At 56.5% G+C, this 135,557-nt stretch overlaps 7 protein-coding genes across 41 annotated transcripts; 2 read left to right on the forward strand and 5 right to left on the reverse strand.

Moving 5' to 3' along the window:
• Positions 1-410: 410 nt before the first annotated feature.
• On the forward strand, positions 411-5,901 carry MAPK15 (mitogen-activated protein kinase 15). 6 transcript variants are annotated; one of them, XM_053558482.1, is made up of 15 exons: positions 411-568; positions 1,624-1,665; positions 1,737-1,835; positions 2,067-2,096; positions 2,244-2,334; positions 2,796-2,926; positions 3,026-3,189; positions 3,379-3,518; positions 3,872-3,929; positions 4,328-4,465; positions 4,566-4,671; positions 4,794-4,995; positions 5,082-5,185; positions 5,265-5,393; positions 5,505-5,809. In XM_053558482.1, the coding sequence occupies exons 1-15, from the start codon at positions 500-502 to the stop codon at positions 5,679-5,681; spliced, it is 1,680 nt and encodes a 559-aa protein (XP_053414457.1). In that variant the 5' UTR covers positions 411-499; the 3' UTR covers positions 5,682-5,809. The 6 variants fall into 6 exon arrangements, with proteins under 6 accessions (XP_053414457.1, XP_053414452.1, XP_053414454.1 ...); XM_053558477.1 differs by having other exon boundaries at positions 5,265-5,809; XM_053558479.1 differs by having other exon boundaries at positions 4,394-4,465; positions 5,265-5,809.
• Positions 5,902-6,840: 939 nt separating this feature from the next.
• Positions 6,841-20,828, reverse strand: FAM83H (family with sequence similarity 83 member H). Of its 4 annotated transcripts, XM_053558432.1 has the most exons (6): positions 16,798-16,918; positions 16,142-16,267; positions 13,137-13,598; positions 12,280-12,444; positions 12,082-12,206; positions 6,841-11,867 (listed from the first exon to the last, which is right to left on the reverse strand). In XM_053558432.1, exons 3-6 carry the CDS (start codon positions 13,581-13,583, stop codon positions 9,050-9,052), a joined length of 3,555 nt encoding a protein of 1,184 aa, XP_053414407.1. In that variant the 5' UTR covers positions 13,584-13,598; positions 16,142-16,267; positions 16,798-16,918; the 3' UTR covers positions 6,841-9,049. The 4 variants fall into 4 exon arrangements, with proteins under 4 accessions (XP_053414407.1, XP_053414405.1, XP_053414406.1 ...); XM_053558430.1 differs by lacking the exons at positions 16,142-16,267; positions 16,798-16,918 and adding an exon at positions 20,094-20,828; XM_053558431.1 differs by lacking the exon at positions 16,142-16,267 and having other exon boundaries at positions 16,798-16,922.
• Positions 20,829-21,837: 1,009 nt separating this feature from the next.
• Positions 21,838-59,712, forward strand: IQANK1 (IQ motif and ankyrin repeat containing 1). The gene is made up of 12 exons (XM_053558455.1): positions 21,838-22,088; positions 22,324-22,413; positions 45,188-45,321; positions 45,567-45,731; positions 45,859-46,050; positions 46,167-46,292; positions 57,988-58,127; positions 58,205-58,595; positions 58,822-58,930; positions 59,020-59,113; positions 59,186-59,320; positions 59,390-59,712. The coding sequence occupies exons 1-12, from the start codon at positions 22,055-22,057 to the stop codon at positions 59,691-59,693; spliced, it is 1,914 nt and encodes a 637-aa protein (XP_053414430.1). The 5' UTR covers positions 21,838-22,054; the 3' UTR covers positions 59,694-59,712.
• Positions 59,713-59,981: 269 nt separating this feature from the next.
• Positions 59,982-79,129, reverse strand: SCRIB (scribble planar cell polarity protein). 7 transcript variants are annotated; one of them, XM_053558424.1, is made up of 38 exons: positions 78,614-79,124; positions 77,505-77,622; positions 77,322-77,400; positions 77,138-77,227; positions 76,987-77,043; positions 76,850-76,913; positions 76,653-76,727; positions 76,439-76,583; positions 75,869-75,987; positions 74,926-75,125; positions 74,686-74,852; positions 74,461-74,591; positions 74,243-74,368; positions 73,350-73,517; positions 72,858-73,259; positions 71,933-71,995; positions 71,228-71,317; positions 70,653-70,730; positions 69,614-69,937; positions 69,414-69,494; positions 69,104-69,337; positions 68,546-68,656; positions 68,150-68,443; positions 67,872-68,060; positions 64,322-64,432; positions 64,182-64,238; positions 63,896-63,970; positions 62,846-62,908; positions 62,249-62,353; positions 61,997-62,104; positions 61,739-61,898; positions 61,523-61,667; positions 61,250-61,435; positions 61,023-61,165; positions 60,907-60,944; positions 60,702-60,776; positions 60,400-60,451; positions 59,982-60,320 (listed from the first exon to the last, which is right to left on the reverse strand). In XM_053558424.1, exons 1-38 carry the CDS (start codon positions 78,770-78,772, stop codon positions 60,175-60,177), a joined length of 5,028 nt encoding a protein of 1,675 aa, XP_053414399.1. In that variant the 5' UTR covers positions 78,773-79,124; the 3' UTR covers positions 59,982-60,174. The 7 variants fall into 7 exon arrangements, 6 of the variants coding, with proteins under 6 accessions (XP_053414399.1, XP_053414400.1, XP_053414402.1 ...); XM_053558425.1 differs by lacking the exon at positions 71,933-71,995; XM_053558427.1 differs by lacking the exon at positions 62,249-62,353.
• Positions 79,130-79,610: 481 nt separating this feature from the next.
• Positions 79,611-91,859, reverse strand: PUF60 (poly(U) binding splicing factor 60). 11 transcript variants are annotated; one of them, XM_053558465.1, is made up of 14 exons: positions 91,735-91,855; positions 88,908-89,030; positions 87,676-87,730; positions 87,392-87,481; positions 85,060-85,155; positions 84,847-84,936; positions 83,954-84,004; positions 81,628-81,789; positions 81,462-81,554; positions 81,117-81,330; positions 80,843-81,033; positions 80,579-80,714; positions 80,115-80,350; positions 79,611-80,032 (listed from the first exon to the last, which is right to left on the reverse strand). In XM_053558465.1, exons 5-14 carry the CDS (start codon positions 85,135-85,137, stop codon positions 79,733-79,735), a joined length of 1,551 nt encoding a protein of 516 aa, XP_053414440.1. In that variant the 5' UTR covers positions 85,138-85,155; positions 87,392-87,481; positions 87,676-87,730; positions 88,908-89,030; positions 91,735-91,855; the 3' UTR covers positions 79,611-79,732. The 11 variants fall into 11 exon arrangements, with proteins under 11 accessions (XP_053414440.1, XP_053414441.1, XP_053414442.1 ...); XM_053558466.1 differs by having other exon boundaries at positions 88,857-89,030; XM_053558467.1 differs by lacking the exon at positions 88,908-89,030 and having other exon boundaries at positions 91,735-91,858.
• A 228-nt stretch (positions 91,860-92,087) lies between these two features.
• Positions 92,088-102,673, reverse strand: NRBP2 (nuclear receptor binding protein 2). 10 transcript variants are annotated; one of them, XR_008373764.1, is made up of 19 exons: positions 102,494-102,673; positions 101,912-102,034; positions 101,740-101,841; positions 101,564-101,653; positions 101,361-101,401; positions 101,172-101,266; positions 101,024-101,047; positions 100,869-100,952; positions 100,739-100,794; positions 100,550-100,645; positions 99,707-99,839; positions 99,491-99,593; positions 99,367-99,417; positions 99,152-99,287; positions 98,259-98,312; positions 98,092-98,155; positions 97,939-97,994; positions 97,691-97,852; positions 92,088-92,227 (listed from the first exon to the last, which is right to left on the reverse strand). XR_008373764.1 is itself a non-coding variant. In XM_053558476.1 (19 exons), the coding sequence occupies exons 1-18, from the start codon at positions 102,614-102,616 to the stop codon at positions 97,784-97,786; spliced, it is 1,500 nt and encodes a 499-aa protein (XP_053414451.1). In that variant the 5' UTR covers positions 102,617-102,673; the 3' UTR covers positions 92,091-92,227; positions 97,740-97,783. The 10 variants fall into 10 exon arrangements, 8 of the variants coding, with proteins under 8 accessions (XP_053414448.1, XP_053414451.1, XP_053414449.1 ...); XM_053558476.1 differs by having other exon boundaries at positions 92,091-92,227; positions 97,740-97,852; XM_053558472.1 differs by adding an exon at positions 93,297-93,393 and having other exon boundaries at positions 92,096-92,227; positions 97,740-97,852; positions 97,939-98,155.
• Positions 102,674-110,563: 7,890 nt separating this feature from the next.
• EPPK1 (epiplakin 1) lies at positions 110,564-130,186 on the reverse strand. Of its 2 annotated transcripts, none has more exons than XM_053559232.1 (2): positions 130,118-130,186; positions 110,564-126,004 (listed from the first exon to the last, which is right to left on the reverse strand). In XM_053559232.1, the coding sequence occupies exon 2, from the start codon at positions 125,954-125,956 to the stop codon at positions 112,466-112,468; it is 13,491 nt and encodes a 4,496-aa protein (XP_053415207.1). In that variant the 5' UTR covers positions 125,957-126,004; positions 130,118-130,186; the 3' UTR covers positions 110,564-112,465. The 2 variants fall into 2 exon arrangements, with proteins under 2 accessions (XP_053415207.1, XP_053415208.1); XM_053559233.1 differs by lacking the exon at positions 130,118-130,186 and adding an exon at positions 129,875-129,975.
• Positions 130,187-135,557: the final 5,371 nt, after the last annotated feature.

Here is a 135,557-nt window from a genome sequence, read left to right on the forward strand (position 1 = left end):
GCTGTGCGCACTCACAAGCCGCCGGGGCTGCGGCCGCGCCAGCCACACTCCCACCTCTGGGCCGCCCGCCTTCACAGGCTCTTCCTCCTAGGTCCAATGCGAAGCCCCCCCGGGTCGCTTCCCCTACCCGGGCCGCTGCCCACCGTCTGGCGCACCCCGCCCGGCGCCGCCCGCTCGCATCTTGGCTCTCCCTACGCGGGACGGCGGCGCTGTCTCCATCCTCCCCGGCCAGCCCCAGAGTGCCAAGTACGGAAGTGAGACCGAGCGCGAAGAGGCGCCTCCTCTAGGAGGCTGGCGGCGAGCAGGGCTGCCTTGGTGGAGAGATAGGTGGGGCTGGGGCTTCGCGCAGCCCTGGGGTGGGCGGGGCTTGGGCCACAGGCCCCGCCCCTGTCCCAGCGCAGGCGCGTTGAGCCGTGGTTGGTTGTTTCCGAGGCAACCGCACCCAACAGTTCCAGCTCTGCCAGAGCCCGGCAAGCCTGCTAGCAGGAGGTCTCCCGCCATGTGCGCCGCCGAAGTGGACCACAACGTGGCCCGGAGATACGTACTCAAGCGGCGGCTCGGGAAGGGGGTGAGCGCCGGGGTAGAGCCCGGGCGTCCACTCAGGAGTTTGTTCCAGCCGACGCTGGTGCTCTGCTCTCTCTGCAGACTGGGGGGTGGCCGTGAGCCAGCCCTGGACCTCTCTGTGCCTCAGTTTCCACTCAGGGATAACAAGACCCTAACAGTGCCCCCACCAGGGTCCTGGAAATAGGTGACACCAGGGCCCCACCCACCACAATCCCCTGCTTCCAGGGCCACCTCTCCCCTGGGTCCAAGAACGCTCAGGAGTCAGCTTGGGGAAGGGCGGATCCCAGCATCGGCCCAGACCGGGCTCCCAAGCCCTCCAGCTAGCGCATGGGCCAGGCCTAAGAGCGGCCTGAGTTGGAAGGGCAAGCTTGGAGTGAAGGCTGGAGTCGACTGTGAGCTGTGTGTGTTGGGCTGTGTGTGTGAAAGTGTGTGGGTGTGTGTTCAGGCATGTAATGGGGGCAGTGGAGGAAAAGCAGTCCAGGTGGTACACACAGCAGGTCCAAAGGACCCGAGGCAAGGCCTGCTTGTCCTTGGAGAAACCACATAGTTGTGTGGGACTGCACAGGAGAGAACTTGGGGAGGGAAGAGATGTGAGTGAAGTGTCCCATTGTGAGGGGGGCTTTGAGGAACTTCAAGGACTTTGGTTTTCACTGTTACGCTCGGAGCTGTAGTGCCTCTGTATTACTTTACCAGGCTACCCTGGCCCCTCTGTTGAAGGCCCACCATGGGAATGGGTGTAAGGGGCAGAGGGAGATCAGCTCAGACGAGGTTCTGGGTGGATGCAAAGGTGGAGCCAACGGGCTGGCTGGCAGGCTGCATGTGGTGTGAGAGAAGCAGGATTGGGAATGTCCAGGCAGCTGAAAGGACCAAGACCATCCCTGAGAGGGGACAGGTTTCAGTTCCTGCCCAAAATTTCCCATCCTCAGCCTTACCTCCTCCAGGGGCCTCCCCAGGCCTCACCCTCTTCTGGAAGGTGCCAGAGTGCCAGGCAGCAGCTGGGCAGCCTGCAGGTGCAGGGTCCAGAGAACCAGGCCTCACCACACCTCTGTCCCCTACTAGGACACAGCACAGAATGAGTGGCCTTGTGTCTGCAGGGACAATGTGAGTGGGTTGGCAGGGGTAGCTGGGCAGGCTGGCCCTGTACCTGGCTCGCTGACTGTACTCCTCCCTAGGCCTACGGCATTGTGTGGAAAGCAGTGGACCGGAGAACTGGTGAGATTGTTGCCATCAAGAAAATCTTTGATGCCTTTAGGGATAAGACAGATGCCCAGGTGAGAAGTAGAGTTGGGTGGGGCTGACCTTACCAGGTGCCTGGAAGCCCAGGTGTATAGCTGGTGCCCGATCCCAGCAGGTTTCCTGGTATTTCTTGGAGCACTCCCCCTTTGCGACCCCATAGTCCAGTGGGTGTTTGGGTGACGGGCACCAGCCCCTTTGGATCCTTTCAGGACCTCGGCTTCCTGCTTGCTTTGTCTGTCCCACACCTGTGTTTCTGTCTCTTCCAGAGAACATTCCGGGAAATCATGCTGCTCCAGGTGGGTGGCCCAGGTTGCCCTGCTTGCTGCTCTTCCCCAGGTCCAGGTCTCTCCAGACAAACTGGTCTCTCCAGTTTCTGGGGGAAACTGACTCTTGACCCCAGAGCACAGCCCTGGCCTAGCAGCAGCAACCGACTGTCTCCCCAGGAGTTTGGGGACCATCCCAACATCATCCGCCTCCTTGACCTGATGCAGGCAGAGAATGACAGGGACATTTACCTGGTGTTTGAGTTTATGGGTGAGTGAGCCCTCTGTCAGTCCCCAAACCCCACCTCTGTCCTGGCTCCAAGACCCCACCTGTAGACCTGGCTTCCTCTTTGTCTGCTGCTGGTCCCCATGGTGGCTCATACCCTCACCTTATACCCTACACCCAAAGACAAATAGCTGACAAGTGTCAACGTCAGAGCCTGGTGGTGACCACCTTGATCCTACCTGAAGGAGGCTCCTGCTTTGTCTGTGGTTTGCATTTTCCTTTTTTACTCATTTTATAAAACAAAGGCAACATGAAATGAAGTATGAAAACAATTCCACGGCCCTTTTTTGTTGTATAAACAAAGACAGTAAATGGGACTGAGGAGCCCAGATGCTAATCCTCAGGCACTGCAGGCTGTGCATAAGTTCAAAAGGCAACAGATTTGCTGGCTCTCTCCAGGCATCCTCTGCTGGCCCCACAGACTGATGTGCATGCCCTGTCCCCAGACACCGACCTGCATGCCGTCATCAGGAAGGGTGGGCTGCTAAAGGACATCCACAGGCGCTACATCTTCTACCAGCTCCTGTGGGCCACCAACTTCATCCACTCAGCCCAGGTCATCCACCGGGACCTGAAGGTGCAGCCCCACACCTCGACCTCACACGCCACACCCCCCACACCCCAGTCCCCAGCTGGCCTCCTCGGCCCTCAGCCCCCAGCCCCCTTCCTCTTCCAGCCATCTAATATCCTCCTGGATGCCAACTGTATGGTGAAGGTCTGTGACTTTGGCCTGGCCCGCTCTCTGAGCAGCCTCCCCGAGGGGACTGAGGGCCAGGCCCTGACTAATTACGTGGCCACACGCTGGTACCGAGCTCCAGAGGTTCTGCTGTCCTCAAGCTGGTAACAATGAGACACCCCTAAGCCCCTTCTCCCTGAGGCCCCCTGGGGCTGCTCTCCTGTCCCCCAGGGTTCCTGGGCCTTTCTGCATCCTGGGCCTGCCTTTGTCCCCTGGGTGTCCTCACCTCACTCTCCTGGCAGCGCCACCCCTGCCTCTAGGTCTCCTTCATACCACACCCTGTCTTGCCCCAGGTACACCCCTGGGGTGGACATGTGGAGTCTGGGCTGTGTCCTGGGGGAGATGCTGCGGGGGCAGCCCCTGTTCCCAGGCACGTCCACACTCCACCAGCTGCAGCTAATCCTGGAGACCATCCCACCTCCACTGGAGGAGGGTGAGCATGTGCAGAGGTCTGGGCCCCAGGGATGCTGAGGGCCAGAGAGTGTGGCTGGGGGGTGCAGGGTGTGGAGGAGGTGGAGGCAACTACACAGAGGCTGCAGGGGAGACAGTACTTGGCCACAGGGGCCAATAAGTGACCTCAGAGGGCCAGCCAGGTCAGGATAAAGTCCCTGAGGGTTGTGGGATGGCAGGGGCAGGGGATGTTCCTGTGCTGGGAGCTGGAGTGTGAGCAGAGAGCTGGGCAGGGTGGACTGGGGTGCTGAGTCCTGCCAGACAGCAGGAGCCCAGAGGGGACAGCCAGCCCAGACCCAAGCCCCTGGTCCCACCACCTTCTCCCACCTACTCCAGAACTCTCGGCTCTCGGCTCAGGCTGCAGCACCTCCATACTGCACAGCTTGGGGTCCCGGTGAGTGTAGGCACTGTAGTGCAGGCTAGCCTATCTGGGTGGGGACCTTCCTGCCCTGTTGCTGGGGCTAGTCTGTGCCAGTCGACATCCTGCCTCGCTTTCCTGATGGGTCATGCTGAAAGCCAGGAGTCATTCCAGTGTTGGCTGGCTCTGCTGGGGCGCAGTGCCAGGGGCTTTGGGACAGCACCCAGACCTGGGTGGCTGGAGGGATCCTACAGAGGGCCCAGAAGGAAGGCAGGGGTCTCCCACTCTCCCAGCTGTCTGTCGGTCAGGCATGGAGGTCTACCAGGATGGGAAAGTGGGGTGGAGCCAAGGGTTGGAAGCTGCACACCAGGCCAGACATGGATCTGGGGAGGGGCTCACAGGCCCAGAGAAGAGATGACAGTTGGTGCCCACAGGCCACAGCAGATGCTAGACACCATCCTGCCACCAGACACACCTCCTGAGGCTCTGGACCTTCTCAGGCTGCTCCTGGTGTTTGCCCCCCACAAGCGGCTCACTGCGGCCCAGGCCCTGCAACACCCCTATGTGCAGAGGTGAGATGAGCTGCCCAAGTGCAGGGGTGGGGTGGGAGCTGAAGGGCTTGCCAGGCTGCAGCCAGACCCAACTCCCCATACTGCCTCCCTGGCCCTGCAGGTTCCACTGCTCTGGCTGTGATCAGATTGGGCGTGCAGATGTGCAGCTCCTGGCACAGGATGGAGTCCAGCTGTCCGCCACCGAGTATCGCAGCCGCATCTATCAGGTGCTTCAGCCAGACCCTCCTCAGTGTTCAATCCATGAGTATCCTCAAGGCCTCCTACCTCAGCGTTCCCCTGAAGCTTCCATGCCCACCTGTGCATCTCTGAGCCCCTTCCCCTCCCATAGATGATCTTGGAGCAGAGAAGCAATGGTTGTGTCCTCAAAAAGGAGGGCCTGAGGGGCGCCCCCCTGGGGGCAGAGCCCAGGGCTTCCAGGTCCTATGCGCACCTGCTCAAGCCCAGAGCTGGCCCCCAGCTCTCCTTGGGGCCGCCTGTGCAGAACCCTGGACTCATGCCTCAGAGTAGCCCTAGCCTGGATCCAGAGCACGGTGTGTAATCTTTGTCCTCGATGGAGCATGGTCCTGGCCCTGGTCCCTTCTGTGTGGGATCTCTAACTGATCTTCCCACCCCACAGAAGCCCCCAGAGCAGCTAAGAACATTCTCAGTCGGAACCCAGCCTCCCTGCCCCAATCTGCGACCCCTGGGGTGGAGGTAGAGCCCCCCTCCCTCCCTTCACGGGTAAGCTGTGGTGGGATGGGCCCTGGGAGGAACCCTTCTTCTGAGCCTTGCAGTGACTCTCTAACGTGCCCTTTCCCAGCTGAAGCACAACATAAGAGGGGCAGCCCCCTCCCTGACCTCACAGGCTGCAGCCCAGATGGCCAATCAGGCCCTGATCCGCAAGGACTGGTCCCAGTGCTGTGGGGTGAGGGCAGCTGGCCCACACCTGGTGAGCCCGGCCTGCGTCCCACCTTTGCCTTTCCATTCCCCCAACCCTCAAAGGTCGCCCCTTCTCCTCTCTCCCAGGCCCACTTTCCCTTATGCTGACCCCTACCTGCAGATCCCTCCTCAGCTTCCCCCAGACCCTCGGCCTGGCCGGAAGATGTTCAGCTCTTCTGCCTCACAGGGGGCCCTGGGGGCTGCCCGGTCCATGCTCGGGGGCTACTCTCAGGCCTATGGTACCATCTGCCACTCAGCACTGGGCCGCCTGCCCCTGCTCCCAGGACCACATGCGTGAGCTGCCCTACCTGCCCAGCCCCCTTCCCCTTTGGCTACATTTAAGTTTGGGGAAATTGGGCCTCTTTGGGGGAGTAGATGAGGACCCCACCCACACCCTAGTGACTTTCTCCAATAAAGTCTGTCTGTCCCCAATCCATCTACCCAGTTTTCATCCATTCCTTTCTGAGGGGCCTACCCTCCTCTTAGGACCCTGCTACCCCTGAGGGGAAGCTGCATAGGTCACCATCTGCTTCACCCTGTGGCTCCTTCCAGTCCCCTGGCACCCAGCATATGGCTTTTCTCAAGTTCATGTCACCCAAGGACAACCTGCAGGGGCACCTGGCTCTAGTTTACCGTCCTCTATCCACAGGGCCCTGTTGCCTGCACCAACCCCCAACCTGGGGTTGCTGCTGGGTCCAGGTTGCACCCAGGGTAGGCCTGCGGGGCAGACTCATGGGCCCATTGCCTGGTGCAAGCCACCACAGGACCATATTTGTGACCCTGGGCCAAAGAGACAGTGGCAGACCCCAGGGAGCAGCACCCCTGCCCCTCCCTAGCCCCCAGATGCCCCCTGTCCTTCCTCCACTGTCAGTGGCTACAGCTTTTGCCCCACCCACCCAGTGACTGCATGGGCTTGTGTCCAGGTCTTGGTAGGGGAGGGCAGCGGACAAGGTGTCTTGCAGTGCTCAAGGCTACCTCCCTTGACCCCCACCAGGCAAAGGACCTGATATGAGTTCAGGCCAGAGGTGTAGAGAGCCAAAGAAATGAAAGGGGCCCGTGGACACAGTGCTGTGTCCCACGTGCCCTGAACTGCACCTAGCCCTGGACTGGGATGGAAACACGGCAAGGCAGCCTATACTGTGGTGGGGGGTGGGACTCTGTGGTAAAAGCCACTGGCACTGTTGGGGGGAACAGGCTAAAGGAGGTGGTGTGGGCAGTGGGAATTGTCCTGCAATAGTGCAGGGTCCAGACCGGATGACTGTAAGGAACCAGGGAAGCAGAGAGGACTGGGCCTGGGGACAAGTTGGAGGAGACAGAGGGATCAGAGAGAGGGCCCTGAGGTGTGGTGAGCCAGAGATGGGGCCCAGGGGCTTATTTCTGAGGTGGGGGGGGCTGAGTGTCCAGAATCTGAGGCATAACCCATTGGTGACTGACAAGCAGGACAGAAGAGGCTGGGGGGGGGCGGGGGAGGCGGTGTACTCGGGCTGGCCAGAGCTACAGGATGGTGCTGGCTTGCACCTGCTGGACTTGGTGAACAAGGCTCCCAGGTGGGTGCCCATGGAGTGTGCCCACATGGTGGGCAGGGCAGTGTGAGGAGGGCTGTGGCACTCCATGCACAGTGTGGGAAGCAGAAAGAGCTGGGCAGATGCAGGAGGAGGTGCCAGAAGGACACAGTGGAGGATCGCTCAGTGCTCCCACAGGGATGGGCAGTGGCATCCACAAGGACATCAGTTTAAAGGTTAAATGCTGTAACATATTAGGTGATTATGTGTATTTGGGAACATGCTGGAATAATTTGTGCATTGTTTGTTGTTAACACCAAAATTGCCACATCATGTTTTAGGAAATGTCTTATTCAGCAAGAAGTGGAGGGTGCAGACAGAAAGCTCAGGCCTCTTGGCTGGGCAACCAACCTCTGGCCTCCTCCAAGGGCAGAATGCTCCCCTTCCACCTGTCTGTTCAGAACATTGACACTCCACGCAGCACTGAGACAGTGCACAGGTGGACCTTTTCTACCTGTCAGTCTCTGTTGTCATCCCCACTTGGATGGAGCGAAAGTGGACCCATTTCCTTTCCTATTTAAGCTATTAAGAGTATAAAATACCACCAAAAACTTTAAGAGACAGTGTCTCACTGTTGCCTGGGCTGGAGTACAGTGGTGTGATCATAGCTCACTGTAACCTCAAATTCCTGGGCTTTAGCGATCCTCCCACCTCAACCTTCTGAGCATCTAGAACTACAAGTGTGCTCCACCAATGCTCAGCTAACTTTCCGTATTTTTTATGGGGATGAGGTCCTGCTATGTGGTCCAGGCTGGTCTCAAACTCCTGGTCTCAAGTGATCCTTCTGTCTTGGCCTCCTAGAGTGCTGGGGTTACCCGTGCGAGCCACCATACATAGCTAAAATTAAAAAATGCCCCCAAACCCTACAGCATTTGAAAACAAACAGCAGAATACAGAAACCAATTTCACAGTGCCTACATCCACCAATGGGGGACTTTCTAAGCATTTGGTGCCAAAATGTCATTCCAAGTCAATTAAAATTACTCTGAAGGTGAAAAAAGATGCAAGATAGGGCGGCGCCTGTGGCTCAAAGGAGTAGGACACCGGCCCCATATACTGGAAGTGGTGGGTTCAAACCCAGCCCGGGCCAAAAACTGCCCAAAAAAAAAAAAAATGCAAGATAGGTAAGCTAGAATTCCTGAACACATTCTGTGTGTTGGTGACATAGAGGAAAGGGCTCATGAACAGGGTGGAGTTGGGCTCTGCAGAACCTGAGCCTCCCGGAGCAGTGGTGGGGCCCAGCCTTTACCGCAGCCAGCCCAGTCTTCCCTGCACCTCACTGGCCGCACATCCAGCTTCTCTCTGGGATAAGGCCTGGGATGGTGCCTGTGTGAGGGACACAAAGAAGCTGGGACACAGGCCATCTGTCCATGCTATATTTTATTGTGCCACAAAGCCCAGTGCTGACTGGCTTTGTGCTGGGGCCCTCCTGGAGCAGTAATCAGGCCCCGTTCCCAGCAAGCAGCATTCCCTGTCCATCCTGTCACTCTGAGAAAGGTTTCCTTTGGGCCCAGCTCCACCCCTCCCAGACTGCCTGCAGCCAGCCCAGTCTTCCCTGCACCAAAAGCACTGGCCACCTAGGAAGATGCCAGGGGAATCTGAGCAGGGAAGAAAGTGATCCCACAGTGCTCAGGGTGGAGGCAAAAGCGGTGACTCCTGAGAAGCAGAGAGGCCCTGAGAGGGAGGCTGGGGCTGTTGAGGCAGCCAGGGGGCCATGCCTGAGGGGAACCCTGAGAATAGAAGCCCCAAGGAGACAAGAAGCTCCAGAGAGAATGGAGTGTTGAGGCACTTAAGAGGTCCCTGAGGAATGAAGGCCCAAAAGGGACAAGAGCCCAAAGAGACGGTTAGGGCAGATGTGTGAGCAGGGGAGGCTTGAGGGTCCTCAGAAAAGGGAGCTGGGGAGAAGCACCACAGGGAGGAGGTGGAGCCCCAAGGCTGAGGATGCCAGGGACAGACACAGGGCAGCTTCGGGCAAGCAGCACACACTCCAGACTGCCCTGGCACGGGGCCTGGCAGCCACCACTCAGACACAAAAGCACAGCCATACTCTGGACGATGATGGCAGTGGTTCAGGCACCTGGCCTGGGCTGGTGGACGAGGAGACTCACTTCTTGCCTTTGAACGTGCCCAGGATCTTAGGCACGAACTTGCCTGCCTTGCTGTCTCTGGTGCCCTCCTCCACAGGGCCCTCCCCCGGGCGGCCAGCCTCTTCCTTTTTGCAGAAGACCTCAAAGCGGCTGTACACACGCTTCTCTTTCCGCATGCTCTCCATGCGGCGCAGCAGTCGGTCGCGCTCCTCCGCACTGGCTGGCAGTGTGCGGCTCAGCCGGCCTTGCGTCCCCAGGCTGTCTGAGCGGAAGATAGCTGAACACTTGTCCTTGTCGGACATGTCCGGGGCCAGGCCGCCAGCAGCCGGTGGGTGGCCCAGTTCAGGGCTGCTATGGGCTGGGCTGGGGCCTGGGGCAGGAACACCACGGTGCTTTTGGCCGTGGGCACTGATCTGCTCCAGAATGGCCTTCGTGTCATCCCGCAGGTTGCTGCTGTACAGGGCATTGGCTGTGGCTGAAGCCAGGCGCGACCGCGGGCCACGCTCTTCTCCTGTGGTAGCCTCCATGCTGTCACCCCGGCTTAGGGATCGCCGCCTGGGACTCTCTGGCTGCCCGTTCTCCTGAGGCACTGGGAAACCACCCTCTTCCTCTGAGCGCAGCTCGCCCTTGGGGCTCAGCAGCTGCCTGAGGCGCAGGGAACCCTTGCGCAGGACTTCCATAGGGCCGCCTGCTGCCTCCTCCGCATGCCCTGTCTTTGGAATCTCCCCAGAGGTGAGGGTGAGGCTGCCCCTGCGCTCGGGCACGGGAGGCACGGGGCTGCTCCTGCGCTCTGGCACTGGAGGCACAGGGCTGCCCCTGCGCTCAGCCACAGGGGACACAGGGCTGCCCCTGTGCTCTGGGTAAGGTGAGGTGGGGCTCCCTTTCTGCTCAATAAATCCTGTAGTTGGGCTGCTTCTCCGGATGGAAAACCCAGGTGTGGGGCTCCCTTTCCGCTCAGGGTAGGCCACAGTGGGGCTCTCTTTTGGCTCAGAATGGGGCACCTGTTGTGCCCTGGACCCTTCCAGGGGTAGGAGTTTGTCTGGCCCTTGTACGGAGGTGGAGGCACTCTGGGCAGAGAGAAGGCGAGAGGGCAGGCGGTCGGTGCCGCCCCTGCCCAGTGTATCTAGCAGCTGGGCCGCAGTGAGCGAGGCGACTCCTGGCTGCCGCTCAGCCTCTTGGTGCAGCTGCTGGGTAAAGGAGTCGCGCAGGTCCAGCAAGCAGCTCTCCAGGCTGCGGCGCTCGCTCCCTGCGCCGCCGGGTGCCGCCACTTCTTCCCGCCAAGCCTGGGACACCACAGCCTTGCTGTGACTGGCAACAGTGACAGCGCCCTCTGCGCCGCCGGGGTCACGCGCCGGGCCCTTGTACTTCTCCAGCAGCTCCGCCACTTTGGCGGAGGCCGAGGAGCGCACAGCCTCTCCGCTGGGACCAAGCGTCTCGCTGACCGTCTGCTCCTTGTGCAGCAGCTGCACTTTTTCAGTGGTGGACCCTGCGGCCCCGCCCGCGCCCTCAGCCTGTGAGGCGCTGAAGATGAGAGAGGAGCGCAGCCTGGAGCTGCGCTGGATGAATGGGTTCAGGCGCGAGCGGAAGGAGTCCTGCTTGGCCAGGCCTGCCTCGTCCGGGCCCTCACCGCCACCGCTGCCTGAGCCCGGAACCGGGCCCTTGGCAGGGACACGGAAGGTCGAAGGGTGCAGGTCCCCGGCAGCTGTCCGGCCCCCAGAAACCAGCACGTCGTCTTCATAGGCCTCGGCTTCCATGGGCACCGGGACTGGCAGGCCCTTGTCTCCTGCATCTTCCCCGTGGCAGCCGCTCAGGTAGGAGGCGAGGCGCCAGTGCCGCAACCCCGCTCGCCCCTCGGGCCCGCCCCTGCGCTCCGGCTCAGCCTCAGTAGTGTTGTCTGGGCCGGACCTCACCGCTGCCTGGCACGGGAAGCGCTGGCCCAAGTTGGGGCGCAGGGCCCCACATGGTTCAAGACCGCGAGGGGCAGGCCCGAAGGCGGGGTCCGAGCCATGTCGCACCTCCCGCGACGCGCTGGACGGCACGTAGTCCAGCCGCTGGTGCCCGTCGAGGCCAAGCTCCGGGAAGCGCGGCCCGGCACCCAACGCGAAATCATCCTGGTCTGCAAAACCTGGACGACCGGCGCGAAGCTTCTCAAACAGGCCCTGCGGGCGCGCAGGCGCCAGCTGAGGGTCCCACTGGTAATGCTGCTGGTAGAGCTGGTCGCGGTGGAAGTGGCTGGTCTGGAAGCGGAAGTCGTCGTCGCCGTGGCTGAGGAACGTCTGCCTTGACACCTGCCGCGCTGCTGTGAAGTTCTCCATCGCGCCCGTGCCGTCGGTTGCCACGTAACTGTGCCGCTTCAAAGCGTCCATCTCCAGGTGCCGCGCCTGGAAGAAGCCTCGCGGGCCCGCAAACTCTCCCGCCGGCCCGGCCTCGGCTTCCAGCCGCCGCGACAGTGGCCGCAGCCCCCCGTGCGGTTCCAGAGCGCCCCCAGGCATCCGCGGCTCTTCCCTGCGGAACCCCGACAGGAAGTGGCGGTCGGGGTCGAGGAAGGTGGGGAAGCCCAGGCCTTCTTCCCGGGGTGGTGGGAACAGGAGGTGCGCTCGTTTCGGGAAGGAGAAAGGGGTTTGCGCCCCAGCTCCAGGGATGCCCACGAGGGGCCCGGCCCCCGCGTAGGGAGCCAGGGCGTAGGCGTCCATGCGGGCCAGGGCCCCGGCGGACGGCACCAGCGGCTCGGACTGCGCGAAGAGGATGCGGAACTCCTCGTCGAAGCTGGAGACCAGCTCGCCCTGGAACACGTGCGCCAAGCTGCGATGGATCTTCTCGAAGGACCACATGAAGCTGTGGACGGGTCAGGCCAGAGTCAGGGGAAGGGGGCGGGCCGAGCCGGCACAGGCTGCGGCGGGAGGGACTCCAGGGGAACGAGGTCTGCGAGGACCTGGGCTGGGCAGGACAGGCTGTGGTGGGATTCCAAGAGAGGAGGACCCTGGCGGGGTGCTGGGGGTCCAGGAGGCAGCCCGCGGGGAGGGGCTGGGGGGTCGCGGGCTGTGCGCACCTGTAGCTCCCGCTCATCACCACGGCACAGTCCACCAACAGGAACTTCTCTTTCACCTGGCCCTTGAAAGACTTCCCGGTGCGGCAGTAGTAGGTGGGGCCGGCCACCGTGCGCACGCGCAGGAACTGGGGCGGGAGGGGAGTCAGGTCTCTGCCCAGGGTCTTCCCTCCTCCCCTGCCCCCCTTCCCTGTTACCCACATCCACGTGGTGCAGGTTGACACGGCACTTGTCCGCCATGTCCAGGAAGTGCTGTGCGTTCATCTCATCCAGTAGGATGTAGACCGGGACCCTGCGAGCAGCAGCCTCCAGCACTTCACTGAGCAAGTCCACATCGGTGAACATGTCCATCACCACAGCCACCACCTGGGGGGTCGAGTCAGGACGGAAATCAGACTCGCCTGTTGTCCCATGCCGTTTTCCAGCCTTACCGCTGCACCTCTGGATCAGCCACCCTGTACAGTGCCACTCGCCCCTCCCAGAGAGCAAGGCCATGTCGGTTAAAGCGCAGGAGGAGGAAGGGACCCAACAGAAGGGTGTGTAGCTGCTGCCCTGGTTGGGGTGCCTAAGGATAAGCCCGAAGATAAGCAGGGCCTGCAGACTCATCTGTGGGCAGAGAACCGTGGATAGGGACGACCAAGCAAAGGGAGTCTTGAAAACCCTGTGCCCTGCAGATGGCCAGGCCCCTGCCTCAGTTCTGCCCCTGGTAGGGGTCGCTGCTCAGGGCACGGGTCTTTACCATCTGACCCTGTGCCTCAGTCTCCAAGATCTAACAGGCTCCCTTTGCTGTTTGCCAGCTTCTTGTGGGAGTTAAGACACCCTCAGCTGGTGTAGAGCCATCCAGGCTAGGAGGGTGCTATTCCACCATGGAGCCACCGAGTTTCCAGGCATGGGCTATGACCCTGGGCAAGCAAACCTGTGGAGGCTACACCCTTGCAGCTCCAGAAGAATCCTGCCAGGGAGCTCCCACTGCAGCTTCAGCCCAGGCTCACCCCACCAAAAGCTGGCCATGCTGTCCTTCTCCCCTCACTCCCCCAGCCCTGCCCTCGCTGGCGAACCTGCTGGGCAGAACGGATCATCCTTCGAGCTTCCTCCTTGATGCTGGGACTGTCAGGTGGTGGCGGCTGCACCAGTGTTGTTACCTCCGTGCCCTGGAAGCCGAAGGTCAGGGGCCAACCCAGGTCAAGTTCAGGTACAGCCTGGTCTGAGTTCACTGGCCAGTAGGTGCCTGAAGAGCCATCCATGTCCACATCAGGAGGGCTGCCTTCAGGAGGCTCTCGGGCAACATACTGTGGGGGCCGCAGGTGTCGGCTCACATGTTCCAGCTCCTCAGGGCACAGGAAGTCAGGTGCCCCCTCAGATGCCAGGAAGCGGCTGTAGGCCTCTGACCCACCCTCAGCCAGTGCGTCCACTGCTAGGCGATAATATTCTTTGTAGTGAGGTGGGAGGTACCCAGGTGCCAGTGGGTTGTCCCCTTGAGAGGAGCTCTGGGAGCGACGGGCCATGTTGGGGCCTAGGGCCTGAAGGGGCAGGGAGACATGTTACCAGGGGAACTGGGGATCGCATCCCTTACCCTCTGGAGTAGACACACACTGTGAGCTGGAGTTTAATCCCTGCCTGGAGGCCTTCCAGGGGACCAGCCAAACCAGGCTCATAGAAGGCATCCTAGGCTCTAGTAGCTCTCTTGCTGGGGGTGGGGGTGAGGGAGTACATAAGCAGAGGGCCGGGGCATAGGTACTATCTCCCTTTCCTCAGGCCTCCCCGGTTGGTCCCTGCTCTCACCAGCAGCCAGGGACTGTTTCCCTCCCCAGTTACTCTATGACCTTTGTGGCCCCAGATGCTTTTGGGGTTTCTTTTTCCATGAAGACATATTGAAAATATTTTATGACTCTTACTTTAAAGACAAATATTAAGCCACGCTGGGTCCATCATCATATGCACTTTTTTCTTCCTATTTTAAAACATTAACATGTTCACAGGCCCCTGGCACCGTACCTACAAGAAGCATAGGTGTTGCCCACACTGCCTATATGTCCCTGAACCCCTCGGAAACCCTGGGCAGGTTAGTGAGCCTCTCTAGCCTGTTTCCTCTGCTGTACATTGCAACTGAGGCTGGCATGACACCACACCTGGTCCAGGTGAGTAGTGAGTGCAGCATGCCAACACCTTCGGCCCCACCCACAGCTCCTCCCCATCCTTGGGGTCTCAGTGTCTTCCTGGGCCTCACAACGATAACTACTAGACTTTGTCCCAGTCCGTGAGTCCCCCTTCCTCTGGCCCATTCCTTGACCACTTTCCCATCCTTGATAAAACCTCCCCGGGCCTTGTCCCCAGTGCCTACAAGTTCTTGCAGGGCCTGCACTTCAAGCCTTCCTAGACGTTGCTCTCCACGTGCTTCGATTCCCCGGGCCATGGCCATGCCCCTTCCTGCATTCAGAATGAAGTCACAGCCTTTGCTGTGCCTGTAGTTTGTCCTGGGTTCCCCACTTTCCTCTCCAGGGCCTCCATAGGGGCCTAGCCTCTCTGGAAACTGTCAGATAAGGCCTCGACTGGGCTCTGAGGCCTCTGAACAGGATCACTTAACTACCTGGATACCTGCCCTCCAGCCCAGGAAGAACCCTGGAGATCACTCACCCCATCCCTAACCTGAGGGGTAGGGACACCTGTTCTGCCTAGCACACAGGCTCCCAAATGTTGGTACTGGCTGGGGAAGCAAAGTGGGTCTGCTAAGGAGTGTACCCCCAAGGTGTGGCTGCACGTTGACAGGATGGGGGTGCCAGCCAGCTGGACTAAACTAGGGTAAGGAGACACTTGCCTGAAGATGGTGGGCTGGGCCCGTGGTACATGATCCCAGTGGCTGTTCTGTCTGGCTGCCCTGGAGGTCACGCACTAACTGAACACTGAATGCAACATAGGCATCCCTCTTTTTTTGACAGTCTCACTTTGTCACCCTCAGTAGAGTGCGCTGGTGTCACAGCTCACAGCAACCTCAAACTCTTGGGCTCAAGTGATTCTCTTGCCTCAGCCTCCCGAGTAGCTGGGACTACAGGCACCCACAACACCTGGCTATTATTAAAGACAAGGTCTCACTCTGGCTCAGGGTGGTCTCGAATCTGTGAGCTCAGGCAATCCACCTGCCTTGGCCTCCCAACTGCTGGGATTACAGGTGTGAGCCACCGCGCCCGGCCTGTGGGCACCCTTTTGTACCACCAGGTCCACCAGCCCTGGGGATGCTACCAGGCCCAGTGGTCTTAGGAAAAGCTGTCCCAACTGCATCCACATGTCTGACATATGTGGTCAGGGTACTTTGTCCTGGTTGTCCCAGGAGCAGACCTGTCTGTGCTGGTGGGGCCATCCATTTACCCTTCCATGTCTGGCTATACAGAGACGCTGTGACCACAGAGTTGGGGGAAGTACCCTGATGACTGTACTTGAGGAGGCTCTTCTGAGCTGGGGAGGACTCTGGAAGGGTTATCACTGCCCTTCTGATTTCACTTGGGGAATCATCACAGTGCCTAGGCTGTGCATAACTGGGGTGAGATCCCTGTGGGGAGAAGCCCTCCCTGCAATGTGCCTGGTTAGGAAGGGGCACCCACTCAGCCTCCAGCAGCTTCATCCCTTGCCTCTTTCCTTTCATTGTGTCCTTATGCCCCTAGACCAGTGGTTCTCAACCTGTGAGTCGCAACTCACGGGAACTGTATTAAAGGGCCGCAGCATTAGGAAGGTTGAGAACCACTGCCCTAGACTACTCACTGGGCTGCAGCCTCTGCCCAGCCTGCCATGGAGGTCCCCAACAGCCTGCTCCCCACAGGTTTGCCTCCCAAAGCCTGCATTCAGGGTGGAGGAGGGTTATCCCACCCTGTGAATGACTCAGCAGGAATCAGCTCCTGTGCTGCTGACCTCTGACCTGAAGCCAGACAGTGTCTCCAGGGCTTTCACCTAGGACTCCAGTGGGCCCCATGGCTCTCACCCTGACAGGAAGTGGGGTGTCTAAGTGGAAAGAGGGCCCTATCAGAGCAATCTGGAGGCCCTACACGAAGTGGGGTGACTGTGTGCCAAGTACCCATACGAGAGCAGGCGGCTTGGAGGCATCGGGCAGTGGGGAGACGGACGAAAAGCGGGATCCGGGCACACGGGGTTCAACGACCAGAAGTCAAGAGTTGTAGCTTGCGGGGTGGTCACCGCAGAGCTGAAGGTCAGCGAACCCCAGCAAGTTAGCGGCTCCATGGGCAGGGTGTCCCATCCGCCCGCCCCAATCCACGGACATGGGCCGAAGGACGGGGCGCCCCGCTTTCCCTGCCCTCCACGCGGAGCTCCAGCCCGCGCCCCGCTCATCCCAGCCCATGGCAGCCTGGGCAGGGCGTCCTCAGGGAAGGGTCCAGGCGGTAATCAGCACCCTCTCCGGACCCCAGGTAGGCCGCGAGGGGGTTAGGATAGCCGGCCAGGCCTACCCAGGCCCCGGGCCCTTTCCCTCTTGGCTCTTCCTGGGCCAGCGTCGTGCGAGGACGCTCGCATCCATGTCCACACTACGGCACCCCCGCTCCCCCAGGCCCCGCACATGCGGCCGAGCTCCACTCCCACAGCCCCTCTCTGGTCGAGCGGCCCCGGCCCAGGTGTGAGACCGCTGCCCGGGTGGGGCCGCGCGGAGGGGCGCCCGCCCCAGTCTGCGCCTCCTGCGCGCTCCGCCCCGCCCTGCTTGGGCCGGGGAGGGGGCCCTACCTGGCCAGGTGCGCGGGGTCTCGGCACAGGGGCAGCAGGAGCCGACCGCCGCCCAGCGGCCTCGCGGTCCGGTCGGTCCTGCAGCCACTCCCTGCCGCGGCCAGCCCGCCCGCCCGGCCTGATTCACGCGCCCGCCCCCGCCCCGCCCCGCCCGCTGCCGCTGCCTCCTGCCTGCCCGGGCAGCACCTGGGGGCGGGGCGGCCCCACCCGCGGCGCGCCCGCATTCCTGCGCCCCGCGCCGCCGCAGCCCCGAGCCGCCGTCGCCCCCAGCCCCCGACCTGTCCCCGGTCCCTAGACCCCGGGCCCGGCCCTCCGCCCGGACCCCTCCGTGCCCTGAAGCCGTGCGCCCTGGGACCCTGGCCCCACGTCGCCCTAGACTACCAAGGGCCCCACTTCCAGGAGCCCGAGACCTCAGAAGCCCATCTGTTAACTGAGGTTCAAAGTCCCGAGAGTGACCCTTGACCCCCGCCCCGGAAGTCCTGGTGATTCGGAAGTTCCGGCTCAGTCGCTAGGATACCGGCTAGCCCCGACGCGAGGGGCGGGGCTTCTGGCTTTCCTGGGCTAGTTGGGGGAGGCAGGTGAGGCAGGTGAGATCGCTGGGGCGACGTCGGGGCCGGGCCAACGCTGGGGACCCCGCGAGTATAGAGGGTCCCTCACCACTCACCTGCCACACCGACGCCCACACGTGTAGGGGATCCCGCCTGCAAGAGGCCCCCCCTAATTCCGGTTTCTTCACTGGAGGCCCACACCGTTGCCCACAAGTACCTGGGACCCCAGAGGCACAGGCCCCCACCGAGCCCCGATAGTCCTCTCCTATCCTCCTGCACTCATAGGGGACCCTACACACACGGACCCCCCCATGCAAACTGACCCCACAAGCACAGGAGACCTCTCAGGAACATAGAACCCTGCAGGACAGCAAACCCTGCACCGCCAATCACGCACACACGTCTGCACACACAGGGAGCTCCCACTTCACACGGGGATCCCTCAGGCACGGACCCAACACAAACGGGATGCCACATACGCAAACCACCCATGCGTACCGACTAAAAGCACAGGAGGGACCCCTGTGTACATGGAAAGTCCCCCACGCACACGGGGATCTGGTGTGCTACCAAGTTCCACATACTGACACGCCCCTGGTGCACACAGAGCACACGCCGCCCCTCAGGCCCTGGTGTAGGGCCCCTCCCCCACAAAAGCCTTGCCTTGCACAGAGCCATCTGTCCAAGCCAGCTCCCCGCTGCCTTGCCACTCTCTCCCCAGCTCTGGCCCTGCCTGAACTCTTTCTGCCAGTCTTCTGTCATCTCCTTCCTCTTTGTCCCTCTTGCCATGTCATCTTATTATCTCTATTTTCAGGCTTATTCCTGGTTTCATTAGTTCCTCTCCCAAACACTAAGTGACCCACTGACGCTAGCACAGTGGGAATATGGGCATGGGTCCAACCAGTGCTCAGACAACTGTGCTGCAGTGGGTGCGGGGTTCTGGGTCATCAGGGAGGACCCCCATCAAGGTGGAGCAGGCTGAAGAGGCTCCCCAGGGGCAGTGAACTTGGCAGTCAGTTGCATGGGCTAGAGAGAGGGGTGTTGCTCCTGAGACCTGAGAATAGCATCTGCCAACTTCAAGACAAGAAAACGTTCAGGAGACAGCTTGGTTCTGAGAGAAGAGAGGGTGGTGGCTTCAGCAGAGGCCGTTCACACATACCGGAGGGGGCAGGCCAGCAAGGGGGGGCATAAGCAGAGGCAGGATGCTCTTGCCTTGCTTACACTGCTGGGCGCACTCAGGGATAAACAGGAGTGGGCAGGCAGCCAAGGAAGCCACTTCAGAAGCTGTGCTGGGACGGTCTGTCCACTGAGGTCCATGGCAGTGTGTAACATTATTCCCCCTAAACTGTTCCTGCCACTCTGAGCATACCCTTCCTGCAACTCTCCTATCCACTCCAGGAGAATGAGCAGCAAGAAGAGGGTGCCCAAAGCTGCATCAGGGAAGTGGCAAAGGTCCCTCCCAGAGCCCAGGCCAGGAGCTGCTGCTGGTGAGTGTGCCATCCAAACACTGACCTGGGTGACCCTCTATGCAGCCACCCAGGGACACCCACTCTTGGAAAAGTGGCCTTCAGGGGATCTCCAAATTGAGGTTGGGTGTGACATTCATCCCAGACCCTGGCCCTGAGTCTTGTATCCCTGCATCTGGGGTGAGGTCTGGAGCAGTGTTCAGAAGAGCAGGGTTACAGAGCACGGAGATGGGGCGGGCACAGATGAGTGGGAGGAGCCCTGCGGCAGAAACTGGGTTTTGAAGCAGAGTAGGGCTAAATCCAAGTCAGGGTCTCGGGCCATGTATGTGTTCCACTGTGACTTTCTGCTCCTGGGTCATACAACATTTTCCATGGCCTGCTTCTTTGCTCCCAGGCCAACCTCTCTATAGCCTCTTCCAGTTTGAATTGGCTCCATCCTGCTGCGGGTCAGAAAGGGACCTCTTCCCAAGTCCTCCTCCTTTACCAGTTATCACTCCCCTCTCTGAGGCCCAATTATTCTCTGTCATAGCTGCAAACACCTTCCAAGCTTCAGCTCCAGCACCCAGGCCCACCCTAGGGTCTGTGCTCACTAAGTGAGCATACCACCTGCTCCCTAGATGCAGCCCCTTGGCTCAGAGCACGCCTGGCATAAGCCCCTGGACACCAGAGAGTGCCCAGATTCACAGAATATGGTGGCCTAGTGGTGACTGCTCCTGTGCAACAAGCTAGGGTTAGATCCTGGTGCCTTAAAATAGCCCCAGCTGCGTCTGAGGCCTGCAATCCTCCTGGAATGAGGATAATGGGCACAGGCCTGTGTGCTGCTTTGTGATCTCAAGCCCTGAGTACAAGCCTCCAGTAAATAAGGATGGGCCAGAAGCCCAGCAAGCTGGCCAGGACACTGTGTTGGGGACCCATGGGCCTCAGTTCTGCTTCCTGAGGCCAGTTCTAACTGTGCATCCAGACCCTCACCTCACGGCTAAGCCACACACTGCCTGGGACAGCTCCTGGGGCTGCCTGCCCTGCCCAACCCCTCTATCCCTGGACAGGGACTCATCTCTACCCCTGAAGCACTGGGCAGGTGGGTTGGACTTGCTGTCACTTGGTTTTACAGTGACCTGTGCAGTGGGTATTAGTCTCCTTTGGCAAATGTGAGGATGGCCCCACAGATGTCCTGCAGCAGGCCTGGCCTCCTGGACCTCCACAGGCATCTATAGGTTGCTCAAGCAGTCACTACCCCAAGATAGACTGGGACCCCTTCCCTACCCTGCCCTACCAGCCTTACCTGGCCTTGGGTCTGCAGTCCCTCGAGGCCCTCATGGCGGAGCTGTTCCAGGGCCATGGCCAGCTGTAGCCCCTCCAGGTGCATCCAGGCCTGCTCCTCCTGCAGCTGCTGCAGCCAGGCCTGTTCCTCCTGCCACATCTGCATCTGTAGCTGGACCTGCCGTTGCCGGTCCTCCAGCAGCAGCTGCTCCTGGGCCAGGCACAGCTGGACCTCGTGGAGCCTCAGCAGTTCTGGGCCCAAGGAGGGCATGGGAGCCCCTGGTCCACAGTGCTCCATGTACCCAGGGAGGACCAGCATCAGCTCAGACCCTGGGGCAGTGGCCTGTGTGGGCCTTGAGGCTGCCTGTGGCTGCTCTGGCTTGGCCATCCTGGGTTGTCTCTGGGAAGCTGGCTTGGTGTTGATCACGTGCTCTGTAGGGGCCACCCCCATCTCACTCCGGGGGCCCCCTGTGTCCGGGGGCGGGGGCTCAGCCTCAGGGCCTTGCTGTTCAGGCGCCCGCTGGGCCCTGCCAGCCTTCCTGGCTCGGAGTTTGCGAGCTCGACCTCGTTTCCCAGACATAGTCCTGGATACAGCACCTCTTTCACTAGGTGTCTGCTCCCTGGGGGTCCTGGCTCCTCAGCTGCCTGGCTTCAGTCAGACCAGCTCAGAGGACATCCATGGGAGGTCACAATGGCTGCGTGCCCCATGCCCCATTCAGCCTCTGTTCCTGTACTCCTCGAGTCCCTCCCTGCCCCTTGGCTGGTGCCTGTAGCACTGTGGCTCCGGGCCTGGCTCTGCCTATAGACCTCGCCAGCCCCACTGGGGCTGGGCCACGCCAGGGAGTTTATAGGGACTCTGCGGCGTGGTGGCTCACCCAGGCCGAGAAGGTTGACTAACGTGCTGACACAGTATACAAGACTTTACGGGCCACAGGCCTTGTTGGCCAGGCTGGGAGGGAGACTGAGAAACTGGAGGAGGCTGCTCTCAGCAGCTAGACCTCAGCTACATACAGCACCCAGCATGCCTGGTCCTGCCCTGGGCGGGTACCAGTGCCCCCCACCCGCCCCACCCCAGTTCCCCCGTCCCACCCCTGGTTGCTGGAAACTCAAACTGCAGGCCACAGTGCCAGGAGCTGCATCCTGGCTGCACTGACCATCCGGACCCAGACCTTCACTGGACACAGACAACCCCAACTCAACTGGCCAAGGGGCTCTCCCTTCACCCGTCCCCACCCCCAGCATCCCTGTGGGCGAAAACTGCACTCAGAGTTAGCAAGTTCAGAGGAGCCCCACTGGGCTTCCAGCTTGCCTAGGGTATTTTGTGGAGATGACAGACCCAATTGACCCAGAGAGGTGGACTTCTGCTCTCGGGCTCAGGCTGCTGTGTGCAGGCCACTGGAAGAGAATGGGCCCTCAAAGGCCCAGATAGCATTTTGTGGACTGATGGGGCAGAAGGAATCCTGCCTACTCCCGGGGGCAGGGTGGGGGCTACTGATGTCATCCTGGTTGGGGTCCAGCTGCCCTGCCCCCTGAAACCAGGGCCTGCCTCTAGGCCTGGGGGGGTGTGGGGGGCGGGGCGGTGCAGGGCCAGCCTCCAATGCTGATTCCTTGGGCTTCCTGTTGGGAGGTAGGCTCCAGATGGCCTCCTCCCCAGCATTTCCCCAGCCCGGGGCCACTGACTCACACCCACGCCCAGGGCCAGCCATCTCTGTCACACTGGCTGGACTTGTTAGTCTGGCCTGGCTTGCCCAGGGCACCACCTCCCAGTCAGCCCTTGGCCCTTGGCCCTTGGCCCTTGCTCGGTAGGCCTCAGGAGATGGACGCCCACTACCAAAGGAGCACTGAGTTGGACATGCAGAGAGGAGGAAGGGCCTGGGAGGGAAGTGATAAAAGTACTGGGTGGGGACAGTGTTGGGGGACAGGACCAGCAGGCAGGACTGCTGAGGTGTCAGCTGGTGAGGTCCTCCTGCCAGAGGCTGCATCATGCCCATCCCGTGGCTTCCGGCCCTGAGCGCAGGTGCATTTCTCCCCGCTGGCCCTCACTGGTCCCCCCACCCCCCCCAGGGCAGGGTAGTATTTGCTGCTAGAGGACGCTGTCCAGCTACTCATTAAAGGTGTCGCGTGCGCCTGCCTCATGAGCCAGCTGCGGTAGGAGCACCCTAATAGCCAGGACGCAGCAGCCTCATAAACGCCTCCTGAGGTGGGAGGCGAGCTCCCAAGCCTCCGCCGCGCTGACCGCCGCTTTCCTCCAGGGAAGGCCGAAGAGAGCCGCCTGCAGCAGAGGAAAACGCGCGGGCTGGCGAGGGACCCCGCGCCCAGCGACACCCCCAAGGCCCCGGCAGGTGAGAGTCCTCTGCCTGCTGGGGATGGGGCGGGCGGACCGGACTGGCGCTACCCTGGACAGCAACGCGACGAGCTGGGTGTGGGCGCGCGTGCACGTGCCCGTGCGGCGCCCCCGCCCCCCGCGCGCTCGACGCCCGCCTCCCGCCCGGTCCTCTCAGTGCTCGCTCCGCGCGCCGCGACCTCTGGTGGCCGGAGAGGGAGCCGGCCCAGGCGGCAGACGCGAGCGCTCCTCCTGCCGCGGAGCCCCAGCCAAGCCTCCCGGCCCCGTCTTCTCCCCATTGCTCCGCGGCCCCCACTCCGATGTCCTTCGCACTGCTCTCAGACCCGTGTCTTCAGCTCGCACGGTTCCCCACATCTGAGGCCAAACTCACCGCCTCTTCTGCCCCGCCCTCGTGCCCTTCTTCTGGTGGGCTCCCCCCAGGGACGCAATGTCCCCCCTTCTCCCGTACACTGATCGTTCTGCTCTCTCTTCTGCTTCAGTGCCACCAGCTCCTCATCCCCCATCACACGGTGCCCTCAACTGACCTCCCACTCTGCTGCTCTTGTCTATTCTCTGTGGGCGGGCAGCGTCCCTGACCCGTTCCAGGGTTGCATCGGACACTGATGCGTCCCTGCTTAACACTGGGCCGCCCGGGCTTACCCTCCAAAGTGTCAGCACTTCCAGTCACCTGCGCACCCCCACGCACCTCCAGTCACCTGCACATATCCCGAGCTCCAATCACCTACTCATAGCCCCAGCACCTCCAGACACCTGTGCACACCCCCAGTGCCAGGATGCGAAGCCTACTCTTTGTGCTAGGGACAGGGTGGACCACCAGAGGTCTGTAAAGTACTGATACTGCTTTTGTAAAAATTGTACACGTCCTGGATTTTGCGCAGTAGAGACAGAGTCCATGAAATGTAAGCAGAGCAGAGTGTGTAGGAATAAGTGACATCCAGAAGCTGGAGCTTTGGGCTTGGAGAAGAGACAGAGGTGAGGGAGGAGCAGAGCACATAGACAAGGCTTGGCCCTCAGCAGCCTGGTACAGAAGTATCTCTCTGTCCGGAAGGACAGCTCCACCCGGAGCTGTCTCTTTCTTCCCTATCTTGGTGTCACTTTCCTCATATCCAGGCTCCTGGTAAGAACACAAGAGGTCCTGATACTGCATTCAGCGTCAGGGAAGGAGGTGCAGACACCCCTCATTGAGCTTTCTGGGCAGTGGGCCCCTATTGAGTTCTCCAGAACAGCATGGGTGTCCCTGAGCCTTCTGCAGGCCATTCCCTTCCAAAGCCAGCGGTTCTGAAGTGGGGTAAAACACGACCAGTGAGTCTCAGGCCCTGCTATGGTGTTTCTTTTCGGTACAAAAGTTGTACCCAGCTCCTAACCAGTGGCACGTGGGTGCCAGGACTGCACGTTCAGGAGAAACGCGGATTTCCGTGGGAATAGATGAAGGGTGTCGAAGAAAAGTGCTGTCTTGGTGCGGTGCGGGTGTCATGCCTGTGATCCCAGCACTCTGGAAGGCTGAGGTGGGAGGGTTGCTTAAACTCAGGAATTTGAAACCAGCCTGAGGGAGAGTGGGACATAATTAGAAAAAATCAGCAGGGCATGGTAACTCATGCTTATAGTCCCAGCTACTCAGGAGCCTGAGGCAGGAGGATCCGTTGAGCCCAAGAGTTTGAGGCTACAGTAAGTTATGATGAGTCAGGAAGATCCCGTGGGCCCAGAAGGCCATGGCATTCCAGCCTGGGTGACAGAGTGAGACTCTGTCTCAAAATAAAATAAAATAATACATAAATAAATAAAAAGTGGGGGAAAGTGCTCTGTCACCAGGTGGTGGGTTCAGGGCTGGACACATACAGTTAAGAACATGTGTAACATCTGCCCTGTGGCCATAGCCATGAATCTCAGGAGCCCTAGGCATAAGTCTTGCTGTCTCAGAGGCTTCTTTGCAGTGGTCAGCATCACATGGACACACTATTTTTACACTCTAGGCCAGTGGTTCTCAACCTTCCTAATGCTGCGGCCCTTTACTACCGTTCCTGTGGGCCACGATCCACAGGTTGAGAGCCGCTGCTCTAGGCTATTCCAAGAAGTCCATCCAGAGAGCATCTACCCCCAGCCTCCTTGTAACTCCCTTCAGTCCTGTTTTCTCCAAGTTTCTGATTATCCATGTAAAGAAGTTTTGTTCAGTGTGGACAGTTTCTGGTCTAGGCCTAGATCAGTTGTTCTTGAAGAAAGGGTCTCATGTTGTTGGCGTGGCCACCATCCTTGCCACCATTGTCACTCTGTCCCTGGGCCTGCTGGCTGCCCTCTACAGAGCAGCCATGATGTCCACACATGGCTCTATTGACCCGCCCCTCCCCCGTGATGGACTCTCTCTAGGAGCATCATTACAATACCCAGAGCCAGCTCCATGAGCTTGGTCCCCTCCATCTCTGATGGGCCCAAACTCAAACCTTAAAAAAAAAAGTTTTGCTTTTTTAGAGGTGGGGTCTCTCCCTGTCACTCAAGCTGCAGTACAGTGGTGATGATGTTGCAATAGTCCTGGCATCGGTATTTTTTTAAATTTTGCTTTTCAGAGATGGGGTCTTGCTCTGTTGCCCAGAGTAGGGTGCAGTGGCACCATTACAGCTCACTCAGCCTTCAACTCCTGGGCACCAGTGATCCTTCCATCTCAACTACAGCTAGGACTACAGGCTAATGCCAACACTCCTGGCTACTTTTTCTTATTTTTTGTAGAGACGGGGTCTTGCTCTGTTGGGAACTCTTGGGCTCAAGTGATCCTCCTTCCTTGGCCTCCCAAAGTGCTGAGATTCTAGGCACAAGCTGCTGTGCCCAGCCTAGAATGTTTAGTGTTGGGAGAGCATCTACCTTCCTCTGCAATGTGAGAGCTTTGAGGCTTTGAACTTGACTTGGATCTGAAACTGGTTGGGAGGCTGATGGTTGGTGTCAGAGTTCTGATCAGCAGAGGCTGGTGGTTTTTTTCTGATAATACAAATTGAGTTCTTGTGTCACCCGCAGGCCAAGGCACCCTGACCACTGCCCAGTGTGGCACTTGTGGTGGTGCCACAGCCTTGCCTCTGACACATAACTTCTTCTGTTCTAAAATCTATTATCCCCATGGACATTAGGGCAATTGGTCCCAGGGCTGTCCCCCATGTCAGCTCCAGCCTGTGGAGCACAGAGCCCCAGAGGGGCTGGTGATTTTCTCATCCATGTACTTCTCGTTTTAGCAAGTGAGTGTCCTCCGAACCTTCCCAGGGATCCTCATCTGGTGGTCATTTTCTAGCTCAATATTAGCCAGTTCCTATAACTTTCTTTCTTTTTTTTCTTTTTGAGACAGAGTCTCACTTTGTCACCCTGGGTAGAGTACCAAGGCGTCATAGCTCACAGCAACCTCAAATTGTTGGGCTCAGGTGATCCTCTTGCCTCAGCCTCCTGAGTAGCTGGGACTATAGGCACTTACTACAACACCCAGCTATTTTTAGAGACAAGGTCTCGCTATGGCTCAGGCTGGTCTCGAACTCCTGAGCTCAGGCAATCAACCTGCCTCAGCCTCCCAGAGTGCTAGGATTACAGGCATGAGCCTAAATTTTTGTTTTGAATTAGCTGTTGCTTCAGAGCAGATTTGTACTTCTCTGCCAGTTTTGACTTTGGGCTCTGATTATTGGCCTAGGGGCAAGGAGGGGTGATAGGGACATCATCTTTCAAGGTACCTACCTACTTTGGGTGACGTTGGTCCATGGTCTACAGAAAGGGAGGATGCCTTCCTCAGCTGCGGGGAAGGGCACCTTGCTCCAGGCAGTGGGCCAGTGCTGCGGTGAGCCTCCCACTGGGCACACAAAGCCCCTTTGCTCCATTGGCCTCCCATTCTCCTTCTCATACCCCTCATTGGCAGAATAAAAAAAGGAGACACCTTGCAAAGGAAAAACTGTGACTTGCAGAGCCCTGGGTGCAGCATTAAAAAGCCCAGTAAAGAGGGACGGGTTTGGGACCGAGATAAGAGTTCCAGGGCTGACACAGCGCACCCCAGCCGGCCATCATCTGAGTGCGCTTCCTGTTATACCTGAAGTGAGTGGAATAGAGAAATGCCAGCACACTGAGTACAAATTAAGTAGGGGTCCTTCATTGGCTAGAGGTCAAGAGCAGGCTTACTCCTCAAAGCCTCTCGATCCTCAGAAACAGGGTTACAAACTTTTTATAAGGTGCCTTCAGTAGGGGAGGGGGAGTTTTTAACACAAGCCAAGTTTCATAAAAGCCACCACCTGCAAGGTTAGAGCGTAAGGGGAATGCTTACAAAGGAGAGCTGTGTTTTCACAGGGTTTTGCAGTTTTTGCTAAACTCTGCAGCTTTCAGCTGAGTTTAAAGGAGGAGTATTGAAAGCCCTTAGCAAAGTCCTTAGCAGAGTGGAGTAAGTCTGGCTCTATGTACAAGGTGGAGTTAGGGCATTACAGTCCAGGCACATCTCAACTCTCATGCAACATCTTTATGCTTCTTCCTAACAGAACACAACTGTCCTTCATACAAGGAAAGATGTTCTCATTATCTCTCTTTAAAAAAAAAAAAGGAAACCAACTCCCCGCAGTCATCCCTGCATTTCTGGGTAATAGTAATTACACCTCAGATTTATTGATGTCCTGCCAATATTTTCTGTAAGTTAAATACCAAACTGTAAAGTTTACCAACACCAACTACTTTAGATAAAATAATCAGAGTAGAAAAGAGGGGAAAAGAAATTAGTTAATGTATACATGAAAAGTAAAGAAAAAAATACAGCCACCACTGTCCTCAGTTCTGTGACTGGTCATGAGCTGTAATTGTTATCTATAATTTTCTCCTTTTTCTTCTTCTTCTTTTTTTTTTTTGTAGCGACAGAGTCTCACTTTATTGCCCTTGGTAGAGTGCTATACCATCACAGCTCACAGCAACCTCCAGCTCCTGGGCTTAGGCGATTCTCTTGCCTCAGCCTCCCCAGTAGCTGGGACTCTTCTTTCTTTTTATAAAGACTGTCTTGCCATGTTGGCCAGGCTGCACTTGAACTCCTGGGCTCAAGTGATGTGCCCACCTCGGCCTCCCAGAATCCAGGTGCAGGTGTCTAGTGAACCCTTTATTCTTCCGTTGACTGGTCTGCTCGCCCTTTGCCCTCCCCTGGCTTGGGCTTCTTACCTGAAGGGTGTGAATAAATAAGGTTCTTCCTTATTTATTTATTTTAGTTCTTTTAGTTTTTCATTGCCTTTGTTTTTCAGGTGTTTTTTTTTTTTTTTTTTTTCTGAGACAGTCTCACTATGTTGCCCTGGGTAGAGTACCATGGTGTCACAGCTCACAGCAACCTCAAATTCTTTGGCTTAAGCAGTTCTCTTGCTTCAGCCTCCCAAGTAGCTGGGTCTACAGGTGCCTACAACGCCCGGCTACTTTTTAGTTGTAGTTGTCATTGTTGTTTGGCAGGCCCCGGCTGGATTTGAACCCGCCATCTTCCAGTGTATGTGGCCGGCGCCCTAGTCGCTGAGGGAGCCGAGCTTGTTTTTCAGGTTTTTACTGCGGCTAAATACACATAAAATTTACCATCTTAACCATTTTTTTTTTTTTTTTTTTTGTAGAGACAGAGTCTCACTTTATGGCCCTCGGTAGAGGGCCATGGCATCACACAGCTCACAGCAACCTCCAACTCCTGGGCTTAAGCGATTCTCTTGCCTCAGCCTCCCGAGTAGCTGGACTACAGGCGCCTACCACAATGCCCAGCTATTTTTTGGTTGCAGTTCAGCTGGGGCCGGGTTTGAACCCGTCACCCTTGGTATACGGGGCCCGTGCCTTACCGACTGAGCCACAGGCGCCGCCCCATCTTAACCATTTTTAAGCACAGAGTTGGGAAGTATCACATACATTTATGATGGTGCAAACCGCCACCACCACCCACCTCTATAACTCTTTCCATCTTATAAAACTGAAACTTTTACCCCATTAAACACTATTCTCCATCCTTCCTCCCCAACCTCCGGTGCTGTAAATCACCATTCTATTGTCTGTTTTTATGATTTTTTTTTTTTTTGAGACAGAATCTCACTCTGTTGCCTAGGTAGTGACCCATGGTGTCACCGCTCACAGCAATCTCCAACTCTTGGGCTTAAGCAATCCTCCTACCTCAGCCTCCTGAGTAGCTGAGACTACAGGCACCCACCACAACACTGGGATAGTTTTTTCTACTTTTTAGAGACAAGGTCTTGCTTTTGCTCAGGCTGGTCTCAAACTCCTGAGCTCAGGTGATCCACCCGCTTTGGCCTTCTAGAGTGCTGGGATTACAGGCATGAGCCACCATGGCCCAGCTTGTTTTTATGATTTTTATTACTCTAAGTACCTTGCATAAATGGAATTATACAGTGTTTGTCTTTGTTGTTGTTGTTGCAGTTTTGGGCTGGGGCTGGGCTCAAACCTTCCACCCTCGGCATATGGGGCCAGCGCCCTATTCCTTGAGCCACAGGCACCACCCAGTATTTGTCTTTTTGTGATGGGCTTATTTGATTTAGCATCATGTCTCAAGGTTAATCCATGTTTTAGTGTGTGTCAGAATTTCCTTCCTTCTTAAGGCTGAATAATATTCCATTATATAGATTTACCACATTTTGTTTATTTATTCACCTGTGGATGGACACCTGAGTTGGTTCCATGTTTTAACTATTATAAATAACACTGCTATGAGTTGGGCATGGTGGCTCGCACCTATAATCCCAGTACTTTGGGAGGCCAAGGTAGGAGGATCACTTGAGCCTAGAAGTTTGAGGTTGTTGTGAGCTATGATGCCACTGCTCTCTAGCCCAGGCCTCGGGCGGTGGGGATGGGGCGGAATAGGTAGGTAGATAGATAGATAATTGCTGTGAGCATGGTGTGCAATTGTCTCTTCAAGGCTTTCAAAGGTTTTCTGTATCTACCCAGAAGTAGGATTCCTGCATCTATGGTAACTCTATTCTTTTTTTTTGAGACAGAGTCTCAAGTTGTTTAGAGTGCTGCTGGCATCACAACTCACAGCAACCTCAAACTCTTGGGCTTAAGTGATTCACCTGTCTCCGCCTCCCAAGTAGCCGGGACTACAGGCGCCCACCACAATGCCCAGCTATTTTTTGGTTGCAGCCGTCATTGTTGTTTGGTGGGCCTGGGCCACCAGTTCAGGTGTATGTGGCTGGCGCCTTAGCTGTTTGAGCCACAAGTGCGGAGCCAGTAATTCTATTTTTAATATTTTTAACAGCCCATACTGTTTTCCACATGGGCTGTACCATTTTGCATTCTCACTAACAGTGCACGAGGATTCTGATGACCCGACGTCCTTACTGATGCTCGTTATTTTCTGGGGTTTTTCTTTCTTTTTTTGGTAATAGTCATCCTGATGGGTGTGAGGTGGCATCTCATTATAGTTTTGATTTGCACTTCCCTAATGATTGATTATGTTGAGCATCTTTTCATTTGCTTCTTGGCCATTTGTCTATATCCTTCAGAGAAATGTGTGTTCAAGTCCTTAATCCACTTTTTAATTGGGCTTTTTGTTTGTTGTTGTTGTTAGGAGTTTGCTATATATTCTGGGTCTGACTCCTTTATTATCTTACACATAGATATATGATTTGCAAATATCTCCTCCCATTCTGTAGGTCATCATTTCACTCTGTTGGTAGTATCTTTATTACACAAAATTTTAAGATTTTGATGAAGTTCAGTTCAGCTGGCTTTTTGGGTGCTGTTGCTTGTGCTCTTTGGTGTCACATCCAAGGAATTGCTGTGAGTATGATATCATGAAGCTTTTGTCCCATATTCTTTTCTCAGAGTTCTGTGGTCTGAGGTGTCACATTTATTTTATTTTATTTTATTTTAATTTTTTTTAGAGACAGAGTCTTGCTTTATTGCCCTCGGTAGAGTGCCGTGGTGTCACAGCTCACAGCAACCTCCAACTCCTGGGCTTAAGCGATTCTCTTGCCTCAGCCTCCCGAGTAGCTGGGACTACAGGTGCCTGCCACAAATCCCGGCTATTTTTTTGTTGAAGTTGTCATTGTTGTTTAGCAGGCCCAGCTAGTTTTTGGTTGTAGTTGTCATTGTTTGGCAGGCCCAGGCTGGATTTGAACCTGCCAGGTCTGGTGTATGTGGCTGGCACCTTAGCTGCTTGAGCCACAGGTGCCAAGCCAGCATTTTTATTATTAATTAAAAACGTATTACTGTCTTAAATCATACAGAAAACAAAAATGGAATTAGAAGTTCGGGTGCGGTGACATACGCCTGTAATCCCAACACTCTGGTAGGCCGAGGTGGGTGGATTGCTTGAGCTCAGTAGTTCAAGACCAGCCTGAACAAGAGCAAGACCCCGTCTCTAAAAAAACTAGCTGAGCACTAGTCCCAGCTACTCAGGAGGCTGAGGCAAGAGGATTGCTTGAGCCCAAGAGTTTGAGGTTGCTGTGGGCTATAACGCTACAGCACTCTGCTAGGGGCAACAAAGTGAGACTCTGTCTCAAAAAAAAAAAAACAACAAACCTGGAGTTAGAAATGACTGTAGCAGTAATACTAGCTTTGATTACTGCCCATGCATTTGCCTTCCCTGAGATCTTTATCTCTTCATTCTGCTCTGAGTTACCATCTAGTGTCCTTCCCCGTCAGCGTGCAGGAGCCTCAGGAGCATTCCCTGAGGGGGAGCTCTAGTGATAACAAACTCTTTCAGCTTTGTTTATCTGGGGGATGTCTTAACTTATTCCTGCTTAATTTATTCCTTCACATTTGAAGGATAGTTTTGCTGGGTATAGGGTTGTTTTTTCTTTTAAACATGGGGCTTGGAAGAGAGGGACAGAGGGAAGGGAGGGAGCTGGAAATAGGATTCTTGGTTGATTGTGTTTTCTTTTAGTCCTTTAAATATATTGACCCTTTTCTCTTGATGTTTTTGGTAAAACCGTATATATATATATATATATATATATTTAATACATATATTATACACCCACTGCTTTCTGGCCTTCAAGTTTCCAATGAGAGATATGATAATTTTATTCAGGATCCCTTGTATGTGATGAGGGACTGCTTTGAGGACTGTCTCTAACTTTGTCTTTCCTTAAACATTTGATTATAATGTGTCTCAGTGTGGGTTTCTTTGAGTTCATCTCACTTGAAATTAGTCGAGTTGCTTGGATGTTTATATTCATGTCTTTCATCAAATGTGGGAGTTTTCAAATACTGCTATGAACTACAAAATGATACTGTGTCAATGACAGACTACATATATGATAGTGGTCCCATCATACTATAATGCTGCATTTTCCCTGAACTTTTTCTATGGTTAGGTGTGTGTAGATACACAGATACTTACTGTCATGTCATAGTTGCCACAGCATTTGGTACAGTCACATACTGTGCAGGTGTGCAGCCCAGGGGCATCGGGCTGTTCCACAGAGCCTAGGTGTGTGTTCTGCTGCACTGTCTAGGCATGTGTCAGCACGCTTTCTGATGTTCACACAAGGACCAAAAGCATTTCTTAGGACAGATTCCTGACATTAAACAATGCATGGCTGTGTTCTCTCTGCCCATTTCTCTCTCTTCTCTTTCTAAGACTCTGAAAATGCATATGCTGGTCTATTTGATGATGGCCCACCGATCCGTTATGCTTTGTTCACTTTTTGTTAATTTTTTTCTTTCTATTCATTGGATTTAATGATTTCCATTGTCCTATCTTTAAGATTGCTGGTTCTTTCTTCTGCTTCCTCAAATCTCTCTTTGAATCCTTCTAGTGAATTTTTCATTTCAGTTATTGTAATTTTCAGATTGTATATTTCTACATTTCTTTTTCAGGTTTTATATCTCTTTCTTGATATTTCTGTTTTGTTCATACATCATTTTCTAGACTTTTCCACATCTTCCTTCAGTTCTTTGAATGTCTTTGAGATAATTGTTTGAAGTCTTTGTCTAGTAGATGTGCCATCAGCTCTTTAGAGTTTCTGCTGATTTATCTTTTTCCTTTGAATAGACCATATTTTCTTATTTCTTTGTCTGGCTTTCACAAGCCAGCACAAAGAGTAAGCAAACCAGAGTGGGACTGGTGGGGAATGAAAAAATAAGACACATAAAAGATGAAGATCATACAAGAGATAAAAGTGATGGGGCTGGAAGGTCTGGTGCAGCTGATGGCTGTAGCCAGCACCCAATAGCTTTATTTATATAGTACATAGACAAGGTTGTTTATACTGACAATGTTGCAAATCAGCAAGGAAAGCAAGTGGGAATATTTTCATCTTATAAGGTTGAAGGGAGTGATAATACATGTGGTAAAGATTAACTTCAGGGAGAGAAGGCTATGCACTTTTAGGCAAAAGATAGAAAAGTATACAGGGGTGGCGCCTGTGGCTCAGTGAGTAGGGTGCAGGCCCCATATACCCAGAGTGGCAGGTTCAAACCCCGCCCCAGCCAAACTGCAATAAAAAATAGCCGGGTGTTATGGCAGGTGCCTGTGGTCCCAGCTACTCCAGAAGCTGAGGCAAGAGAATCGCCTAAGTCCAAGAGTTGGAGGTTGCTGTGAGATGTGACATCATAACACTCTACTGAGGGTGACAAAATGAGACTCTGTTTCAAAAAAAAAAAAAAATAATGGAAAGGTATACAGAAACTACCTGCCTTCTGGCAGGGGGAGCAAGGAGAAAGGACCATTGTTTTTTAGGAAGGGAGGAGAAGCAGTTTGGCGATGGCACCTTGAATGCACCTCCTGGCTGTGGGGGTCTGGCCACTGCACAATCCGCATGCCACATATGGCTTGTGACTTTTGTTTTTAACTGGACATGTGAATCTAATAACATGATAGCTATAGAAATCAGATTCCCCTCCTTCCCCAGAATTTGCTGGGGTTTTTTTTTGTTATTGTTAGGTTTTCTTTTTTCTTTCTTTGATTGTTGTAGGAAGTCTCTGTGCCAAGGATCAGCTGAAGTATAACCTTAATGTCTTCTAAGGTATTTCCTGAGCCTTTCCCTGGCACATGCAATCACTCAGTAATTTTCCTGGGACATGCAGTTTCTTTTGAATGTCCTAACCTGGCCAAAACTTAACATGGCCAGGTTAGGAATGTCCAAACCTGATGTTTCACTCCCAAAAAGGGGAAAAGGGGGAAAAGAGAGAAATGGCAGTGGGAGGAAGGACACCAGCCCTGTAAACCCTTGGAAGTCACTTCAGCTGGAGGGGAGGGGCTTGCAGCAGTGGAAGGTGGCAATGGCTGGTGACTGCTGCAGGTGTCTGAGCCTGGGGCCAGCAGCAACAACTGTTCATCTCCTGCTGCTTGACAGGTCACCACAGGTCTAGCGACTGCTTTATCGTCTCTCCATTGCTGTGGGCCAGGGATTCAGGCACTGCATAACTGGGTCTCTGGCTCACGTGCATGTGGGTGGAATTCGGCTTCCTGTGGGCTGTTGCATGAGGCCTCCATGTCTTGCTGATGTCAGTCTGGCAACATGGGCCTCTCCACAGGGAGTCTCACACCAGGGAGCTTAACTCTCACAGCCTGCAGGGGAGAGGGTCTGCTTGTTACAAGGCAAAGTAGCAACCTTGTGTGGCATAACTACTAGTGGCACCCAATCACCTTTTTTCTGTTCTTTTGGTTAGAAGCAAACCACAAGTCTCAGCTGCACTCAAGTAGAAGGGACCTCATTGGTCTTGGATACCTGGAGCAGGTGAACTGGGGGCCGTGTTAAGAGTCCTCCCCTCATAGCATCATACATAGGTCACTGATTCAAAGCATATACTGTCTCCTTAACAGGGAATGATACTTTTTCAGGATACAATCTCCCAGCTGGCACTGCAGCCACATCTTTGGTAGGCTGCTAAACCATTCTATTAGCGGCTACTTCTTTGGACAGGGTACATAGTAAGACCAGTGGATTCCATGGCATGATTTGTTCCTTAGTCAGCAGCAATTTTGTGTATATTATTATGATATGGAATAAATATTGTATATGCCCATGGTGACACTGGCAAAATCATTGCAGGCAAGAAGGACAAAATATCCAGAACATGGGCAGTGCCTGTGGCTCAGTTGGTAAGGCGTTGGCCCCATATACCAAGGGTGGTGGGTTCAAACCTGGCCCCGGCCAAACTGCAAAAAATAGCCAGGCATTGTGGCAGTTGCCTGTAGTCCCAGCTACCCGGGAGTCTGAGGCAAGAGAATCACCTAAGACAAGGAGTTGGAGGTTGCTGTGAGCTGTGTCACCATGGCCCTCTACTGAGGGCCACATAGTGAGACTCTGTCTAAAAAAAAAAATAATCATAAATATATATATATATATATATATATATATATATATATATATCCAGAACACATTCCTCCAGGGTGACCTTCCAGAAGACCATATAAAGCCCTTGGACGGTGGAAAGCATCCCGTGTGGTCAGCCTGTCACTAGATGGCTGGCTGGGCCCTGGGGAGTGGGGCTACACTGGGGGCTCACTGTTGGTCCCGGTGGTTGGAAAGTCAGGCATCCTGTGGTGGCAGTTGCACCCTTAGACTTGGGGTGAGGGACAGCCATGTTGTGGGGCCCAAGAAAGGCCGTCTCTGCGGCTGCATCTTCTCCTTACACAGGGGCACTGATGGAGCATCAGGGCAGCTGGAAGAGAGTGACAGCCACCATAACACATGGCCTCCTGTCCTATTGCATATCCCCAAATGGCTGTATTTGGGGAACGCTCACAGAGGAGCACAGCCATTGTCACATTTTATGCCAGCTGCCCACATCTTCTTTCCCAGATGTCCTCTCACCAGTCTTCCAACCCTGGCCACCCATTAACTACCACCATGGACAATATCAACATTTTCTTCTGCTATCTCTTAGTCCGGACAAGGTGGATAACCAGATCCACAGCTCAGTGTGCTTCCTGCTGTCAGGGCCGCCCTTATGAGGGTTGAGGCCTCAGTTCACTGTGCAGCTTGTGAGCCTGGTGGTCATGAGGAGCCTCTGTGATGTTGCTGTTGTGGGCAGAGGCAACACAGGAGGACTGACTGCCAGGGGCATCTGAGCCCCTGCTCTCACAGCTCCCTGTACCTTCAGGTCCTTCTCAATCCCAGTTTCTTATATTTCATCTCCATTAGATGGCGAGTTGCCCATGCACAAGCCCAGCCTCCTGGCTTAGTGGGTCCAGTGTGACCCAGTTCATGATGGCTATCCCAAAGTGTACAGTGATTCGATGTCCAGTGGTCAGGCACCCACTGTTTACTGGGGCTGCACTGCAAGCCAAGATTTGTTTCTCAAAAGAAGACTAGTTTTATGCAGAAGAGGGCATGAATTTGCTCTGAAACTCTAGGGTTCTGTGCTTTGATTTTCTTACTGGGTTTCACCACACACTCCAAACAGTATTCCTGTGTGCAACAGCCAGTTAGAATGTCCTTGGAGCTCTTGGGTCATGAGGCTTCCGTGGTCAGACAGGTTGCAGAGAGGCTGCTGGTCTGGCCCTCTCTTCTCTTGCACTGGAGCCCACTCAAACCTGGCAGTCTGTGAGTTACTCAGCAAGTGGGTGGAAGCACTCAAATGTGACATATTTGTTAGGTTGGCAACACTCAAGCACAACACAACACAAAAGCACACAGTCCTGCCAAATGTGACTGTGATTTCGGGTAGTGCAAGGTGTGGTACTTTCATCTTTTGGAGGAGATAATCTAACTTGTCCCTGGCCCTGGATCCCTGACACTTCACTGACATTGTAGGGCTCTGAGTCTTCCCAACTCACGAGTGTTTCACTGAGGCATCTGAGACATCTGCTACTTTCTGTTCATTATATCCAATCAGCATAATGTCCCGCATGCGGTGAGACACCAGCAACGATCTCTAGACTAGACTGTGGTAGAGAGGAGGGGAAGGACCTAGCAGTGAGACTAGAATGTGAGGGGATTTGTTTGGTCCTAATAGGTAAAAGCAGAGTGCTCTGGTAATACATGAAAATTATTATAGGGAGGAAAGCATTTTCCAGGACAATAGCTCAGTACAGGTTCCAGGGGTGGTGTCCATTTGATCCAGGAAAGATATCACATCTGGAACAGCAGATACAGTTGGAGTCCTCACTTGATCAAGTTCATAGTAATCCACAGATACTCTCCAGGACCAGGTCACCTCCACCTAGTCCAGACTGGTGGCTGAAGTGGGCGATGTGTGAGGTGTTAAAGCTCTGTGTCTTTCCCATCTTTCAGGGCAGCACTAACCCCTGCAGTCCTGCCAGATGTGGAGTGTGGGACCTGGTAGGAAAAGAGACACTATGGGGCTTCCATTTAACTTTTTATACCATGGCTCGGTGCCCATAGCTCAGTGTTTAGGGCGCTGGCCACATACAACAGGGCTGGCCCTGGTTTGAACCTGGCCCAGGCCTGCTAAACAACAATGGCAACTACAACTAAAAAATAGCTGAATGTTGTGGCAGGGACCTGTAGTCCCAGCTACTTGGGAGGCTGATGCGAGAGAATCGCTTAAGCCCAAGAGGTTGAGGTTGCTGTGAGCTGTGACGCCAGGCACTCTACCAAGGGTGACATAATGAGACGGTCTAAAAAAAAACAAAAAAAACTTTTTATACTGTGGTGACCCTAACTCCATGGGGCATCGTTGCCAGCTTCTGTGTCTTCCTAGTTACATATTCAAGAACTTGGGAAATAATCCTAGCATGTGTCCACAGAACTATCAGGCCCAGCAAGAGATGAACCTGGACCAAAATTCCACCTTCTGACCACAAGCCAGCGCCTAACTGGTGGCCACAGCAGTATTCTGGGGCCCCAGGAATTTGGCACTAGTCAAAATCAGGGTTTTGTGGTCCCTGAGAGGGCTGTGTGTGCTCTTCATTAAGGTGCGGCCACCCCAGGAAGTACACAGCAGAGCGGCTCCTGGGGAAGGTTGAAAGGAAGTCACTGCACGTCCTGGGGCGGTGCTGTGTGTGCCCCACTGAAGGGGACCAGGCTTCCTTTTCAACTGCAGTGATAATCTAGTTTACTGTAGTGCCCTTTCTGGCCATGGATCATGCCAACCTCATTTCCATTGGCTTGATGCTGTATCTCGGTGAGGCACACACCAGATCTGCATGTCTGTTAGGCACATTCTGGTACCAAGTATCTGTCTATCAGGATCCAGTCAGGAAAACAGAAAACTTGCTGAAGTTAAATATGAAGCATTAATATCAGGAATTGATTAAACAGCTGTTGGAGTCAAAGATAGCAAGAGGAGACACTAAACCCCCAGAAGGTGATTCCGAGGACCCGACGCTAACCCACCTAGGGCCAGAGGGCTGGGCTGGGACCCCCCAGGCTCGTCTCTGAAACTCAGACCTGGCTTTTTGTGTCGCCTCTGTCCCCTCTGCAGTGGTGGCGCTGGTGGCGGTGGTGGCAGAGCTGCAGGCGCCTTGCCACAGCCCGGAGGGGTCAGGCTGCACCTGCTGGCTGCAGGGCGGTGGAGGGGGGAGGCGGTGCTGGAGGCGAGCGCGACGGCGGAGTCTGAGACTGAGTGGAGAAGGATGGGCTGGCCGGGAGACCCGACCTGGCGACCAGCTGTGCCGGTCAGCACAAGGGTCCTCCGGGCTTTCAGGAGGGCGGGTAGCCTGGAACCGCGGGCTCACGCGGGCTTTCCAAAGGAGCGCTTCTGGCGCCCATAGTGGCAGCTCGGGTTCCGGGGAAGACAGGCTGAACCAGGGCTTGACTGGGAGGCCTCGTCCCAGAGCGGTGGCCTAAGGGGCGGAGAGGGAGCGGCGAGGCGTGACCCGCCCCCTGCGTCCGGCCCGGCCGCTGCTTGCCAGGCTCCAGCACCGGGTGGCCCCAGGGCCCGGGGAGCGGAGGGCCAGACGCAAAACCGCCTATCTCAGAACCATTTCCCTTTCCGAAACAGCTTTTGGATTTGTACTGAGTTTTATACATATTATATATTCAAATCTTGCAATATATCTTATTTCAAACAGTTGCAATGCTAACGGAGATAGTAATAACTCAATCCAAAAGAATTAAAAAATGTAAATCAGAACCAACAGCAACAAATGACAAATCATTCAAAATCCCACTTTTCAGAAATAGCAAATGTGTGAACATTTGATGAATATCCCAGATGTCTCTCTCTCTCTCCATGTTACAGGGATAAATTTACACCCAGAGGCAGAGAAAAATAACTTATAATGCAGAGATATTTTATACACCTCATTTTAAAAATAAAATGTTCATTTAAATTTTACAAATGAAAATAAACCAGTGAAGCTTAAGGAATTACTGAAAATGTGTGCTCAGTACACGTACAAGAGCATGTGACACACAGGTGCCTGGGTCGGGGTAGCAGGACGCACTGGCCAGCATGTCCCCAGCAGAGCCACGTTCCTGTCCTAGCCCCACATTTGCCTGGGCAGATAAACCCACGGTGACAAATGCGTTTATCATTTCCCTACTTTTAAAATATAATTTTTAAAAAATCACATGTCTAATACCTCCTTCAGATTTTCTTGTTTTAAACTTTACAAAAATGTCAAAAACACATATCGTCTTCCAAGACCAGCTTTTGCCTTTAAAATTTTGCTCCTAATGTTAATCCCTGATGTTCTGCTCCTTGCGGGTCCTTTATTTTCGCAGCTCTCTGATGCTGCAGGGTGGAGACATCGCCTCCGTCACCCACTCTGCTGCTGGTGTGACCCAGACGCCCCTGTGCATGTCTCTGTCGCAGACTCACACAGATCTCTCAAATGTACCCAGGAGCGGGACAATTAAACTGCAGGGCAGGTGAACGTCCCTGCTCTGGGAAGGACCCTGCCAAATAGTTTCCAGTGTTGTTCCCGAGCTCCACTTCCAACAGCTGTGTGTGAGACATCCCTTCTCACATCCTTACCTACTCTGGGGATTGTTTGAATTTTGCACAATTATTGGATATAAAATGACCCTCCATGGTAGTTTGTTTGCGTTCCATGGAATGTGTTTTCAAAAGTTTTAGTCCTCTGCAGGGAAATGCTTGTTTGTCTCTTTTGACCACGTCTCCATAGATGGTTCATTCTTTTCTTAAGGATTTGCGGGAGCTTTTTATCATCTTGTACATGTTGCAACTTTCCTTTCCAAGTTTATATGACTTGACTTTTCACTTTTGATATATGACTTTCAGATATGCAGAAGTTTCTATGTGACATACCTTGATTTAGCAGTTTTCTCCTTAATGGTATATATTGTTATATATTTTACGATTCATCCATGTTGTTTTATGTGGCTATGGTCCATTTTCGTGGCTTTTTAGTAGTCTATTATATGCATCTAACCAATTGATCATCCATCCTTCTGTTGATAGACATATGGGTTGTTTCTAGATGTTTGTTTTAAGAACACTTAGCATGAATTTTCTTGCAGATGTCTCCTGGTGCCTACATCCTTGCGTTTGGGGGGTACACAGCTGTGAGTCACAGGGAGTCTGTGACTCCCTGACTCCCTGTGAGTCACCAAGCTGCAGACTGAGTCCCTTCTACCCGCCACACAGGGTCACCAGCAATCTGTGTTGGCAGCCTTTTACGTTTTAACCACTCCAGTGGGCGTGAAGTGGTATCTAATTGAAGTTTTTTTGTTTGTCTTTTTTTCTAATTGAAGTTTTAAATCCTATTTCCCTGATTATTAGTGAGGTTAATCATATGTCCACATCTTCACTGGCCCCTTGGGAATGCCTTTTATGCATTCTCGTGTATTAGTTTGTGTACTGTGCTGTTGCCTTGTCCCTCACGGGTCTGTAGAATTTCCTAATACAGTCTGAATATGAGCCCTTTCTCAGTTATACACATTGGAAATACCTTCTCCCACTCTGTAGGTTGCCCTTTTACTCTCAATAGTATCTTTTTGTGAATAGATTTGTTTGTTTGGTTTTTTTTGAGACCCTGCTAGAGTGCAGTGACATCAGCCTAGTTCACAGCAACCTTGAACTCCTGAGTTAAGTGATCCTCCCTCCTTCCTCAGCCTCCAGAGTAGCTGGGACTATAGGGACCTGCCACTACACCCAGCTAGTTTTTTCTAATTTTTAGTACAGATGGGGGGGTCTCCCTTTTCCTCAGGAGGGCCTCTAACTCCCAACCTCAAGTGATCACTCTGCTTCAGCCTCCCAGAGTGTTAGGATTACAGGTGGGAGCCACACACCTGGCCGAACATACAGATTTTAATGTAGTCTAATTCGCCATCACCAGATTTCCTTTTCTTTCTGGGTAAGCCTTTTTTGTGGCATTCTTCTGAAGAAATCCCTGCTCCAAGTTCGTGAAGTTGCTCTCCTTTCACTACAGGTGTTACCGTTGGGGCTCTCTGGACCCATGAGTGGAGCAGTGGCAGGTGCCCCAGGGGATTGCCCCACCCCTGTCCTGCGAGCACCTTCGTCAGTCCTCACCCTGGGAGGGCTGCTCGGACCCCGCTCATTGGTCTGTCCCTTCTCCTCAGGAGAACATCACTGCTGTCTTAATGCTGAAGAGGCGTGACAAGTCTCATCACCAGAAGAGCAGGTCCTCTGCCTTGCTCCTCTTCAAGAGCCCTCTGGCCTTCCTCAGCTCCTCTCAGATGTACCCTGTCACCTTTCGTATAAACAAAACAACCGCCCACATGACCTTAATTCGGGTCCACTGAACCTGTAGCTCAGTGTGGGGAGAGTTGTCTCCTTTCCAGTAATAGTCATTCAGGGTCTGAATATGGCAGAGCTCTCCTTTCCTTTGTTTTTTTATTTTGTCTCAGTGTTTTTCAAACACTTTTTTTTTTTTTTTTAGAGACAGAGTCTCATTTTGTCGCCCTTGGTAGAGTGCAGTGGCATCACAGCTCACACCAACCTCCAGCTCTTGAGCTTAGGCCATTCTCTTGCTTCAGCCTCCCAGTAGCTGGGACTACAGGCGTCTGGCACAACACCCGGCTATTTTTGTTGTTGTTGTTGCAGTTTAGCTGGGGCTGGGTTCGAACCTGCCACCCTCAGTATATGGGGCCGGCACCCTATTCACTGAGCCACAGGTGCCGCCCTCAAACACGTTTTATAGAGGTATATGTGTGTGTAGATGTCTTATTAGATTTAATCCTAGTGTTTGATAATTGTTTACTTTTTTGTTTTCAACAAACTTTAGACTTACAGAAAAGTAATAAAATAGTACCGGGACTTTCCATCTACATATACCTCGCCCAGCTTCCCAAGGTTGACATCAAGGTAACTACAGTGCAAGCATTAGAACCCAGGAAATTGACCTTTGTGTGATACGATGAGCTAAAGGCTGGTTCAGATTTCACTGGTTTTTCCAGGATGCCATATTGCATCTATTTGTTTTCTTCATGTTACCCATGGTCTCCAAATGTCCCTAGAATCATCCCCTTTCTTCGTGATCTTGACACTTCTGAAGAATGAACTGGGGTATAGTGGCATCCACCCACAGTCCCAGCCACCCAGGAGGTTAAAGCAGGAGGAGCACGTGGGCCCGGGAGTTCCAGGCTGCAGTGGGCTGTGATCTTGCCACTGCACTCCAGTCTGGGCAACATTTCAAGACCCCATTTCTAAAAACGAAAAATAAAGAAAGACACCAGAAATGACTTTGTGTCCTTCTCAGCACATCACATCATGGAGTTTATGATGTCAACATGTTAGGGCCAATGGGCCTGGGCTAAGACAGAAAGGTGTTGGGCCTAGGCTAAGACAGAAAGGTGTCGGGCCTGGGCTATAATGGAAAAATACCAGTTAACTCCTGGCAAATTGCCAGACTACAAGCTTTCAAAAAAATGAAATAAGTCTAGTTCACTCCCAAGATAGATGGGAAAGTACTAATTAATTTCTGGCTTCTAGTTCTCTCCAAGTTTCTTGCTTGGCTAACTCCCTGAGAAACAGACCGGAAGGTACCAACTGTTCCTGGACTGACTTTTAAACAATACCATGTGGGGAAAGTACTGAAACTAAGATGTATGGGGGGAAAGTACTGAAACTAAAATATATAGGGAGAAAATATTAAAACAAAGATGTATGGCTTATGGCTAACTGCAAAATTCTGCTTCTGTGCAATGCTTGCTTGCTACCCTACCCAGATGCATCTGGACAGCCTGCATGCCAACCAGGATGCAGAGAAGGCCTTAAAAACCCGACTCCTTAAGCACTCGGGGCTGCTCTCAGAAACCCCATGTTGGGACGCTGAGGCAGTCGCTGGCTTTCTCTTCAATAAGAGGACTCCTCTTTAAATTTAACTTGTTTAGCAATGTGGTCTTTGTGGAACTCCTGGGCACAGCAAACGTGCCTAACCACTTGTTTCTGCCAAGTTTCACCTTTGTCAATGTGCTATATTTCCTTTTTGCAGTTGATAAGTTTCTTGGAGTAGATATATTAAGACAGGAGAATCCTGTTTCTCTTCAGACTTTTGCTCACTGAAGCATCCATCAGTGGGTCTTTCTAGTTCCCTATTTTCTTCCACATTTATGAATGGTTTCCTACTCTAAGGAAGAGCTGTTTCTTCTCCCTCGATTAGTGTATTTAACCTATTCTTTATATCACTATGGACTCATTGATATTTTATGGCTTTAATCCAAGTATTTGATCATTTTTTGATACTAATGTATCAAATTAAATTTTATTTTTGTTGCTTGTACATAGAAATATAACCTATTTGTGTTTATTGAGGCTATATTCAGAAACCTTCCTAAGCTTGCTACTAATTCTAGTAATTTATAATTAGAGTCTTCTGAATTTTTTTTATACCCGTAATCACCATCTGCAAATAAGGACAATTTTGTCTCCTTTCCACCATGATTTGAAGCTGGGCTCCAGCTTAATTCCTTAGAGGATGCAGTCTCTGAGGGTCCTTACCCAAGTAGGGTGGCCAGATAAAATACAGGACACCCATTTACATGTGAATTTCAAATAAATAATTTTTTAGTGTGTGCCCCCAAAACTGCATTCTGTATTTATTTATTTATTTATTTTTGCAGTTTTTGGCCGGGGCTGGGTTTGAACTCTCCACCTCAGGCATATGGGGCTGGCGCCCTACTCCTTCGAGCCACAGGTGCTGCCCAGCATCCTGTATTTTTATTAGCTAAATCTGGCAGCCTACATCTAAGCCATACCAAACGCTCTGAATGTAGGTTTTGTTCCCGGAGTCACATCCTCTGCCAAGTCCCTGACCCTGTGCTCCAGCCTCTGTGCCTCTGGGCCAGGCCCACCTGCCCGCCATGGGTCCACCCTTCCACACCATGCTGGTGCTCACAGCTCTTCACTTCCTCAGTAAATTCCAAGGCCTCCAGGCACTTATTTTTAAAATACATTTATTTTGCCCATCTTCTCTATTGCAGTGATCGGGAAGGCTGGTCTGTGCCTCTGCTGCACTATCTGGAAACAGAACTATGCATAGCATCTTCCTGGGCTCCTGTTTTCCCTTTGGGATTTTGTCGATACTGCTGATACATTGTCCTCTAACATGTAATGCTGGTGTAAAAAGCCTTGGGAGATAGGTGTGGTGGTGGCTCCTGTAGTCCCAGGTACTTGGGAGGCTGAGGTGGGAGGATCACTTGAGCCCAGGAGTTCAAGACCAGCCTGAACAATGTAATGACACCCCCATCTCTAAAAAGAAAAATGATTTTCCTTCTCTAGCTGATTTGCTTTTTCTGCTTGAGTGCTTGAATAGCATCTTTTTGTTTCAAGGCTCAGCGACCTCACTGAGTTTATCTGAGAGACTGTTTCTGTCCTTTGTTTCCTGGTGTGCTTCTTGACTTTTTTGACTTTAAGATTCACTTCAAGATTTTCTGTATTTTGTGTCTAAGTCTTTTCTCCTGGTCAACCTCTGCCTCCCAGAGACACTGACTATTCTTAGGATTTTAGGGTCTCTGTCCCTTCTCTGTGTCTCCTCCTAACTGGTATCAGGTGACTCTTCCCAACGTCTCCCCTGCTATGCTCTCAGCCCTGACCACTGTGGTCTGGCTGCTTCTGAGTGCCATCTGGGGTCTGGGGGCCAAGTCATGCTCCCCTGAGTCTCCTTATCCTCTCCGGCTCTATTCTTTATCTCACCTATCTTGATTTATCGATTCCATATTTGTACCCAGTTCTTCCAGGGCATGGGTGCTGCAGACACGTGGCTGTGCCTCTACCTCCTGGCCTGAGAGCCTCAGCTGTCTTCCAGACATGCTGTGCCTCTGCCAGCACTGAGAGTGACCACAGTCAGCACGCCAGGCCCTCCTCTTCTCTGCTGTGGCAAGCCACAGTGGCAGCCCATGTGTCATGCATTTATCCAGTTTCAGGCCCTGGGCTCACCATTGACAAGCTTCCATCATTAGATGGTTAGAAAGTCACCGCTATTATTCCATGTAGGGAAGGGGCTCTGAGGCCCAGAAAGGCTGACCAGCTCCTGACTCCACCAGGCTGCTGAATGGCAGGGCTGACGTGAGGCCTCTGCCACTGCACAGCTGGCCTTCCTTGCCCTCCTGTGTGCAAGGTGTTTCCAGGCCCTCTCCTCAGTGCTCAGACCTCCCCTATGGCCAAGTGGGCGCATGGGCAAGGCCAAGTCTGGTGAGAAAGGGGTTCAGCTGGGGCCTAGGCTCTGCTTCCTTCTCTGAGTCCACTGGGGCTGTGTCTTGAGACCCTCTCCAGATTTGGGCAGACCCCACTTAGCCCAGTCCCCAGCCTGTGGGTGATCAGGGGGCCTGAATACAGGAGGAAGTCCTGAGGGTTTAGGGGTTCTCCGCTTAAGGCCATCTCTCACCTGGGTTCTGAGAAGAGTTTTGGTTCTTTGCAGTCTTTGTGGCGGCTCCTCCAGGCGCTCAGGGCACACCTGGCTTGGTGGAGGCCCCCTGGAGGGGAGGATGGTTGGTGGTCCACATGAGCCATCTCCCCACCCCCAGGGCCAGCCGTCCAGGACAAAGCGGCCACTATCATCCAGTGCGCCTTCCGGCAGCTCCTGGCGAGAAAGGCGCTGGCCCGCCGACAGCAGGAGCGCCAGGAGTACCTGGAGCAGATGGAGAAGCTGCAGAGGGAGGTGAGGAGGCTGGAGCAGTCATGACCGTGGAGGGCCAGGGCTGGAGGAAGAGACATCGGGAATCAGGGTTTGTGGGTGGGCGCTCCGGCTGACCTCAGAACAAGAGCCGGTGTTTCAGAGCCAGTGTGGTGATGACCTCAGCTCCTTGGACCCAGTGCCCTCCGGGCTGGGGGTCGGGGTGAGGACAGTGCCCTCCGGGCCGGGGGCGGGGACAGTGCCCTGACCTCGCGCCCCGCACTTCGCAGGCCTATCTGACTCTGGTGCGCCGGGAGCAGGAGGCTGCGCGGAGGCAGCGCGAGCAGGAGGAGGCGGCGCGGCGGGAGCGGCAGGAGGAGCTGCAGCGCCGCCGCCGCCTGCTGGACGCCGCCTTCGACGGGGACCTGGGCGAGATCCAGGCGGTCCTGAGGGAGGTGGGTGGGTCCGGTCGGGCCGGGGCAGGATGCAGTGGGGCGGGGCGGGATGGGGAGGGGCCGGGCGGGGCCGGGCAGTGTTGGGTGGACAGGGGCCTGGCTGAGGGGACCTGGCTGGGTGGTGCAGGTGGAGCAGCTGCTCACCCGCGAGGGTGTAGGCCACGACGAGTCCGGCCAGATGCGACGGCTGCAGCGGCGCGTGGCCATCGTGGAGTGTGAGGACAGCAACGGGAACACGCCGCTGTCAGAGGCAGCTGCGGGCGGGCAGGCCCTGGCCATCCAGCTACTGGCCGAGCTTGGCGCCAGCCCCAACAGCAAGGTGGGCACCGTAGGCTCTGGGACGTGAGCACCCAGGGGTGCGGTCCAAGGGCCGGCGGTTGGCCTCCTCCGGGCAGGGCGGGGCTGGGGTCTGATTCAAGACAGCCGCTCCCGCAGGGCGCCTACGGTAGGACGCCGCTGTACCGAGCAGCTTTTGGGGGCCACCTGGAAGCTGTGGAAGTGCTTCTGAAACTCGGAGCAGATCCCCGGGTGTACGCGGACGACGGGAGCACTCCAGAGCAGGTGCAGGATGGGAGGAGAGCCCTGCGGGTCAGGTGGGGGATGGGGTGGGAGCACTACAGGTCAGATGGGCGACGGGATGGGAGCATTGTGGGGCAGGTGGGGGACGGGACGGGAGCACTACGGGTCAGGTGGGTGATGGGACGGGAGCATTGTGGGGCAGGTGGAGGATGGGGCAGGAGCACTGCAGGTCAGGTGGGGGACGGGACGGGAGCACTGATGGTCAGGTGGGGGATGGGACGGGAGCACTGCAGGTCAGGTGGGGGACGGGACGGGAGCACTGCTGGTCAGGTGGGGGATGGGACGGGAGCACTGCTGGTCAGGTGGGCGACAGGACAGGAGCACTCCAGAGCAGGTGCAGGATGGGATGGGAGCACTGCAGGTCAGGTAGGGGATGGGAGGGGAGCACTCCAGAGCAGGTGGGGAGGGGACGGGAGAACGGAGGCAGGTGCAGGATGGGATGGGAGCACTACGGGTCAGGTGGGGGACGGGACGGGAGCATTGCAGGACAGGTCTGGGACAGGATGGGAGCACTCTGGGGCAGCTGTGGGACAGGCAGTTTGCGGGGTCAGGCGGGTGCCCACCAGCAAGTGCATCTGGGGCAGGTACGGGGCAGTCAGGGTCAAGAGTGGAGCTGGGCAGGTGTAAGGCAGGCAGACTTACACCTATGCAGGCCCCAGCTCATTCTCTCCACCTCCCTGGTGGGGAGCCCAGGTGGCACAGCTGGTCCCTAGCCTTGTTGACCCTATTCCCTTCCCAGAAGTCCTAACTTAAAAACTGTAGTTGTCAGTGCACCAGTGAGAAAACAGCTGCTTCCCACTTTCCTGAGTGCCCCTGTGCTGGGCTGTCTGTCATCCCCTCAGTGCTCCTGTCTACCTGAGGAAATGATGTTCCTGTTGTATAGGTAGACAAGGACACAGATGCTATCCACCCAGCTGGCCCTGACTCTCAGCATTCTTCCTGTTTTTCCCAAGAACCTGAGTCCTATCCTCCTCCCTAGAGCCTTGGGACTACTTCAGAAATGATAGGGACTTGTCTGCCCTGGGCCAGGCTGGGGACATAGGTGCCTGGGCCCAGGAGACAGGGTCAAGTGAAGCTGATGCAACCGGTGAGAGCAGCAGCTGGGGAAATGGGTCACAAAGTGCCTCTTCCTTAATTTCCTTTAAAACAACTTGAACCAGTCCCTTGCCCATCTTGGTCACTGTGTTCCCCACCCCCACGGCCACCCACATCCCACCCAAATCTATAAAGCTGAGGTGCTGCCTGGAAACTGTGGGAACTGCCTCAGTTCTGTGACACATCCCTGCATCCACCACCCAGCACCAGAGGCTTTGCCCTGGGCACAGCGCCCACCCCAGACTCTCTTCCTGTGGACACTGCCACTGGCCTGTCTGCCTCCCTTCACTGCACTTACCTGTAGTGGGCCACCCGTCCTGGGCTGGCAGTGGGGCAGGACCAAGGTGGCAATGTAGTTAATGGTTCAGGAAGGCTGTGGGAGCTTGAGGGTGCTGAGATTTTCCAGCAGAGCCGGTGCATGGAGGCCATGGTGGTCAGGAGGGCTAGTGGGTCAGTCACAGGGACAGAGGCTGTAGGACAGCAGCAGCGTCGAGGTGTCTATGAGAGGCATCAGATGCCAGGGAGGGTGGTCTCATACAGACCTGGTGCTCAAGCAGTTGGATTTCCCCAGGCAAAGAGGTGGACCTTGACCTAACCCACACGCCCTATAAAAAGTTAGCTCTAAATGAAGTATAGATTTAAATACAAAGTGTAGGGCGGTGCCTGTGGCTCAGTGAGCAGGGTGCCGGCCCCATATACCAAGGGTGGCGGGTTCAAACCCAGCCCCGGCCAAACTGCAACAAAAAAATAGCTGGGCGTTGTGGCAGGCGCCTGTAGTCCCAGCTACTTGGGAGGCTGAGGCAGGAGAATCGCCTAAGCCCAGGAGTTGGAGGTTGCTGTGAGCTGTGTGATGCCACGGCACTCTACCGAGGGCAATAAAGTGAAACTCTGTCTCTACAAAATAAATAAATAAATACAAAGTGTAAAACTATAAAACTTTTAGAAGAACAAATAGGAGAAAGTCTCTGGGGCCTAGGGCTTGAAGAAAAATTCTTAGACATGATACCAAAAGCATCATCCAAAAAGAAAAACAAATCAATAAACTAAACATCAAAATGTGAAATTTTTGCTCTTCAAAAAACCTTGGTAAGTAGAAGCAAAGACAGGTCCACTGACGTGTAGTGAACACTTGTAAACCATGTAGCTGACAAAGGACATATCTAGAATATACAAACAACTTAAATCTCGACAGTAAATAAAACATACGTTTCAGTTATAGTATGAGCCAAGGACACAAAGAAAAATGTGTTGAAGAGGATATAATGACAGCAAATAAACACACGAGGGGTGTTCATTCAACATCATCACACATCTATTAGGACAGCTGAAATGAAAACAGGACTCTACTGAACACTGGCAAGGACGCAGAGAAACTGGACCCTCCACCTGTGCGCCTCACGTGAGATGGCACAGGCCCTGGGCAAATAGTGTGGCAGTTTCTCAAACTAAGCATGTATTTATTCTGTGACTCAGCAATCACCGGCCTCCACATTTATCCCAGTAAAATGGCAACCATGTTCACACAAAAATGTTCACAGAAATGTTCACGGCAGTCTTTTTTGTTGTAGCCAAAAATGGGAAGCATCCCAGATGTCCTTCGGCGGACAAGGGTTGGAACACACTGGGGCACATGTGCTCCACAGACACGGACACTTCTCAGCAACCCAGCACCACGTGCAATAGCTGACGACATGGGTAAATCTCAAGAGAATTATGGGGGCAGTGCCTGTGGCTCAAAGGAGTAGGGCACCGGCCCCATATGCTGGAGGTGGCGGGTTCAAGCCCAGCCCCAGCCAAAAACTGTAAAAAAAAAAAAGAGAGAGAGAGAGAGAATTATGCTCAGTGGGGGAAAAAAACAAATCTTAAAAGGTCATATACTATATGATTCCACTTACATGACATTCTCAAAATGGCAAGATTATAGAGAAGCAGAAGAGATTAGTGGCTTACAGGGTTACAAATAGGAGCAGTGGCAGGGCGGGGGGTGGGGACTGGAGTGAGACAGACCTGGCACAGAGAGAGGAAAAGCACAGGGGTCTTTGAGGTGCAGGAGCAGCTCTGTGTCTCGATTATGGTGGAGGTTACACAAATCCACACAGGCAAGAAAGTTGTACATGCCCCACAGCTACATTTAAAATTGTTGAAATCAAAGGCGAGGTCTGTGGATTGACCATGTCAATATTCTGGTGTGTTTATTGTGCTGTACGTAGATGTCATCATGTGGGGACACTTGTTAGAGGCATATGGGAGCTCTCTACTCTGTGTAACTTGATGTAAATCTACAATTATTTCAAATTAAAAATTTAGTAAAATTATCAAGCATGCAAAAAAAAAAATCCAAGAAAAATAATCTAGAGTGAAGATAAAAATCGACCAGTCATACCTGACTCCGAAATGACACAGATGACAGAGTTGGTGGACAAGGACATTGAAAGGTATCACGGCTGCATTAAACACATGCAGGCTGGGCACCAGGGCTCACAACTGTGATCCCAGCACTCTTGGAGGCCAAGGTAGGAGGATCCCTTGAGCTCAGGAGTTTGAGACCAGCCTGAGCCAAAGCAAGACTCCTGTCTCTAAAAATAGCCTGGTATTCTGACAAGCACCTATAGTCCCAGATACTCAGGAGTCTAAGGCCAAGGGATCACTTGAGCCTAAGAGTTTAAGGTTGTTGTGAGCTGTGACACCACCGCACTCTACCCAAGACAACATAGTGAGACTCTGTCTCCAATAATTAATAATAACAATAATGATAAAAATAAAAATTGAAAAATTATCCAAGTGTTGGGCGGCGCCTGTGGCTCAAGGAGTAGGGCACCGGTCCCATATGCCGGAGGTGGCGGGTTCAAACCCAGCCCCGGCCAAAAACCACAAAAAAAAAAAATTATCCAAGTGTTGTGCTGGGCACCTGTAGTCCCAGCTACTCGGGAGGCTGAGGCAAGAGGATCTCTTCAGCCCTGGAGTTTGAGATTGCTGTGAGCTGTGATCCCATAGCACTCTACTGAGGGCGACATAGAGTCTGTCTCAAAAAAAAAAAAAAGAAAGAAACTATCCAGAATGAAATACAAAGGGGAAAAGGGAGTCTAAAAAAAATGAACAGAACTTTCTGCTTCCAAGATGGAGTTCACAAGAACCTGACTTACAGGGCGGCGCCTGCGGCTCAGTCGGTAAGGCGCGGGCCCCATATACCGAGAGTGGCAGGTTCAAACCCGGCCCCGGCCAAACTGCAACCAAAAAACAGCCAGGCATTGTGGCGGGCGCCTGTAGTCCCAGCTGCTCGGGAGGCTGAGGCAAGAGAATCGCTGAAGCCCAGGAGTTGGAGGTTGCTGTGAGCTGTGTGATGCCACGGCACTCTACCGAGGGCCATAAAGTGAGACTCTGTCTCTACAAAAAAAAAAAAGAACCTGACTTACACTCCTACTTGAAACAAGAACAAGGTCTAGACAGGACATACAAAACAAGGCCATACATGTATCAGGCAATGAATCAGAAAGTGATTCCCTAGAGGCTGAAAATAAACACGTGAGCCCTACGCTATGATGGCCCCAGTTTACCACCATGAGAGAGTTTCTAGGCAGTGGTGTAGGAAAGGGGAGCCCGGGTGGAGCCAGGTGTGTTCCCCAAGTTAAGAGCTTAGAGTTCCCAAGCCACTTGAGAGTGCACGTGCCAGAGAGAGGTAGAGCTGCAGAGAGAAAGAGAACTCCAGAAACGTGTAGCAGATCCCTTTGGTTACTCAGTGGAATATTCATAAATCTGGAGAAACTACTCAAGGCTGGGAAAATGACTGTCCAAGAGCGAGGAGAGTGAAGGGAGCAGAGTGCCTGCACAGTGGCAGAGAGAGGGCAGTGTGCTCAGAACTGAGGAAGGATGGTTCCTTAAATAAATGCTGCTCTGGCCCACCCTAATAAATTTTAACGTAAGGCCCAACTGATAAAACTGTACAAGTAATTTAACTGTATTCCTGAACAAAACTGAAGGCTACTCAAAGAGATACACAAATATACTCCTCCTAACAGGGTGAAAGTCAGTGTCTGGCATCTAATCAAAGATCCCCAGACAGGCGGAGAAGCAGAAAACTATGACCCATGATGAGAAAGACAAACCCAGAACTCACACCCACGTTAGCGTCAGTAGGTGAAGACATTAAAACAGCTGTCGTGACTGTATTCCAGATGTTCAGACAATTAGAAACATGGAGGTATAAAGACCCGAGCTGAAATTCTGAAGATGCATCTACAATGTCTGAAGTTAAAAACACTCTGGTTGCGATTCGTGTCAGATTAGACATTACAGAGGTGACCATTTATGAATTTGAAGACGTAGCAACAGAAACTGCCCCAAACGAAAACACACATAGAAAAAGGGTCCTCCTGATGAAAACAGGGTTAATGAGCTGTGGGGCAATTTCAAGCTTCCCGACACATGCGATTGGATTGCCCAAAGTACAGAAGAAAGAAGACAAAGAGAAAAAATATTTGAAGAAATAAACATTTCTCTACCTAAACATTTCCAAATTTGACAAAAAATATATATAAACTGAGGGCAATAAGGTGAGACTCTATCTCTAAAAAAAATTAAAAAACAAAGAAATGCCTGTTCCCTTCGTGACCTCTTGTCTCTTGGATGGTCTGATTTATTTCCTTACTGATCTGGAGGCGTTGTTTATATCTTCTGGATCAAGCACTTTATTGGTTGTGTATATTATGTCTTCTGTCTAACTTGATTTTTCATGCTCTCAATGTTATAATTTTATGGAAAATTTCCTGCTGGATGGTGCTTTTGCTGTCAGTTTAAGACACCTTTCCATACTCCCAAGGACATACATACATTCTTTACACAATATTCTATCTTTCATATTTAGATCTGCCATCCACTCAAATTGATTTTTGTGTGTTATTTTGGTTTGTCTTGCACAAAGTGGTAATCAATCATATTTATTTCTCACATGGATGTACTGTTTTCCTCAGAACCCCCACAGCCCACTGTGCCCCTTCCATGCCCTGTACGGCCACCTCTACCCTGAGTCAGGGATGTTTGTGCATGTCACTCCGTCCACAGATCTCCGTCCTCTTCCACACGTCCAGCATCCTCATTACAGTCGCTTTATAGCAAGTCTTATACCAAATAGGGCAAGTCTTCCTACCCTGTTTCCATAAAGGGAGAGGTTTCAGAAAGTTCTTCATCACTCCTTCATTGTTTCTGCCCTGTCCACGACTCTGCAGATATAAGTTTGATGGGTCTTCTCACTATAACCTCTACATTTAAGTATCAGTCAGGAGAGAGGAGGGTATACTGTGGGACAAGCAATCCCCAAATCCCAGCCGCTTAAAACAAAATGAGTTTGTTTCTTGCTTATGCTACATATCCACTAAGGGTCAGCAGGGGGCTTCTGCTCATCTTTGTCTTCTAGGGTTCCAGACTGACAGAGCAGCCACTGTCTTGAATACTGCTGGTCACAGTACCAGAGGGGAAGAGGGCTCCTGAGGTCCTGGCACAAATGCTTCTGTTTATAGCTTATTTGCCAGACCCGGTCATTTGGCTCCACCCAACCACCTATGTCTAGAAGGTAGAAGGGTGGAAATATCTGATGATCAGCATTCATTAACTATCACAGTCTTTTTTTTTTTTTTTTTTACCCTCTTTTAAAAATATTTTTCATCCTTGTGTTTCAATTTATTTTGGATATTTTCTCATGACATGTCTTCCAGCTCACTAATTCTCTCTTCAGTTGTATCTACCCAGTTGTTAAATCTATGCATTTTATTCTTAATGTTGGTTATTTTCATTTTCATTTCTAGAAATTTTATTTGGTTCCAGATCTCTGCCAAAATTCTCAATCTAGTCTTCTATCTCCTTTAACATAGTAAAGGTACTTAGTTATTAAAATCTATAGTGATAACTCCAATATCTGGATTCCTTGTGGCTATATTTCTATCACCTGTAGTTTCTGCAGAGTTTCATTTATATTGTCTTTTCTTTTGCCCTTTTGTTGTACCAAATATTTTATTTCTAGAACTAATTCAAAGGAAGATGTCGTCTTCTTTCACTGAATATTTAGCATTTAGCTGGCTTTTGCCATGTACTGGGGGCACCAACAGTCTGGAGTCACCCAACCAGTTTCAGGGATGGAGATGATTTGGAGCTGAACTGAAGTTCCTCTGAGGGTCTATCTAATTCTGGCTCCCCCTTATTCTTTTTTTTTTTTTTTTTGATGCAAAACGCAAGAGGATTTTATTCCAGCATGCTGGGACTTGACTCACAACTCTTTTAGGAGCCGAGAAGTCAAGCCGGCTCCCCCTTATTCTGAGGGCACAGTTCTTAGGACTCTATCATAAGTGAGGATAAAATTCACACAGTCCTAAATTCCTTTGATTGTCCTTTTGCCTGTTCACTTGTGCACCCATCTATGCATTTCTCTGTACGTTCATTTATCAGTGAATCTTTTCGTATGTCCATCTCTCCTCTTTTCATTTGTAAATACAATCAGGTGTACCTTATGCAACCACACATTCACTCATTCATTAGACAAGCCGTGGGATTAGTTGACAAAACATGTGTGCCAGGCACTGTTCTAGGTGCTTGTGGACGTCCTTAAACTAAACAAAACTCCTTCTGTCACAGACCTCACAGCATAGTGGGGTCAACCAATCAGTAGTATGACAAGTTCTATGGAAAAATGTAGAAAGTAGAGTGGCGAGAAGGGGTGGGCAGACTGAGCTTGTGTGCGGGCGCAGGGGTAGGGGAATGAGGGGAGATACTGTTCTCATGTGCTTGCATAACCAACTCATTTAATTTCTTAAAGTAAAAGAGAATTTTTAAATTTTAATAAGAGTAGCTTAGAGTTAAGAAATATAATTGGAATGGTCATACTGAGCAAGGAACCAGAGACTGAAGAAGTGGGTGCAGAGGAAGGCATGTACGATGTTACCACCAGTGTGGAGAACACCACAAGTCTGCTGGGCGAGCAGCAGCGGGAGCCTGGCTGAATAAAACAAAGGAATTTGTTTTGCCATGGCTTCTCCCTTCCCCCAGCGCCACTCTGCTAGGCAGAGACCCTTGGAGGCAGAATGTGCCTACCAGGCAGAGTCTGTGCTGTGTTGGGGATTAGAACTGGTAACAGGTAGGTGTTACTCGTAGGGGACAGCACCAGCACCAGCACCACATCTCCATAAGAAAGAAATGGTCTCTTGGGGAGGGAAAGGGGACATGACTCTTCCTTCCCAGTTCTCAATATGACTTTTCGCCCTGTCTGCCCGCGTGTTTCCAGGAGGCTCCATAACCTCTCTTGGAATTTGCCTGTACAGTTTGAGGGGGGTCGGTCTTAACATCCTGCTTCTGGACTTCGTTCCTTCTTCTTTATTTTAAAGGAGTAAATAACAAAGAGTAGTAGCATGTTTGAGTAAGGGTTCAGGAAATTAGGAAGTAGTGTAGCTGGGACACCCAGTAAAGCAGAACAGTGATGTCTGGGTTCATTTCAGATGAACTGGTGATTAACTGTTAGCACTGTGATAGACGCTGGGTGGATGGGGAGCCAGGGGCTGTGCCTCATCCTCACTTTAGATGGAGGAAGGGCCCCTGGGTCCTCTCTTTAAAATTCGAATTCGTTGTCTTCGAGTCCTTTTATTTCTCATATTCTTTCACCACCGCTGAGCCCTGGAAAAGAGCTCATGTAGTTTGGGGCTGGTCACCCACACTTGTGATTTTAAGAAAGGTGGCCAAGGTGGGACTCGCTGAGAAGGTAACACGCAAGGGAAAGCTGGCATGGAGATGAGGGAATGAGAGCTGTGAGTGTCAGGAACTTCTGGACGAGTTGGACAGGCCGGGAAGTGGGGGACAAGGAGGAGGCTCTGTGGCTGCAGGGCACAGAGTGGGGCAGGTGTGGGTAGTTGGAGGTCTGGGGCTGTTTGAGGAAATGTTAATGGCACACTTTCATAGGTTTTTGGGCAGGAAGCTTAGTGCCCGGGTGACATATGAGGGCCCTGAGGGCACCTGGCTGAGGCCCCTTATCCCTGGTTTGTCTCACCTGTAGCTGGCAGAGGTTGGGTACAGTTTGCAGGGTATGCAAATCAGGCAGTTTCTCGTCAGGGTTCTGTGGGGACCCCACCCCAGGCTAGGGGATGATAAGGGAGGCAGCGCTGAAGGAAGAAGGAGGCTTCACACCAACTTAATGCATAAAGTCTGAGAAGCCTGGAGAGATGTACATGGTCTCATGCACGGAGTGGCAGGTCAAGGGAGTGCAGCAGTGGTCCAATCTCTCAGGGGTCTTTTATGGTGCTCAAAACTAGGATTAGAGTAAATCTTCAGCTCCTAGGAAGGTGGGGTAATCAGGAACTTAGCGTAACGGAATGTCTAGAGCAGTCTGATAACATATATTTAGAAAAAGAGAGGGGGTAGCAGGTTCATCAACACAGAGCAGACATCTTTTTTTTTTTGTAGAGACAGAGTCTCACTTTATGGCCCTCGGTAGAGTGCCGTGGCCTCACACAGCTCACAGCAACCTCCGACTCCTGGGCTTAAGCGATTCTCTTGCCTCAGCCTCCCAAGTAGCTGGGACTATAGGCGCCTGCCACAAATCCTGGCTATTTTTTGGTTGCAGTTTGGCCGGGGCTAGGTTTGAACCCGCCACCCTCGGTATATGGGGCTGGCGCCTTACCGACTGAGCCACAGGCGCTGCCCCCCAGAGCAGATATCTTAACTTCTCTAATCTAAATGGCTGATCAGGACTCCAAAGTCTTAACCCACCCGTTCTGCTGATCCCCCAGGCAGGGATGGTTATTATTATTATTATTTTGAGACAGAGTCTCAAGCTGTTCCCCTGGGTAGAGTGCTGTGGCATTATAGCTCACAGCAACCTCCAACTCTTGAGCTCAAGAGATCCTCTTGCCTCAGTTTTTCTATTTTTAGTAGAGACAGGGTCTTGCTTTTGCTCAGGCTAGTCTTGAACTCCTGAGCTCAAGCAATCCTCCTGCCTCTGCCTCACAAATGCTGGGATTCCAGGTGAGAGCCACCACACCAGAGCAGACATGGTCAAGTTGATATTCCCCCGACGGGGCTCCCTCCAGGCTCCTCTCCGCAGGTGGTCTGGTGAGACTTTCCAGTGATCTGGGAGGAGCTACAGGGATGATGGCCCACCTGCAATTGGAAGCCCAGTGGAGACATCAGCCTACCTACCTCCCACAGTCACTGAATGTCTAAAAATATGCTTAATTGGGTTATATTTAAAATAATTAAGATATGCAAAATTTTGATTTTTGCCCTGGTGGGCTTTGATCAACTGGTGCTAGGTGCTGTGAAGCAGATATGTGTAGCTGGGGGCCAAACTACAGGGCTGGCATCAGGCCATGGGTAGCTTGTGGATATATCCGCAGCCTTCCAGGGATCTGCAGGTCCCCAAGCTGCCCCTTCCCCCAGCCTCTGCCTCTTCCACCTGCAGACTGACAGCCACGTCAGCACATGTCCAGCAGGCTTCTGGGATGGCAATTATCCCAGGCTGCATCTGTCTCTTTCTGTCTCTGCTCCTTTCTCTTCTCTTCCCCTCTAGCACATCTGTAAACTCTTTCCCCTTCTGCCTAGCTCAGTCCCCGTAGGGCCCATCCCCGGCTGTAACCACAGCCCTGCTCCTCGGCCTTCACAGGGCCACCCTCTCCTGTCCACACCCCATCACTGCACAGACACCTTATTCTCCATTGCTCAGCTGTCGTTCTTACCCAAATCCTGTGTCTGCCTCCCGTCACTCACCCTAAGCACAGTGCCCCTTTGTTCACCTCACACTATAGCCTGAGCACCCACCCACCATCCACCAGACTTCTCACTGACTGGTGTGTTCCCGTGCCTGCTGGCTGACCCCGCCACCCCCAGGCACCTGCCTTCTTTTCCCAGGCCCTCCCCTTCAGCCCACAACTCCTCAGGCCCCTGATGGTTGCCAGGCTGGGTTCCAAGGAGAGCCCACCCCCACTGTCCCCTAGCTGTTGGGGAGCTGGGCACACCTTGCCCTCTGGACATCAGGCACCCTGGGGGCCCGGAGCACAAGCAGGTGCTGCGGAGCTCACCCACTAACAAACAGCTCCTTGGTCAAGGGGGGCCAGCACCAAGGAGTGGGTGACGTACCTGGGCTTGGGCTCTGAATTGGCAGACCCCGCAGTTGATTTAAATCCCCACAAGTGACGCCAAGCTTTGACGTCGCCTCTTTGCTGACTCACAGTGAAGCATGTCACCCACGCATAGTGCCATCATCATATGCTGCCAAGCAGCCCCAAGAGTTGTCAGTGTAGGATGAGTCCATACCAGATGGGACTTCCGCATAGGGAGCTGAGGCACCATGGGCAGCAAATCGTCTCCAGAGCAGTCCGAGCTGGTCTTAGCCACACTTCAGGGCAGAAAAGTGCCAGCTTCCCGCCCAGCCCGTAGTCATCTTGGTACTTGCTCAGTCTGCTCTGTGAGGATTTTGCTGAGCGCTGCAGGCCCAGGGTGTCTCTGTTACACAGTAGGAGACCTGCGCTTTCCCCTCAGATGCTTCCTTCCCAGGTTGTGCAGAAGGCTCAGGAAACACCCTGAGTGCCTAATAAATGTCACCTGTTATCAGGTGGCCTCACTGGATGCAGTGGCCAGCGTGCTGCAGTCGTGGGACCTGAGCCTCACGGAGGTCATGCTGCAGAACATGCATGCCGAGCAGCAGCGCCGGGCACAGGAGGCCCAGAGGCACAAGGAGGCTGAGGCCACACGGTGCGGCGGGCAGCAGGGCGGTGGCAGGGAGAAGTGGCAGGGCATCCTCTGACCTAGATCCTTCCCTCTCAACGTAGCATGACCCTCAAGGTACAACAGCTAGTCAAGGAGCAGCAGAGGTGCCACATAGAGGTGCGCTGTGACCTGGGGGTGGGACGGAAAGCCAGGCAGGAAGGAGGGCAGACAGGTTGGGAGCAGACCAGGGAAGCAGGCGGGGAGGAGGGTAGCTGGGTGGGGAGGAGGATGAGGAGCCAGGTAGGGAGGAGGGGAGCTAGATGGGGAGGAAAGGAGCTGAGGGAGAAGCCGGGCAGCTGGAAGAAGAGCCAGGAGGGAGGTACGTTGTGGGCCCTGGACCTGGCCCACCTGCCTGCCCAGCTGCACCAGGCGTACTGCGAACTCAATCGGAGGATCACGCAGCACGATAAGTGTGAGCAGAGGCAAGCAGGCAAGACGGAGCTCACACTGCAGGTGAGGTGCCACACTTGCTGGGCCCCGCATTCAGGACACCCCACCTGTGCTGCATCAGCCAATTTTCTCCCCAGCAAACCTGGGGTTCTGGGCTGCCTCTTTTGCCCCCAGATATGGGGAGCATGACCTCTTCAGGGTGGGGTGAGGTGGGAAGCTGGCACAGTGGGTGCCCTCTGGAGATGGAATGTGGGACAGGGCAGGTGGTCAGTGTGGCCCCTTCTTTCAGGCCATCAGGGATGCAGAGGCCCAAGTGGACAGGCTGCGGCAGGAGGCCCAGAAGGCCGAAGAGACACTGGCCATGGCCAGACTGGAGCTGCGCGAGCAGACACAGGAGGGTGGGCGGTTTCGGCCTGTGGTGGGCTGGAGAGGTGAGGCCCCAGGAGGGGTCGGCGTGGAAATCGCCCGCACGTTCACATCCCCACAGAGGAGGTGGTGGCACCCGGGCTGAAGTGCCAGGTCACCGAGATGCACGACGTGCTGATGAAGGACGTGGGTGGCCGCATCCGTGCTGATGGCCGGTCAGTGCTGTGGGTCAGGCCTGGGTGAGTGGGGGCTTTGTGGTGTGGTGGTGACCTGGTGGCTGCTCCCAGGTGGCCTCTTGTCATCGACCCTTCGGGCCAGGCGGCCACCTTCCTGCGCTACCAGGACACCAACTACGTGGACACAGTAAACCCGGAGCACTTGAGGCCTGAGAGGGTGCGGCTGGCTCTGCTGGGGGCGCTCAGGTGAGGTGGCAAGCTCACCCTTGCCCCTCCTCCTCAGCACTGCCTACCAGCCCTCCCTGCTCTCTGCAGGTACGGGAAGCCACTGGTGTTTGACCTGCGTGAGGTGGACCTGTTCCCTGTGGTGCAGCAGCAGCTAGAGGCCGTGCAGCCGGGCCTAGCGCAGGCACTGCTGAGCCGTGAGCTGCTGGAGCGGGAGGGGTACCTGTCACTCCTGCGGCCAGCTGACGGGCCCGAATACGGGCCCACGCAGTTCCAGGAGGCACGCCTAGAGCACTTCCGCCTCTTCTTTGTCACGAGGGTTCAGTGGCCACCAGCCGAGCAGCTGCAGCTGCTGCTCCCTGTCCGCGTGCAGCTGCCTGGTGCCGGCCACTAGCACCCACCCCAATAAAGCATGTGCCCAGGCTGCCATGTGCCCATGGTCTGCGCGTCCACGCTGTGTTCCCAGGGTGGGTGCACGGACTGTGTGTGCACCCACGTCCAGTCTGGGTCCTGAGCTCAGGCTCACGGGACACCTGGGGAGGACCCAGTGGGGGTGTCCGTGAGGCACATGAGATGTGGTGGCAGGAGGAGGGACACGGCTCATGAGCAGACCTGGGCCCAGCCTTAGAGGACTGCAGGGGTTGGTCTGGGTGTGAGGATGGAGAGACAGCCAGACGGAACATAAAATGTAGCCAACTTTATTCTCCTTAAACCACAAAATAGAGTCTTTGGTTGTACAAACATCACTAGTTACAGTCTTGCCAAGAGGTCCTGGCCAGGGCAGGGGCAGTTAGTCAGAGGCCAGAGCTCCTGAAGGGCTCTTTAAAATGCTAACAGGTTAAAAGATAGGGCAAGTCGGAGGAGGTGCCCACCCCCTAGGAGGGCACAGGGCCCAGGCCTCGGCGCCCCGGCCGCATGGGGCGGCGGCTACTACACAGCCTCACATCTTCGGGGCCCATGGTGCCGGGTGAGGGTCTGCCCAGAAGCACCAGAGCCACCTCTCCATCTTCCTCGTGTGGGCCTGTTGGGTGGGAACAGGGCGGCAGTGAGCTGAATGCAGTGGGGCCCAGGACGCCCACCCCCAGCTGGGCCCCACTCACTTGGGCTGGGAGATGGCTCCAGAGACCTCAGCTCCTCAGCAGAGTCCGGTGACTATTATAGGGAGAGGGGCTACTCAGGGCCATGTCAGAGCGGCCAGAAGCCACCCATGGGGACTTGGTTCCCTAGGTGGGGCTGCAGAGCCAGAGTGGGTCAGGGCAGGAGGGGAGGTGGGTAGAGAGGCCCCACACCCAAGAGACAGAGCGAGGTAGCAGACAGGAAGGGAGAGGACTGCAGGAGTGGACAGGCTGGGTGACAGACATGGCAAGGGTCATGAGCAGAAAGGCCTGGAGGGCCGAGGTACCTGTTTGTCACAGATAGGTCTGGAAGAAGGGAGGGCTGCAAACGCCCTGTAGTCAAACTTCTTTCCAGACAAGGGCTTGAAAGGACAGCGTGAGCACAAGAGGCAGAGAGGGAGAGGAAGAAGTGAGGGCCGCAGGGGTGGGGAGTCTGGACCCCCACCCATGCCTCAGGGCTCTAGGGGAGGGCAACAGCTGCTGGCTCCTCACCAGGCGTCCAGGGGAGGTGCTGGTCTGGGAACTGAGGTCTAGGGGGACAAGAAGCGGGTGTTGGGAGAGGTCCATGTGGCAGGCTGAACCCCCCTCCTGTCCCTGGACACACAGACCTTCTAAAGGGGTGGGCGAGGGGGTGGGTGCAGGAGAAGGGGCCTCAGCCAGCCGCTCCAGGGGCCCCCTCTTGCTCCGGCCTTCCTGGGACTTGCTGAGAACCATCTGTGCCCGGAGGGCATCTTGCTCCAGTGACTTCATCCTGCAAAGACCAGTAGGCCGGGTGGGTGACTCAGGGTGCACAGCCCCGCGAAGGAAGGGTGGGTGACATGTGGCAGGGCCTCACCTGGCTGCCCTCCAAAGTGCCCGCTTCTCGGCCTCCAGGGCACGGCGCTCGGCAGGGGACAGGGCCCGCTCTGGCAGTGGTGGCTCAGGGCTCTGCACGCGTAGCCGCTCCTGGTGGCGCCGCTCAGCTTTGGCTGTCCGCACTGGGGCACTGCCTCCCAGGGGCAGGGGGGATGATGGACTCTGCCTGGAGAACGGCACAGAAAAGGGAACAGGATGCGTTGGGGGGGAAGGGTGGGCACCAGGGCAATCCCGGGCATGGGGCGGTGCTCACTCTCTGGCAGGGTCTGGGCCAGCCCAGGGCAGCTCGTCCTCCTGTTCCTCATCTGGGGCTTCCCTGTCCAGGGCCAGCTGCACCTTAGGCCCAGCGGCTGGTGCCTCCTGCAGCATCTGTGCTCTCTTCTGCTGCAGCTTGCGGGCTGGGGGTCCAGGGGGAGGTCAGGCTGGGCCAGCAGGGTCCTAGAACCCTCCCTCCACCACACACCCTCACCTTCCTCCTCCTGCATCTTCCGTAGGTCATCAGCACCCACCAGGGACACGCGCTTGGGGGGGCCCTCAGCCTGGGGTGTCCGCACCTCCAGCTCAAAGTATTTCTGCCGCTCGCGGAAGGACAGCTGCTCTGGGGAGGCTGCGGGCCCAGGTGTGGAAGGCTGGGGGAGCAGGGCAGAGACTTGGGCAGCGCTCCTCGGGCCACCAGGTCCTCAGGGTACCCTCAAAGCATGCATGGCAGGTGGCCATTCCCACGTACCTGGGCAGATGTATCCTGGGGGGGGTGTGGGGTGGGCACGGCAGCGAAGGCCCTGTAGGCCTGCTTCACACTGGCAGGGAGCTCATCCGGGGAGGGCGGGGAGGGTGGCTGGGGGGCCAGGCTCACATGAGAAGCAGGCAGCTGATGCCCACCCAGTCATTGGCTGTCTCACTGCTGCCTCTGACCCCCACCTGCCATCCTGCCTAGGAAAGGGGCTCTGACACCCCCACCCCAGTGGAACAGGGCACTCACGCAGCAGGGACCATCTCTGCCCCTGGGGGTCGGGGAGTCCCTTGGCCAGGCCTGAGCCAATGGCTGGATCACCCCGGGTTTTGTCTGCAAAGGCAGGGGCTGGGCCTGAGAAGAGCAGGGTCAGGGGTTGAGGTAGAGGTGGGGTGGGATGGTGGGAGAGAGAGAGATAGGGCCCAGGTGGGTGGCCTGGATGAGGCTGGCATCCTCCTACCTGTGAAGAGCCGAGGCTGGTACTGGGCTCCGAGTGGGCATTGCCTGTGCCCACTCCCACCAGCACTACACAGATGGGGAAGTTGGGGGTGAAAGACTACTGGCAAGAGGAGGGGCTGGACAAGGCCAGAAGCCCTCAGGGCTGTTGGGACTGAGACCCCACTTGGTCTTGCAGAGCTGTAACCCCTCCAGAAGCTGCAGCTCTGACCAGGGAGGTGTCCATACTGTCCTCACACAGGTCTCCGAGTTAGTGCAGGAAGACAGAGTCAGCCCCACTCTCGCAGGGGAAGCTTCCTCTCCCAATGTCCCTCCCAGGGAAGGCACCTGCAGGATGATACCTCAACCTCTACCCCCACCCAGAGGCTGCCTGTTACTCAGGCCACTCACCTGCTGGCTGCTGGGGGAGCAGGAGGCCTTAGCCATCTTCCCTCCAGCTGCACCAGATGGAACCTGGAGGAGCAGGAGGATGCAGGGGTGATGGTCAGACAAGGAGGAAGGATCCCCGACCTGACCACAGCCTAGGGAATAACCCCCACCACACACAAGGGCTTGGAAGCCCACTTGGGCCAGACAGGATTTTCCCCTTCTCCCATAACACTGGATCCTGGGCTGACCAGAACTTTGCAGGGAGAGATGGGATGGGGTGAGAGCCAGAGGAAACAGAGCTGAAGGACAAGAGGGAGACAGTGCTGGGGGTCTAGTCCCTGGCAGGATAGGCCCTCGGGGTGCTGGGTGGAGCCCATGCCTGCTGCTAAGGCTAGAGGGAGCTAGGGTCCGAGTGGGCACTTCTGCTTAGACACCCAGCCCCGCCGCCTCCCACACCAGGGGGCTTTCCTCTCTGGGGTGTGGCCAAAGAAGGAAGATGCCCAAAGGCCCTGAGTGGACTGAGGGGGCTGCCCTCCTTGCCCCTCTGTTGCTTGTGCAATGGCCTGGCTGGGCCCAGGCCTCAGCTACTCACGCTCCTGCGGGGTCTCCCAGTGGCGGCTGAATGAGCACACCCTCTGGGAGGGTTATTTATATCTCTTGAGGGAAGAGTGGGAACTGACTTTCCTGTGTCCAGACCCAGCCCAGCTGTCAGGGCTGGGCCTCCTTCCCTGACCCCACTTGGGCCCCCATGGCCCCCTGCAGCTGCCCTGGCCAGTCATTCCAGGGCGGCTCATCCCTGCTCACCCCACCAGGAGCCCCTCTGCCTGCAGGGACAGGGCAAGGGAGATGCGGACACCAGAGGCCTCCCTAAAACGGGGCCCTCCCATCCTCAGTGAGGAGCAGGGGCACAACAGCATATGCATCAAGGCCTGGGCCGAGAGCTGAGGGACAAGACACACACCAGCCCCAGAAGCCTCCTCCAACCCCCACAAAAGATTTTCTCCTTGACAGCCTTGGCATTCATTTTGGGGTGGGTAGCTGAGCAGGACAGAGGCCACACTAGACACTGACCCTCTGCGAGCTGCCAGTGTTGGGCACGGCGGCCAGGGCACGGTAGTCCAGCTTCAGGGGCTCCAGAGCCTCACCCTGGAGAGCAGAGAGGACATGGTGCTAGCGGGGCTGCGTCTATAGCCAGGCAGGCTGCAGGGATGGCAGATGCTGCAGGGTGGGCCAGGGCCTGGGGCACAGCTACCACTACCCCATGGACCGTGTCCCCCACTGCAGTGCCCCGGTGAGAGGGGCAGCCCAGAGTTCAGAGCCAGGGCTCTTGCTGGGGCAGGAGTGACTCGACACTCACCACAGCCTCTGCATGCTCTGGCCCCCAGTGCAGGCTCTGTCCAGGCAGCTCCTTCTCCTGTGAGCAGAGCAGATGCCAGTCAGGAACCTATGGCCTCAGGCTCCCTGGCTGCAGGGCTCCCAGCCATAGGCAGTTCTGACCTTGCCCAGGCCCTCAGGGCTCAGCTCCCGGTCAATGGAAGAGACGCTTTCCAGGCTGTCCCGCTGGCTGACGCCTGCCGCAAAGGGGTTGGCAATGACACCTGGGGACACCTGAGAGGGGGGGGCGGCTGAGGGGAGGTGCTCTGGCCTTGCGGTCTCGCCTCTGGAACACACAGTGGGTACTGCGCAGGATGACCACATGGCCAAGGTGGCCTCCCAAGACCCTGCACTACTGTTTCCACCTGAGTCCCCATCCAGAACACTCAGCTCCTGGCATAGCTGTTTACACAGGTCATGCTGCGTGTGGCAAGCCAGGCTGAGTCCAGTCACCCCAGAGAGCTGACAGCCAGCAGGGCAGGGCATGAAGCAGCACTTCTGGACAAACAGGCTGCCATGCACCTGCAGAGTATGTGCTGAGTAAAGACTCTGAAACAATAGGCATGCTTCGAGAGAAAATCACTAGCTCTGAGCCTGAAAGTACTGACCACCATCATACCCCAGGTGATTGGCAGGGAGGAGCGGGGGTGGGGAGTGGGGGGTGGGGGTGGGGGTGGGTGGGGGGAAGGGAGGGGCGACCGGGCAGGGATGGGAGGGGTGACGAGGGAGAGGCGATTGGAGCAGGTCTGGAGGCACTTGGAGCTGAGTGTCAGGAGAGAGCACAGGCAGAGGGCCTTGCTAACCTCTAACCCCACCAGACAAAAAGGGCTGTCCCAGGCCTCTGGCACCAGCAGGGAGAGGGGCGGAGGCAGTGCAGTGGAAGGGCTGGCGGCATCACCCTCACTGTGGGGGTGGAGGGGTGTCTCCCCTAGCAAAGAGTGGTGTGGGCTGTGACACAGGCCCAGCTGTAGTCGCTATTTACAAAATACAACTGAAGTAACACAGGGGAGGGCAAAGAGATGCTGGGCAGACCAAGCTTGGCCCAGAGAAGACAGAATCTGTACTAAAATTAAAAGCAACAGACACAGAAAGAACCACTGAAGGGATCCTTCTCAAAGAACACACCAAGGAGGGGTTAGCAGGTGAGGGGTCTTTTACGACAGTTGTTTCTACTTGGCAAATAATCATAAGGGAAAGTAAGTCTTCATCAATATTCAAAAGCTGGCTCTTGGATGAGGCTATTAAAACACAGGAACTGAGGAAAAGCCAACTCTAAGAGAGGAGAAAAGTGCCCCCAGACCGTGTGGGTCACAAGTGCACACCACCCAGATGTGCTGGATCCTGTGCACAGCCCTCAGAAGCAGGCCTGCCCCTCCCCGCTGGGCAGACCCAGAGGATGAGGGGCGGACAAGCCACACACCTGCCCAAGGCCTGTGGGAAGTGAGGGCACTGCGCAGGGGCCCCAGGGCATGCTGGCCCTGGGACTCAGAGCTCGTGTTGTCACAGACACAGACACTGCTCCAGAGTGCTGGGAAAATGGGGAGGTTGCCACCTGGAAGTTAACACAGAGTGCAAGACAGCTACAAATCCCGTTGGCAAGCCCTGACCCTGGCATGCAGGGCTGAGTGTAAGAAAAAGGGGGTAGCTCAAGCACCTCCCACCCACAGAGGGGTCAGAAGGTGGTCTTGTGGGAATAAGGGCCCGGCCATGCCACACCCCCCAATTCTTTGTGAGAAGCACAGAATCCGGCCCTGAGTGGAGATGTCGGCTCCTCTCTCCTGTGAGCACCAAGGTGGGGGATGAAATCCCCATGGGTTGAAGCAACCCCCTCAGCACAAAGATGCAAAACCCAGGAATAGAAAACTCAGCACCTGCTCCAGGTAATTTCTACAAATGATAAATAACCATAGCCTTCCAGACTTAGAAAATGTTCTAGAAGAAACCATAGAAAACAGAACACTGCAAGGTTAGTCTTAAAGCTGAGCACCCTGATGCCACAGCTGGGGATACAGGATGGCCCCACGGGGGAAGGAGGGGCTGCCGCCATTACTGCAGACAGCAGGGTTTCTGCCAGGAAATTAGGCTTTATCAGAATTTGTAAGAAAACAAGAGCAACCTAGGAAGATACCTGAGAAAAATTAATCATGAAGACAATCCCAGTGCACTAACACTGACAGGTTCATCTTAAAGAGAAAACACAGGACAACAGGAACCTTCAAAAGAAGAGTCGGTGACCTGACCAAGGGAGATCAGCTATTAACACAGGTTATGAGTGACAGGGCCTGTGGCACTGGAACTAGGTCCAGAAACAAGCCCCAGAGCACATGGAGCCACACTTCCCCCAATCTGGCAGGAGACAACACATTACCCAATGAATACTGGTGAGATAACTACATGTCCATTCACTGGAAAAGCAATTCCAGGTGGACTGTAGAGCTGTATGTTTTTAAAAAATTATAAAAGTACTGGAAAAACACAGGACAAGGTTTTTATAATGCAACAGGGCAGGTTTTCCTAAACAAAAACCAGAATCCAGAAGTCATAAAGGAAAAGAAGATTTCATTCATAAAAATTTAGAGTTTTACAACTCAAAAGATACCATCTTAAAATGGAAAAGTGACACATGGAAAAAAAAAAAAAAACAGACAAAAAAAAACCTGTCCCCACAGAACAAAGGATGAGCACGTAGGCCCTATTTGACGGGAAATCAGCACCTATGTCATAAAGGCAATGAGCATGGGGGAGGCAGATACTTCCTGACAGGCAAAGGAGGGGCTCAGCCACAGGCTCCTACCCCTGCTGCCCAGGGGGCCCCACCTGCCAGACACAGCTAAGAACAGTACAACGCCCCGTGGGGTGGGGGGAGACTCAGAAATGGTACCAGCTCTGTTCAGGACAGCAGAAGCCTCGCTGTGTGCTGGCAGGGAACAGTGACACAGCCACCCACATCCTGGGGACAGGACACCCTCTGAGTGGAACAGCGGCCACTGTAGGTGAAGAGCCCTAAGAACCCTGTTTGGGCAAAGGGACAGTAATGAGGGCCGGATACGGCAGAGGGACAAGACAGAGGGATTGGGACAAGTGAGCCTGGGGCTAGGGGCTGCACTGGGCTGGCTTCTGCTCTGGGGTCCAGAGAGTGAAGGAAAGGCAGACATTACGTCTGGGAACTGTCTGCTCGGGCCACTGCAGAGGCAACCCATGACCAGGACGAGTTGGAGGAACAGGACACCACCAGGGCGCAGGGCACCACCCCTGTGTACCTCTGCAGGCTGAGTCTTGAGTAGTCTCAGCCTGGTCAGTGGGCTCTGGGCAGGGGTCTGAGTCATCCCCATCCCAGCCGGTGACCACCTGCACTGTTCACCTGCAGGCCAGAGGCTCCACCTCTTCTCTTAGAAGCATACCTTGCTGGCCCTGAACAAGCCCCATCTGCTCATGTACCTTGTACCACCCAGGCCAGGGCCTCCAGGCAGCCTGATGCCCAGGGCTCAGGAGGAAGTGGCTGCACAGCCCCAGCCCCTGCCTCTACTCCCGCCCAGGGCTGCCTCAGGTCACTAGGCACTTCCAGGCGCAGGTGGCTGGAAAGGATCTGTTGCCCAGCCACCTGGGGGCAGCCCATCACAATACCTGGGGGCTGTGCTGGGGGCAGGACCTGGTCTGGGGGTGGGGCACTGACCTCCAGGGCTGAGGTGGTACTGGTGTCGAAGCCATCACAGACCAGCACAGTCAGCGTATCACCCACACTGCGCAGCAGCTGCACAGCCTCACTGTGTGTCAGGCCCAGCAGGCTCTGCTGGTTCACTTCCAGTAGCCGCAGCCCCACACGCAGCCGGCCATCACGCCCCGCTGCCCCGGTGGGACTCACCTGCAGGAAGACCCAGCGTGGGCAAGGCCAGGCTACTGGGGAAGCCTGTGGGGGTAGGGGCTCAGGGCCAGCCCAGGCAGGGCCCTCACCTTGGAGATGAAGATGCCTTCATCAGTGGGGTCACAGGGGTTCCCTGCATGGCCCTTGGCACCCCCACGGATGCTGATGCCCAGCTTCTCCCCTGGGGCCTTCTGGATGCAGAGCTCCCGCATGCCCGGGGGTGGGGGGTCTCTCCGCACGAGCAGGGACAGCTCCAGGCAGGGCCGGAGCAGGGCACTGACCGCCTCCTGGTGTGTGGCCTCCCGCACATCCTGCCCATTCACTGCCAGGATGCGGTCCCCAACCCGCAGGCCACTGCGAGCAGCTAGACCCCGCGGGAGCACCTGTTTGGGAGGGGAAGAGGATAGTGTCTGGTGGGCTGGGGCTGCACTGACCCATGACTGGGACTGTCCTTGCACAGAGCTGCCCGGCTAGGCCCACTCTACCTTGGAGATGAACACACCAGGCTCCTGGACACCAAATGGGTGGCTGGAATGGTCAGAGCCCCCAACAATGCTAAGCCCCAGTGGGCCCCCTGCTCTTGGCAGACAGACCTCCTGGGGACAAAAGCCAGGCCTCAGTCGGGGCAGAGAAGGGGACATAAGGGAGGAGGGTGATTACTGGCACATTCCCCAGAGTACAGTGGGATCCTCAGGGTGGCTGTGGCTGGGTCCTGATGTGCAGCATGGCCTCTGTTCCCCTCTGCCCACAGGTGAATGGTGTGGCCTTGCAGTATGTAGGGGTGTATGGAGTGGCCCAGTGTGCCTGTGGGGGCCCCTGTGCGGGCCCCTGCGGTACAGGCCACTGCAGAGTAGCTAACCTGGGTGCTAGCAGGGAGGCCATGCTGGGGGCTGTGGGAGACCACACCAAGCAGTCTGTATTCAAACCCCAGTCTCACAGGGCCCACGTGGAAAGAGCATCCAAGGGAAGCCATGGGGGTCCTGGAGAGTCACAGCCCCATGCCTGGAGCTGAGTGGACACCTGGGTGAAGGCGGGTGTCTCACCTCCACTGGGTATGGCCCTTCCAGTGCAGTGGCCAGCAGGCTGGGGGCCAGCCTGGGCAATGCAGGTTCCCCAGGAGTGGCTGCAGTGGGGGACAGGCCAGACTGTGGCATGGGGCTGGGAGGAAAGGACCCCCCATTCTCGCGCTCCAACAGCAGGGCGATGGTCGGGGAGGCAGCAGTCAGCAGAGAGACAGCATGGTCATGCCGGGCTTCAGTCACGTCCACTCCGTTGATCTGTCAGGGTGCCCAGGATCAGGGAAGCCGAGGGCTGGATGGGACAGAAGGCACCAGCCAGCCCCTGCTGACTCACCGAAAGGACACGGTCGCCAACCTGCAGTGTGCCTGCTCGGTGGGCAGCACCCCCCTCAGCAATGCGGGAGATGAAGATGCCCTGCAGGGAAGCAGGGAGCCAAAGCCACGGCCACTGGTGAGTCTGAGTGTGGACACCATGGGCAGCTCCTACTCCCAGCTCTGGGGTGCCCCCCCGGGGGCTGGGCCCCCATGCTTTACCCCGTCGCCAGCCCGGTAGGGTGTAGAGCCTTTCCCGCCAGCAATGCTGAAGCCTAGCCCCTTCTCACTGCGCACGAGGCAGGCCACGTGGCGCTGGCGGAGGGGCCCAGGGGCGTCCGGCTGGAGCAGGGGCAAGCGCATAGCCCCTCCCCGCCTCTCTCGGGGGCTATAGTCGTCTTCAGGCCGCAGAGGTGTGATGGTGACTGCGTTCTCAGGTTCCACCATGCGTTCCCGCCACACACGCATCTGCACAGCAGAGCCAGCTCCCCGGAGCGCCTCCACTGCCTCATGGTGCTCAGCGTCCTGCAAGGCCACACCGTTCACCTGTGGGCAGAGGGGAACAGAGGCCATGCTGCATATCAGGAACCAGCCACAGCCACCCTGACAGCCAAGCGCTGCCCCCTCCATGGACAGGGAGACTGAGGTCCAGGGCAAGGTGCCTGAGCTTGGAGCATCCCATGGGTTCCTGGTGGGCCCTGTGCTCTTCTCCCCTGCCAGGTTCCAGAAACCCCTGTGTGCAACTTGAGGGCCAGGAAACAGGTTGGCCACAAGAGGCAGGCAGACACCTCTGCAGCCAGTCCGCACCTGTGGCCCCCTTGTGCCGCACCTGAGCCATCCAACAGAGAGCACCTAAGGTCACTAGGCTCCAAATTCCTACCCCTGCCCTGACCATCCAGGGACAGGAGTTTCGATGCAAAGGTCGGGGCAAGACCTAAGCCAGGGACCGTGACTATGCAACGTCGGCAAACACCATCCTGGCTGGGGCCCCAGGCCTGCCCTCACATGGCCTCCTGGGAGCTTCCCATACCCCTGCACAGACTGGACAGCCCCTGCCCAAGAAGGGTCTGGTCACCTTCCTGGTCAGCCCCAGAATAGCCCCTCCCAGACAGGCCTGGAGCAGCCAGGTCCCTCCCCTAGTGGCTTTCAGGGCCTCAACCTAGGAATGGGGTCTGAGCTTGGGGCCCTCCTGAGGCCGCTGAGCACCCCCACAGTGGACCACACGCACCTCCAGGGGCTTAGCCACTACTTGACGACTCACCTCTAGGAGCTTATCGCCCACTCGGACCCCAGCGCGGGCTGCAGGGCCTTCCTCAGACACCCGGGAGATGAAGATGCCCTGGAAAAGTGGCAGAGCCTGGGCCCTTGGCCACAGCCCCTCTGGGAGGAGCCTGCTGTGGCTGTGAAAGGCCCAGGTGCCCCAAGCAGGAAGATGGCATGGGGAGGGGACAGTGGGCCCAGGCACAGGCCACTGTGGGGTCCTAAGAGCCAGGCAGATGGAAGGTACAGGTCAACCCCAGAGAAGGCTGCGAGAGGAAGACAGACAGGATGCCCTCTGGCTGCTCTCAGGCCTCACAGCCCCATGAGAGCATACCCGTGGGCTGCTTTGGTTTTTCTAACCATCAGGTCCTTGAGACTGACCCCCGTGTCCAGGAACGTCCAAAAACATGGGTGTTTTGACGGCTGGGGGCCCAAGGGCAAGTGATGTACCCAGAAAAAGTGAGCTGTGAAGTCCAAAGCAAGAAGAGGGTGACAAAGAGAGGTGGAGCTGAGGGGGGCAGGCAGGTGGGGCAGGGAAGGGCCCACAGGGGCCTGGACCCAGTAGCAGCTGCTCACCTCATCATCCCCCTTGTAGGGTGTGGAGCCCCTGCCCCCTGCGATGCTGATGCCCAAGCCCCCAGTCTGCCGCACGATGGTCAGGTTCAGCTGGGAACAGAACAGACATAATGTATCTGGGAGGGCCAGGACAGGTAAGGGGCTGCCTGGGTGCACAGCAGGAAGTGGCCAGAGCTGCCGATGGCCACCTGCCGTTCTTCCCTGAGCAGCTGCACTGGGTCCTGAGCCATGCCCACACAGACAGCACGGCACAAGGACCAGCTAGAGAAGAGATGGAGAGCCCAGCAGGCATGTGGTGCCACGGAACAGTATGATCTGTCCAGGGCTTGCTGCCTCTGGGTGACAGGGGCCCGAGGCCCCACTGCCTGCCCTCTGGACAGTGAGGGCTGATTCCAATTCTCCAGACTAGATGGCCTCAGGCTCTCAGAGCCACCATAGGTGGGAAAATGGGAAAAGCCCAGCACCGCCACTTGGCCCTACTGCAATGAGCTACCCTGGGGCTGAGCTGTGCTTCCCCACCAGAGACCAGCAGGCCCCATGTGACTATGCCCCAGGACTGAGGTCTGTGGGGGCTGCTGGGAACTGTTCTGGGAGGGGGTCTGCATTCAGGTGGTGGGGGTAGGGAGAGGCAAGAGCCTGCAGCCCAGGAAGCGAGGTTGGCAGTGACCCAGGGCCAGAGCACGAGCAGCAGCGAGCAATACAGACCTCTTCCTCCTCAATGCGGGCAGGCTCTATCAGCAGATTATTGGCCTGGTCAAACGACACCCCCTGTTAGGACAGGACCAGCGAGGCATGCAGGTTAGCCACCGCCAGGGACCACCACCACCACCTTGCCCAGCCCCCACCATAAGCAGAAAGGACAGAAGAAAGGCCACACCAAGCTCCTGCAGTGAGCGCTCCCTAGGACCTGGCATCATCCCTGCACGGTGCCTCCTGTTCTAGAAACCGTGTGGGGAGCACTTGAGGGCAGAGATGAGCCCAGGCCTGGCTGTTCTGCCACCATCCTGTTCTCCAGGTGAGGGAATAGTGAGAAGCAGGGAGTGGGGGGCCTGGGTCAGCCCAGGCTTTCCCTGGCACCTGAGTGTACCCTATGAGCAGGCAAGACCCTTTGTGAGCTGTCGAAAACAAGCCTGAGGATCAGGAAGGGCCATACTAGTGCCCTGTGGGTCTGCTGGAGCCTCCCAGAGGGGCTGACAAGGCAGAAGGACCAGGCCTGCCACCAGAATCCCAGGAAAAGGCTACAAGGCCAGCTGAAGGACCTCAAGCCCAGAGTCAGTGCCCAACACAGGGAGGGTCCTGAGAGTCAGCAGCCTTAGGCCCTACACACCCTCGGTCCTACTGAGCTGCCTAAGTCCGCAGACAGGTCAGGCAGATGCTGCCCACAGAGCTGCCAGGAGCACAGACTGATGCTGACATCAGGGCCTGGAGGAGCAAGTCAGGGCACCACTGCCCACCATGGCGTGCACACGCCCACCACCTCCAGGCAGCCAGGGGTCAGTGGGCCCAGGCCTGACCTAAGGGCTCAGTCAGTCGCAGACCTGGGCTGGTCTCTGGCCTCAACGTGCCACAGCCCTAGCACCCCATCAGGGCAGGAGAGCCTAGGTCAGGCGAGGGTGCAGATGGGACCCACCTTGACAGAGGGCGCGGAAGCCATGGCCTCCTCCTCATCCTCAGTGGTGGCCTCGCCCTCCTCCTCCTCAGCCTGCTCTTCCTCCTCCGCTTCCTCCACCCTGTCCTCTTCCTCCTCCTCTTCTTCCCGGGCCTGAGGGGCCCAGGATGTGTGGGGGCCATTGTGCCAGCCCCCAGGTGCCGTGGGAAGCTCCACGTCCAGCTGCTTCCCCTGCAGCAGTGCCACGACTGCTTCGGGCTGGGGCAGCCTGGCGACCTTGAAGTGCTTCTTATAGTGTGGTGTGTCCTTACGAATGAGTCGCTGCCTCCCGCCCGGAGGGGCCCAGGATGCCTCCAGTCGCCCCTCCTCGCTGTCCCCGTCATCCCCAGGCAGCAGCGTGTCCTCTGCGAAGTGCACTGTGGGCTACGTGGCACAAAGGTGAGGGTGGGTGTGGCCCTGCCCCTGTCCGCCCATCAGGGGGACCAGGCCTGCCCTTCCCCTGCTACTGCTCACCTCCTCGTAGTCCTCCTCGGTGCTTTCCTCTTGGTCAGCCAGCATGGCCTCCTGGTGGCTCAGCCCTGGAAGCTCAGCCCCTGGGCTTATGGGTTCACCTGTGGAGGCTGTGCTGACAGATGGCTGGGAGCCTCCGCTCAGGCCAGACTCGGTGCTCAGCCTCTTGCCCTGTGGCAGGTAGTGGCATCAAGCTGCACAGAGCTCTCCACCATACGCATCCTCCCCGGGCTTCCCACTGCCCCTGCCACAGCATGATGACAGGCTCACCCTCTCATGGCCATTCCCTGTCCCATCCCCAGTGGAACTGCCTCAGAGCTGTGGGCATAGAGGGTCCCTTAGAAACCCTCTTCCCAAGAGTGCAAGAACAAGGATCATGCCAGTTCCTAGGAAAAGGCCTGCTCAACTAGAGCCCCCTCCTGAGATAGGTGGATGGCCCTGACCAGCTCAACATGCCCCCTGTCCGGCCCCAGCCACTGGTCCTGCTGCAATGCGGGGCAATGATGTTAGAAGCTTTCCAGTGAGCAAACTCAGGTCTTGCCGGGACGCCAAACCCTTTCCCCACCAGCCACATAGGCTCCTAGGGAAAATGCCAGAGGCCCTGCCCACAGGGCCAAACTGCCCTCCTTTGTGCCACCAGGGCTCACCAACTGCCCCCTCCCCAATCGGAGACCCCGCTGCCCTGCGCCCCACAGGGCTACACCGTGTGTCCCAGCACTGGCACTCCTCCCCAGCTCGCCCTGCAGCTACCTGCCTGCGTGCTCCTGCCACCTCCCCAGTAGCCTATCTACTTCCCCTTTCCTGTGCTGCCCCAGCACCCCCTACCCCATGCCCAGACAGATGCCAGGTTCCCTGAGGGGGAGTGGGGCTCCAGGCTACCAAGTCTTCTCCCTCACCTCCTCTGGGGGTGGGGGTAACCCGGGCTCTGGCTTGCCAGGGCAGGCCTCGCTCCGACGCCCCTCGACATTCTTTTTCATCACCTTGAGCTCGCTGGGGTGAGGTGTGGCCCTGCGCTGTAGGCCCTGCACAGGGGACAGGGATGAGGAACAGAACAGGGTAGGGGTCAGGTGGGAGGGGTGCAGCTATGCTGCCCAGAGTCCCCACCCTCCCATACCTGTTTCTCAGCAGCAGCCTCCTCGGCATCATCGTCGCCTGTGGGGGCCTCCAGGAACTGGATGACACTGACACGGCTTGGAAGGGTGTCGCTCCAGCTCTCAGAGGGGCTTTCCTGCTGCCCCAGGTCCTCTGTGGGAGGTGTGTGTCAGCGGCCCATGTGGCCACCTGGCCTCACCTGAAGATGCCCACCCCAGGTCAAGGCTGCCCGTCACCAGCAACTTACCAACGCAGGGCAGGGGCTGCTGAGGCAGCAGGTAGCAGGTGAGCACCTTCTCGCCTGTCTGGGTATCATCCTCCGTCTGGAACCGGAGCATGGGCTGCGCCTGGTTCTCTGCCAACCACAGCGCCTTAAGGTTGAGGTGGGTGAGCGCAAACGGCAGACTCCGCAGCCTGGGGGGCCAGTGGGCATGGTCAGTGTGCGTCAGGGACACGCCAGGTCTGCAGGGGCCGGGTAGGCACTCACCGGTTCCCAGCCACATCTAGCACATGCAGCTCTGCTGTGTGGGCCAGCTCCGGTGGCAGGACAGCCAGGCGGTTGTCCCTCAAGGACAGCACGCTGAGTGCCACACAGCCCCCAATCTCAGGTGGCAGCACTTCCAGGTGGTTCCGGTCCACGTTGAGGTTTGTCAGCTTGGTCAGCTTCCCCAGAGAGTGGGGCAGGGCCTGGCCAAGGGAAGTCAGAGGTTGGCAGAAGGCACCAGGGGTTGGGGGAATGAGGGGAGAATCCTGGGGGCAGCTGAGAGGATGGACACAATGGGCCAGCTCCAGTCAGAGTCCCTAATGCCCTTGAGATCTAAGAGCTGAAGCTGTGTCCACCCCCAAAGCACGCATCAGGACACGACCCCTCACACTGTTAGCCCTGGCTCTGCCCCAGTGCTTCTCTGGCTCTGACCTGCCAGGGCTGTGCCATGACCCTGACACCCCAGCTGGCTTCTGCCTCTATTTACCCCTCAGTCTCTAGGGCTCAGCCCTCTTAGAGATGACTGCCACCATCCCCTGGGCCCACAGGTGGGGCTCCCCTTCCCTCTCCTTGACAGAGAACCTCCTATAAACACACTGCCCACAGAGAGGTCCTGGCTCCTCAACCTAGGAACAGAATCCCCACCACCCCCGACCCTGTCTCCAGCACCTCAGCTTTGCCTCCTCCCGACTCATCCTCTCCAAGTGCAAATCTACTCTCTTCCCTGCCTTCTCACCAGCGTCAGAAAAAAGAGCCCAAGTTGTCCACACCAAACAGCAATAATCCCTGCCCTGGCTCTGCCCCACCGTGTCCCCTGCCAGCACATTTCCTCCCCTGTGCTTTCCCAAGTGGCTCCCAGGAACTAGGCCACCACCAGCATCCCCTACAACGTGACCCCCAGCAGGTGCCAAGCTAACTTTGAAAGCACCTCCCTAACAGGCCCCACCGTGAGCAGGTTCTCCGTGAGGATCAGCTCGGAGAGGTTCTCACAGTCCCCGATGGCCTCTGGTACCTCGCAGAGCCGGTTCTGGTCCACCTTCAGGATGGACAGCTGCTTCAGCTGACCTAGTGTCAGGAGACATAGCACCGCAGCTGAGTGGAGCCGTGGGCTCATCTGAGTGCCCAATCTCCCCTCTAACAGCTGACCGGCTCTCAGGGTAGCCACAGCCCACCCTGTGCCCCCCAACTGACACCCCTCTTCTGGAAAAGCCCGGGAACGTCTGACCTGCTCCTCTTACCTTCTCTCTGCAAACCTAACTGGGTCCCCTCATTTCCCTGAAGAAACACACGGGGCTTCCCAACAGGCTTTAACCACCCATAGACACTGCCCTCCAGAAGGCTCATGCCCACTCAGACCTTGGCCTGACTATCCCTCCTCAGGGGACTGCCTCAAGGCTTTCCTCTAGCACCTTGGTCGACATCATGCAGACCCACCCGAAGGGGTTTCCAGGCCCCCATGCTCCTCCTTGGGGCCCAGCTGTGTGCACCCCACCCCACAGCCCTCTGGGTCACTAACCAATGCCATCTGGCAGCCGCTGCAGCAGGTTCTGGGAGAGCAGCAGGTCAGTGAGCAGCACTAGCCCACCCAGCTCTAGAGGCAGCTCTTCCAGCCGGTTCTCCGACACATCAAGGCACACCAGGCGTCGCAGGTTCCCCAACTCCTAAGGGTAGGAGAGGATCAGAGAAGGGACAGGCAGCGGGTGTGAGGAGGCCTGGTTACCCTCACTCACCGGGGGCAGCACTGACAGCTGGTTCCGGTCCAGCCACAGCTCCCGAAGGTTGGGCAGTGCCCCTAGAGTGTCAGGCTACAAGAATGGACAAGGAGGGGGGATTCAGTGGGGATGCTCCTGCTCTGCCTGGCCCAGATGGCCCACCCAGGGCTCTGCCCTCACCCCATCTACAAGGCCCCCACCCCCACTCCCCGCACCAGCACTTCCAGATCATTGCCTCCCAGATCCAGCTGTTCCAGCTTGACCAGAAACGACAGGGACCTGCAGAGGACACAGAGCTGTAGTGTGGCCACGTGGTCGGGCCCCAGGCTGCAGCTCCGCCCAGCACACTCACGCAGGCAGGGACTTGAGCAGGTTCTCCCGGAGCTCCAGGGTCACCAGGTTGGCAAGGCTGAAAGACAGACCAGGGACCAACATGAGAACAAGGCAGGAGCAGGACCAACTCAAGCCCTCTCCCTACCCATTCCACCCCAAAAGACACTCACTTGCCCACATCCCCAGGAAGTGCCTGCAGGGACACATCATTCAGGGCCAGGTGAGCCAAGCTGCGCAGCTGAGTAAAGCCATCAGGGAGCCTGCGCAGGAGGAAGCAGAAGACCTGACACACCCAGGCCCAGGCTGCAGGACCTCCACAGCCTGCTGCAGTCACCTGCCAAGCCTGCTACCCACCTAGAAAGGGGGTTCCCGCTGAAGTCTGCAATCTCCAAAGCCTTGCAGAATTTGATGCTCTCAGGTATCTCAGGGATGTCTGTAACAGATAACCACCCTAGAAAGATGCTCATGACCTCCAGGAGGTCTACAGTCCCACCAGCTGTGCCCCAGGCTCCACCCAGCCTCCACCCAGGTTCCCACCATTCCGGGACACATCCAGCTCCACCAGCTGCATGAAGTTAGCCACCTCAGGAGGCAACCGCTGGATCTCGTTGTCACTCAGGCCCAACTTTCTCAGGTTCAATAGCCGGAAGAAAGGCTGCAGGCAGGGGGCAGGGGAGAGGGGACAGGCTCTGTAGCAGGGGTTCCTACAGAACCGAGAAGAGCTCCTGGACACACAGGCTCACAGTCACAGTCCCTGGGCCTCTGCCTGCTCCAGATCACACCAAGTCCTGGGATCCAGCTATGACAATTTTGTTTATAACGTGGGAAGCACACAGCACACACACCTGCTGTACCCAACTCCCAACCTGGCCTCTTGTCACTGTTGTACTGGAGAAACTGCTTCCTAGGACCAGACTAGGCATTCCCTACCCTATATCAACTCAAGACTCCACCCAGGCTGGCTCCCACTTCTGCACCCCAGCAAGAAGCCTGGCCTGAGCCCAAAATGAGGATTCAGCAAACAATCTTCAAATAACCAGTAACAGAAAAAGCAAGGTATAAGCATGTGATGCCATGTGCAGGAAGAAACATGGGACCTGCAGATGACCCCAGACAAGCTGTCAGCCAGGACTTCATAAGGTCACAGCCTCTGTGGTACATAAACCCTGGGCACTAGGGCACTAGCACTCCACCTTCAGAAAAGGAAAATCAACTGACCAGAAAGAACAAGAGTAAGCAGCAGAGGCAGGGACAGCCTCACAGGGCTGGGTGCCTCGGGTGGGCTGCTCGCACCACCCTGCACCCAAGAAGTAAAAAAGAGCACCCCATGGAGGCGGCCAGGACAGCCCAGCAAGCAGCGTCCACCAGCCACCACCTTTCGCCTGATCTCTCCACCTCCATGAACCCTCACAGGTCTCACTCTGAGGCTCCTCCTCTGGGCTCAGTGACCACCCCCACCCCAGGCAGGCACCTGATGACCGCTGCCACCTGGTGCCAGCCCAGTCGTCTGGGGGGGAGGGTGGGGCTGGTCGGGGTGGAGCTCTGGCCAGTGGAAACTAGTAGGGCCGGCTGCAAGCAGACTGACTGCTGATCTGGGGGCCGAGAGCTGGGCCGCGCCATCGAGGCGCAGGTGCGGCGGCGCTCACCTTGGGCAGTTCGCGCAACTGGTTGGCGTCGAGAAGCAGCTCTTCCAGGCTGCGGCTGTAGCGGTAGATCTCCTCGGGTACGGCCTGCAGCGAGCAGTGCCGCTTGTCCACCGACTCCACGTGCCGGTTGCAGCGCCACAGCGGGATGCACTTGAGCATGGTGCGGGCGGGCGGGCGCGGGCTCAGGCTCAGGCGGCGGCGCTCGGCGGGCTCGGGGCTGGGGGGCGGGGCTCGGCCCGCATGAGCGCCTGGCGGGGGAGGGGCGCAGGCAGGGGGCGGGCCGCCGGGACGGGGCCGGGGGCCGGCGCTGGGCCCGGCCCGCGCTCGGAACGCTCGGACTGCGGGCCTGGGCGGGGGGCGCGGCCGGGCCGGCACTCAGGCTCTCAGGGCGAAGCGGGGGAGTAGCGGCGGTGTCTCGGCATTCCGCCTAGTCCCGCGTAGCTCGGCCTGCTAGCTCGTCCGCCCCGCCGCCCTCTGTGCCGCAGCCGGAACCGCCGCCGCTGCCCGCCGGACTGCCCCGCCGACAACTGCCCGGCCGCCGCGCAGCCCGCCGGGAAGCCGAGTCCCGCCCTCGCCGCCGGAACTGCAAGCCCCAGAAGGCCCCGCGGCGCCGACGCCTCCGAGGACCTGTAGCAGCGCCGCGCACAGCCTGCCGGGAAGCCCAGTTCCTGTTGCGAGCGCAGGGAACGTCGGGAGGGAACGAAGTCGCGCCGGTCAGGCCCACCGCACCCCCCGTCCCCGAACTTGATGCCCACTTGCTTCCTCGCCAGAAGGCCGACCCCCAGGGTCCGATGACAGCGCCCGCATACTTTGGCGACTCTGCACCACCGGGCAGCCCTCTGCCAAGCACCTCCTGGCCCACCCTGTGGTGAACAAGGTGGACAGGTCCCCATCTAGGGCAGCTCGCCCTCCACTCCCACCCGCCTTCTGGGCCAGGCCACCAATGGAGGAACACAGGATGAGGATGGGCATAAAGACCAATGCCAAACATGGACGCTCAAGACCAGCAGCACCTGCAACTTTATGCACACTACAGGCTGGGCTGGGCAGAGGGGCCTGGCCCCACAGTCACCCAGAGGAAACAAGGGGCCAATGCAAGTCCAGGGAACAGGGCCAGGGTCACGCAGAAAGGTCACTGTTATCAAAACGCTCCTGATCATACACTTCTGCCACCACCTTGCGGCCAGCGAACCAGCGCCCATTGAGGGCCTGGATGGCCTTGTGAGTCTCTGAGGCCATGGAAAACTCCACAAAGATCTTGACAATGATTTCTGCATCCTCCTCCTCGCCCTGCTTCTCTTGGTAAATGATGACTCGGTTGACTGCACCAAACTTGCCACACTCCTCTGTCACCTCCCCTTCCAGGTCGTCATCAATGTCCTTGGGGTCTACCATGTTGCGAAGAACCATCACTGTAGACTGTGGTGAAAGGGGACAGCTGAGAGCCGTGGCCTATCTGGACCACCCCCACATCCCAATGCACCAGGACCCAGCTGCCCACCTCCTGCTTGCGCAGCAGCTTCTGCATCACCATGTGGCGGGCGCTGCTGCCAGAGATACTCATGTGTTCCTGCTCACTCAGCATCTCTGGCCGCTCTGACTCAGGAAACAGCTCTTCCTCTTCCTTCTCCTTCTTGGGCTCCAGGAGACCCAGTGTTGGAGGGCTGGCCAAGATGGGGTTCACCACTCCCACAGAGGGGATGGTGACCGGAATGGGAGGACGAGCTGGGGTCACACCTGCAGCAAAACCAACCAGGTCCAGCAGTCACTCCCCCCCCCCCCAACCCCATGCCCTCTGGTCCCCACGAAAGAACACAGAGTTGGTCAGCCATGGCGCCATGAGATTGGCCTTGAGCTCAGAGAGTGACACCTGGAACAAGAGGGCCTAGAATCTGAAACCAGCTGAAGGCAGAGTGTCTGGAGAGGACAAGGCAGAAGAGGGGGCCAGGACCCATCTGTACTCACCCGTGATGACTCCAGGTGCTTGGGCAGCCATGACAGCCTGGGGCAAAGCCCCTAAGGGCTGGGCCAGGGTCAGTGCTGGGGACACCAGTCCAGGTGTGGCCAGGGTACCCAGCACCGCTGCTCCAGCTACTGCTTCCTGCAAATCAAAAGTTTATAATGCTGAGCTCCTGGTCTTGCTACTCAAGACAACTTAAAAAGCCAGTCCCAAAGGATCAAGAGTCCATCCACCCATTGTCAAGCCCACCCAGCTGCATGAGTCCTTACCTGAGCTGTAATCTTGGCTGTGGCTGCAGCTGCAGCCACAGCAGCAGCAGGTGGGAGACCTCCAGGTGTGGCAGGTGTAAGCAGAGGCATAGGGGGTGTGACAGCCTTGCCCACTCGCAAGTACTGACCACCCAGATCAAATAGGTTCATGGAGGACACAGCATCTTGGGATGACTGGGCTTTCTCATACTCTGCAGGGCAAGGAATAGCAGTGAGGAGGGCCAGCCCCAGCACCAGAAGGGCCCCTCCCCTGCCTCAGCCACTCCAGGCTCACCAATGAAGCCATAGCCCTTGTGCTTGCCAGTAGTAGGATCCCGAGCCAGTGTGCAAGACTTGATTTTGCCGAAGGCTTCAAACACACTCTTAATGTCATCATCTGAGAGGTCCTGGTGCACAGAGGCCACGTAGATGCGGTTGAAAGCCCGTGCCTCCTCAGCCAGTTGGTCAATGATGGGTTGGGCCTGCCCAATGTTGCTGGGTCTGCCCACCTGAGGAAGAGGAAGGGATATGAGAGCCTCTCATCAGTCCAGGCCCAGCTACATGCAGCTGCTACAGCAGGGCTGCTCTGCAGGTCTGCAGGGGACAAAGAAAGGCCCAAGACCTGGCCCCTTGCCCTCACCTTGATGTTCCTGCCCCCTAGCATCACCGAGTTCATCTGCTCCAAAGCCAGCTGTGCAGCTTCAGGGACCTCATACTCCACAAAAGCAAAGCCCTGAACACAAGGACATACTGTTAGGCTGGGAGAGCCCAGTGAGGGTAGCGGACTCCAGGCAGGCACTGCTTACCTTGTGCTTCATGGTGACAGAGTCCCAGGACATGTCAATGCTCTTGATGGGGCCAAAGGGGGCAAAGGCCTGACGAATAGTGTCCTCTCCCAGCTCATAGTAGATGGAGCCCACATAGACCCGGCACATGATGGCCAACGCTCGCTGCCGCTGAGCCGCCATCTGCAGCAGGATAGAAGGGGAGAAAACCACTGGCCAGTCAGGGGTGGCAGGAGGTTGGGCAGCCTATTCCCCTCCTGGCCCACCCACCCAGCTCCACTGTGGGAAGGACTCCCCACACAGCAGCAGGTGCAGGCTTGGCCCCTAGTCAGGGCATGGGGGTCAGCAGAACCCTGCCCCGGGAAGAAAGGCCAGGCCTAGCAGCAGGACGCAGACGCACCTAAGCCTGCCCAGGTCCCTGGTAGACTACGACGGCAAAGCTAACAAGAGGTCCAGAGGCAGGGCCGTGTGCCCTCCCGCCAAGTCTACCCCCCACCCCTACCGGAGGCCAGGTGTCCTGGCTGGGCTGGGAGATCCTCCCACTGTCCCAGCCAAGTGCTACGACCGAAAAGGGAAGGAGGAGCCATCCAAGCTGGAGGGACCCACTGGTTTGGAGGCCAGAAGAGAGGAGGGCAGAAGACAGAGCAGCCACTGCCCAGAAGAGACCCCAGGGGAAGAGCTCAGGAGCCCAGCCAGGGGCTCCCTGGAAAGAGAAGGAGCAGCTGCTCATACAGGGCCAACTCAGGCCGGGGCTCAGTGCCATGTGCCCTCCTAGTCCCCTGAAACCTCTCACAAAAAAGAGCTGCCTGTAGCCCATGCCACAGCCAAACAAACTGGCCCACGACACCTGTTGGCCTGGCCCCTGGGGCATCCCAAGGTAGCAGAGACCCTAAAAGAAGCCCCAGGGCTCCCTGGAGCTGGAGAGGTGACGGGCCTGCCAAGTTTAGGGCCTTGATTGTGAGCTTAGCCATATGTGCTGAGGGACCTCCCCATGCCCTCTGGACAGTGTTCCCTCCCCAGCCAGTTCATAGGAGAGACATGCCACATAGGGGGATTCTAGAGCCAAATGCAGTGGGCCACAGGGAGACCATGGGTCCAGGGCTGGTGAGGTAGGTGGGGTTGAAACCAGGGCCCTGGCCCTTGTCACCTTGCAAAGGTCCCAAAAGCCAGAGACCAGCTTCCTTCCTTAGACAGTGGCCAGCCTACCACAGACCAATCCTCCCCACCCTTGGAGAGGAGCCTAAAGGTGAGGCCCACATCTCCCCCCAACATGGAACTCAAGGTGGGATAGCTATCTTCCCTCAAACTAAGAATTCCTTGAAAATGAAGACTCCCCAGCAAACAGGTTCCCTGCACAGACCGAGGACCCTCAGAGTGGAGCCACATGCCCTCTCACAGCAGGCTCTACAGACTGGAAACCAGATCTGTCCCTCAGGTCTGAGTTCCCCCGAGACAGGGCCACAGCTACTCCTCAATATGGGATTCCTCAACCACAACTGGGCAGACAGCTCTCTCCCTGACCTGCCTCCTCACAACCCAGGGCTTCCCCAGAGGGTCAATGGCTCCCTTCCAGACACACTTTCCAAAACGACAGTGGGTGTGTCCCCATGACAGCAGTATGCCAAGAGTGGCTCTGCTGAGGAGAGGTCTCCAGAGAAAGGGCATCTTCCCTTAGGCTCCTCCAAATGGAGCCTGGCCTCCTCCTCAGCCTGCCTCTGGGGGGAGGGAGGGCATCTCCTTCCCAACTCCTCTGCCCACAGCAGCCAGGGCACAGCCAATGGCCTCTGCCTCCTCCTCCCTGGCTGCGTGGCCTAGCCCTTGCTATCAGCCAGGCCAGAGGCCCAAGCCCTCACCATTCCCTCTCTTGCTTCCTGGTGTCCCCCCAGCCCACCCCCCCACCCACCCATCCATCCTCCCTCCAGGGTCTGATGGGGCCATGAGTTAGAACCCCTCTCTCCTCAGGGGCCTAACCCCAACCCAAGAGCCCAGGCAGCCTGGAGACTGATGGAGCTGGAGGCCCATGGGTGAACCCCGTGCGTGCAGGTGGCATGGGCTCAGACGGGCCTGGTGCTGGCAGTGCCCCGCCCTGGCCGGCTGCCCTCCGCAGTTACCTGGCCGGTTAGTTTTAAGGCGGGCCCTCAGAGCAGATGGAGGCCTCCCCAGGGGCGGTCCCGGGGTGGGTGCCCACACCACTGGCCCCGCCATGCCTGGCGCTCTGCTGCGCTCGTCCAGAGCTGGCGGGCAGGGCCGGCTAGGGGAGCAAGGTCCCCAGAGCGTGGGCTGCACTGCCCCCCTCTAGCCCTGACTAAGGACATGAGCCCCGGAAGAAGTGAGCATTTCTATTGACCGATTGCAAAGGTGAGAGAGGATCTCCAAAGCCCATTGTCACTGCTGCCATCTGAAAGACAGTAAAGACAGAGTTCAGTCTGTTGGAGCCGAGCAGTCTCCCGCTCTTGTCAACACCTCACGCAGACAGCGGCAAGGCCCGGAGTCCCCGCCCTGCCAGGGAGGCCCGCCTGCCTTCCCACACTGCCGGCTGACTGGCCACCAGCACCTGCTCAGGGGGGCCTCAGAGCCCCAGGTGCCCTGCCCTGCAGCTGGGTCAGCTGGGACAGAAGGAAGGGAGGGAGGGAGGGAGGCGGGAGGAGGAGGAGGAGGGACTATGGAGCACAGTGAATAGCCAGGGCAGCTCCTGGCATCATGACTGTCTGAGGGCTGGGGCATGGGAGGCTCAAGGCCCAGGAACCTGCTGGCCTCACACTGGCCCCTTCCCATACAGACAGTGTAGCTTCTGGCCACAAGGCTAGAGCAGGGCCCAATGGAGGCGTCCCCTGACCGTCTCCTCAGTCCTGGGCCCCAGGCCAGGTGGTCTGGACTAACTGCAGGGCTGGGGACCTAACCAGTGTTATCCGAGGCTACAAGGGCACAGAGGAACATGCCCTACCCATGGCCACCATCAGCTGCACATGGGGGTTGGGGGGTGCGGAGGAGGCACCAGTGTGAAGACCAGGAAGGGGAGGGGCAGAGCCACAGAGAAGGGGCAGGGATGGGCCATAGGCCTTTAAGGCTCTAGCAAGCAGCAGCTGGGAAAGGCTGGGCCTCTCGTGCCTCAGGGAGGACCCTGAGGGTCCCAAGAATGAATCCTTGAGAATGTGAGAACCATAACACCTGGGGACAGCCACAGGCACAAGAGGAGAAGGACGAGGTGGTAGCAGTGGCAGAAAGCGGGTGGCGGCTCACCTGTAGATTGGTGAGCTGCTGCTGCTGGTGTGCGATGGTCTGCTTCACCAGCACGCTCTTGATGCTCTGCTCCATGGCGTACTTCTTGGCCTGTAAGAGATGGCGGTGAGGAGCGCTGGGGGCCCCACCTGCTGGATATATACCTTCCCCCACCCCTCCCTGGCCCCAGGTTGACCAGCCTCCGCCGCAGCACCCCAGGTGGTGCACTCTCACCTTCTGGAGGGCCTCCTGCTGCTCGGGCGTCAGGGGAGGCAGCCCCAGCTTGGCGGCTGTGCTCTGCCCATTCTCCATTTTGATGGAGTCTGTGCCCTGGTGGGGGGAGCAGGGGATCATTAAGCAGCCCAAGTCCTTCCTCATATGGCCCAGAAACCCCACCCTACCTGTCTCTCCCACAGCCGCACACAGCCTCTGGTTCAGTCCCTTCTCAGGGAGAGGCAGGGCTGGCCGGACTCTGGTCTGCCCTTTAGACAGTGCTGTCCCCAGCCCAGGCCTGTCTCCCCCAGGACCTGTGGGTAGGACAGACTGAGGCAGGCAGATACCCTGGAGCCTTGGGCCAACCTCAAACAGTTGTGAGGCCCAGGCCACAATGGCCTTCTCTGGAGCCACCAATAGGCAGCAGGTGGCAGGAGAGAGGCCCAGCCCCAACTCCAGAGCCTCCAACCTCGTGCCTTGAGAGATAGCCAGCCTCAGCTGTCCTTCTAGGCAGAGAGAGAAGGCTCCCTGGACGCCCTGGGGCTCCATGCTTCCAGGCTGCCTGCCTCTTTGGGTCTCTGAGTGGATACAGACTCAGTTTCCCTGAACTTCCAAAGCCACCCAAGTGTGGGCACAGGGCCCCACCCCGACCCTTGCAGACACAGCACCTCCTGAAAAACCCAGCTGCTCTTCCAGGCCACGCGAGCCCAACAGAGAGTTCTAGCCCACCCCCACCACATTCCTGCCCAGGCTGTGCTCAGCCCACTGGGAGAAGCCAGGAGCAGCTAGCCATAGGGACAGACTGGACACCCAACAGCACCCTAGCCAGGGAGGCCGGGGGACCAGGTGGTGATGGGGCAGGGGTGGGGCCACAGTCCCAGCTGGCCACAGACCCAAGCTGACACTGCTAGGAGTATATTCACACCCCTCTGATCTGCTTCTGTGCTTTTTGCAAAGGGAAGAACATAGCATGTGGCAGGAGAGAAGTCAGGGAGGCAGAGTAGCACATGTGCCGTGGGCAGACCCAATGTGCCTGCCTGTCTGCCAGCTCTGAAAGGCCACTAGCCAGTCCATTCCAGACTTCTAGAGACAGCCTTGAGAGTGATGGCAGAGAAGAGAGAAAGGCCCTCAGCACAGGGCACTGAGCGAGGACAATGTACAGAAGCAGAAAGGGGCTGGCTGTCCCAAACCCTGAGAACTCCCACCCTGGCTGGCCCCAGCGCTGGTCTCTGGCACAGACTCAAAGGGCAAGCAGCCCTGGAGGCGCCTTCCAGGCAAACAGGGTCCCAAGTAGGCCCCGAAGGTCAGTCAAAGGCCTGCTCTGGGTGGGACCAAGTACCCAGTCCAGCTCATCCTAGGCCTGTCCTCTCCACCCTCCCCAGCTGGCCACAAGCCTGTTTCTCCATAGGGGGAAGAGAAGGCCCAGGAGCCAAAGGCTGGGACTCCAGAGCAGCTGTCACCATGGTAATCAATGCCAACCCCCTTTCCAGCCCCCTAGAAACTTTTCAATCTCCTCTTTGTCTTGGTGAACAAAAGGCCCTTCTCCTACCAACCAATAGCCAGCTGGACAGCCAGCCAAGGGCCAGGGAGCTTCAGTCCCCACCACTTCCCAGGGTCCAAGCTGCATACCATGTCCCCATCCACTCCTGTGAGTGCCTGCCTGGGGGGGGCCGTCAATAGGAGGGCCTATCCCCTAGAGGCCCCCAAGGCACCTTGTTGAGCCCCAATGGGAACCTTCTGGAGACGGACACTGCCGCAGAGAAGCAAAAGAACCTGGTTACCCAGGGACAAGGCCTGTTCCACCTCCAGTAGGACCTGCTCCCAAGGGCTGGGCGTCTGAACAGGCCAAGGTCCACCAGTATCCATGTGGGGACTGGAGCCAGGAAAAGATACAGAGAGCTGGTTCTAATCAGACCTGTGCTTTGACTTACAGTTTTGTTGTTTCATTTAAATTAAGACAGAAATCTGAAATGAAAATCTGTATCTCTGGTTCTTAACGCTACATGTTCTAGAACACTGAGACACCCTTCCACAGGACGCTGATGGCTAAGAGTGAATACTGGCCAAACATCAGTCCTCAGCACCCCCACCCTGCTCTGCCTGGTGATTGAAGCAGGGTGGACACAGAGAGGAGAGGCTGGCCTGGAGGCTGGGTGGGAGGGGCAGGATCACGCAGGGCTTAGCCAGGGTCCTGCGGGCAGCTGTCTGCCCAGAAGGCAGAAAAGGTCCCTCAGGTTCCTCCTGACCCGGCCCCCAGCCAAGCCTCTTTGGGCCAGGGACGCGTGGGCAGGCGGGCAGGCAGGCAGGCAGACAGGTGGGCCTGAGGGAGAGGAGGCTTAATTAAGGTCAGTACCTGTGGAGGTTTCCATTTGTCTCCTGCTGCCACCACTGCCGCCGCCGCCGCCGCTGGCTCGGACCCCCCTCCTTGTTGACCATTGACCTGCTGTGGGCAGGAAGGAGATGCTGTAAGGACAGGTGCACAGCCCTCCCTTCCCAGCCCCTTTCCTCTTCCCAAACTGAGGACTGAGCTCCCCATGGAGGAGCAAAGGAGGTGGGGCAGGGCATAGGCAGGGACCAGTTCCAGCTTGGTCCCTGGACATTCCCAACACTGCCCCAGCCCCCAATCTGCCAACACACCTGCAGCTGCCCAGGGCCTTGGCAAGAAGCAGAAGCAGATACTGGGTAGGCCCGACTGCAGTGAGAAGACGGGGAAGGGACGGGAAGAAAGAGCAGAAAACAGGCTGTGCTCCTGCCCCAAGACAGGGAAAGCCACCCTCTCCCGCAGGGAGCTGGAGGGCAAGCCAGCTGTCCCCCACCCCTCCTGAAAACACCTCTGAGCAGCATGGAAAGGTGAGGGTCTGCCTGCTAGGAAGGCAGCTGAGGGCCTGGCCGTCTGCACTCCAGGGACCTATGCCCAGAGGGGCACAAAAGGAGCAGTGCCCACCATGGCCTTCTCTGGTGGCAGGGCAGAGATAGGTCACAAGCAGATGGACAGTTTTAGGGGACTTCTACCAAGTCCCCTCCCCCAATACTGGGGAGAGGGGACTTGGTAGAAGGGCCCTAAAACCTACCCCACCCTACCCACCCTGGGGCTGCACAGTGGTAACCCAGGGCAGAATGCCCTCATCCTGCTCCCAGCTCAAGGACAACACCTACAAATATCTAAGTACATGAGGGAACAGTTAGTATCCACCCTTAGACCCACGTGCATAGACAAAGCCAGCTAGGCTGACCCCGCCAGCTCATGTCCCAGGTACCCTGGTTCCCAGAGGAGGGACAGCAGTACAAGTCCAGCTTTGCCAGACAGAGAAGCAAAGGGCAGGGACACTGAGGTCGCTCTGCATGCTACCAAAACAGCTGCACCCAATTCACACCCACTGCTGCTTAGAAACTGTGCCCCAGTTTCGAAGTTTCAACCTACAGCCAGCACGCCCACAGCAGAGGCTGCCTCTAGGTGCCCATGGCAAGAGGTCACATCAAGACAAGCCAGGCACTTGTGCACAGGCAAATTCAAGGGCACTTTCTTAACTTCCTGATCCCAAATTATCTGCAGCCAGCCAACACATGGGCCAGGACAGTGTGGAGAGCAAGTCATGGCTCAGAAGAGACTTGTGGGAAAAGCCAGTCCTCTGGTGGGCATTACACAGAACTCCCCACACCATCCCCAGTATAAGGAAGTCCTCAGGGGCAGTGAGCCTGGGGTGCTTGCTGTGCTAACCAGACCCTAGAGGAATTGGTCATTTGGGATCTTAGCTAGTCACATGCCATCACTCTCTGGTGGCCCTCAGCACCAGAGTCATGACTCTGTCACACTTTACCAGCTAAAGCCAAAGCAGTACTTCCCACTGGAAGACAAAAGAGTAACTTGCGGCTGGCCATATGATGTCTCTCTCCAGGCCTCAGGCTCCTTGGCTGTGAAGTGGGGTGATCTGTCTCCCAGAGCTGCCACAAAGATGCAGTGAACACCCTCTGTGAAGTACCTTATGCAGCCCCTGCACATGGAAAGCATGCCCCAAGTTCTGTACTGCTAGGCACATCCAGCATCAGACCCCCAGCGCAGGACTAGCTGCGGGAGCTGTCTCCTCTTTCAGCTGCTTAGCTCCCTAGTGCTGCACACTGCTTACTATGTGGCAGAGCTCTGCTGGGCACTGCAGATGCAATGAGAACAAAAGGGGAAAGACCTCTCTTGGGAGCCTCAGAGGCAGCTGCGGACAAATGTGCTAGTCAGCACCTGGGACGACTTCTGTAGGTAAAAGAGCTAAGAAAACAACAAAACGCAGGACGCAAAAAAAGTAACTATGAGGCATACAAGGTCATGGCTGCCAGGGAGGCCTGTGAGGTGACACTGCATGCTGGGACCCACGGGAAAAAGTGACTGCATCCGTGGGGAGGGGAATGGGTACCAATGCTCTTGCCTAAAGAAATCCAAGGCGGTAGCCCTAAGTGGGAGCTGGTCAGGCTGTCAGAGAAGGGAGGAACAGAGCAATGAGTCCAAGTGGACCGGGGTGGCCAAGAGCACCCCTGCAGCCACTAGGCAGGAAGCACACCAGTCCCAGAGGAGGTATTTCTGCACCCTCTTGCACCTCCCCACCAGACCACAGTCAGCCAAGGTCAGCTGCTGCATCCCAGCCCTCCCACAGGGCAGGAGCAGTATGACATGGGTGCAGCCTCACTCTTGTGTCAACCACACAGGCCACCCTTCTAGAAGTCTTTCCATTCAAAAAAGGATCAAACCATACTCCTAGAACCTGCTGCAGCAAGCCTGAGCCTTGACATTCACAAAACACACATACTGACCTCAAGAGACTCTGGAAGGCAACAAATACCCCTATTGAACACCTTTATTTCGAGGGTCAGACTTATTGCCCATATCCACCTCAGCAATGAAACCAGCTGTCTGGGCCAGGCGAGGTGGCTCACACCTGTAATCTCAGCTCTCTGGAAGGCCGAGGCAGGTGGATTGCCTGAACTCACAGTTTCGATACCAGCCTGAGCAAGTACGAGACACCCTTTCTCTAAAAAAAATAGCCAGGCACTGTGGTGAGTGCCTGTAGTCCCAGCTACTCAGGAGGCTGAGACAAGAGAATCACTTGAGCCCAAGACTTGAGGTTACTGTGAGCTATGATGCCAGAGCGCTTTACTGAGGGCAATAAAGTAAGACTCTGTCTCAAAAAAAAAAAAAAAAAAGGGGAAGAAAGAAACCGGCTGTCTGCCACTGTGCCACAGCCACGGGTGCTGCCCAATTTAGCCGCTATCCCCTGAGCACAGGGCACTCTGCTCTGTAAGGGCTTAGGGAGATGAAGTGTCCATTTTCCTCCAACTTCCTAGTGTCCAATCCTTGTCTCTAAACCTTCCACTCCTTTCACTACCAACTCTCTGCTGCCTAGGGATGGTCACCAAGTCCTTAGCCCTCACCTTTTTTCTTTCTGGCTCCCCCCTTGCAAAACTCACTTGCTCCTGCGGCTTCAAGATAAAACAAGACATGATAAGTTAGCCAGTCCTGACAATCACATGCTGGGCTACCCCTTACCAGCTGAAGAATCTTGTGTGCAAATGCCTTCCTTCCCCAGCAGTTTTTTTTTTTACCCCAGTGGGACTGGGTCCAGCCCCTAGATCAGGGCCTGCCAATGACAGTCCCTGCCCCTATCAGTCAGTCCAGCATTCAGCCACCTGCCCAAGTTGCCTTCTCAAACAGACCTTATCCTGTCCATCTGGGTGTAGGTCTGGGGGAAGGTGGAACATAACAAAGGGATGAACTGTGGCTGAGAAAGGGGGGTAGTGGTACGTCCCATTAAGCTAAGCTGGAGAAAGACAGGTAAGAAAGACTTCACCATGGAGGCGCCAAGGGCAAGACATTAAGTCACTCGCTGAGCATCCTTCCCTTTCCTGGAGGTGGGCAATGTACTGAGCAGGGCAGGGCTCATTCCTTTGGGTACCACACCACCCCATCACAGCTCCCTCCGGCATCCAGCACGTGGCACCATGAGTGGAAACTGGTTTATGGTGCCCACCAAACCTCTGAACAAGGCAGGGGTTGCCTCTGTTTGGTTCCCCACTGTGCCCCAAAATCCTCCATAAAGCTTGGGACAAAGCGATTGCTTAGAAAACGTCTGATAAGAAAGCAAGTCCTTCCCTTCCTCAGTGGGGATAACAGGATGGAGATAAGCCCTTCCCTGCAAAGCATGGGCAAAAAGCGGAATCACGGCCGCGGGCGCAGGGAGTCAAGGGCACCCCGTCCTCGCTGAGCCGAGTCCCGTCCCCTTTGGTCCCATCGACCCGGAGGCCCACTAGGACAAGCCAGCAGATGCTGTCACACCAGGACCCGGCCTTCCGTAAGGACCCCACCTTCCGTAGGGACCTCGGTGCACAGCCCGGTCACCAGAGGCAAGACGGCAACCAGCCTTTCGCTTAGCTCGGCCAAAGGACCGCTTGCAAGATCCACCCGGCTGGAAAGCGAACTCGCTCGGCCCCTGCCCCGCCCCGCCGGAAGCTGGAGTCCGCAGGCCGGAAGCCCCGGCCGCAGGTCGCCGGCGCGCGCCCGCTCCGCCCCCGCCTCGCGCAACACAAGACCGCCGGCGGGCGGCCTGCGCGAGCCTGGAAAGACCGCCGCGCCACCGGGGCCTTCTGCGCCCCAGCCGGGCCAACGACCCCCTCCCGCCAGCCGAGGGCCACCCGTGGCCAAGGGGGCTCACTTACGAGAGCCATGGTCGCCGACGCCATCTTGCATCCGTCGCGGCCGCCGCGCGCGCCACAAGCTCCAGCTCCCTCTGCAGTCTCGCGCGATCTGGGTACCAGCTGACGGAACTCTCGCGAGAAAAGGCCTTTCTCCCGCTACGTGGAAGAAAAGAATACGCTTCCGGGATGGGGAGGGACAGTTAACGCCCCCGGGAAGGGAGGGCGGAAGGGGTGGTGCAGACACGGGCGGGGCGGGGGCGGGCGCGGGCGGGACCGGGGCGGGGCTGAGTTCTCTGACGTGCGCGGGCTTCCTGACCCTGCTGCTCCTCTGGTTGCTGTATCTCTGCGTGTTTTACGAAAAACTAGTCTCAGGCGTTGTCCACTGGTGCTCACCAGGGAGGCAGGAAAAAGAGCGGCTATCCCCCCGGGACCCGTCTACACAGACTCCCGAGTTGTAGGTTACAAAAGAACCGCTTCTTCATAGACTTCCAGATGCATCGTCATTGTGACAGCCCTGAAATCAGACGTCCTCATTTAAATGGCAGCGTTTTCTCCTTCCTAGTGATTCATAAAACAGCGCGTCTAACATCTGACAGCGTGGTAGTCCCTGAACCGGATCTCAAGGCGGGAGGTTCGTCCGTGCTACTGGAAGAGCTGCCCTTGAGGCTTGTCAGACGCTGCACCTAGTCCTAGGACTCCAACTCAGCTACCCCCCAAGAAGAAACCACATCTGTCAGTTCAAGCACCTTGCGTTGTCTGAGGACATCTCTATCTTGGCAGGTCTCTTTCTGGAGAATTTAGAAGTCAGTCTAGACAGCTGTAGTTAAATATGGCAATATATTTTCCTCCTCTCCCTCCTGAAACCCATCTAAAATGATAGGAAATTTTTATAAAGGCAAAACCTGTGAGGGCAAAGAAGTGGAATTTTGTGGAGCTGGAAGAAGGTGGGAGGTGGCAGCTGCTTTAGCCCTTTGGGCTATGGAGGTCAGTGTCTGAGGGGTGGTGTGTGAAAGCGCACCTGGAAAAAGGAGTGCCAAACCTCTATACTTATGTGCTGGGGATGGCAGGCACTGCCCTTGTCCAGAAGAGGAGTTTTGAGGCCTGGTTAATAGGCAAGACCCTGTTTGAAAATGGGGAATTTTCAAAGGTGAGACTCCTGCCCCTCCTCTTACCTGTCATTGGCTGAGTCTGGCCTCCCACAGGTGTCACCCAGGCTCCTCAGAGAGGAGGACTCCTCTCTGCAGCTACCAGCTCAAATGAAAAGACTAACAGCTGGGGACAGGAGCAGGGGGTGCCTATTAGAATGGCCCAGACACATCCCTGACCTCAGAGGTCACCAGGCCACAAGCCCCAGGCCCTAAGAGCATCTCTTAAATGCAACTGAATAGCCCAAGATCACCAGATACCTGAGGAAGAAAAGGGCCTCAGAGGATAGGGTGGTGGGTCACGCCTGTAAATCCTAACACTCTGGGAGGAGGAGGCAGAATTGCTTGAGGCCAGGAGTTCAAGACCACCCTGAGCAAGAACAAGACCCCCATCCTTACAAAAAACTAGAAAAATTATCTGGATGTTGTGGTGGGCACCTGTAGTCCCAGCTATTCAGGAGATTGAGGCAGGAGGATGCTTGAGCCCAAGAGTTTGAGGTTCCTGTGAACTGTGATGATGCCACTGCACTATAACCTGGTTGACAGAGTGAGACCTCTGTCAAAAAAGAAAGAAACAAACAAAAGGAAAAAGAAACAGCATTCATAAGGAACAGAGACAATAATGGAAGCAGAAGGGAGGAGGAAAGCTACAACTACAACCTTAGCAATTTTAGGGGTGTTGCCTCCAAAACCAAGAACAGTAGGCTAGAGAGACTATTCAGGGTATGAAAGATAACTCTATTTTTTTTTTTTTTTTTAGAGACAGAGTCTCACTTTATTCGCCCTCAGTAGAGGGTTGTGACATTACAGCTCACAGCAATCTCCAACTCCTGGGCTTAGGCAATTCTCCTGCGTCAGCCTCCCCAGTAGTTAGGACTACAGGCGCCCGCAACAATGCACGGCTATTATTATTATTATTTTTTTTTTTTTCAGTTTTGGCCGGGGCTGGGTTTGAACCCACCACCTCCAGCATATGGTGCCCTACTCCTTTGAGGCACAGGTGCCACCCTGGCTATGTTCTGTTACAGTTTGGCCAGGACTGGGTTGGAACCAGCCACTCTCAGTATATGGGGCCGGCGCCCTACCCACTGAGCCACGGGTGCTGCCCAAAAGAAAACTCTTACAAATGAAAAATATGGGAGTAAACTGAATGATTCAATAATCTAGAACAATAAAATCGAAGTCTTTCAGAACGTGTAACAACAAAACTAGATAGCTAACCAATAGAAAATGTGAGTCATCACATGAGTCAGTGCTCTCTGGTGCACACCAGAGGCCGCCATTTCGAAGGAAATGGTTAGGGGTGGGGCTGGGGACCATAAGCAACACCCTCTGGTGGCAGTTTCTCTGGGCAATGATGTGTAATGCTGCACTCTGGGCACTTGGTGCCAGGCACTGCTCTTACTTCACACACGTTGGCTCATGCAGTTCTTACAACAGCCCTGCGCTGTGAGTACTGCGCAAACCATTTTTACAGATGAGGACGTGCAACACCACACAGCAGGGAGCAACAGAATGGCTCCAGACCCTGTGCTAACCAGTGCCCATTGCACCCCTCAAAAAGATAAGCCCAACATCCGAATAAACCGTCCAGAAAATAAGGGGGGGAAATCAGCAATGAAATAATTCAAGAAAATTTCCTAGAACTGAAGGGTCAGGGTTTCTGGACAATGAATGAAAAACAAGTTGTACATCAGGCGGCGCCTGTGGCTCAAAGGGGTAGAGTGCTGGTCCCGTATGCCGAAGGTGGCGGGTTCAAACCTAGCCCCGGCCAAAAACTGCGCAGCAAAAAAAGAAAAATAAGTTGTACATCAAGATATGTCATTGATGGGCAGCTCCTGTGGCTCAAAGGAGTAGGGCGCTGGCCCCATATGCTAGAGGTGGTGGGTTCAAACCCAACCCTGGTCAAAAACTGCAAAAAAAAAGATATGTCATTGAAAATTTCCAACACAGGGGCGGCGCCTGTGGCTCAGTCGGTAAGGCGCCGGCCCCATATACCGAGGGTGGCGGGTTCAAACCCGGCCCTGGCCAAACTGCAACCAAAAAATAGCCGGGCGTTGTGGCGGGCGCCTGTAGTCCCAGCTACTCGGGAGGCTGAGGCAAGAGAATCGCTTAAGCCCAGGAGTTGGAGGTTGCTGTGAGCTGTGTGAGGCCACGGCACTCTACCGAGGGCCATAAAGTGAGACTCTGTCTCTACAAAAAAAAAAAAAAGAAAATTTCCAACACAATGGGCCAAAGAAAGAGAGACCATAGGCGAAAGGTCAGAATTCAGAAAAACATGAACATTCTTAGAACTAGAAGACAATGACATACCCTCAAAATCCTGGGGAGAAATGATTTTCAACTACGTCAAGCTTTTTGTATCTAGTTACACTTTCAAGCACTTGTGAGATTAGAATAAAGACAAATAGGCAAAGACTTCGCAACTTCCCATGCATCCTATCTGAAGAAACATGGTGAATGTTCCTCCTCAAATGGGCAAAGGTGGGAAGAGGAAAGCATGAGATCCACAGCCCAGAGAAGGAAGTGCTCCAGGACTGGGGAAGGGGTGACCCACGTTGACATCCGGGCCACGGTTACAAGAGCAAGCATGCTGGGGCAGAGCAATCACATGTTAGGGGGCTTCAGGAAAAGAAACTGAGCATTCAATTAGGTGATGTGTCCTAAAATTTGACAGGAAGCTCACACTTCTGCAGTGACATCTAGAAAACTGAGCAAACCAAAAAAAGGAAAGAAAATTGGGAATTATTAACTCCAGGAAAAACAGAGTTGTGCAAGAAAGTATCCTAGGACACCTTGTTCTCTGCTGAGACCTGTGATGATGAAACTGTAATGATATTCATGAGCTATCATGTCCATTACACTGGGTGATGCTGGGTCAGGGGATCAAGGTAGGTGATCCCCAGAGAATGCCAGTCAGAAAAACTGTAGAAAAGCTCATAAACTGGATTAAAAACATGCTTGTGATTTTTGAGAAATCTAGATTTCAAATGTCTAAAGAAATAGCTAAGAGAGTTAAATTTGGGGAGGTTCAAAGTAAGAGACTGCATTTACTGTTTATTATTAGCCTCAAAAATAAAAAAAAGAAAAAAGAAAAAGCCCATTCCACTTCCAAAACAATATGGATGAAACTGAGAAGGTAAAAGTTAAAATGAAAAACAACAAGCATGATTAAGTGCAGCAGGGTAGTATTGATGCTTTTAAGTTCAGTTTAATCACTGGTACAATGTTATGTATTTGCCACTCAGACTGTTTAAGACCATGCAAAATTAGACAGTTTAGCATCAGGATTTTCATCTAGAATGTGTAAATTAGATTTGTAATTTTAAGTTGAAAGGTGTGAGAATTTGAATAATTCTGTAATAGTACTGGAATGTTTAAGATAACGTGAGATTCCCCATATTTGTACATTTATTTAATATGCTTTGGTAAATTTTGTTTTGGCTTTTGGTTAGGGTTTTTTGGCTTTCGGCTTTTGGTTAGGGTGGTGTGGTAGGCAGAATGCCACCCTTCTTCCACAAAAGATGTCCATTCCTTAATCCCTGGGGAAACCAATGAATGTTAGTTTTTACATGGCAATGGTATTTTGCACATGTGATTAATATTAAAAACCTTGAGGGGGAAAATTGTCCTGTACTGCCCTGCATGGCCCAAGCTTATCTCTTTAAAGAGAACCTTTCCTGGCTGCAGAGAACCAGAGACAAAAACTCAACCTGCTATTCCTTTGAAAATGGAGGAAGGGGCCAAGAGCCAGTGCATGTGGTCAACCCCTAACAATGGGAATGCCCCTCAGCTGACAACAAGCAAGGAAGGGGGGCCTCAGCCCTGCCACTGCGTGGAAGCCAATGCTGCCAATAGTCTCCAGAAGAGAATGCAGCCTGTTAACCTTGATTTTAATCTGGTGAGACTCGTATCAGACTTCCAACCTACAGAATTAATAGTAAGTTTGTGGTAAATTTTACAGCAGCAATATAGAACTATTACAGTGGTGAGCCTTCTTGGTTTGACAGCTGAATGCTTAAAAAGAAATATGAATGCACTAAATGTATACATACAGCTTAAAATGTTTAAGACTGTTTAACTAAATTTGAGATTGAAAGAGAGGCAGTCCAAAAATTTAGAGGCCAGAGAGGTGGGGGCAGAGTCCTCTAAGATTGAGGAGAGCATTAAGTGGGAGATAGTTAGGGAGCCACGTCCTCAGGGCCCCAGGAGGAAGTACGGGAAGTCAAAAGGAGGGTGTGAGTTTGAGGAGCAAGGAGGATGCCTGGTTGTAATCTCTCCAGGCCAGGGTGTGCTGGAAAGAAACTGAGAGCAGAGCGAGTGCAGGGGGGCTGGGCTGCAGGGCTGTTCTCAGTGGGGGCAGGGCCAGGCAGGGGGCTGCCGGACTGGTCTGGGCAGGATCGGGGACTTTGCTGACAACAGCCTCAGCTCCAGGGCTCTCTACTATCTCCTCTCGTTGCCAGGTCCTGGCCCTGCCCAGTGCCCAGCACCATGCCTAACCCCTGCAGGTGTTCCACCACTGCCTGGGGTCAAGGCTTGTCCTATGGGATGCTCTCTTAATGGGATGGAGCAATTCTTGCAGCAGGTCTGTCCAGGGCCGACCCTCACTCCATCCTCAAGGTGCGCATCGGGCGCTGTGGGTACTGCGGTACCGGTAGGGCAGCCTCTGGTGCTGAGGACTTAAAGGCCCTGGTGGGGCAGCTGGGGAGGGGCTCAGAGCCAGAAGTTGGATGATATGGGACGTGGGCTGCGTTGTGGAGGCCAGAGTTGGCAGCGCACCCCTGGTCCTAAGGACATGTGCGCCCTGCACTCCCGCACCCCGGCTTCCTCACCCCCGGGCGGGCCCCATCCCTGGCCCCCTCTGCAGGCCCAGTTCCTCACTGGCTCCAGGGCACACAGGTGGAAGCCCCCGGCTGGACGCGGGGTCAGGGCTGGGCCCCGCGGTGCTTGAGGAAGACGCTCTCCAGGAAGGCCGCCAGCTTCGTCCGGTCGTCCTGCAAGCGGAAGGTTGGAATGGGGGGCACAGAAGGGCGCGGCGCTCCCCGCGCGCTCTCTCACCCGGCCGCGCACATCTGCGCACCTCGGGGACGAAGCCGTAGTGCACCAGCTCCGCAGCCAGATCCTCCGCGCTGTCGGCTGAGGCAACAGCAACAGCGAGGGGCGAGGCGTGAGGCCGCCGCGCCGCCCGCCGCTCCGGGTCGCCGCCCGCCTCCCGGGGCCCCGCCCGGCCTACTTGGAAGCAGGTCGTAGGTCAGCTGCCGGTGCAGCCGGTCCTCCAGCACCAGGAGCAGAGTGAGCTGGAGGGGCGGAGGGGCGGGGTCGGTGGGGGGGGCGGCACCGGGAGCCCGAGCCCCGCCCCCACGCCGCCGGCCCCGCCCCTCAGCCCCACGCCCCACTCACATGCCAGTGCGGCGCGTCCTCGCTTCTCTCCAGGTTGCACTGCATCTGGACCACCTGCGGGGACACCCACCAAGACTGGACTCAGTAACTAAAGCAGTAAAGAGCAGATGCTGCCTCAAAGGATCAGTAGAGATGGGAAACAGAAACCATCTTTTGGAGGAGGCCAGAAAGCCCTTCTCACTGCTAATGGCTTGGCCAGTTAAAAAAACGGGGTTGGGTACTGAAGGATGAATAGGTGGAGAGGGCACCTGAAGGAACAGGGGACTGTGGGAAGCCCAAGGCAGGGCGTGACAACACCAAAGCAGGAGACTCCAACAGGACCAGGCTGGGGGTTTGCCTGATCTCTGCCAGCATCCAGGAGGCAGGTAGCTTTAACTGTCAGGACAGGAATTGTGACTGCACTGTGGAAGGCAGCCAGAAGGAGAAGGCCAGGCCACGGGTCAGTACAGCGTTCAGGTGAAGAATAGGCATGGCCTAGATCAGGACAGTGGCTATGAGGACACATCAGGGCCAAAGCCAGAGCCTCTGGAGCCCAGTGGGTATGAGGAGGAAAGGGAGAGGGTGACAGAGCAAGGCCTCTGGCTAAATCCAAGGGACACTTTTTTCAGGGATCAGCAACTGGGTGGGGCATGGGGGCGTGGGCATGAGACTGGAGGAGGTCTGCAGAAGAAGGCTGGGTGGGGCATGGAGCAGGGGCAGCAGGGGTGGGGAGGGTCTGGGGAATAGCAAGTGTCTCTGGAAAGGAGAGTGTCCCAGCTTGTCTTGTGACCTCCATGACCCCACTTAAGCCTGGCAGAGAACAGGGCTGGGGGCACTCAGGTCCTAAGACAAGGTGCCCACTCTGGCTGGTGGGAGGTCTGAGGGATAGCACAGAGCAGAGGGGTGGGACTCACCTTCCTGGTCTCAGGGTCAAAGGGTTCTGGCGTTGGGGTCTTAGCCTTCTGGGCCTCCTCAGGCGGTGGGGCCAGCACGCGGGGAAGCCCCAGGGGCCGAGTTGCTGCAAAGTTCATCAGTGGGTAGATCCCATTCCTAGGGACACAAGAAGGTGGCAGGGGGCTGGGGGCTCAGGCTGACAGCTTCCTGGTCCCCACCCCACACCAGCGCTCACCTGACATCCTCTAGGAATTTGTCCAGCTCCAAGAAAGAGACCTCCGAGTACCTGGGAGGGGGATGGAAGGTACATGAGGGGCCGAGAAGTTGAGACAGGAGGCTTCTAGGTGCTGGCTGCTCACCGCCACTGCAGTGGGGGCCGGCAGTGCCGGGGAAGCTCTGCCAAGACTGCATGCAGGTCCATGGCCTTGGTCTTCTCCTCCACCACGTTCTCAGGCATGAGGTCTATGGCCACAGGAGCACCAGGGCGGTGGCTCGAGTCTTGGGTCCTACAGGGCCTCTTTCCACATCTGGCCCCCAAGCCCCCGGGCCATCCCCTGGGCCAGCCCACTCCTTACACTGGTGCTGGATGAAGCAGTGGGCTGCCAGCAGCTTCAGGGAGTGCACCTCAAAGAGCACTCGGTGGAAAAGGAGGCTGTGGGCAGAAGGCCGGCAGGCAGGGTTCCGGGCCAGACAGGAAAGGATGAACTCCTGGGCATGGAGAAGACAGGCTGGCAGCAGGTGGCTCTGCTGTACCCCCACAGTCCTCTCTCCTCATGAACACCACAAGACACACAGGAACACACACATAGGCAAGCCAGGCCAGGACCTGATTGTACGAACTTGAGGACAGTTGGTCCTGAGCTCAGAGTATCCCTGCTCTACTTTCCTAACTGTCACAGAAATCATGGGGAGCAAGTGCTATTATCTCAAGTCACAGATGAGATCCCTCCTACCCACAGCCTGACCTTATTTGCCTACCCCAGCTCAGGCCCAACTCTGGAGCTACCTTGATGGACCCCCACCTGGTCCACATCCATGCCCTCCCTGTCTTTCATGCCCATTCAGGTACCCCTGTTTCCTGAGGCTGCGGATACAGCTTCCACCCTGTCCTCCTCTCCACAAGCTAGGGTCTCCTCTACTTCTGAAAGTTTAAAGGCAAGGACTTGAAGCAGGTGCAAACGCTGGCTCCGGTGCTTACTCTAAGCCTTGGGCAAAGTACCTAGCCCTTCTGAGGCTCATTTTTTCTATCTTTGAAACAGACATAGTAGTAATGCCCACACAGGGAGTGTTTCTCTGGCCTCCCTCCAAGGAGGCGCTGCAGCTGGCACACCCCTCAGCTACACTAGCCCCAGGACACTTCTAGGCCTACCCACAGCTCTCACTCAGCCAGCCTGGGAGGGGCAAGGCAAGCTGCTTACCCGCATGTTGGGGTCACTCAGTGAATGCCTGGCACGAGCTATGGCCTCCTCTGTGACGCGAGTGTCCCCATTGGACTGGATCTCCAGCACAGCCATCTGGGATGCAGGGCCAGGTCAGGCACAGGGAAGGGGCACAAGTGAGATGGGCAGAGCCCAGCAGGGAGGAAGCTGGGAGGCCGGAGTCAGTACCTCCAGTGCACACATTCCAAAGGAGAAGATGTCCACAGTGGTCCCATCGGCAACCTCTGAAAGGGAAAGAGCAAGGCAAGGCAGGTGGGATGGGCGCGCAGGGCAGGGCCTGGTGCCGTCCCCAACTCACCACCATACTCTGGCGGGAAGAAGTGCCGGTTCCGCAGTTGTTCCCGCTCAGCCTGGATGGGGCTTCGGAGATCGTCTGGCAGTGCTATGGAAGAGCACAGGGGCTGAGCCAATGGGCCAGCTCCAGGACCCCATCCACCCAAGGCCCCCACGCACCATTGGAGAAGATTCGGTGCCACACTGCTCAGGCCAGGCAGGGAGGAAGACCTGAGTGAGCAAGCTGGGCGCCAGGGTGTCCTCTGCCCTGGGCTCCCAGCTTATCCCCCATCCCTGCCCCCCTCACCCCTGCCCAACCCGCCAGCACCGGAGCCAATCTTGACGAGGCCGTTATGCTGAATGAAGATGGTGTCGCTGGTCAGGTTCCCATGGATGATGGGAGGGCTGCAGGCATGCAGAAAGCTGCAGGTATTCGAGGGGAGAGCAGGTGGAGCTGGGTCAGGGATGCAGAGGTGGCACGTAGCGGGGAGGGCGCGTGGGCAAGCCAGGCCCTCACCTGAGTGCTGACAGGATCTGCGTGCACCAGCGCTTCCAGGCCTAGCAGCAGACGCAGGACTCCGTCGGGTGGGCACAGGAGAGGCAGCTGGGCCTGTGGAGCCCACCCTTTGCCCTCGCCTGGCCCATCCAAGGCTGCTCCTGTCCCGGATGCCTCCTCAGCCCTGCCCTCTCCCCCATGCCACCCTAGCCCACTCTCCATACCCGGGCATTCATGGCTTTGTGGTTCTTCTTGGTCTTTTTGAGAAACTGCTTGAGGCTGCCAGATGACACGTACTCTGTGATGAAGATGACCTGTGGAGGTGGGGTGGAGGCTCAGGGGCTCCAGTAGCTATGACTCCCACAGCTGCCCTACTGGGCTTGTGGTCTTGCCTGCTCACCCGTGCATGGGCCTCAGAGGCATCCAGCCAGTACTTGTGCAACTTGACGATATTAGGGTGGTCCACTAGGGCCAGCTGCTCAAACACCGTCTGGATCTTCTCCTGGAAAGGGTGGGGTGGTCACCCAGTGGCGGTAAAGGGGATGGGCTGAGGAGGGAGCAGCGGGCCTCACCTCGTGGGCTGAGAAGGCCTTCCTGTCTGCGAAGTGGAGCTCATTCCACACCACTTCCACCCCCTCCTCTGTGTCCATGGCCAGGAAGGTGCTCTGAACCCCCGGCATATTTCCCTGGTTCACCTGCCGGTGGGAGTGGTGGAGAGGGGTTATGTGTGCCCTCCGTGGTCAGGGTTGAGGGTTGTCCCTGTCCACACCCTTCCTGCAGTATAAGCGTGTGCTACAGGCCCCGACCCCTCTGGGAGTGGGGGTCCTCGTCCTCGCAGGCAGCTGGCGCGCAGGAGCCTGGTGCACCAGGGGATAGGCTGAGAGGATTTGGCTCAGGTTCAGGGCGCTGAGCAGCAGATCCCAGAGGCATGGGGAGGTGGTTCCAGGAGGAAACTGGTTTCCTCTGGGAATTGAGGGTTTCAGGGCATGGGAGCTGGGCCAAAGAGGGCCACGGGCTGGCCAGGTCCTCGGTCCTCCCGGCCAGAGAGAGGTTTCCAGCACCTGTGCTCCCCAGCGTCCCATGGCCCCGCGTGGCATTCAGGCCCCTCCGGCTGGGGGAGGGCGGTGTCACTTCCACCTCCCTCCCTTGCCCACCTGCTCCCGCCGCTTCTGCCAGCGGCCACACGGGCTTTCCTCCAGGATGTCACTCTCGTCCTCGCTTTCGTCCTCCCGTTCCCGCTCCCGGCTCCGCCTCGGCGCCGGTTCCGGGGCCGCCATGGCTCGGTGGGCCCAGGCCACCACCCTCCGCGCGATCCTCCGCCGCCGCCGCTCCCGGCCGGTCCTGCCCCGCGCCTAGCTGCTCCGCCGGGAGCCACAGTCGCCTCGAGCCCCCACCCCGGCTGCGGGATTGAGAGGCGCGAGCGCGCGGCGGGCCCAGGGGCGGAGTAGGCCCGCCCCTCCGGAGCCGCCTCTGCGGGCGGGAGCCCGAGCGGAGCTTCCCCGCTGCGCCCACCGCTCCCCGCCCCGCCCTGTCGAGTGCCCCAACCCAGCGCAGAAGCCCCGCCCTTTCCCGTCAGAGGCCCCGACCACTCCCGTCCGAGGCCCCACCCACTCTCATCAGAGACCTCGCCCACTCCCTCCGAGACCGGTCCGGCTCCTCCAGCGGCTGCTGTCCTGGGCTTTGGGGAGAGGAGTACTCAGGACCAGCCTGAGCCTTGTCTGTCCGGGCCTCCCTGGGCGCGCCGCGGCTTCTGCGGCCAGGGCGTAAGGGGAGGACCTAGGATCCGCCTCTGTTCCACTCTAGAAGCCGCGGCATCCCGCCCCACTCCTGCCACACACTTTGGGAAACTCGAGAAATCGGACCGAGGGTCTGGACCAGCCCACTTTTTGTGCACGGTTGCTCCCTCGAGGGTCTAGGGGAAGCCCTGGGGCAGGGGTACCTGGGGGCCCCCCCCCAGGCTACGGCTACTACCACTGCAGGCTCCTAACCAGCATACCCCAGCCTGCCGGCCCCAGGTCAGAGTGACAATGCGATCTACCCTATAAAGGACATCTGGACATAGTGGCCTGCAGCTTCCCTGGCTGGCCACCCTGCACACGAAGCCACACATGCTGCCGGCTTGTGCTGGTCTCTTGCATGAGCCTTTGCCTTTTGCTGATGTTAACCTGCATTCTTGGCTGCAGGAAATAGCACTGTGAGTAGAGTCATTGAACGGGAGGTGGCTTGGGCCCTCCCCTGGTCCCTTCCCACTCAGCATAAGGACCTCATCCTAACCACAAGGCCCTGCCCTCTCTAACTGAGCAGCTCCAGAGCTGTTTGTTCCCTGCGGGGTCTTCACCCAGCAAGCTCTCTGCCTCCGAGTCCTCTTCCTACAGGTCCTGGACCCAGTCCCTCAGAGGGGTTGGTCCTGATGACCCATCTGGCATCACAGCCCGTCCACTGTTCCCTGCTGGACTGGCTTCTTTTTTTTTGTAGAGACAGAGTCTCACTTTACTGCCCTCGGTAGAGTGCCGTGGCATCACACAGCTCACAGCAACCTCCAGCTCTTGGGCTTATGTGATTCTCTTGCCTCAGCCTCCCGAGCAGCTGGGACTACAGGCGCCTGCCACAACGCCCGGCTATTTTTTTTGTTGTTGCAGTTTGGCCGGGGCTGGGTTTGAACTCACCACCCTCGGCATATGGGGCCGGCGCCCTACTCACTGAGCCACAGGCGCCGCCCTGGACTGGCTTCTTCATAGCATCCACCACTACCTGACCTCCTGGGTACTTTGCCCCTCCCTCTTTGCTCTCTGTCCCAGCTGGGATTTGAGCTCCTCACTGTCCCTGCCCCTTCTGTCACAGTGATGATGGCGCTTGGCAGATATTCATTGAACGGACGTGTGGGTGGACATGGGTGCGTTTTAGGTGGGGTTCAAGGGGCTCATGAGGAAGAGGTAATATTTGAGCTGAATCTCAATGAATGTCCTTCCCTTTCTCTGACCCCATAACTGGACACATGCTATGTGGTGAGTCAAATAGAGCCTCCCAAAAGATACACCTTCAGCCTACGTAGACACACAGCCTCATTTGGAAAAAGAGTATTTGCAGATGTAAGTTTAGGATCTTGAGATGAGAATATCCTGAATTTAGGATAGGCCCTAAATCCAATGCTTGGTGTCCTTTAAGAGAAAGAAAAGGGATTTGTGAGGCACAGAGAGATAGGGGACTTGGCCACACAAAGACAGACAGACACTGGAGGAAGGCGTCTGTGGGCCAAGGAGCATCTGGGTCACCAGGGCCACTAACAGCCAGGAGGGAGGCTGGGGGTGGCCTCTTCCCCAGAGCCTTGAGGAGAACCAGCCCTGCCGACATCATTTTGCCCTTCCAGCCCCGACCATGAGAGAGTAAATTTGCATTGTTTTAAGCCACCCAGTTCATGGTGCTTTGTGCCCCAGGAGACTGGTATGGGCTGTCAGTGTGACCCTACAGTGAGCACAGGCACATGGCTGCAGCAACACAGTTGCATGCAGGGGTGGCCCGCTGCTACCCCCAGGGGAGAGTCTGACTCTTGCCCCCCAGCTCACAGAGGAGGTGGCCTTTTTCAGGCCTCTGCCCCGCCTCTGTGCTCGTCCAGCCACAGACTTGCCAGGCCCTTCATCATTCACGAGACATTTTTTTTTCTTGTAGAGACAGAGTCTTACTTTATCACCCTCGGTAGAGTGCCATGTCATGACACAGCTCACAGCAACCTCCAACTCCTGGGCTTGGGTGATTCTTTGCCTCAGATTCCGGAGTAGCTGGGACTACAGGCACCCGCCAGCACGCCTGCCTATTTTTTTTGTTGCACTTCGGCAAGGGCCAGGTTTGAACCTGCCGCCCTCGGTATATGGGGCTGGTGCCCTACTCACTGAGCCACAGGCACTGCCCTCACGAGACATTCTTGAGGCTGACCTTGTTCTCAGGAGCCATCATCAGCACTACTGGACAGCTTGTTCCTTGCATAGTGGCACATAGTGCCAACTGCAGGGTAACTCACTGCCTCCTGATCCCCCACTTTGCACATCCCTTGAGGTCTTTCTAAGGCTCTCTCCCATGAGGCATGCAGAGAACCTGCTCCCTGAATTCCTGCCCATTTTCCTCCCACTGACAGGTGGATGATCCCTCAGCTCAGGGACTCAAGTCTCAAGGGAACAGATAACAGCAAAGGGCAGAGCCACAGGGACCCAGGTTCAGGTGATCAGAAAAAGGCTTTGGGACAGCCATTCCAACCCTGTTCCCTGAGGCAAGAGGAGGCACTGCAGTGAATGGAAAGAGAGACATTCTCAGCAGTGAAATGAAAAAAAAAAAAAAATTAAAAAACAAGAAACATAGAAAAAAAATAAAGAAGAAACAGGCTGGGTGGTGTTTCATGCCTGTAATCCCAGCACTCTGGGAGGCTGAGGTGGGTGGATCACTTGAGCTCATGAGCTTGAGACCAGCTTGAACAAAAGTGACCCCCCATCTCTGTTAAAAATAGAAAATCTGGGCGGCGCCTGTGGCTCAGTCGGTAGGGCGCCGGCCCCATATACCGAGGGTGGCGGGTTCATACCCGGCACCGGCTGAACTGCAAACCAAAAAATAGCCGGGCGCTGTGGCGGGCGCCTGTAGTCCCAGCTACTCGGGAGGCTGAGGCAAGAGAATCGCTTAAGCCCAGGAGTTGGAGGTTGCTGTGAGCTATGACACCACAGCACTCTACTGAGGGTGACAAAGTGAGACTCTGTCTCAAAAAAAAAAAAAGAAAGAAAGAAAAAACAAAGCCAATCTTGGTGGCTCACTTCTCTCTCTCTTTCTCTCTTTCTATGTGTGTGTGTATATATATATATATATATATATTTTTTTTTTTTTTTTTTTTTTTGAGACAGAGCCTCAAGCTGTCACCCTGGGTAGAGTGCTGTAGTATCACAGCTCACAGCAACCTCCAACTCCTGGGCAGGATTCTCCTGCCTCAGCCTCCCAAGTAGCTGGGACTACAGCTGCCCACCACAACGCCCAGCTATTTTTTTTTTTTATTGTAGTTGTCATTGTTGTTTGGGAGGCCTGGGCTGGATTTGAACCCACCAGCTTTGGTGTACATGGCTGGTGCCCTAGCTGCTTGAGCTACAGGCGCCCAGCTGGGCTCACTATCCCAGTACTTTAGGAGGCTGAGGCAAGTGGATTACTTGAGCTTACAAGTTTCAAACCAGCTTCAGCAAGAGTGAGACCTTGTCTTCAAAAAGTATAAAAAGAAAAAGCACATTGAAATATCAGAAATGAAAAATATATTACCTGTGGCTCAGTGAGTAGGGCGCCGGCCCCATACACAGAGGGTGGCGGGTTCAAACCCAGCCCCAGCTGAACTGCAACCAAAAAATAGCCAGGCGTTGTGGCGGGCGCCTGTAGTCCCAGCTGCTCGGGAAGCTGAGGCAGGAGAATTGTGGAAGCCCAAAAGCTAGAGGTTGCTGGTAGTCCTGTGACATCAAGGCACTCTACCGAAGGCAATAAAGTGAGACTCTGTCTCTACAAAAAAAAAAAGAAAAATATATTACCTGAAAAAAAAAATTAACTTAGTGTCTTTTTTTTTTTTTTTGAGAGACAAAATCTCACTATGTTGCCCTCGGTAGAGTGCTGTGGTGTTACAGCTAACAGCAACCTCAAACTTTTGGGCTGAAGCAATTCTCTTGCCTCAGCCTCCCAAGTAGCCAGGACCATAGACTCCAGCCACAATGCCCAGCTATTTTTGATTGCAGTTGTCATTGTTGTTTATCTGGCCCAGGCCGGGTTTGAACCTGCCAGCTCCTGTGTATGGGCTGGAGCCCTTGCTGCTGAGCTACAGGTGCCCAGCCAATTTGCTGAGTGTCTTAAGGAAAAAACAAAGATTAGAGAGGAAAGAATCATGAAACCTGGGATTAATAAATTATTCAATTTGAAAAACAAGACAAAAGAATCTTTCAAAAATGAACAAAGTTTCCAAATCCTTCCAGGTTTAAAATATATATATATAGATATATAGATATAGATATAGATATATAATGAACAAAGCTGGCTTGGCATCCATAGGCAGCCACATACACCAAGGTTGGCAGGTTTGAACACAGTCTGGGCCAGCTAAACAACAATAACAACTGCAACAAAAAATAACTGGGCATTTTTGTGGCAGGTGCCTGTAGTTCCAGTTGCTTGGGAGGCTGAGGCAAGAGAATCGCTTAAGCCCAAGAGTTGGAGGTTGCTATGAGCTGATGGCACTCTACCCAGGGTGACATAGAGAGACTCTGTCTCAAAAAAAAAAGAACAAAGCTTCAGAGACCTGTGGAACAATGGCAAAACATCTAACATTTGTGTATTTGGAGTTTTAGAAGGAGAAGAGAAAGATATCAATACATAAAACATTTTTTTGAGGAAATAATGGCCGAAAAATGAAAGATATAAATACATGAAATCAAGAAGTTTGATTTCAGGCAAACTTCAAAAAGGATAAAATTCAAAGAAAACCATGCCCAGAAATTCTCTAATCAAACTACTTCTGAAAACCAAAGATTCTGTGTACTATCACATTCCCAACCAGCACACACTCTTCTTTACCCCTCCCCTCTCCTCCCCTCCTTTCTTCCCTTCCCTTCTTCCTTTCTTTTCCTGACAGGATCTTGCCCTGTTACCCAGGCCGGAGTGCAGTGGTATCATCATACCTCGCTGCAGCCCCTAACTCCTGGACTCTGATGATCCTCCGGCTTCAGCTCTGAGTAATTTTTCTATTTCTAGTAGAGACAGGGTCTCACCTTGCTCAGGGTGGTCTCAAGCTTCTGGCCTCCAGGGATCCTCCCCCGTCAGCCTCCCAGTGTGCAGGCTCCAGTCACTGTATCTAGCCTAATTACCTAATTTTAATGGCTTCAGAATATTCCATAAAATGAATGAACCATAATTAATGTAATCATTTCCCTGGAAATTAAATATTTTCCTACAAAGAAATATTTAACTGGGCGGTGCCTGTGGCTCAGTGAGTAGGGCGCTGGCCCCATATACCGAGGGTGGTGGGTTCAAACTCAGCCCCTGCCAAACTGCAACAAAAAAATAGCCGGGAGTTGTGGCAGGCGCCTGTAGTTCCCAGCTACTCAGGAGGCTGAGGTAAGAGAATCGCCTAAAAAACCAGGAGTTGGGGCGGTGCCTGTGGCTCAAGGAGTAGGGCACCAGTCCCATATGCCGGAGGTGGTGGGTTCAAACCCAGCCCCGGCCAAAAAAACCCAGGAGTTGGAGGTTGCTGTGAACTGTGATGCCATAGCACTCTACTGAGGGTGATAAAGTGAGACTCTGTCTCTAAAAAAAAAATTTTTTTTTTAAGAAATAATTTAACTAAGATGCTCCTCATTTTTTACATTATAATCAGTGCTTTAGGGAACATTCATGGATACATCTCTTGGAATAGATACACAAACAAAGGGCAGGCCAGGCACGGTGGCTCACGCCTGTAATCCCAGCACTCTGGGAGGCCCAGGCGGGTGGATCACCTGAGCTCATGGGTTCCAGACCAGCCTGAGCAACAGGGAGGCCCCATCTCAAAAAATAGCCAGACCTTGTGGCAGGTGCCTATAGTCCCAGCTACTTGGGAGGCGGAGGCAGGAGAATCGTTTTAGCCCAGGAGTTGGAGGTTGCTGTGAGCTGTGATACTATAGCACTCTACCCAGGGTAACAGCTTGAGGCTCTGTCTCAAAAAAAAAAAAAAAAGAGAGAGAATCCTTGAGCCCAAGAGTTTGAGGTTGCTGTGAGCTATGATGCCACAGCATTCTACCGAGGGGGACAAAGTGAGACTCTTTCTCAAAATAAAAAAAAAAAAAAAAGAAAAAAACCAAAAGGATAAATACATTTTTAATTTAAAAATAAAGTAAAATATCTATGATTGCAGAACCAAAATGCCCATGTTATCTGGTAGGATTATTTTTTTGTTTTGGCCGGGGCTGGGTTTGAACCCATCACCTCCAGTATATAGGACCAGCACCCAATTCCTTGAGCCACAGGTGCAGCCCATCTGGTAGGATTTTTAATGTAGATAGATTGATATACACATGACAAAGACAGCATGGCAGGTGGCAGAGAGGCCTTGTGTGGGCAGAAGGCCACCACTTCTCACTTGAAGTGGTAAAATAGTGACTTTAAAAAGACTGTCAGAATTAAATGTATATTATAATCTCCAGACCAACTGAAAAAAATTACAAAAGAATAGCCCAAAAGCTAATAAATGTAAATGGATACTGAAAAATATTCAAATAATTCAAAAGATGTTAGGAAAGGGAGAACAAATCAACAAAAAACAAGAAAAAAAAAAATAATAAATCCACTCATATTAACAATTACACGAAATTTAGTGGCCTAAATATACCAATTAAATACATAGAGATTTCGAGATTGGATTATGTTAATATTCTGGCTGCGAGCAGCTCACTTCAGATAGCATGACACAGACAGATAGGAAAGCCCCATGAAAACACTTGGCAAGGAAGCTCCCTCCTCAGCCCTGATGAGCGCATTCCTGGTCCACTGTTTCTGCTCCTGGAGCAGAGGTATGGTGGGGAGCTCCCTGCCCACAGACAGGTCCCCTAGACAGTGATGCAAATCCTGGGGCCTGGATCTGGCTCTGTCTTCATCCTCCTGGCAGTGTTTTTCTCACACCGTTCTGAAATCCGGAGCCACAAGATGTGTGTACAGAGCGATTCCTAGGACACCAGTGATGTTAGAGACACCTCTGTCCCCTTGCAGATGCCTATCCTACTCTCAAGCCCACTCCAGACAGGCCAGGTACCCTCTGAGCCCCCAGACTCTGGCAGGGATTTTCTCCAGAGTCTAAGAAGCTCAAGTTCAGAGGTCACGCCCAGCATGGGGACCAGTTCCTGCAGGTATGCCTGGTGCCGTGTTTCTGCCCCACGCCAGTGGATCTTGGCTCACAACATCCAGCCCCTATCTTCTCCATCTGCCCCTCCTCCAAAAGCTACCCCTCAGCACAGGCAGTGTTCTCTCAGATGCCCAGACAAAGCCCACAGACATGACACCCTGCCCACACCTCCAGCTACGGGGTGGCACGTGGCTTCATGTTGTGTGTGGCTCCCCTTGGAGACAGGTGACCCGGGACCCTCCAGGTACCCCAGGAATGCAGGGGGACCATAGTGGGGGGAAATGACGACCTCTACACCAAGTAAATGCATAAAGTCTGGGGAGCCTGGCGAGGCATCAGATTGAGACAATGCAGTGACTCCGACTTCTCAGAAACCTTTTATTTATCTCTGTGGCGTATCTGCAAAATGTAAAGGTGCCAAAATTCAAAAATAGGATTAGAACAGTGGTTCTCACTCTTCCTAATATTGCGGCTCTTTAATACAGTTCCCGTGGGTCTAGACCCACAGGTTGAGAATTGCTGGATTAGAAGAATTCCAAGCCCCCAGGAAGATTGGGTAAAGAGGAAATGGTTGGGCAATCAGGAACAAAGGGTAGTAAGTTGTCAACAACAGCAATAATGTATTTAGAAAGGAGGAGGGGAAAACAGGTTTCAGTCTCCCTGGAGCAGACAAAACAGCTTCCCTGATCTAACTGCACAACAGGAGTTCAAAGGGCTCAGCCCCACCTGCCTGCTGACGGTCCGCAGAGGGATGATGGTAAGGGCTTCGCCCTGTCTCAAGGTCTCTGGGCTCTTTTCCTCCCCAGGGGTCTTGATGTCCCCCAGGGACAGCCCATCTGCCGGCAAGAGGCAGGCCCCCCCCAGGGAGATAAGCCTATCTGCCTCTCACACCCACACTGCCATTGGCAACTGAAGTTTGGGGCTCCCCCAGGAATCCTTGAGCAAGGCCCAACTGCAGCCCTGGGACACTATTGTGATGAAAGACACTAGGTTACCCTGGGTTTGGATTGCTAATTTTTCTTCTTTGGCCTCCTATCTCTATAACAAAAATGTGAATCTATCTAGATGAACTTTCCAAAATCTGAAATAGTTTTGTTCCTATGTAACAATTTTTTTTTAGAGACAGAGTCTTACTTTATTGCCCTCGGTAGAGTGCCGTAGCATCACACAGCTCATAGTAACCTCCAACTCCTGGGCTTAGGCGATTCTCTTGCCTCAGCCTCCTGAGTAGCTGGGACTACAGGCGCCCACCACAACGCCAGGCTATTTTTTGTTGCAGTTTGGCCGGGGCTGGGTTTGAACCCACCACCCTCAGGGGCTGGTGCCTTACTCACTGAACCACAGGCACCGCCCCCTATGTAACAATTTTTTTGTAAATTTCTACCAAAATGATTTCTGCAAAAGGAAGCAGGCTGGCGGCCCTAGGTTCACAGCTGCAGGCTGAGCCGCCACAAGAGAAATACTCAAGTCACTGGTGGCTACCCTGCAAAGCAGATGGCCAAGAAGAAAGAGCTGCGCACAGAGGAGCCATCACCACTTAACTGAGCACATCACACAGGAAGAAATGAGATTGCCAGAAACAAGAACATTCTTCATAAATGAAAGGAATGCATTTAATGAGAATTATAACACAATAAACGTGTGCACTTCACCATGACATTCCCAGGAGGACAGACCAAAGTGTCATTTTTCATTACACACAGAGACAAAGAAAGACATATGTAAACTATCTAAGAATTGAAAAAATATATATAGTGGGAAGTACGGGCAGACAGCCCCTACATGCTAAGATAACATGACCAGCACCAGAGTGGAAAGCAAGGACCAAGCTGCGAACAGGACAAAAAGTATGTGCTGACAATGAAATTTTCAAGTAATACCTTACGTGAAACACAATAAATCTTAACAACAACAACAAAAAAGGCTTGGCACCTGTACCCCCAGGGCTAGGTAGCCAACCACATACACTGGAGCTGGAGGGTTCGATCCAACCTGGGCCTCCCAAACAACAATGACAACTACAACCTAAAAAAATAGCCCGGTGTTCTGGAAGCCACTTGTAGTCCCACCTAATCAGGAGGCTGAGACAAAAGAATAACTTAAGCTGAAGAGTTTGAGGTTACTGTGAGCTGTGAAACCATAGCACTCTACCCAGGGTGACAGCTTGAGACTCTGACTAAAAAAAAAAAAAAGATAACAATACAGGATCAGGTAACCCCTGTGGGTCACAAACCTGACACAGACAAGCCCATCACATCCCTGACACAGGGAGAAGCAGAAGCCCAGTCTCAGAGTCAAGAGTTGCCCTGCTCAGTAGCTCTAGGTAGGTGAGGTTCTCGTGCGTGTTGGGGTCGAAGAAGCCCTTGGTGTCATCGCTTGGGTCTGCCAGGACACGGTTCATCTCCTCGTTGAAGTAGCCACGTTGGTAGGCCACGTCCACGGGCACACGGTGGCTGTGCACGGGGTCGATGACCCCACCCGTGGCGATCTGGGCCTCCAGCAGGCGAATGCCATGGTCCCGCACGATGAGGTCCCGCTGCATGGCCTGGAAGAGGGAGATCTGCTCCCCCGTGTAGGGGTCGGTGTAGCCGGTGACGGCGCGCTCAGCCGACAGCAGCTTCTCCTGGATCTCGCCGCCCACCACCCCGGTGGCCACGGCCTCCTCCACGGACAGCCGCAGGTTGCGCACGGGGTCGATGACGAAGCCAGTGGCCGCCTGCGCCTCCAGCAGCACCAGGGCCGTGCCGGGACGCAGCACGCCCTTCCACATGGCCTGGTAGATGCTCATCTTCTCCTGGCGGCCGGGCTCGTCCTTAGAGGGCACCAGGACACCCGCGATGCTGCTGGTGCCCTGCAGGTAGCGCTTGACGGAGTCCATCTCTGTCACCTCCTGAAGGGACTTAGTGCCCTGCACCAGGTCCCGCAGGGTCTCGGGGCGCAGGATCCCAGAGGTGCGCAGCTCAGAGGCGGATACCTGGCGCCGCAGGCCACGGAAGGACACCTGGCTGAGGCGCTCCTCGGACTCTTCAATGAGCTGGGTGAGGACGGCCACGAGCTCAGATAGGCCCAGGGTGCCGGCTGTGTGCTGGGCCAGGAGCTCGTCTCGGCGGGGCTCGCTCACGTAGGAGGAGAAGAGGACTTCCCAGACGGACACAGGCCGTCCCTTGAACTGCCCAGAGCGCACTTCCATGGTGGCGGCATGCAGGGCCTGCTCCTGGGGGCAGCCAGGGGCCTCGCCCTTAGCCAGGCCCTGGCAGAACCCAAAGCCACTGTCCTCATGCCCGGGAGTGCCGGGCCTCTGCTGGCGGGGTGAAGTGTCCTCCAGTCCTGGCCAGGCCCTGTGGGCCTCCTCGGCCTCCTCGATAATGGCAGTCAGCCGGCTGGTCAGTGTGGGCAAGGCCAGTGTCCCCGCGCTGAACTGGGCCAGCAGCTCCTCCCGGGTGGCCGCGCTCACGTAGCTGGATGCCAACACGTCCCACACGGGCACCGCATGGCCCTGGAGGTGGCCCACCTTGACCTCCATGGTGGCCGCACACAGCGTCCCCCGCATATCCGCGTGCGGGCTCCCCTCCTCAGCAGGGGCCAGCAGTGAGGTGAGGGCGGCACCGACCTCCTGAACCATCAGCGTGCCTGCCCGGTATCTGCCCAGCAGGTCCTGGCGTACGCTCTCGGGCACCTCACGATAGAAGAGGAGTTCCCACACAGAGACGCTCTGGCCCTGCAGGGCGCCTGAGCCCAGTGTCACACGGGCATCACGCAGGCCTCCACGCAGCTCCTCACTCAGCTGGTGCAAGGCCGAGTCCCGGCCCGCCAGCTGCAGCATGTAGAGCCCGGAGTCTACGTCGCGCACACAGCGGTGCAGCAGCTGCATATAGGTAAGGTTCTCGTGCGTGTTGGGGTCGAAGAAGCCCTTGGTGTCATCACTCGGATCTGCCAGTACGCGGTTCATCTCCTCGTCGAAGTAGCCACGCTGGTAGGCCACGTCCACGGGCACACGGTGGCTGTGTACAGGGTCGATGACCCCACCGGTGGCGATCTGGGCCTCCAGCAGACGAATGCCGTGGTCCCGCACGATGAGGTCCCGCTGCATGGCCTGGAAGAGGGAGATCTGCTGCCCCGTGTAGGGGTCGGTGTAGCCGGTGACAGCACGCTCGGCCGACAGCAGCTTCTCCTGGATCTCACCGCCCACCACCCCCGCGGCCACGGCCTCCTCCACGGACAGCCGCAGGTTGCGCACGGGGTCGATGACGAAGCCGGTGGCCGCCTGCGCCTCCAGCAGCACCAGGGCCGTGCCGGGACGCAGCACGCCCTTCCACATGGCTTGGTAGATGCTCATCTTCTCCTGGCGGCCGGGCTCGTCCTTGGAGGGCACCAGGACGCCCGCGATGCTGCTGGTTCCCTGCAGGTAGCGCTTGACGGAGTCCATCTCTGTCACCTCCTGAAGGGACTTAGTGCCCTGCACCAGGTCCCGCAGGGTCTCGGGGCCCAGGATTCCGGAGGTGCGCAGCTCGGAGGCAGACACCTGGCGCCGCAGGCCATGGAAGGACACCTGGCTGAGGCGCTCCTCAGTCTCTTCAATGAGCTGGGTAAGGACAGCTATAAGCTCAGACAGGCCCAGGGTGCCGGCCGCGTGCTGGGCCAGGAGCTCGTCTCGGTGGGCCTTGCTCAGATAGGAGGAGAAGAGGACATCCCAGACGGACACAGGCCGTCCCTGGAACTGCCCGGAGTGCACCTCCATGGTGGTGGCACGCAGGGCCAGCTCCTGGCGGTGGCCGGCGGCCTCGGCCTTGGCCAGGCCCTGGCATTGCCCTGAGCTACTGTCCGCATGCCTGGGCTTGCCAGGCCTCTGCGGGCAGGGTGAGGCATCCTCTAGTCCTGGCCGGGCGCCATGGGCTTCCTCGGCCTCCTCGGCCTCTTCGATGATGGCGGTCAGCCGGCTGGTCAGCATGGGCAAGGCCAGTGTCCCGGCACCAAACTGGGCCAGCAGCTCCTCCCTGGTGGCCCCACTCACGTAGCTGGACGCCAGCACGTCCCACACAGGCACTGTATGACCCCGGAGGCGGCCCACCTTGACCTCCATGGTGGCCGCATGCAGGGTCCCCTGCATGTCCGCATGCGTGATCCCCTCCTTGGCCAGGGCCAGCAGTGAGGTGAGGGCAGCACCGACCTCCTGCACGGTCAGGGTGCCTGCCCGGTATCTGCCCAGCAAGTCTTGGCGTACGCTCTCTGGCACCTCGTGGTAGAATAGGAGTTCCCACACGGAGACACTTTGGCCCTGCAGGGCGCCTGAGCCCAGCGTCACACGGGCATCGCGCAGGGCTCCACGCAGCTCCTCACTCAGCTGGTGCAAGGCCGAGTCCCGGCCCGCCAGCTGCAGCATGTAGAGCCCAGAGTCTGGGTCGCGCACACAGCGGCGCAGCAGCTGCACGTAGGTAAGGTTCTCATGTGTGTTGGGGTCGAAGAAGCCCTTGGTGTCATCACTCGGATCTGCCAGTACGCGGTTCATCTCCTCGTCGAAGTAGCCACGCTGGTAGGCCACGTCCACGGGCACACGGTGGCTGTGCACAGGGTCGATGACCCCACCGGTGGCGATCTGGGCCTCCAGCAGACGAATGCCGTGGTCCCGCACGATGAGGTCCCGCTGCATGGCCTGGAAGAGGGAGATCTGCTCCCCCGTGTAGGGGTCGGTGTAGCCGGTGACAGCACGCTCGGCCGACAGCAGCTTCTCCTGGATCTCGCCGCCCACCACCCCCGTGGCCACGGCCTCCTCCACGGACAGCCGCAGGTTGCGCACGGGGTCGATGACGAAGCCGGTGGCCGCCTGCGCCTCCAGCAGCACCAGGGCCGTGCCGGGACGCAGCACGCCCTTCCACATGGCCTGGTAGATGCTCATCTTCTCCTGGCAGCCGGGCTCGTCCTTGGAGGGCACCAGGACACCCGCGATGCTGCTGGTGCCCTGCAGGTATCGCTTGACGGAGTCCATCTCTGTCACCTCCTGAAGGGACTTAGTGCCCTGCACCAGGTCCCGCAGGGTCTCGGGGCCCAGGATCCCGGAGGTGCGCAGCTCAGAGGCGGACACCTGGCGCCGTAGTCCACGGAAGGACACCTGGCTGAGGCGCTCCTCGGTCTCTTCAATGAGCTGAGTGAGGAGGGCCATGAGCTCAGACAGGCCCAGGGTGCCAGCCACGTGCTGGGCCAGGAGCTCATCTCGGCGGGCCTCGCTCAGGTAGGAGGAGAAGAGGACTTCCCAGACGGACACAGGCCGTCCCTGGAACTGCCCGGAGTGCACCTCCATGGTGGTGTCATGCAGGGCCTGCTCCTGGCGGTGGCCTGTGGCCTCGGCCAGGCCCCGGCAGAGCCCAGAGCCACTGTCCGCATGCCCGGGCGTGCCGGGCCTCTGCTGGCAGGGTGAATCATCCTCCAGGCCTAGCCAGACCCTGTGGGCCTCCTCAGCCTCCTCGATGATGGCAGTCAGCCGGCTGGTCAGTGTGGGCAAGGCCAGTGTCCCAGCGCTGAACTGGGCCAGCAGCTCCTCCCGGGTGGCCGAGCTCACGTAGCTGGATGCCAACACATCCCACACGGGCACCGCATGGCCCTGGAGGCGGCCCACCTTGACCTCCATGGTGGCCGCACACAGCGTCCCCCGTATATCTGCGTGTGGGCTCCCCTCCTCAGCAGGGGCCAGCAGTGAGGTGAGGGCGGCACCGACCTCCTGAACCATCAGTGTGCCTGCCCGGTATCTGCCCAGCAGGTCCTGGCGTACGCTCTCAGGCACCTCACGATAGAAGAGGAGTTCCCACACAGAGACGGTCTGGCCCTGCAGGGCGCCTGAGCCCAGCATCACACGGGCATCACGCAGGCCTCCACGCAGCTCCTCACTCAACTGGTATAAGGCCGAGTCCCGGCCTGCCAGCTGCAGCATGTAGAGCCCGGAGTCTGGGTCGCGCACACAGCGGCGCAGCAGCTGCATGTAGGTAAGGTTCTCGTGCGTGTTGGGGTCGAAGAAGCCCTTGGTGTCATCGCTCGGGTCTGCCAGTACGCGGTTCATCTCCTCGTCGAAGTAGCCACGCTGGTAGGCCACGTCCACGGGCACACGGTGGCTGTGCACAGGGTCGATGACCCCACCGGTGGCGATCTGGGCCTCCAGCAGACGAATGCCGTGGTCCCGCACGATGAGGTCCCGCTGCATGGCCTGGAAGAGGGAGATCTGCTGCCCCGTGTAGGGGTCGGTGTAGCCGGTGACAGCACGCTCGGCCGACAGCAGCTTCTCCTGGATCTCGCCGCCCACCACCCCCGTGGCCACGGCCTCCTCCACGGACAGCCGCAGGTTGCGCACGGGGTCGATGACGAAGCCGGTGGCCGCCTGCGCCTCCAGCAGCACCAGGGCCGTGCCGGGACGCAGCACGCCCTTCCACATGGCCTGGTAGATGCTCATCTTCTCCTGGCGGCCGGGCTCGTCCTTGGAGGGCACCAGAACACCCGCGATGCTGCTGGTGCCCTGCAGGTAGTGCTTGACGGAGTCCATCTCCGTCACCTCCTGAAGGGACTTAGTGCCCTGCACCAGGTCCCGCAGGGTCTCTGGGCCCAGGATCCCGGAGTTGCGCAGCTCGGAGGCGGACACCTGGCGCCGCAGGCCACGGAAGGACACCTGGCTGAGGCGCTCCTCGGTCTCTTCAATGAGCTGGGTAAGGACAGCTATGAGCTCAGACAGGCCCAGGGTGCCGGCCGCGTGCTGGGCCAGGAGCTCGTCTCGGTGGGCCTTGCTCAGATAGGAGGAGAAGAGGACATCCCAGACGGACACAGGCCGTCCCTGGAACTGCCCGGAGTGCACCTCCATGGTGGTGGCACGCAGGGCCTGTTCCTGGCGGTGGCCGGCGGCCTTGGCCTCGGCCAGGCCCTGGCAGTGCCCTGAGCTACTGTCCGCATGCCTGGGCTTGCCAGGCCTCTGTGGGCAGGGTGAGGCATCCTCTAGTCCTGGCCGGGCCCCATGGGCTTCCTTGGCCTCCTCGGCCTCTTCGATGATGGCGGTCAGCCGGCTGGTCAGCATGGGCAAGGCCAGTGTCCCGGCACCAAACTGGGCCAGCAGCTCCTCCCTGGTGGCCCCACTCACGTAGCTGGACGCCAGCACGTCCCACACAGGCACTGTATGACCCCGGAGGCGGCCCACCTTGACCTCCATGGTGGCCGCATGCAGGGTCCCCTGCATGTCCACATGCGTGATCCCCTCCTTGGCCAGGGCCAGCAGTGAGGTGAGGGCAGCACCGACCTCCTGCACGGTCAGGGTGCCTGCCCGGTATCTGCCCAGCAAGTCTTGGCGTACGCTCTCTGGCACCTCGTGGTAGAATAGGAGTTCCCACACGGAGACACTTTGGCCCTGAAGGGCGCCTGAGCCCAGCGTCACACGGGCATCGCGCAGGGCTCCACGCAGCTCCTCACTCAGCTGGTGCAAGGCCGAGTCCCGGCCCGCCAGCTGCAGCATGTAGAGCCCGGAGTCTGCGTCGCGCACACAGCGGTGCAGCAGCTGCATGTAGGTAAGGTTCTCGTGCGTGTTGGGGTCGAAGAAGCCCTTGGTGTCATCGCTCGGGTCTGCCAGTACGCGGTTCATCTCCTCGTCGAAGTAGCCACGCTGGTAGGCCACGTCCACGGGCACACGGTGGCTGTGCACAGGGTCGATGACCCCACCCGTGGCGATCTGGGCCTCCAGCAGGCGAATGCCATGGTGCCGCACGATGAGGTCCCGCTGCATGGCCTGGAAGAGGGAGATCTGCTCCCCGGTGTAGGGGTCGGTGTAGCCGGTGACAGCACGCTCGGCCGACAGCAGCTTCTCCTGGATCTCGCCGCCCACCACCCCCGCGGCCACGGCCTCCTCCACGGACAGCCGCAGGTTGCGCACGGGGTCGATGACGAAGCCGGTGGCCGCCTGCGCCTCCAGCAGCACCAGGGCCGTGCCAGGACGCAGCACGCCCTTCCACATGGCCTGGTAGATGCTCATCTTCTCCTGGCGGCCGGGCTCGTCCTTGGAGGGCACCAGGATGCCGGCGATGCTGCTGGTGCCCTGCAGGTAGCGCTTCACTCTGTCGTCTCTTCCAATCTCCTGTGCTGTGAGCGTGCCCTTCTGCAGGCCTTCCAGCATCTCTTTTGTGAGGATGTCTGCACTGAGGAGCTCTGATGCTGTGACATTCCTTCTTATGCCTCGAAACCACTGCTGCTTCTGCTTCTGTTCCTGCTCCTTTATCATTTCTAAGATCACCTGTACAACTTTTTGTAGCGCTCGCGTGGTGTCCCTTTTGTACATTCTGACCAGCTCGAGCTTTTTTTCCTCCGTCACATATTCTGAGTTGAGCAGCTCCCAGACTGTCATCTTTCGTCCTCTGTACCTGCCCAGAGTCACTGGCACCTGCTCTGCCTTGAGAGCTCTTATTGTAGCCTCGTCGATGTACTGGAGCTCTTCTGTGTCCCTGACCACTGGGAACAGTACCCACCCTGTGTTTTCCTGTCTCTGGCACCTTGCCTGCAACTCTTGGTACGTGACCCTCTCCTGTGTGTTGGGGTCCACAAACCTCTTCTTCATGTGCTTCTGATCAGCCACGAGCGCGTACACGTCCTGGTGTAGACACTCACGTCTGTAAGCTGTCTGTAGCGGGAGTCGGTGGTGTACTCGTGGGTCGATGATGCCTCCAGTGGCCACCTGTACCTCCAGCAGCCTCAGGGCATCTGCCTTCTTGACCAAGTTCCTCTCTAAGGCTTGGAACAACGGGATCGTGTCTCCTGAATTTGGGTCGTGATAGCCTGTGGCAGCCTTCTCAGCAGCTGAGAGCCTTTCTTGTAGCTCTTCACCCACCAGCCCTGCAGCCACGGCCTCATCCACTGACAGCCTCTGTTGGGTGCAGGGGTCCAGTAGGGACCCAGTGGCGGCCTGTGCCTCCAGCAGCTGGGCTGCAAATGCTATGGGAATGAACCCTCTCCTGCTGGCCTCGTAGAAGCTCACCACCTCCTGGGTAGAGGGCACGGTCACCCCGGCGATGCAGCCACTGCCTTCCAGGTAGATGTTCACATGCTCCAGCTGCCTGAGAGCCTCCCCAGCCCTGTGATCCCTGCAGAGAGATTTCAGGGTCGTTTTGTCCAGGACTCCGGTGCTGATCAAGTCTGCGGCTGTCGTACTCCCCCTGATGGCCGCCACCTTGATGGCTTGGCTCTGCTCTTCTGCCTCCTGGATGGTTGTGGTAATGACTTCTGACAATTCCTCCAGGCCTCCATCCCTGTCTCTGTGGTCCAGCAAGAGCTTGTGCCTCCTTTCCTCTGTGAAATATGATGAGGATAGCAGGTCCCAAAGAGAGACTGTCTGGTGGGCAAACCTCCCCACGTGCATCTTCATGGCTCTGGAACGAAGAGTATTCCTGGTGGCCTCATCAATGTACATGTAGGTTTCTCCTTTCTTTACAATTTGTAGCAGATGCAGGCCTGTCTCGGGGTCTTCCACACAGCGCTCCAGCAGCTGCAGATAGGTGAGGTTCTCGTGCGTGTTGGGGTCGAAGAAGCCCTTGGTGTCGTCGCTCGGGTCTGCCAGGATGCGGTTCATCTCCTCATCGAAGTAGCCACGCTGGTAGGCCACGTCCACGGGCACGCGGTGGCTGTGCACGGGGTCTATGATGCCACCTGTGGCGATCTGGGCCTCCAGCAGGCGAATGCCGTGGTCCCGCACGATGAGGTCCTTCTTCATGGCCTGGAAGAGGGAGATCTGCTCTCCGGTGTAAGGGTCGGTGTAGCCGGTGACAGCGCGCTCGGCCGACAGCAACTTTGCGTAGGTTTCTTTGTCAAACATCCCTGCCTCGAATGCCTGCTCCACAGTCAGCTTGCGGTTCTGCACAGGGTCGATGATGAAGCCGGTGGCTGCCTGTGCTTCCAGCAGCACCAGAGCCGTACCGGGCCGCAGGATATGCCTTTGCAGGGCCTCCGGGATGCTCAGCCTCTCCTTGGTGTCCTGGATGAGGACCCCGGCAATGAAGTTGCCCCCCTCCAGGGCCCGCCTCACACTGTCTATCTGCATGACCTCCTGTGTAGTCCTCTTCCCCTGCTGCAGCTCCTCCAGCATCTTCTTGGTGATCAGCTGGGACCTGAACAAGTCCTGGGCTGACACCTGCTTCCGGAGCCCTGTGAAGGTGGCCGGGAGGGGCTGTCCCTCTGCAGCCTCCACTAGGGCTGTGACCACACTGACCACTTGCCGCAGTGCTGCCGCCCTCCCAGACTGGCACAGGGCTGCCAGCTCCTGCCGCTTGTCAGGGCTGATGTACTCAGAGCACAGCAGGTCCCAGAGCGACACGCTGCACCCTTGAAACCTCCCCGTGCTGACAGGCACCTTCATGGCCCTCAAGGCTACTGCGGTGTGGTCATCCACTTGCAGCACTGTGTCCTCGGAGAGTGGCAGCAGAAACAGGCCAGTCTCAGCATCCAGCATGCAGAGCTCCTTGAGCTGCTGGTATGTCACTTTGTCCTGCGTGTTGGGGTCAAAGAAGAACTTGTTGTCTGCCTCGGTTGTGGTCAGTGCCCGGCCTGTCTCTTCGTCAAGGAAGCCAAGCCTGCAAGCCACTGCCTGGGGCAGGTGCACCCTGTGCACAGGGTCCACCACACCCCCTGTGGCCAGCTGCACCTGCAGGAGGGGAAAGCCCTCACTCCGGGGCACGAGCCCTTTCTCCACAGCCTGCCACAGAGAGAGGGGGCCCACCGAGTAGAGGTCTGTGTATCCTGCCACAGCCCTCTCAGCCTGCCGGAGCCGCTCACTCAGTCCCCTGCCTACCAGGCCGGCCTTGAGTGCCTCCTCCACTGACAGTCTCTGGCTGGTCAGAGGGTCAACAAGGGATCCAGATGCTACCTGGGCCTCCAGCAGGCTCTGGCCCAGGCCTGCGGCCAGGAGGCCATCCTTCATGGCCTGGGAAATGCTGACCTTGGTCCCAGAGGGCTGCAGCAACACTCCAGCCACGCAGCCTGTGCCCCACAGGCAAGCCTTCACCTCCGGCTGCTTGGCCACCTCCGCAGGCAGCTGCATGCCTTGAGCCAGTGCCTCCAGGGTCTCCTGAGTGATGATGCCCATGTCCAGCAGCCAGGTGGCAGGGACCTCACCCCACGGGCCAGGCACCGTGATGTGTGCCTGAGCCAAGAGCTCGGCCTCCTGCACCCACTTCTGCACAGTTCCGTGCAGCTGGGCTGTGGTGGTCCTCCCCTCCCGAACATCCTCCAGGAAGCCCCTCCTCTGCTCTTCAGTGAAGTGGTGAGAGCCGAGCAGGTCCCAGAGAGACACGCTGCCTGCTGTGCCTGGCGTGGCCCGGAGGACCTCCTCAATCTGCTCATCAGTGGGGACAGTGGGGCCACTTTCTGGCAAGGGCAGGAAGTACAGGCCAGAGGCCTCATCCTGAGCACATTGCTCTAGGAGCCGGACGTAGCTGGTGTGTCCCCGGCCATCCAGTGTGGGGAAGGTCTCGGAGGACTTGGACACAGCCATCTCTATCTCCTGGTCAATGTAGCCACGCTCAATGGCCACTGGCATGGGGAGATGTAGGTGGCCTGTGGGGTCAATGACCCCTCCTGTGGCCACCTGGGCCTCTAGGAGGCGGGTGGCTTGCTCCAAAGGGACAAGGCCCTTCCTCATGGCCTGAAACAAGGACACCTGCTTCCCAGAAAAGGGGTCTCTGAAGCCAGTGACAGAGCCCTCGGCCCACCTCAGCCTGTGGTATAGCTCTGGCCCCACCACGCCCTTGTGCACGGCCTCATCCACTGAGAGAGTCTCTAGACTGTGAGGGTCCACAATGGCTCCAGTGGCTGCCTGAGCCTCTAGCAGAGCCAGGGCCACACGGGGGGCCAGCAGCTGGCGCTGCATAGCCTGGTAGAGGCTGAGCTGTTGGTTCGAAGGCTGCAACAGCACACCAGCCACAGCACCCGAGCCACGTAGGGACCTGTGAACACTGTCCAGGCGGAGGAGGGCCTCGGGGCTGACTGTCCCTGCTAGCACTTGGTCTAAGAGCTGCTGGTTGATAACATGGGCCTCCAGGAGCTGATAGGCGGTGACATAGCCCCGCAGTGTGGGCACAGTGATGTCTGCCCTCCTGCATGATGCAGCCTCCAGCAGCCGCTCAACCTGTTCCCGCGTGACCCTGCCCAGCCAGTATTGCCGCAGCAGCTGCCTCCTCTGGGCCTCGCTGACGTACTCTGAGTTGACCAGCTCCCATGCAGAGACCCTCTGCCCCTGGAGCCGCCCGTACTTCACAGACAGCACCAGGTTCTGGAGGGCTTGCTGGGTGGCGCTGTCCACAAGCTGGGGCCGTGCACCGGACAGTGGCAGCAGGTGTAAGCCTGTTGCGGGGTCGCGCACACAGCGCTCCAGCAGCTGCAGGTATGTGAGGTTCTCATGTGTGTTGGGGTCGAAGAAGCCCTTGGTGTCGTCACTGGGGTCCAAGAGGATGGAGTTCAGTGTCTGGTCAAAGTAGCCGCGCTGGTAGGCTACGTCCACGGGCACGCGGTGGCTGTGCACAGGGTCGATGACCCCGCCCGTGGCGATCTGGGCCTCCAGCAGGCGGATGCCGTGGTCCCGCACGATGAGGTCCCGCTGCATGGCCTGGAAGAGGGAGATCTGCTCCCCAGTGTAGGGGTCGGTGTAGCCGGTGACGGCACGCTCGGCCGATAGCAGCTTCATGTACACATCAGGCCCAATGATGCCGGCCGTCAGTGCCTCCTCCACAGAGTGGCTCTTGTTTTCCTTGGGGTCCATGATGAAGCCAGTGGCGGCCTGTGCCTCAAGAAGGATGAGGGCAGTACCAGGCCTGAGCAGCCCCCTGCCGCGGGCCTCGTACACACTGAGCCGCTCCTGGGAGTCAGGCAGCAGCAAGCCAGCGATGCAGCCCGTGCCCTGTAGGTAGCGCTGCACTGAGTCCAGGCTGCCCACGTCCTGGGCCGTGGTCTGTCCTTGTTCCAGCTGCTCATACACATCCTGGCCGATGATCTTGGCGCTCAGTAGTTCTTCTGGTGTTACAGAATCCCTGAGCCCAGCAAAAGTGACCCTGGCAGTGGCTGCAGCTTGCTCGATGGTAGATTTCAGCTCAGCGGCCAGCTCCTCCACTGACAGGGCACCTTCCCTATGCCGCCGGGCTAGCATTGCTCTCTGCTGTACAGGGACTGCCTCAGAGAAGAGCAGCTCCCAGAGGGACACGGGCCGGTCCTGGGCCTTCCCCACAGAGATGGTGGTCATGGCTGCACTCAAGGCTTGCCGAGTGCAGTCCTCAATGAACGGGGGTCCCCAGGGTGTCTCTTCATTAAGCCGCCCTGGGACGGGTAGGAAGGCGAGCCCTGTTTCAGGGTCAGTGACACAGCAGGCCAGCAGCTGCTCGTAGTGCAGGCTTCTGTGCGTGCTGGGGTCTGTGTAGCCAGCGGCCTGTGAGAGCAGCTGCTGAGTGGCCTTGTCCAGGCAGCCAAAGTGCAGGGCTGCCCCCAGGGGCAGCCGAAGCCTGCGGGTGGGACATACTAATCCACCTGTGGCCATCTGTGCATCCAGGAGTCGCAGTGCCAGCGGCCTGTCCACCAGTCCTTTCTTCATGGCCTGAAAGACGGGAATCCGGGAGATGCTGAAGGGGTCGTGGTACCCGATCACAGCCTGCTCCGCCACAAGGAGCTGCTCGTGGAGCTCAGGACCAACCAGACCCACCGTGACTGCCTCATCCACCCACAGCCGTCGGCCTGTGGCTGGGTCCACCAGGGTGTAGGTGGCAGCCTGAGCCTCCAGAAGTGGGAGTACAGTGCCCATTGGGAGCAGATGCTCAGAGATGGCCTGGAAAAAACTCTTCTTGTGGCCTTCAGGCAGCAGGACAACCCCTGCCACGCTGCCAGTCCCCTCCAGGTACCGCCGCACTTCAGCACGCCTGCTCACATCCTGCATAGCCAGCCTGCCCTCCTGCAGGCCTTGCATGGCCTCCTTGTCCAGGACACCTGCCTCTAGCAGCTCAGCAGCACTCACCGCCCTGCCCAGGGAGTGGAATGTGATCCTGATGGGTAGCAGGGCCAACCCTAAGCCAGGGGCCTGCACACACCTTTCCAGAAGCTTGCGGTATGTCAGCCGCTCCAGAGTGTTGGGGTCGAGGAAACCCCGGGAACTTGCGTTAGGCTCAAGCTCCAACAGGCCCTGCCACGTCTCCCGATCCAGGAGGCCCTGCTGGCAGGCTGTCTCAGGGTCCACTCGCACGCCCCGGGCGGGGTCCACCAGGCCCCCTGTGGCCAACTGGGCCTCCAGCCAACTCCAGCCCAGGGACCTGTCCACGACCTCCTTCCCAATGGCCTGGAAGAGGGCCAGCTTCTCACCCCCATATGGGTCTGGGTAGCCAGTGACTGCACACTCAGCAGCCAGAAGCTTCTCCCTCAGCTCCAGCCCCACTAGGCCCTCCTGCAGAGCCTGTGACACAGGGAGCAGCTGGCCCTGGACAGGGTCCACGAGGCCTCCGGTGGCCGCCTGGGCCTCCAGCAGAGTCAGTCCCAGCCCTGCAGGCAGATGGCCCTGCTTCATGGCCGTGTAGAAACTCTGGACCTGGCCTGAGGCCTCCATGTACACCCCAGCTATGCCCCTGGCCTGGGAGGATGGAGCTGCCTTGGCCTCCAGCCTGCAGGGGCTGCTGGCTTCTGGCACAGCCGTCATGGTTTGGGGGATGCTGGCCTGCCGCATGCTGTCAGAGACCCTGATGTGGCAAGGAGAGGTGTGACTGCTCATCACACACAGCTGGTTGTGTAGAACTTGCCAGAGGTCTACTTGTGTGTCCTGTGGGGAACAGAAAGGCTCAGTCAGGTACCAAGGCCAGAGCATTCCCTGAGAAGCCAAATCTGCTGTGCAAAAGTCAACCCCACCCTGGGGAATGAGCACCCTCCACCCAGGGACCCCCACGTGCAGAGCACACAGAGGGTCAGGGTGAGCTCAGGGGTCTGTGGCTGGCCTCTCAGGACTCAAGGGCAGTCTTCTGTGGCTGGTCATAGCCCCCAAGGTGCTGGTGCAAAGACACTGGGCCCCTCTGTCCTCAGCCATGTCCCAGAAAGGCTGCAGCTCTACCCACAAGCCCCACAGCTTGGGCACCAGTCTCCCAACCTCTGGGCCCTCCCTTCACTTCCTCAGAGGCTCTACCCTGTGCCTACCTGCCCCAATCCACAAGCTTCTCAATACCTTCTACCCATACTAGGAAGCCTCTGCCTTCAAATATAGGGGCACCAGCCCCCCCAGCTCCCTCTCCCTCCCCAACTCTCTATGGGACTTTCACAAGACACCTGCCCTCTGACCTGCCAGGTGTCCTGCCTCAGCCTGGCCTTCTGTTCCCTCTGAACATTCAATCTGAAATCTCCCCTAGCCCACCACACCACCATACCCTCTAGGCTGTGGCACCCCTACAACCACATCCTGTCGTGGGGGGCCCAGGTGGGGGGGGCCACAGATTCAGCACGCAGGCACCATTCCTGGCGGGTGTTGTGCACAGGCCAGGCAAGGGCCCCTCACCGGCCCGTCCTGTCATCTGGCTCCACACGCTGCTCCTCTGCACAGACTGCTGAGCAGCGCATTCTTTCCTGGCCATACCCACCACCTCCTGGTCTGTCCCTTTCTCCTCCCAGCACCTGTGCTGAGGTAAAATGAGACCGTGCAGGAATGGGGCTGATCCTAACCCAGGGCAGCTGGTGTTCCTGCAAGATGACACTCAGACAAGAGGCGGCGCATGCTGATGGAGGCAGAGGCCTGCTTGCCGTTTCCTCAGACCCTCGACCCCAGCCCCCTCATTCCTGTTGGAACCCACACCACCCCACAGAGGGTCTTGGGAGGAGGGTCAGACCCCCACATCCACCCCTCCCCCCATCCCACAGCTCCTGCTGGGGCAGCCGCCAACTCCAGCTGCCAAACTCCACAAACACATTTTGGGCTTGACCACTGCCTGCCTCTGGCTCCTCCCTGGTGATGGGCTCTTGCTGTGCATCCTCCACCCACTAAGTCAGAGGTCTCCTTCACCTGCCCTCAGCTCCCGAAATCTGCAGCTGGAGCCCAGCTGTCCTGGAGTTCCAGAACCTCAAGTCCAGCACACCATAGGCATCACACCCATCTGTGCTCTGGGGACCTGCAACCCTAACTATGGAAGGTGCTGAGGTTCTCTCATGTCCTCTTCCAGGATGGTCCCCTGAGGAGCCACTACATAGCTTGCGAGCCCTGCATGCCACCCTGCAGCCTGTCACTCAGGGTGGCCTCCACACCATACAGCAGGGGACCCCACCAGGCAGCAGAAGAGGTGGGCTTTAGTCCTCCCTGTGCCAGGGGCAGCATGGCTCAGATGGTTACAGTGCCCCATAGTCTGTAGTGGGATAGGCCCTTGATGTCACAGGACCTAGTAGGGTGGACAGGTGCTGCCCAGACACCTGGGCAGGGGTATAGGATTCAGCTCCCAGCTTGTGAGGGCTGTGGGCAGATGGCCCCTCTGATAGCCCCTTTGGGAATTGCCTCAGACATTGGTGCCAGGATGAGGAGGGCCAGTGCCACTAGGCTGGGGGAGCACCCAGACTCAGGACACAGAGTGCAGTTCAGCTCTCCCAAGGGAGTGCACTTGGGACAGTGTCAGGTAAGGGAGAAGATACACAGGACATGCAGGACACACACAGGGGACCATGCAAGTTACTGGCTGGATGGGGCCCTCACCTCTACCGCATGCCACCAGAAAGCAGCTAGCCTAACAGGGAGTTAGGACCACGTGCTCAAGGCACTGTGGAAGGGCTGGCTCCCAGGGGCCCCCTGCAGGCTGGGGCACAATCACCCAGGAGGCCAGGTACTCTGCTTTCCCACAGCGCCATGCCCCAGGATGTGGGCCGCACGGGTCCAGGAACCACCTACCATCCCCAATGACCTAATGGGGGCTTTGACTCCACCCTTTCAAACCTTCAAAGGGGTTTCCCTTTGAAACACTCTTGGTTGAGGGGTTTTGACATCCTGGTCCCTAGATGAAGGAAAGCTTTCACCAAAGGACACAGCCAGGCCCACTGAGCCAAGGGCTGCTACAGCTCCCAGAGTGCTTTGGCCCCTTCTGTCCAGGACCATGTGGCCAGAGGGGAGTCACTTGCCCAGCAGGGCAGCACATTTCACCAGGAGGGCGTGAGGCATGTATGGGTCTGCCCTGCCCAGTTCTGCTTGGAAGGGGGTCTGGTCACTCCCCAGCTTGAGCCAGAAGATGTGCACTGGGTTGAAGGGATCTGGATAGTGGGAGAGTCCAGGGTTGCCCAGGGGAGCCATCCCGAGAGCCTTCTCTTATGTGCTTGGCTTCCTTAGGAAGAGGCTGGGCTCAAGAGCACAGTGTAGCCATGCTGGATAATACAGGGCTGCCTACCCTGCCTCCTCACTTCCCTTCCTGGGACCATCCTGAGACCACTCCCCAGGGTCTCAGGCTCCACTTCCAGGAACTCTGCCTGGGTGCTGTTGTGCCCATCTGCACCAGTGAGTGTCCCCCGGGAACTGTTCCCTCTGCCAAGCATGCCTCACTCCAGGGCCCCTCCACACGGCCTGGGAGCCCAGAGGACTATGCAGGAGGGTGACATCCAGCCCAGGCTAGGTTCTGGCAAGAGGGCCAGGTGAAGGGAGAAGAGAGAAGCTCAGGGAGGTCAGAGCATCACAGGCCAGATGGGCTGTGCTCCTGTGGAGAAGGCAATGCCAGGGTGAGACAGCCAGAGACAGCCAACGTAAGCAGGGTGGGGACAGTGGCTCAGGTTCCCTCAACAAAGGAAGACTCAGGAAAGAGGCGAGGAGGTGGGGCAGGGAGGCCACATGTGAGCGTGCCGGCTGCAGATGGCTGTGCCACTCCCTGTCCCTTCGGTGGCAACCTTGAGCCTGGTATTGCTTCTCGGGCCCTGCCCCTTCCCAGGCTGGCAAGAGGAAGGTCCAAAGAGGGTGGCCTGGGTCTGCACAGGGACCTGGGAAGGCAGCAGGACAAGAGAAACAGCTGGAGCGAATGAAGGCCATCCAGGGCAGGGCCGGGGAGTTGAAGAGGAAGTTTCAAGGCAGGAGACCAGAGGAAAGCTCAAGGCGTCACAGAAGCCAAAGGGTCAGTGTCCCCTTGGGGCCTACAGATTTCCCAGGAGTCTGAGGAAGGAAAGGTCCCCGCCTCAGGCGGTCCTCAGGCAACAAGTGAAGGGAGTCCCTTCCTGAGAAGGCTGGCTCTGTGCTCAGTGTGGGGGAGCCGGGCATGATCCGTCACCACACTGCCTACAGAGCCCCCTCCAGCCTGGAGCCAGACCAGAACAGATCCTGGTGGTGCTGCCTGAGCCCACATAGGGAGGCAGCAACCTTGACCTCTGTCCCATGTGGGAAGACCCCACCCACGTGTACCCTGCACCTGCCATCAGAGACCTTAACACAAGCTTGGAACACAGGCAGGTGGGAGGAGAGCCACCTCCAATGGTGGGGAGAGCCTCTCCTACCTCTGCCTCCCCAAGGTCTCCAGATGACCAGAGTGACTCTCCTTGTGACCGCTCACCCTGGACAGCAGGCAGCTCCCTCACCGGCCAGCGATGCACTCTAGCCCCAACAACGCCGCCAAGAACTGCCCGCCCTCTCAATCTGGCATCCTGTTGGCCTGGCCACCTGCCTGCTCCGAAGACGCCCCCTGCCCAGCCATACCAGGGGAGGAGACTGGGAGGAACCCGATCTGCGGGCTGCCCAGGCCGGCGCACCCAACCTGCCAGGAAGCCGCGGGCTGGCGAGCCCTCTGCGCCTGGTCTCATGCCCCAGCCCAGCCCGGACTCTAGTGGGACACCTGCCGGGCAGGCCGCACCGCCTGCCTGCGCCTCCCCCAGCCCTGGCCTCGGCCCGGCAAGTATTTCGGTTTCCTTCGGTGGCCCGCTCCCCGGTCCATGTCCCCACCTGCCTGCACCCGTCCGTTCAGCAACCAGCGTGATATCCTTCGCTTGGCCCCTCGCAGTTTTAAATGCGTGCAGGCCCCACCCCACGGCGGCCCCGCCCTCCATCCGGGGGCGCGAGGAGGGGCGGGTCGAGGAGGGGCGGGGCAGGCGGGCGGGAGCCTCCCCACCTGCCCACCCCCCAGTCGCAGACAAGGAACGACTGGCAGGCCAGTGGGGACGGGAGCGTCCCGCGTCCCGCGCTTTTGAGCAGAGTTGGTGGGGAAATGCAGGGAGTGGGAGTGGGCAGGCTCCCCAGGGTGCAGGTGTCCTCAGGATTCTTCGTGGGAGCTTTCTGCCCTGACCTTGTAAGAGCTGGGCTCTCCTTGTCCACAGCAGGTTCTCAGCCTTGTCTGGGGGCGGTGGCCAGGCCTCACCCCACAGGTCCAGCCCCTCCAACTGGGCTCAGAGAAGGTTCCCAGTCCATTTGGGAGTACCTGGCGCCCACGTTCCGAGGCAGGCTGGAGGCATTACGGGTGTCCTTGGGGAACTGGCCTGCTGGGAGCCCCAGCCCAGCACAGAGGAACTTCTGCCTGGTCTCCTCATCTTTGCTGCCCAGAGATCCCAGATGAGGATTGGGTCTCCTGGGGTGGGGGTGCTGGGGACGGCTTCTACGGCTCTACCCTCACTGTCACCACCACATCCACATTCACACCTGCTCCCCAAGATGTCCTGGATCCTGGGCCACCCTCTGGCCACCCATTCACTTGCTCCCTTCCGTGTCCTCCACACTGGCCACTCTGTGTGGCTGCTGCTGGCCATTGCAGAGCCCTGAGAGGGCAGGGCTCTCACAGGCTGACCATGCTGTCCTGGCCCTGTTCACCTGATGCCGGGACCCTGTCCCTGAAGTCCTGCTGGGAAGCACGGTAGTGCTGGCTGTGGCTTAGGGCCTGCAGTGCGCCCCAGTGCCACTTTCTCCTGTGGCCAAGCCATGACAGGTGGCATTCCCACCCAGCCCCAAAATTCAGGTGGTGCCAGCCCCTCACTGCAAGAAGGTGGTGTGAGGCTGGCCAGGGTAGACACTGAGCCCATCTGCCCTCACCTCATGGGGGATGGCTGCATGCAGCTGGCCTAGCCCCTGGCTCCTCTCCCATGGCTCCAGCTCCCCGTCATGGCCTCTTGCTCAGCTCTTTGGGGGACACCCCTAGAAGGCATACCTCGGTGACTTTCCTACTCCCCAGGTCCCTGGGCCACTTCTGGTCAGGGCTTCTCTGAGCTAGCACCTCCCCTGGGGCTTGGGCCCAATGCTTTGCCCAGTAGCCCCCAGACTGGACCCATACCATGATGCAGCAGGGATGGACATTAGGGCATGGGGAAAGAGGGAGGGGTTAGGAAGTTAGCAAGGTGGGCTCCACACCAGGGCTACCACCCTGGAGCTGAGCCCCTCAGCAGATGCACCCTGCCATGCAGCTGCTCAGCTCCCTTCAGGCTCCTAACAGGTCCTAGGGGCTCTTGGAGGGTGTGGTCCTAGGAGGGGGACCCAGAGCCCCCAAGAGAGGTTTCGCCATGCTGAGCCTGGGCTGAGGAGCCCTGACCACACTGTGCAGGCCAGAACCTTGAGCCACAGGCTCCTCTTGGTCCCTCAGGTCTTGGCATGGACCAGCCTATGGGGGAGTGTGAGCAGCTCGTCTATAAAGTGGCCCATGGGCAGCCACATTTTCAGCCTGCAGGCCTCAAGAGGAGATGTGACGGGCATGAGCAGGAGGGAAGGCCAAGTGGGAGGGGGCTGGGCACAGAGCCCAGCAGCAGACTGCTATTCTACGAAGGGGCTGGACACAGCAACCAGACAGGAGGATCAGGTGGCAGGCCGCCTCACAGGTGGCTCCTACTCACAGGGCTGGGCCACCCTGCAGCAAAGGTGCCAGTGGGGACTGCTGTCCCAACAACATGACACAGGCTGGCCCAGCCCCTCCTGCCCTGGGCCTTCAGTGGCACAGCCAGTGGGAACACAGCCTCTGCTTTACTGTGGCCGTCACACTTCAAACTAAGGGTTGGGTGAGGACAGACCAGTAGAGCCAGCAGAGTTATTCCTTCTTATGGGTGGAATTGTGTCCCCAAATCCACATGTTGAAGTCCTGCTCCCCTGAGAACGCAAACTCACTTGGGGTGTATAGGTTAAGATGACATCCTGCTAGAGCAGCCCAATGTCTTTATGAAAAGGGAAATTTGGACACAATGATGATCTGATGACACAGGGAGAGGGCTGTCTATGCACCGAGAGTGGCCTGAAGCAGAATGTCCCTCACAGCCTCCGAAGGAAACAGCCCTGCATAGCCTCTGATGTCAGATTTTTGGCCTTGAGAACTGTAAGTCACTACATTCTGCTATCTGAGCTGCTCAGGTAGTGGTGGTTATAGCAGCTCCAGGGATCTAACACAATCCCCAAGTACACGGAGCAAATGTGAGCAGACAAGAGAAGAGGGGCCCAGACGTGCAGGGCAGGAGGAAAACTTCGGGCAAAACCAGTCTCTCCCACTTTATGAGGAGACAAGGAGGAAGCAGAGGGCCAAGCCAGGGCAGAACCCACTTTCGCCCCGAGGTTACATTAAACGCAGGGGAGAAGGCCTCTACCTGTACCTCAGAATTAAATTTATTTATTTATTTTTTACTTAATTTTTATTAAATCATAACTGTATATCTATAGGGTACAACTGTGGTGATTTGATATACAATGTAGAATGCTTAAATCAAACTAATTAGTATAACCATCACCTCACTTACTCATTCTTGTGGTACGACATTTATAATATACTCTTAGTTGTTTTGAAATGTACCCTTGCATTGTGCACATTAGGTGAGATCCCACCAAATACTCTCCCTCCACTTGCCCTCCCAGAATTAAATTTCTTTGTAGCTTACTCCAAATATGTATTTCTTTCCAGTAGCTGCATAAATGGGAGTCATAAATAATAGCCCCATGGTCTTACTTGGGAACTTTGCTTGAAAGAAAGGCAGGAGATGAGCCCAGACTCCTCGGCCTCCCCATCCCACCTCACCATAGACAGAGTGGGAAGCACTTTCCCACCTCTGGGTGCCAGCAGTAGGGCCTGCCTGCACCTCCTGTCCTGACCCCACAGGAAGAAGAGTGGCTGTGTCATTCGGGATTCAGGTTGTTGGAAGTATAGGAGCCAAGTCATAAAATTGCCACCAGAAATCCTCCTCCTGACACTGCCAGACCCTACCTTCCTAGCTCCTCTGCCATACTCTCTTCGCTTCCTAAGACGGTGGGTGTCCTTTGGCCAGGCCCTTCCCACTAGTAGACAGCAGCTCCAGCCCAGAGTCCCCCAAGATGTCCAGTCCCTTTGTGGTCTCTTCTCTCTTCCCTAGGGCCTCTGGGTGACCTCTTCCCTCCCCCAGTCTTCTAAGGCATCTGCAGACTGGGGCCCACTGCCCTCAGACTGCAGCTCCTCCTCAATTTCATTTTTTTTTTTTTTTTTGTAGAGACAGAGTCTCACTTTACTGCCCTTGGTAGAGTGCCGTGGCGTCACACGGCTCACAGTAACCTCCAGCTCTTGGGCTTATGTGATTCTCTTGCCTCAGCCTCCCGAGCAGCTGGGACTACAGGCGCCCGCCACAACGCCCAGCTATTTTTTTTGTTGTTGTTGCAGTTTGGCCGGGGCTGGGTTTGAACCCACCACCCTCGGCATATGGGGCCGGCGCCCTACTCACTGAGCCACAGGCGCCGCCCCCCTCCTCAATTTCTGTCTGCAGTACAGGTGGGGAGAGATAGGGTCCTCTGAGAGCCCAGCCCTGGGCATGGCAACCCACCCAGCCCCAGCTGGCTCTAGCCTCCTGTGCATCTGGGTCTCCAGCCCAACTCCTGGGCTTGGCCACATGACCCCTGCAGCCCCAGGAAAGGTGCTTCTCTTGGACAGGCACTGTGCACTGTGGCCTCAGCTGGGGAAGAACCCAGCATTTCCCCAGGCATCCCCAGTGCTCACTCCAAGCCATCCCTACTCCAGAGAGCATGGACCACAGCCTCAGAGAACATGGGCAAGGCGAAGACCTTTCCTCTCGGTGGGCCAAGGGAGGTGCAAACACCTGCTCACGGATGTCAACACCAGGCCAGGTCAGGCTGAGGGGTGCTCACCAAGTGGGCAGCTCTGCTAGCTTCTGGCCCATCTCCAGGGCTCTTTCCAAGTCCTTTATCTGAGCCACAGTCCCCATGAACACATGATGCAGACACTGCTGAGCCTCTGCCAGCCCTGTCCCACTGCAGGCCCTAAATAGCCCCTCCTGGTCCTCAGGCCCCAGTGCAGTGGGAGACCCACCCTCACCAGGAGAGGCTCTGTGCCACAGGGAACTTCCACCTGGGGACCAAGAAAGGGCTCGGTGGCACCCTCCATACACTGTCACCCCTCCTAGCCCCACCGTATGGCCAAGTGGTCCCACTATGTGCCCTACCCCTCCAGGTTCCCTGCTCCTGCTGCCTCACCTCTACCTGCCACACCTGTGCCCCAGCAGGTGCTGGAGCAGCTTCTAGGGATGGGGTCTGGCATCCGGGGTCCTGGGCCCTGCCCTGTCCACTCACCACTGTCCTTCTCAGGTGTCACTAGCTGTGGGGACATTGGTGGTTTCTTTTTCCCCTGAGTCTACATTCAGCCTGCCTCCTGGGAAGGGTCACGTATGACTGGGCACCGGCAGGATCCTGGGCTGGTAGCTTGCTCTGAGGTTCAGAGGAGGCCTCGGGGCCCCACAGGGCCTTGCCCTCCATGCCCATACCTCCAGCTCCCGTGGCTGGGCAGCAATTCCTCCATTTTGTTCAGCCAGCTGTGCGAGGCATCCAGGGGCCCTGGGGGCTGCACCCACTCTCCTGGACTTAGTGGTCCTGCCTCAGCTGGGCTTGTTCCCTCCTTGCCGGCCAGGCCCCACCTCTGCAGCCTCCATCACCTTGGTAGCACTGGGGGCACCAAGCCCAGGAGCTCCTGGAGGGAGCTGCCCAGGAGGAGCCCTAGAGCTGCAGCTGGCCCCAGGCAGCCTCAGGGATGGGTTTCCCCTGCTGATGCTTCAGGGCAGCAGGACATGTGGCAGCCTTGCCAGACCACCTGAAACAGCTGGAGAGTCACCCGGCCTGTCTGGCATCCCACATGCCCCTGTGCCAAAGGCTGGTGCCAGGATCACACCCTCAGGTTTACCGTCTGGGGGTCACTGCTGCTGGGCCTGGACTGAGCAGGCTGGAGAAGGCCTAGGGGGTTGGAGGGAGCCCAAGACCCTGAGCTGGTGCCCACATTGACCCACATCCCTGCCCTGGCCTTCCCTCTTGGCCACCACTTAGCCAGTCAAGCTGGAGGCCGTAGCACTTTTCTCTGGCCTGGCTCCCTGCCTGCCTCTGGTCTTCTGGGTGGGGGAAGGGGCTGGGAAAGAGACAGCGGGAACTTCCTGCCTCTTTCCTTTCACTTTCTGTA

The sequence above is a fragment of the Nycticebus coucang genome, chromosome 13, assembly GCF_027406575.1.
Source record: "Nycticebus coucang isolate mNycCou1 chromosome 13, mNycCou1.pri, whole genome shotgun sequence".
NCBI classification, from domain to species: Eukaryota; Metazoa; Chordata; class Mammalia; order Primates; family Lorisidae; genus Nycticebus; species Nycticebus coucang.

Bases quoted from the DNA above. Each gene is read 5' to 3' on its own strand.
- MAPK15 (XM_053558477.1), top strand. From the start codon at position 500: ATGTGCGCCGCCGAAGTGGACCACAACGTGGCCCGGAGATACGTACTC. The intron at 3,930-4,327 runs GTGAGTGTAGGC...TGGTGCCCACAG, and splicing joins CTGCACAGCTTGGGGTCCCG to GCCACAGCAGATGCTAGACA. The intron at 5,186-5,264 runs GTAAGCTGTGGT...GCCCTTTCCCAG, and splicing joins CCCCCTCCCTCCCTTCACGG to CTGAAGCACAACATAAGAGG.
- FAM83H (XM_053558430.1), bottom strand. From the start codon at position 20,651: ATGTCTGGGAAACGAGGTCGAGCTCGCAAACTCCGAGCCAGGAAGGCT. The intron at 12,445-13,136 runs GTTCGCCAGCGA...TCGACCCCCCAG, and splicing joins TGATCCGTTCTGCCCAGCAG to GTGGTGGCTGTGGTGATGGA. The intron at 11,868-12,081 runs GTGCGCACAGCC...ACCCGTCCACAG, and splicing joins GTGATGAGCGGGAGCTACAG to CTTCATGTGGTCCTTCGAGA.
- IQANK1 (XM_053558455.1), top strand. From the start codon at position 22,055: ATGCCCATCCCGTGGCTTCCGGCCCTGAGCGCAG. The intron at 45,732-45,858 runs GTGGGTGGGTCC...TGGGTGGTGCAG, and splicing joins TCCAGGCGGTCCTGAGGGAG to GTGGAGCAGCTGCTCACCCG. The intron at 58,128-58,204 runs GTGCGGCGGGCA...CTCTCAACGTAG, and splicing joins AAGGAGGCTGAGGCCACACG to CATGACCCTCAAGGTACAAC.
- SCRIB (XM_053558424.1), bottom strand. From the start codon at position 78,772: ATGCTCAAGTGCATCCCGCTGTGGCGCTGCAACCGGCACGTGGAGTCG. The intron at 61,668-61,738 runs GTGAGGGTGTGT...CTGGACCCCCAG, and splicing joins GAAGATGCAGGAGGAGGAAG to CCCGCAAGCTGCAGCAGAAG. The intron at 61,436-61,522 runs GTGAGCACCGCC...GCCGTTCTCCAG, and splicing joins GGCCCAGACCCTGCCAGAGA to GCAGAGTCCATCATCCCCCC.
- PUF60 (XM_053558456.1), bottom strand. From the start codon at position 87,882: ATGCTGCTCAGAGGTGTTTTCAGGAGGGGTGGGGGACAGCTGGCTTGC. The intron at 87,482-87,675 runs GTGTGTTGGCAG...TCCTGCCCACAG, and splicing joins AAGGCCCTGGGCAGCTGCAG to CAGGTCAATGGTCAACAAGG. The intron at 84,937-85,059 runs GTGAGAGTGCAC...CATCTCTTACAG, and splicing joins AGCAGGAGGCCCTCCAGAAG to GCCAAGAAGTACGCCATGGA.
- NRBP2 (XM_053558468.1), bottom strand. From the start codon at position 102,616: ATGGCGGCCCCGGAACCGGCGCCGAGGCGGAGCCGGGAGCGGGAACGG. The intron at 101,654-101,739 runs GTGAGCAGGCAA...CCACCTCCACAG, and splicing joins CCTCTGAGGCCCATGCACGG to GTCATCTTCATCACAGAGTA. The intron at 99,840-100,549 runs GTAAGCAGCTTG...CTCCATGCCCAG, and splicing joins TGAGTGACCCCAACATGCGG to GAGTTCATCCTTTCCTGTCT.
- EPPK1 (XM_053559232.1), bottom strand. From the start codon at position 125,956: ATGAGCAGTCACACCTCTCCTTGCCACATCAGGGTCTCTGACAGCATG.